Here is a 144,179-nt window from a genome sequence, read left to right on the forward strand (position 1 = left end):
AAAAGGCATATTTTCCATTCAACTTATAATTAAACTGTGGAACTCTTTACTGCAAGATATAGCGAATACTGAAATGGTGCATGAATTCATGTAGCAATTAAAAACCTATGAAGACCTGTTGAATAGTAATTTATAATATTTTGTTCAGAAACTCCCTAAGTGACAGACTGAAAGCAAAGAAGAGGACATAGAGAAAGATTTGTCTCATACTTTAAGTATGCACTCTGATTCTTTCTAGACACAGGATACAAGGTTAGATGGGCCTTTCTTCAAACCCAAGGCAGACTTCTTTCCTCCTTGTCTTGCTCTGGATGTCTGACAGCTGAGTTGACAAATGGCAATTGAGCGTGCAGGAATCACAGTCTTGGAAACCAGTCCTTAAAGCTGCCTCTTCAAGATCAGCTTGCAGAAATTTTTCTTAAGAACAGGAAATGAATTCAGATTGCTGCAAAACTGCAGAAATCATTCACTAGTCCAAAACAGCAACAAGCAGTAATGGTCATGATATCCACCATAGATGTGCCCAGCAAATTCTTCATGTGGGTGTTGTATCTGAGGAGTGAGGCAGACTTGGACAGCTTTGTGTTCCACGTGTCGGCCCCCACCCGTGGCAGCTTTCCCCATTCTGTGTATTAGGTGAGACATACATCCAATGCCCTGAATGTCTTCTGTATCAATCATTTTGATCTCATAGCAAACATTGCTGATCCAATCTGAACAACTGAGCCAAATTTTATGTGATGAGATCTCTGCAGAAGGATGTGCATTACCCTGCGATATTGACTTTCTTTGGCACCATGATAAGGAAATCTAAAGTGTCTCCTACTGCTTCCCATGGCAGATCAGGATCAGAAAGCTCCAGTGATGTCTGGATGTCATGGACAGAAGTGAATTTTTGCACAAGAACTCAGATAATTGGAGATGGGCCCAGGTTATTTGCCAAGGAAAATCGGGACTTTTCATTCAGTTCTGGGTTCTTCTGAGGAAAGAAAATCATTATTCTAGTCATGTGTGTCAGTTCTAGTATGACTGAAAAAACTCAAGTTCAAGCCTCTTTTTTCATAAGCTTTACAGTATAATCCACTGACAGATGTCTTTGAAAATAAACAGCGAAATGATGAAAGTGAAAATTCAGCATGACTAGAGCCTTCTGGTGGGTAGATGCTGTGATATGAGTGCTTATATTTACTTTTACTCCATGAGTGAAGGGGAATGGTACACTGCAGTGGTTGCAGAACAATTCTGTGCTTCATTACTTCTCAAGAGATAGAAATTATTTTGTGGGTTTTTTTGTTTTGTTAGCTGTTATTGTTTTGCTACAAGGTCCTGAGCTTTGCTTTTCACTGCATAAAGAACCTCCACCTAAAGTTTTTTCTGATGTTGTCTCTTACTAGCTTCATCTAATGACCCCTAGCTCCTGTCCTGTAGACACAGAATCAATTCTTGTCCATCTCCTCTAGGTAGCTCTGGCTTTTGAGCCATCTACTGCAGTTGACCTTTTTACAGACTGGTAAGTCCCAGGATAATCAGATGTTATGGGTATGGAAGCCTTTCTGCATCTTTCATCTTCTCTGTCGCTCTTTGAACTTCTTCCAGTTCTGCTATAATCTTTCTGACTTACAGGATTGCATGCTTTGACATAAATACAGGAGCTTTCTCCCATGCCACAATGGCCAGCTCTGAGCTCACCATTTTACATGTGAAGTCAGGATCATTTTTCCTCAAGCAGATGACTCTACAATTATTTACACAATTTCAGCAGCCCTTCCACGGACCAATTATCAAGTCCATCTGTAATTCTCCCTATTCAGCCCTTGTTCATTACCTTAAACAAACCAGTGTCCCTTAAACAACCACTATCATCAGCAAATTTCACCTCAGTATTCAACTGTTTTTCCAGGTTGTATAAAATTATGTGAAAACCGGGATGGAAGAGGGACCAAACCCAGATTTCATAAAACTTATGGGGAAATGAGGACTTGGCACCTAGAGACAGGGCTACCTGGGAAAAAGTGGAATCGTTTATCACCCATGTTGTATTGCCAGTAAAGCCCTACAAAGTCAAAAGAAGGCAGAATTCATAGCTGGTATAATAACGTGCAGATTCAGTGATGTTAAGGGCAAACATGATCCTGGGTCAGATTTAAACCTTTTGCAAGAGACAGCAGGGTCCCTCTCCCTTTTCCATTCCCCCAGCCTCTATCTGTGCTGGTCTGACAGCCTTTGTTTGGCAGTATTTGATAACTGTTATTTCACATTCAAAAACTTAATTTGATATGTTTCATGTGTGTAAAAGCGGAACATTTCATTAAAATCAATCTCTGGTACAAAGAGTTTGAAACAAACAGTCAGTGGGATGTTACAGGAATCAATTACTCTCCTTTGTCAATGAGGACAGAGCAGGGAGAGGTGGGTTTGGTCTGTGACGGTGGCAATTCACAATCAGGATTATGAAAACCCCTCTAGCTGGCTTCTGCCATGAAACAAGTTGTCAGTGGAGGTTTTAATGACATGGGAAGCTCAAAAAGCGGAGCTGATCAAAAACTGGGAGGTTTTCCCAGGGGAAATTTCTAAGTGAGACAAAATTGTCAAATGCTCTGCATTTAAGTTTCCAGGCAACAGCTGGAAACCAAACCCAGCATTTTCCTTTTGGAATAGGATGGTTTCTAGCTCTGTTTTCAAACTGAAAAGTTCAGTTTTTGTGTTGCCTCCTCCATGTTTCCCTCGGTGACAAAGCCACAGAAACAACAAACAATCAGGGAAAGCAACTTGAAGAAATAACAACTTTTTCACTCCTAAAAAGAAATGTTCCAAATAACTCCTTAGCCCTTTTGCACTTTTGAGAGCCTGTAACTTTCTCTCTGCAAGAAGTCCTTTCTTCACATTGTCATAGTCACAGTCATTTTTCATTTGAAAAAAGCAAAATTGAAGATTTGGGGGAAAAGAGAAAATCCATGAAACATTTTGCTTGGCTTCTCCCCACCAGCATTTTCAAATTAAAATACATAGAATGGAAATTTTCATTAGTCACAGTTTCTGGAGAAATTGTTTTTAACAAATCCCCAAAACCTGAACAACAGCAACAACAATAAAACCCCAGAAGTCATTTCACACAAATAAAATCTAGTCTGTACAAAGAGCTGGGTCTGTAAAACCAGAGAAAAGCCCGGCAGAGCGTGCCTTTGAAAACAAAATTGAAAAAAAAATTTTAAAAATCTGCTGATTAATTGCTGCTGTTGTCAAACCCTAGGAAGTGCTGGCACTCCACCTCGCAACCCCAGTGCCAGGGAGTGGGTCCAGGCTGGATCAGCTGTTTGTTGAGTTAATTAACCAGAGTGGTCTGGAGACATCTACTGAGCTTAGAGCCCGATGAAGGCTGTAAGGTAACATGGTTAGCCTATCAAAGCGTGGTCACCTCATTTGTCCCAGTCCCATTTTCTCTTCCTGCCACCTACAGTGTCTTGCAGACTTGTTTTGACACCTCCTCTCTCCACCCTCCAGCTCTTCACATGTCCCGCTCCATTTTGGTCTTTCCAAGGCTTCATGCATGCCTCAGTTTCCCCCACTGAGCTGGCCTGCCCCATCTGCCCCCCTCTCTCACACACAACACACCAGCTCCCCCAAGTTGTCCTCTGTCCTCTTCTCCCCTGGCACTCTCCCACTGCTAAGTCCTGCACTCTGAACGCCTGCCCTCTCTCCCACCCCTCACCTCCTCCCCATGGATTGTGCATTTATGAAACAGCAGATTTTTCTCCTCCTGATGTGTGTGTGGGCTGTCTGGCTTTACATGCTCTTTGCTGGTGATGGCACAAGGCAGGAACATGTGTGCCTGCCCTACTGTCACGCTTCCGTTGCTGGACATATGTTGACCACAGCATGATGTCTTGAGCCAACAGCAACGTTCCTGGGACATTTACTCTTTCAAGTGAAAGGTTTGATGTCTGGCTCAGAGGGGGCTCTGATGTTTTCTTTTTGGATTAAGCGTTCAGCTCTAATAGCTGCAGAAAAATTACTAACTCCAAGCTTGACAGTATCACCCTGGGACTGTCATTATGATGTTCAGAAACAAAGCAGTAGGCAGCACAAACTGCTGTGATACTGTGCTTTGCTTTTTCCTGTTCAGGGATGCTGCTGCTGCAATTCAGCTAGTGTTAACTGGGCCATACTGGGGAGAATCTACCCTGTGTCAAGGGCCCACAGGAGCCAGGGCCCTCAAGAAGCCAAGTCAGGGATATCTCTGGTAATGCAGGTGCTACGTATCCAGAGGCCACCACTGTCCTTTGCACAGTCATGGATGCAGTTGTCCGACAGCAGATCTTTGCTGTGGTTGGAGAACACTGCTGGATCTGTTTTCTTCACAGCTTCAGAGTTCACCATGGTCCTGGGACTGTCAGCTCTATTTATCCTTTAGGAAGAGTCATTCTTGCAGCAGTTATGTGGGATTTAGTGGAGTTTTTCCCGAAAAACAGAATGACTCCACAGAACGGTCATAGGTCAATCTCCCCCTAGATAAGATCAGTGGGATTTGGGATCCTAGTTGCTTCCTGTGGATGTGGACCTTCATCATCACAGAACTGGTTAGACTGCAAGGGACCTGTCAAGGTCATTAAGTCCAATCCCTCCCTGCTCAAGCAGGGTCAGCTACAGCAGGTTGTCCAGGACTGTGTCCAGTTGGATTTTGAATATCTCCACAAGTGGAGACTCCACAGCTTCACTGGGCAACCTGTGCCAATGTTCAACCACCCTCACGGTAAGAAACCTTTTTGAGTGTGTGTGTGTGTGTTCAGAGGGAATTTTATGTGTTTTAAGTTGTAGCCGTTGCCTCTTGTCCTGTCAGTGGGGGCTCCTGAGAAGAGTCTGGCTCCTGCTTTTTCATTCCCTCCCATTGAACATTTATGCACATCGAAAAGATGTCCCTGAGCCTTCTCTTCTCTAGGATGTCCAGCTCTCCAGCCTCTCCTTATGTGAAAGAAACTTTAATTCCTTTATCATCATCATAGGTCATGTTGAAAAGTAATCATTTCACCAAAGCTGCCAGGCTCCTTTCTGAATGCAAAATAAAGAGGAAAAAGAGGTGGAATAAAACCCTTTGTGCTTGGGGAATACCAGATATCAGCTCACATTTTAGTCATCTTTCCTTGGTCAATTCACTAGGTCACTGGTGCAGGACATTGTGCTATGATTTTCTCTCCAGGCTCTGACTGAGAATCTCCTTGCTTGCCTGCAGGGGAACACATAACTGGATGCTTCTCAGTCCTTTTCTTTCAACACCTTTGTCTATGAAGTGGTTGGAGATTCAAGATCTTACTGATCTGCAAATAAGAGTTCGTTATTATTCCTCAAGCTCAGAAGAAGTGAAATATAAACATTATGCTGAAGTCAGCTCATCTACCAAGTGTGAAAGAAGTCCTCCTGTTCCTCAGTTCAGTCACTGGTGACCCCATCTCTCATCTTCACATGCTCACCTGCTGGAGCTGCTTGTCTTCATGCAGGCCTGAGGTCCCCTTTCCTGTAGCAGATCATTCCCTGCCTCATTTTCCCCCACTGTTTCTTCATTCAAGTTTTATTTTATGATGATAGTTGTATGTTACTAGAGGATATGATCCTCCTCTCTATCGATTTGGAATGATTCACTCACCAAGTGAAACACAAAGAAGTCCAGGGAATAGGGTGGGAACCCACAGCTCCCTTTCCTGGGTGAAAGCTCCAAAAAGTAACCTGAAAACACCTGTCCTTCCTGCTTTCTCTCCTTCTGGACCTTGAAACCTTTCCTGCAGAGTTTCCACTGCAGCTGCTCCTATCTACAGCACTCCATAGCTCAATGCACAGCTGTGGGTCTAAGGAGGGCATCTAGCTTGGGTCTCCCACTTGCTTGGTGCTTCAGTAACCAGTGGGCAGTTGCACAGAAGGTGAGTGGCAATGGAAACCCTCCTGTCTATGCTAGGATGAGCCAAGACGACTACTACCACAAGAGGACTCCAGGAGGCTGTAGGAAGGCCTGGGGTTGGGGCCCAAATACGGTCCTCCCTGCAACATTTCTTAGTACATCGGATGGAGAATGCAGTATCCACAGCCAGTACTGGGAGGATTTGGGCCAACCTCTCCTCAGAAAGGTACCTCCACCCTGCCCACTTCGGTACACAGTGTTACATCAGAGACAAACAGCCTGGTGCTATTTCGTGCCCTTGACACAAGTCCGCACATCCTCTCTTTCATTTAAAGAAAAGAATTGCAACAGCACCTCCCTGCTGAATCCTGTTTGCACGATGGGCCATTTGCTGCGTATGAAAACAACAAGTCGGAAACCTGGAAGTCATTCATTTGACTCAGTTTTGAATGTCCCTTTGGGACTGCAATTATCTGGTTCTCTCTCCCCTGCGCTGAGACAGCACCCCATTCTGACTCCTCTTCTGCCTAATGAAGATAAGTAGTGCCCCATGGCCTCCTAGGTATTTGCTGTGCACCGTCAGAGGGGGACGACTGAGCACTAGCAGAGGTGTTTTGTAATGGTATGGGAAAACAGAATAAGCAGATAAACAAAGCAAATTATGTTTGCTCTGAGGGGAGCAGATTTCCTTCAAGCTCTTGAACAGCCTTCCAACAGGGCCCGGAGCCAGGGGCCAAAAGTTATCTGCTTTTTAAAGGCTCATTTCCGAAAAGAATTTTATGCCACAGCGGTTTCAATAGCAGGGACTGGTTGCACTGTGAGGAGTCCCCTCTGGTCCCATGTTCCTTCGTCCTCACAGTGCATGATGCTCTGTGCAGTGCTAATGAGCCTTCATTTAACTGAGTGATATTTGCTTCTTAATTTGTGAATGTTGTTACTCTTCCCTCCTCTATGGTCACTGAAAGATTGGGTTTTTTGGTAAAACTGCTTGTCCTACAGTCAATGCAAATGGCACAAGGTCTCCCAGCATTCATGTTTCCATCTCAGGTCCCTGGGTTTGCTTATGAGATGGAAACAAATGTCCTAAATGCCATATAACAGACTGTATTTCAAAAGCTTTGCTCCCTGGGCAGCTTCCCAGCTGCTCCATTTCCCCCTCCCACTTTAATCCATTCCTAGTCTTTCACTAGACAACAAGATTTTGGCCCTGATTGCATCTTTCTCAGGAACTAGCTCAGCCCTCTGGATTGTACTGCCAGACCAAATAAAGATGAACTTTGCCTTCAAACAAAAGGCAGAACCTTTCATCTTCATTTTTGTATAACTCCTTGGTTAATCGCATCACACTTCCACAGATGGAGTTGATAGCTCTCCCAAACAGTGTAAAACAAAATAAAACCAATAATAAAAATAACTGGCCTAATCTTGTTCCTGCCAGCAGTGCTGGCAAAGACATAATTTTGTTGTCGTTCTTTGTGATAGATGCTCCGATCCTGTGGTGACTGCTGACTCCAGGAACTGTGTATCGAGAAGTGTAAATCAGCTGACACGATCAGAGGCAGCTCCAGTCCTTACCTCCCTCCTCCTGCTGCGTGTGCTCCTGCTTCCAGTCACCAGGTTCCTCATTATCTTCAGGGAGATGGGATGTGACAGGAGGCAACACTCCCCTGCCTCGCCTGTGTCCAAGGGGCTTTCTTGGGGCAGGAGGGTACCTTTGCCAGGTCCTGATCCCGTGTGACAGTTCTGTGACCTCCTGACTGGTGTTTTCAAGTCTGTGCTATTTTACAACCATCCTGACTTCTCATTGAAAAAGTTGAGTTAGATGTAATGAATGAACCCTTCAAAAATAAGAAGTCATTTGAATTTCTGAATGATGGGAATGCTTGAATGTGGCTGCAAGAGCAGAGCTTCTGAGCTGAGGTGTGAGCAGCAGCCCCTGGGAGAGTCCCTTTGTCATTCCCAACCCATGTGCAGCCCAGCCCAGAGCCAGGACTGATTCCTGCTGTGGCTCATGTGCTCGGACATCAGCTGCGATCACAGTACCACCATCCTTGATGCCAACACAGCAGACATGGAAAGAATAAACATCTACACATTCACCATGGCTTATTTGTAAACTCCATGGTCTGGAAATCACGGAGGGACGATCAAAAATGTCTAGTTTTGTTGGAAATCCGTCATGTTCTGTTTCCTTGCCATCTAACACAGATCAGAGTACAGCAGAGTGTATGGCGGGACATGTCCTGGTATTACGCTCTATTTTCACTGGAAAGGTCTCCTGGCCAGTGGGTTGGCAGCTCAGCCCCCAGTCTTACCCTGAGGGCTGGCAGCTCAGCCCCTAGTCTTACCCTGAGGGCTAACACAGTAATGTGGAGGGACTCGCCACTTGAGCTGCCACGTGCTCCACGGCAGTGGAGGGAGGATAGGGTGGACTTGTAGCAGGTGAAATAGAGAAAGACAACAAAGACCAGAAGTAGGTGCCCCTGTAGACCAGGTTGGTGATCAGGAAGAGCAAGACTGGGGGTATTCCTACAGCCAGCCAGCAGGACCTGGTCAAAGACCAGGTCAAAACCTTCCAGTGGGTTTCTATTTTCTATCCCTCCTCCTGATCCCCCACAACAACCAGTGTTGGAAGGGAGGGGTGCATGCTTGAACTAATGAAGTCTGGGAAAGCAGATGCCAAATCCTGGGTAGGGGGTGTCACGTCAGGCATTGAGGCTGACCATCAAATGGACTCCAGTGATGGGCATTCACCTCCCTGCCCATTCTCCTCTGAAAGACGGGCTCTGCAGACTGTACCATGGGGACGACTCAGTGCAGAGTAGTTATTTGGTGTGCTGCCATTTCCATATTCTGTGGGGGTTTTGGAGGTGCTTCATTCCCCAGCAGCTGGATGAATCTGATGTGCTTCCAGGCAGGCATCAGATCTGTGCCTCTTCTGATGAGTAAGGTGTCGCAGGTGTTACCCAAGAATTTTTTTTCTCCAACAGGTTTATTTTATTTGTTACTGCTTTTGATCAAATGAACACATGAGGTGTTGGTGTGATGGGGGATCCTGCCACTGTCAAAACCTCAGAGGAAAAACCCTGCACTCTGCTGAGAGAATGGCTCTGGTTGGGCATTCCTGGGCTAGGAAAATGTTCCTTTGCTCCCCAAAAAAAACCCCCAAAAAAGAGGAGGGCTCTATTTGTTACACTAAAATCAGCTTCCTGAAAAAAAACTTGACATTTCCCACATGAATTAAACCTCAGTGAAAATGGCATTTATTGGTGACCACTGCAAAGAGATACAAATATTTAACGAAGAACTGGGGATCTGTGAAGCAGGGGAGTTAAAGGCCCACATTCCAGACTCATGGTGTCCCAGGAGGATCTCATCTTTCATTGATTTACAATTGTATTTTAGGGAATTGCCTGTCTTTCATAGCTTCACAGAGAAATCTGGAAATGACATAAATAAGACCTGAAAATTCACACTCAAAAAAAGACAAAGAGACCAAATACATAAAAATATATGGAGGTGTGTGTGTACTTACAAAATACTTATAAAGAAAAATATGTGTATTTATATATATATGTTTAAAATAACCTTATAACTTCACAGCAAATCTAGGTATTCAGGAAGAAATGGGCTCATGAGTTACAGGATCTGTTGGAAATAATACTGTCTTGTGTTTCAAATAATCCACAGTAGAAGAACAAAATATGTTTTTTTTTGTTTTAGTTTCCATTCTCTGTGAAAGTCTCACCAGTGGTAATTTTTTTCCCTGGGGCTTGTCTAATGGCTACACTCGTGGCCTGCCTGCCTCTGTCATCTGGCCCAGCAGTATAATCAGAGCAGGCTCCACAGATGCACCATCCAGTGGAATTAATACTCTGTCACATAAAAGGGTCACAGCGAGCATAAGGATGTTATTCTTTTCTATGACAGAGAGAACAAGGCCTTTTGTCAAATCATAACATTGCACAGTGTTCTGAAAAACAAATGCAGTTTTCTGCCAGGTTCACCTGAGGCTGCTGAATTCCATTCAAAGACAAGGGTCTTCCCCCAAATGATGAATATGCAGCAATGCTGGAGCCAAAGGTCCTTCTCATGTGTGAACAAGTACCTCATCTCTCTGAAGGCTCAAAACATTGCTCCTCTTCTACTTAAACCTCTGCCATCCTAGCAGAGAAAGCTTCCACCAAGGGAAGTGGCTGGAATAGCTGAAGGAAGAAGCTTGTGGGACCTTGCTGAGAAATAGAGCAGGACAACTCTGTTTGCTCCAGCATCCCCAGCCCTGCTCCTGGACTCCTCTGCATTCTCAACTGACTACCCTCCACCAGGGAGGGCACTTTCTCTTCCCCATCCACCAGCCTGAGGGAAATTCTGCTTACTTAAAAGTTTTTACAGCTATATTACAACACTATTATTATTGCTGTCTATTAGAGTGTGACATGTACAACCCAGTCCTGGGCTGGGAGCTCACCTGGGCTCAACACAAGAACACAGCTCACAACACAGGCTCAACCTGTTAAAGGCTGCAGCATGTGTGGGGTTGTGTCCTCCCAGCCCCACACATCTGTGTCCTGTGGTCACCACTGGTCAAAGCCACTGCTTAAGGGCACCACACTGCTTTATCTTGTGAAAAGTTAATGAAGCATGCACATTATTTTGCACAAAGGGAGCTGTTGAGGGGTGGAAAAGATTTATCTGCAGCTGGTCACTCTGGTCCCTGGACTGAGCTTGGGGAGGCGGATTTCCTCTCCTGGGGTCTCTGTGAGAGGTAAGGGAGCCAGGTCTGGTGAACCCCGGGGGGGTCTAAGTCTGAGCTTTGGGTCAGATTCACCCCTCTGAGCAAGAGTCTGAAGTTAGACACCTGAGCCTGGGCCAACCCAGTCCCCAACAGTGGAGACACACATCAGCAGTGAGCAGGTCATTTCAGAGGGCAGGAGACTCACCCCCTGGAGAACCTCACCCCTCCTTGCTGAAGGCACAGGGAGCTGAGGAAATCGAAGTCTGGTGGGAGATGTTTAATTCTTAGACAGCAAGAGTAGTGAGGTGAACTCAGGATGATTTCCAAGGCAATGAACTTGCTCAGTGGTATTTCAAAGAATCTGATCACACCATGATATCAGGCTAAAAAGCTTTAGGACTGGAACAACTGTGCCTCAAAAGCTATGCTTATTACAGTGAGTCAGAGTAATGCACTTGTGATAAAATGTGTTTACCTCACAGCAGCAGGTACTAAACTTCTGGAGAACCGAATGATTCATAGCATTGAATCCACCTGAGGATGATAACAGTCTTTAGTGTAACAGAGCCCTCCTTGGAAGTTAGTCTGTTCTTTAATTGTTGTCCTTGGCAAAAGTGTTAAAAGAAAAATACAGCCACCTTTTTAGCTGAAAATGTTGTGGGTCTTTTAATAGCAATGAAGATGAATAAGGCAAGGCTGCTGGCTTTATTGGGCTTATTCGCTGCATTTAGAAACAAAAATCCTGAGCCATGGAAAATTGGTAAATATCTCGCACTCTGCACACAATGCAGAGGAATCGGGTTGCCAGCCAGCTCGCTTTGCATCTGAAGAGCTGCAGCTGAGCTCCAGCGCTGAGCAAGGCAGATCCTCAACACCAGCAGGCTCCTCAAGGACAACCTTTGCCCTGGGGTTCTGTGTTTTAGCCATCTGGGCAAGCTGCCTTTATCAAGGAGAAGGGCAAAAGAGCAAGCAGAGGCTCGCAGCTGAGACCATCTTGGTGACACGCCAGGGAAAATGTCATAGACCAGACTCTCTCCTGGTGAACTGAACAGGGCTGGATGCATTGGCCAGGGCTTGGGACAGGGACCATGTCTGCATTGAACAGCTTGGAGAATGTACCAGTGGGCCAGGAGGACCACAGAACCCTTTTTCTCTTCCATTAAACCCATGCTTGTGATATGCCAGACTGACGCTTTGTCCCTTCCCTCATCAGCAGGGTCTGGTTCAGTGAGATGTGGCCATCAGCCTGTGCCCACAGCCTACACAAGGCTTAGGCACCACTCAGATTTGTACAATCCCTTCAGCTTTGTCCCCACATCCCTGGCCATTCACTCCCACCGGGAAGTGACTGGGCAACCCATGGATGCAAGTGGTGGAAAAAGCTCTTGTGACACAAGGTGGAGAGTTAGCCCTCAGGCCTGGGGCTAATCATGGGGCTGTGGGGAGCTGTGTCCAACAGGAAAATCCAAACTACTTCAAGCTGATGTTAGTGTGCCTAACAGAGAGTGCTCACCTGGTGACAGCAGTAACTGGGGCTCATCGGCCAGTCTCCCTGGAAAGACCAGTGGCCCTGGGTGGGTGGGAGCGAACAGGCACATACCCACACTCTGGTTTATCTGTGTGAGAGGCAGCTTCAGCCCAGAAGATGAGAAGTGGCGTGAGCCAGGGGCTGAACCCAGTTTCTTTTCTCTGTTCCTCAGCGAGGTTCATTGCCATAGGCTTGGTACTGTTCTCACATGTGTACACAGCTGCAAGGGCATGGCAAGCCCCAGATACCGACATCTCAAGTGTCTCTGAAGCTGATAGCTGCCAATCTTTGTCATCTTTGCCTCCTTTCTCTCTATTTACAATAAACCCTTTTATCGTCTCCTCTCTGTCTTTAGGCAGGCAGCAGTGTGCATTTAAGCTAGGAAGGAAAGCTGCACACTGGCTCACCATGCATGGGAACAGAGGCACAAGATGGCACACCAGGCTTGGGAGACCTGTATCTTCCCCATGTCAGCACAAGGTAGACCTTCAGGATCCCACAACCCTTCTCATGTGATTTCAGTCCTACAGCACTGAGGAGCTCAACTTCAGTCCCAGAGTGACCCACAACACTGCAGGGATAGGGGAGGGTTTAGATACAGGGAAGCTTAAGGACATGTTGGTCCAATAGATTGGGACTCAACACACTAAACAAGGGAGTATTGAGTGCTAATTAAACCAGGAACTGTGCAAATACTTATTTTGTCAGGTCTGGCTTCCTCCCATCTAATTGAGCAGCTTAGGAATTTGCTGAGAGAAAAAAATCCTATCCTCTCAAGTGTATGGTGGATATAACTTTGGACTCTCAGGGATGCTTACAGCATCTATAGCTTCAGTGCATCACTTAGGTAAAGAAAACCTGGGCCCAGAGTAAAAAATTCAGTTCTTAAGCCTATGCAATAGGGACAGTCTCTGAAACATGATGTCTTTCTCATTTCTTAGGTCTTTAGGACACTCTCTGCTCTATTACCTCTGCAGGTCTTCTCAGGACACGCAACTGTGAAGAGGGAATTTTAACTACTGAAGCATAGAAAGACAACATTACCTGGGACAAATGAACTGGCAATGGTGGGGTGGAATCAAGAAGAGAAGGCAGGCACCCACATCTGGTACTTGAACCTCAAGACCTCAAATCTCTGAAGGAGGAAGAGCAGAGCTGTAGAGCTCCAGTGGTCCAGGAAATGAAGGTCAAGTTCTGTCGTGTGGCTTGTATTCAGACATTTTTACTTGCCCCTTTTAATTTTTGACTTAATGAAAAATTCACATGGGTTGTGGCTACTGCCTACATCTTGGAGGTGAAGTGAGAATGAGAATTGCACAGGACAAGCTGGAATTTCCCTGCCACCTGCTGCTAGAGGCACGCGGCAACGGCTGCCGGGAACATCTTTGCCACAGACAGAGCCAGTGGGAGGAACCGTAATTTCCCGTAGGCTCAGCTCTGCAGAAAATCCTCCCTCTCCTTCCCCCTACCCCACCTCTCTCTGAAAGACACTGTAGGCTGTGAAAATGATGAGGACAATAAAATGTGTTGCTCAATTATCCTGTATAGGAGCTGATATAATTCCAGCCCACAAGCACAGAGCGCACAGCCTCCCGTGTCCCGTAGATTAACACAGTGTGCATTACGCTTGCTGTGGAGAAGATTAGGAAATCAAGGGAGATGGAGGGGCCAGCTTTTATTTAATCTAATAGTTGTTCTATCCGATTTCCTGCAGGCTCTTTTGATTTTCAGTACGCAAGCAATAGAGATCAGCTGGGTTTTTAAAGGCTTGTCGACACAATTCCTGATAAATAAAGATGAGCTTCTACAAGCAAGTATTCTCTGTGAAACAAAGCAGATGATACCCTGGGATCATTTGGCCAGGGGCACAGGAGTAGGGAGAGTATGACAGGGAAGAATTAACATGCAAAGCCTGGAATCTAATATTTCCAGCCATAATAAGAAACAGGAAGAATGCAAGGAGCTGTAGAAAATCAGTCTAAAATGCAAACCCAGAAAGGATGTGAGCAGTCCATTGCAGGGTAAGTAAGTGTGCTTAATGTCTCTTAGGAGCACAGTGCTCTTTGGTGGCTTCTTACTCTGCCCTGTGTCATCAGGGGAGCCCCCAGGGGAGGGTCCTGCACCAGAAGGACACAAGTTTAGCTTGTGCCAGGGTGTGCCAATGTCACACCTCATGATGATCCTAGAGATGAGCGACATAAGGAGAGGCTTCCAGGAGCTCCTAGGACAGGATTTCATTTGAGATGACTATAGCTAAATGCAGGTATCAGTGTCTTAGGCATCCCAATGGCAATACACCCTTAGGGCTGTACAACCAAACTGAGTCCTAACAGCACTATGGAGGGCTGGTTTAGATGTTTAAATGCAGATGACTATAGTCCACTGATAAGTTACACCAGAGTTAGAGCAGCTGGTGTCCCAAAGGGGCTAATACTAAATTGCAATGTGGTAAACATCTTGCTGTTTCCCACTCAAGCCAGGAGCTGGAGGGAGCAAACCAGTGGGATGACAGGACCAAATGTTGACTATAAGCATTCATCTGCTCTAGAAGGGTCCATGGCTGGGCTTTGTGCCTCGCTCTGAAGTATCTATGTCCAGCGTGCACTTCTCCCGGAACTGGCCTCTGTTGTGTCAGTCCCCCTACAAGGGTGTTAGATCCCGAAGGGTGCTGGCAGGGCCATTCTCAGGGAAAGGGGTAAGTCACTTAGAAAGCTCTCAAGCCAGGCAGGAAGGATCTGGCTGCTCCTTGTTGGGCTGATGTCCATGTGATGTCTGTCATACTAGGAGTTGTATCTGTATCTCACCAGCTGTGCCTTTCCAAGTCACACTCATGCTCTTGTAGGGCACTTCTCAGTCCCATTTTTCCTGCTGTGCCAACCCATTGCACAGCATTCACTGCTGATGTGATCATCCTCTATGTCTCCAGAAGGTATCTCTTGCTGGGCTCCCATCTGCTGTTAATGAGACTGACATTTCTCTGTCATTTTCTTTTGTCCTGTGACTCTCCCTCACCAGCTGACTAGGGCTCCCTGCCCCATGCATGCATGGGAGACTCCTCATTAAAACACAGTTGCTGAGGGGACTTGTGTCTGTTCCTGTGCTGGCAGAGCTCTGACAACAATTTCATATTGCATGACAGGTTGTAGAACAAAGAGTTGTCCCGACCATTCCTGTCTGTCCCATGGCTCTTGCTCTGCATCATTATCTCCATCAACACTGAAGACCTGTAAAACTGGGGAGGGGACAGCAGGAATATTTTCCACAAAAGGGATGAATGTTGAGTGAGGGGCAGTATCAGACACGTGACTTCCTTCTTGGAGGCTCAAGATACTTGTGCAACAGCAGGTGTTAGCCTCAGCTGGGGTCCAAAGGGAGTGCAGAATTACAGATACGTTTAAAAAATAAGCAGCTCTTTATCCAGCACCTGGAGTTAGTGCAGAGGTGGTGTAATGAATGCACATCACCCTCCCTTGCCCCTCAGGGGAAGGCGTGAAAGATCTGGTGTTCCTGCCAAACATGTCAACAGCTATACACAACTTTGAGCAGCCCCAGACTGTCTAAGCTGCTTCTGCTGTCTGCTGTACCCTCAGTCAACATCTAGCTGGTGAAACAGAGGAGAGGTTTGGAGTCACCCTCCCACCTCATTTCCCTCAGCTAGGCCCAGCGCATCCAGTTAGAGAAGTTAGCTAGATCCGCCAGAGTTAGTCAAATTGGTTTTGTGATGGTTGAAGCTTGTAGGGTCTACTTACCCCTTTCAAGAGACTCCATAATTGAGTGTCCTGATGGAGGACTCTTCTCCCTAGAGTCATCCTGACTTCCTTGTGTCCCTCCTAGCCCATTTGCTGAATGCAGTGCCTAGTCCCCATATATGTAGGGCAAATCTACTGCTAATTAAGATTTTGGGGTTTTTCATCTAGCCCAGAACTTGATGTGGACTAGAGTCAGGATATTCCCTTGTTCTAGGTAGTAACTTCCTGCCCCATCAATCATCCTGAGTGTTGGAGAAGATCTAAATATCCACCTGTTCTTCTCTGGGTATGTAGTATTACCTCCCATGAGTGAACCCTGGTCAGTGTGGCAAGGTCACTGTTCTCTTAAAGGTCATGTGCTGAAATGGAACAACCTGAGGAGTGGTTTGTAAGCAGCCTGATGCAGAGAGAGACAAAGATTCCTCATGCCCCCTCATTAAGCATTTGCTCATGCTAACATTTGTTAGCTACTTGCTGTATTAAAGTCTCATCTTTATAATAACCTCCAACTCAGAGATCTTCTTGATGACCATCTGGAAGCACCGAAGTGTCCTCTAAGAGAACAAAATTACTGAATCTCCTTCTTTTGTCACCGCATTGTGACATTCTGGATCCAGTGATCCCAACAGGCCCTGATTTATCCTCAGAGCTGCCTTTCCTCTTGAGTTAGTAGTGCCAGAGCCAGCCCCAAGTGTCCCTCCAGCTGGCCCCTCACTCATGTGGAAGAACACAGCAGCACTGCACTCAGCATCTGCTCCTGCAGCATCATTTTGTGGTGCTGTTGCACTGGCAGGCAGGCCAGGATATTACCCAGCAGAAGCTTTCTGAAATGTCAAAGAATTCTGCTTTTTTTTGTGACAAGCCATGTGACAGGACCTAGAAATGTCTGGGGACAATGACAACTTCAGGATTTTGTACCAAGAGTAAGAGTTGGGGCATGGGATGGCTGCAGGAAGCCACAGGCTCCTTCATGGTCTCTGCCAGGTCCATTCAGCGTGGCCATGTGAGGGTCACCCCAGCTGGCCAGCCATGCTGGCAGTATCATTCCCCACTGAGGTCTTTGGCAAATGAGCTCAGCAGATTTTGCTGCAGCTCTTGAAAACATTACTGCCTCAGTTGCCTACCCTGTGGCACTGGGTGGGCTGGACATCGGCTGCTGCAGACACTTCAGACTGGCAATTTGTGCAAACTTGCTTTCAGCAGCAGCTTAATCAAGGTTGAGGTGAATCAGGGTCATTGCAGTGTGCATGCACCTCTCCTTCCTTCCGTCGGCTTTGCTCCAGTGGGTGCTGACTTGTGGCAGCACAATGGGGGCAGATACCTGGACCACAACAGCTTTAACAACCAGGTCTAAATCTCAGCGAGCTGTTAGTATAATGGTGCCCTGTGCCTCACACTGTTATGTCAGCAGACTGCTCACAGAGGGAGCAACGGCTGGGGAGAAGAGCTAGCAGGCTCATTGGACCTGTTTTGCCTGCAGTCAGTGGGGTGTTACTTGCTTTCTGCGTTGACATGGGTAGGCCCCTTTCTGCTGATGGTCATCTCCCTGCTAAGGCATGATTGGGGGTGTCCTAATGCTTGAGGAGACATGTAAAGACTTGTGAGTTGATGTGTGAGTCTGGCAGGGTTGGAAACCCCCTCCTGACTTTAAAAGTGCTCAGCAGAGAAGTGAAATGGTTCACAGCCTGAAACGGGAGGTGTTCAAAATACTCCAGCTATGGAACCCATTTGCCTGGCAGAAAGGCCAAGGCAAGACTCCCTTTGCCTTGCTGTCCTTAGAGGACCTGGTTCATTTTAGGCCTCAGCCTTTGCAGTACTCAAGCACAGCTCTAGGGCTTTTAACAACAGAAATGGGAGATGTCAAGACAGGATTGAATGGCGGTCTCTGTCCCCACTTTAACGTACAACATGCTTCTACCAACAAGCAAGCAGCATTCTGGGCACACAGTGTGGTGACAGTGGCAGGGTCCCTTGGTCTATCGGTTGGCTTTGTTGTATGTTATCACATACCATCAAGTACCCTGGGTGACCAATGGATATTGCTGCATCCAGAGACTGAGGAGGGCAACTCCAGAAGGACTTCTCCTCCTCACTGGGCTTATTCTAGAGAAGAAGCCCAAAGCAACAAATGGGTGTCTGGGGTGGGTCCTGCAGCTGATGGAAAACCCAGTTGTGTCTGCCCACACACGTTTGCTGAATAGCTGAAGCTATTCTGATATCAGTGGGGAGTTCTTCCCCTCAGGGTGCACCCTATTCTTCCGTACCTGGCCCAAATGGCCAAAGGTAGGCCAGGATGTGGGTCACCTCAGCTGCAGTTAAGCCAAGCAGTCATGAAGTCTGATTTCCTGGACACAGTCAGTACTGCCTGTGCTGCTGGCAACAGCACAAGGAAGTCAGTTTTGGGGGATCCACCAGCCCGTGTGACTGTACAGCATTAATTTTGTTTCTTGTGTTTCTCCTTTGGCATGTATTTGATTAAAACTGCAAACTTCTTGACTATCTATCTCGAGTGAAAAGCTCTTGCTGAAGACGTCCAAGTCCCTGATGAAGCAGGTGACTCTAGTGGGGTGTCCTAAAGTGTAGGACTGGCAGCATGAGTTGTTTGAAATCTGGCATACAATGATAAGCTGTCTCTGAGTACTGGGGACTGAGTGAGAGCGTTTTGCATTACAACAGAAAGCCACTCACCTTTCCTTCTGCTACAGAGATATGTAGTGTCCACAAAAGAGCAACGAAGTTGGTGAAGGGTCTAGAGAACAAGTCTTATGAGGAGCAGCTGAGGGAACTGAGGTTGTTTAGCCTGGAGAAAAGGAGGCTCAGGGGGCACCTTATTGCTCTCTACAACTGCCTGAAAGGAGGTTGTAGCAAGGTGGATGTTGGTCACTTTTCCCAGGTAACAAGTAATAGATTGGATATTAGGGAAAAGTTTCTTCACCAAAAGGATTATGAAGCATTGGAACAGGCTGCCCAGGGAAGTGGTTGAGTCACCATCCCTGGAGGTATTTAAAAGATGTGTAGATGTGGCTCTTAGGGACATGGTTTAGTGGTGGACTAAGCAGTCCTAGCTTGGACTTGATGATCTTAAAGGTCTTTTCCAACCTAAATAATTCCGTGATTCTATGATTCTATATGGACTGTGGATGGGGAGTGGCAGCAGGATGGGCTGTGTGCTGATGGGAAGCATGGAGCTTGCTTGGGTCCTGGCTGCAGTTCACCCTTCCAGAAGAGACAAGAGACCTCAGCCTTAAGGTACTTGAGATAAAGGGTCACCTTCTCCTTAGCTGCCTGGGCCCTAGATGCCAGGGGCCCCTTCCAGCCTAATTTTTTTGATTTATTCTAAAACATGTTAAACTCATGAACTTCAACAATGGAAAATGCAAAATCCTGCACCTAGGAAGGAATAATCTCGTGCACCAATACTCATTGGGGGCTGAGTAGCTGGAAAACAGCTTGGTAGAAAAGGTCCTGGGGAACTGGTGAACAGCAAGTTGAACATGAGCCAGAAATGTGCCCTTTTGGCTACACAGGCCAAAGGTGTTCTCTTCTTGGATCCTTTTTACTCTCCAATGCAAGGAGCAGAAACAACAGGCAGGGCCAACCCCCGCTCTTCTAAAGAAACTTGGTGGTTGCTGATCAGACTACTATTCTTCTCTACTTAGGGGAACAGGAAGAAAAAAACGCCCTCACTAAGTCCAGATTGTGTTTGCAGGAGAGAACCTAACTGGGATCATGGATCAATTTCCAAGGTGATTCTGTCACAGGTCTGGCATGGCTTGGGATGTCCAGGTGTTGAGGAAGGTAGCATTAACTGATGGCTACACAGTTTGCCAAGGAGGTTCAGATCCCCATGTGATATCAATCAGCATCCTCCTTTGGTCAGAGTGGGACAGCAACGAATGGCTCCATCATCTCCTTGCCTTAAATCAGTCCCCATGAATATACCTCAGGGAAGGGTGCAGAGAACTCTACAGTTAAGGCACTATGACAGGGTAGGCAAACAAAGGATCATCTAGAGATAGACGAGGGGTAAATGTGCAGGGCAGGAGGAAAAAGAGGCTACGAAGTGCATACGGGAGGAGACAAAGCTAGGTAATGGCAAGAGAGATAAATAGTCTCACATTTTGAACAACCAACACACAAGAGAGACTGTTAATAACCCCAGTTCATGAAACAGCACCTCTGTGCAACCTCATTTCATTTCCCAAATGAATTTAGCCTTTCCACTGAAAACCGCTTCTCTATCTACTGCAAGACACAAGTGAATGGCAATCAGGGATTCCCATCAATGGGACTCAGTCACTTTGTCATAGGCAGAGTGCTGAAGTGGGAAACCATAAGCAATGGGTCAGCCATGGATTCAATTGGTTTGGCATTATGTGGTGTACTTTGTAATTACCAAGGCTGCTTTTAAAGTTCCTTTAAGGGCCAAGGGAACGATTTTGATTTATGAAATAATATCTTTTCCTTTTCTAAAGTAAATATTTGGTGTCTGCTAAGGTTGACTCTAATTCATATCTTGCTGCAGGGTAAGTTCTCTAATAATGTCACTGTGTTTGCGATAACAGACAATAGCTTTGTTATAAACTATGGGACTTCAAGTACCAACCAATGTTGCAGCAGAGAATCCCAAAGGAGAGGGACAAGGGAAATAGCTATTGTTTATTACTGCTGGAACATTAGCAGCAGCTAGGTTAGGTCACCTAAAGACTTCCGTGTTAGATGCTTTCTAACTGCTCGTAACTTTTCAAAGCTTTGCAATTTTCTGCTTGTCATCATTTTTTCTTTATGTGTGGTCCTAGCTGATTCAACCAATTTTTTTCTCAGAGAGAGTATCTTATGAAAAAACATAACTTTTGCAACCATTTTTATGAAAGTGGTTGACTGACCACCCCTGGTCAGCAAAGCACTGCTGTACCACATTGGTGGAAGGAGTAATTTACCTACTTTTAGGAGCCCCTTCCATTTTCAACACCTTCTCTACTGGGTCAAGACAACAGAACTGGTCATTTCTCCTCTACTGCTATGCAAGAGGTGCACTTTACAAAGCATGCACTTGCTAAAGCAGGCACACTGTTGTGGGAAGGATGAAGGAGCTGTGGGAAAACAGCATGATTATGTCTTCTGTTTGGACTAGGAGCTACACTGTGAAGGATATCATTCAGAGGAAGGCAGTTATAGGCAGGAGAACAAATGTCCAAATTTACCCCTAGATCAAAAAAATGTTCAGAATTACTTTTGTGGAGTCTATCACTGCACCCCCTTGCTGAAGGAGATGAACAAGCTTGATTGAGGCAGGCAAAGAAGCCTTATGTGAAGACTAAGAAGACAGCCCTTGAAGAGCAAGGGGGAGATAAGGATGTTGAAGCTGCAAGAACAGAGTGCACTGTCACCTGGAAGTAGGATGTCAGGATAAACTTGGTCAGTGACCTTAGTTTCAACTGTGTCATCTATTGACTCTGTTACTAGCTAAGAGCCCCTAACTTCTGCTGTTCTTGGTTTGTCTGGTAAGACTGAACAAGCCTCTGGTTTGACCAATTTGTTCATATATCCCAGTGCCTCCAGGTCCCACAGAGCAGTTCAGCTGGGCACTGAAGTCCTGGCAGGCTTGAGGAACGATAAGGGCTGATAGACAGGAATGACACCCTGGTCCCTGTGGGAATAATTGCAGACGTTTGTGAATCCCACAGTGCTTGGATTCAATTATGGAGAGCTGCAAGATGTGGCAAGCTCAGACTAGTCTCTGCTGCTGTTCAGACACACCCCCTTTTTATTTTTCTTTGAAAATTCCTACATCTTTTCCTCATTTGAAGTCTCTTCTTTTTGAGATAATCATAAGAAAAAAAGAAATAAATGGCTTAAACAGAGTTTGATCTAAGGATGCAGGAAGTTGGTGGTCTGCTTAACAATTTCCTTCTGGCTTTGCCTATATTACAATAGTGCCCAGCTCTTTAACAGTGTCTTTCATCAGGTGATCTCAAAGTACTTCACAGGCATTATGGAGCCACTGTCATGACTGTTGTCAAGGCTAGAAGAATCCACTGTAAGCTTAATTGTAAATGCACCGTTCTTCTAACTTTCTGACGACAGCTCCAACCTTCATCTTATTTTTCATGTCTAGGCTCAGCCCAGAGGAGAGTGCTTTGTCTGTATGAGTAAGTGCTGAATTGGACAGGCTACTTTTGAGTTATGGGTATCTGAGAAAGCATTCTGCTTTTCAGTTTCTTGGAAGCCTGCTATAAAGCTTTTATGTTGTTGTTGCTTATATATCAGGAAAATGCCTTGAAGCAGAGACTTCCAACTTGTAGTCACTTATCTTCAGGAAGAACTCACAGATGAGTCTATTTTGCCATGTTGAAATTGATAGACTTTTTGCTAGTTCAGAAGATCTATGTAAAAAGCTGGAAATGAAAACAGACCCATGCTACATGAACATCTGGGAAACTTTCATTGTGACTGAAATAATTAATGTATGCTGTCCCTCTCTCCTAATTAGTATCCTAGGAAAGCTCTGGACTTGCTTACATGTGCTTGGGAGTTGAAGACTGCTGTTGCCTCTTGCAAAAATTAGAAAAGTCACTCATGGCATGGTGCTGGTGAGTCCTACTCATAGGCAGTGATCTCTGCAGGAGATATCAGTATCGAACTCCTTACCAGAGGCCAGAGACCATCACTGGGGTTCACATATGTCCTGGTTTTGGCTGGGACAGAGTTAACTCTCTTCTTAGTAGCTGGTACAGTGCCGGGTTTTGGATTTAGTGTGAGAATAATGTTGATAACACTCTGATATTTTAGTTGTTGCTAAGTAGCACTTATCTTAAGCCAAGGACTTTTCAGTCTCCCATGCTCTGCCAGCAAGCAGGTGTGCAAGAAGCTGGGAGGGAGCATGGCCAGGGCAGCTGACCTGAGCTAGCCAAAGGGGTATTCCATACCATGGAACGTCATGCCCAGTATAGAAACTGGGGGCAGTTGGCCGGGTGGCGCGGATCGCGGTTCGGGTACTAACTGGGCATCGGTCAGCGGGTGGTGAGCAATTGCATTGTGCATCACTGGTTTTTTTTTCCTCCCCCCCCTCCTTTTTTTGTTATACTCCTTTTCATTACTATTATTATATTTCATTATTACTATTGTTAGTATTATATTTTACTTTAGTTATTAAACTGTTCTTATCTCAACCCACGAGTTTTACTTTTTTTTCCTTTCCTCCTCCTCACCCCACTGGGAGGGGGGAGGGGGAAGCAGCTGCGTGGTGCTGAGTTGCTGACTGGGGTTAAACCACGACGACATAGCAAGACTGCGTATGTGAAGTATCTTCAGCAAAGACAGAGCTGTGCATCCTGAGGAGCCTGGGTGCTTCCTCTGAAGCATGTTTGTTATTTGGAGAATGAACGTGCAGTGTAAAAAGATGGTATGATCAAAGGAAATCCAAAGAGAAGACGTTTTGAAAACGTCCCTCTGGCTGGAGTGGAGAGACAGGGAAGGTGAGTGTGGAAGGAGCAAACACAGGAGTTCAGGCTCCCAGCCCGCTCCTTTCAGCAGCACTTCATTGTTGGGTTCGGAGACCTCCACATACAAGCTGAAAATGACATAAAAGGACTCCACACAGCACCATGTCCTTCTCTGATGTTGAGCCTGTCCCAGCCCACAGGACTGGACCTGTTTTAGCCCCTGCTTTTGGACCAGAGATCTAGTTTGCAAATCCTCCCCTGCCAATGGCTGTGGCTGTACACTGAGAAATGCCAGCAGGAGCAGGGGTGTTTGCCAGTCCTACTGATACTTAAATTAACAGGAGTAGCAGAAGGCATTGGTTCAGGAATTGCTTATTTTGTCAAATCATTTTGCAATGGCTTTACCATGCAGGTAGTTATTAATAGTCTAATGACATCTCCACCTTCTGCTTCTCCCTCTTTGCAATCGCACAGGGTTGAATGCCAAAGGCTTAACTTTCCCAAGAGGTAATTGCTCACTTGCACATGGCTTTGATAGGATTTATGTTGCACAATCACAGTTCTCTCCCTCCTGAGTATGACAGGACACGGTTCTGTACATCAGGTTGCAGATAGGTTGCCCCCCCTCTCTCCCACAGAACACCTGCACACTGTCTGGGTAGTCTCTGTGGTGCTAAACCATCCCCCTCTGCATTTGATGGTCCCCAGGCAGCCACTCCCTTGACCCTATGCTCTTGCTACCTTGAACCAGAGGAACAATGGCAGGAAGCAAAGGGTGACAGAGGATGGGCACATAGGACGCGCTCAGCCTGTGCTGATACTGTGGGATGTTCTGCATGCGCACCTTGCAGCAGGAGCTGGATCCATGTGCAGCAGAGATTCATGTTCAGCTGTGCCCCAGTGCAAGAGAGAGGTCCTCTTCCATGCTCATGGTACTGGCAGCCTGGTACAGTGGTCTTGTGAACCTCCTTGATGGTCGTTCAACCCTGCACCGTGACATGACTCTGAAGGAGTCCATGGAGCAGTCTGTGAGAAGCTCCTCTCTCCAACTTGCTGCAGGACTAAGACCTTCCTCACAGCTCCTGGCATGGCGATGTTGTTACTCAGATCCAAGCCAGAGAAGTGCAGACATAGCCAGTGCACTGGATTATTCCATGGCATTTGGTAGACTCTTGGAAACAGCCTGTCCTTGTGTACTTCCCTCAGACTTCCCACAGCAAGTGAAAGATGGTATGGATGATGATGATCTCTCTAGATGATGGATCGTGTCTGGGGACATGAAACCACATACAAAAGTTTCACTTTGGCATCACCGCAAAATATTTCTGCATGCAAACACTTATCTGCAGAAGTATCTTCCATAGTGTTGTATGTGGGTTTGGGAGGGGGGCAGCCACAAACAGAACTCATAACTACATGGTTTTCCTCATGTTGGGAAGGCTTTTTTCCTTTCTCTGTCAGGTCTGAGTTGGGTGCTGTTTGGAGAGGTCAGCCAGGGGAATCTGAGTCTAATTGTACATCTGACATGCTTTTGTGCACCTTGGACAAGTGAGGGGATAGGGACTTCCTAATCTGTAAAAGTGGTGATAAAATATGAGTCCAATGGTATATTGCCGTGTCCTGCCTGGCACAATTTGCTAAAGGACTATCGTGCTTTGCTTGTCATTGGCAAGGAAGACCTTGTAGTGGCCTTGTACTGGCAAAGATGGGATGGCTGGACCTTGTGTCTGTGCCTGTATCTGGTCCCACATAGCCTGGTGGATGTAGCACTTCAGCCAAGCTGATGGGGTGCCCCCCAGTTCCTTCTCCCCATTGCACACATGGGAATACTCAGAGCAGGATGGGACTACATGCATCTCTCCTCTGATCTCTGCACAGTTTATTTCCACGGAAACCAGAAGAAATCCTGACTTTGAATGAAGGAGCAAAAAGGCTTACATGGAGAGAGGCCTGGCTCCCCAGGTTCCCAATTAAATGTGTTGTGGACAGGGGAAACAGGAAGACCTTTAATCCAGTGCCCACTGCTTGCAATACCATGGTGAGAAGGCTGGCAAAGCACTGTCTGGTGTTGCTGAGACAGACCCTATGGGAACCTGAACCATGACAGGGGAGCAGGAAGACGGGGCAGGAATACAGTACTGCTTCTACTGACTTTGATAAGGTCCCTCCCAGCACATAAATGTGTTTCAGCAAACAATCTGTCTTCTTTCTTTAGAGGTTAATGCAGGAGATGAGGGTCACTGCTTCTTTAGTCAACTGAAAAGAATAACTCCATTGATTTAACTGAGTGTTTAACTTGGGCTCATGTGCCCAAGTCTGCTTGGTGTTGAAGCAGTCTAAGGCTGGGACTGCATTTACTTTTTCTGCAAGCAGCTGGGTACACTGGGAAGACCTGACTAGATAATTAACAGGATGTCTCAGGAGGACTTTGGAAAGAACCAGTGGGTATCTTCTGCATAGAAAATATGTTGCATCCCGTTCCAAACAGCATGTAAAGTCTTAATTTCTTGTACCAGCACAGTGATGCTGATCTGGACCCTTATTTGCTAGGCAAAGCCTGGAGATTTTTATTTCTTGCTCACTATCATGTGCTTTCATCACACTGTATTAAACCATAGATCTCATATAGATGGGGGAGAATACTCTCTGTCCATTCAAGAGCTCTAAAAAGTGATTATCAGCTTCCAAAGAGCCAAATGTCTTGCTGAAAACACTTAAGTCCTAGTTGGGTGGTCCTCAGTGTGTCTGTCCAGCTTGGCGCACCAGCCACAGCAGACTGTCTGCCTGTTTGCCCATGACCCCACAGACTCCCCGCTCAGGTGAGGAGGCACGGTCTCTTTTGTCCTGGGTCCCCCATCCATGGAGTTTTTATCCTGCAAAATAGAGCAGCCCTGGCATTTGGATCACCTTAAGGTGATGTCATCTGAGTGAAAAAAGGAAAAGACAGATCCCCTCCACGAGGAAGATTCATGCATAATTTGGTATCTTCTGCCTGGAAAGAGAAGGACATGGAAAATGCAATATCCTTTGTCATCAAGGCAGAGAAAATTCCCCTCAGGATTTTTGATGTGCTGCATGCTGGATCTTCTTTCTGACCTTTTTTTAAAATCCATTAGCAAATCTTGGTTTGCTCTCTACCTGTTTAATACATTCCAAGGAGCTTGTGAAAAGTGATTTGTAAACAATGGATTCTCCTGCTGGAGTGGGTTGGTGGAGATGTCCTCAGCCATCACACACTCTGTCAGGTTCACCACCAGTTAACCACTGCTGTTGTTCCCCAGGTTGGAAAAGAGGGCAGTTCCTATCTTCTTTGCATTTATACCAGGCTAAAGCAGTGACTTCATGGACCTTCTTTGAGTTTACCCTGGAGGTCAAGGCCCTCCCCCATGCTGGAAAATCATCTGTGTGGCATTGACAGACTGAGGCCTGAGGCATTCACAGGAGGACAGTCTGAAGTGGGTGAGGACACTGCAATGTAAAGCCAGTTATTTCTTTGCATCACAGATCAGAGGTGAATGTACTCAATCCTGCTTCCCTTGCAGAGCTGTGGGAGAAGTCTGAACCCATCAAACCTGGCATTAATGCAAACCACATCCAAGACACGGTGACTCTAGACCCTGATGAGGATATATACCCCCATGCTGGCTTGCACGGCCAGCCCTTCCCTGCCCCCATCCCCGCTGCAGTTCATTGGATCAACTTGTACTTTACACTTGGGACCGATCCCTAGAGACTCCTTCACTCAATACATTTCAAGCCTCAGCGCTTGCAAGTGTCTCTGTGCCTCCTTTTGATGTTGTCCCTTCAAACACCAAAATGGCTGTGGCCAGAGGGCTGAGGCTGACCTGGATCCATCCAGAGGAGAAACTGCTGAGCAGGTGGAAATGGTTTGAAACCTTCTGAGTCTCCCCTTCCTCTCTGATCCCAGCCTCCTCCACACCAGAGGCACTCACAGCACGGGTCTTTTCTGCTGCTGTTCGTCTTTCCTTTCTTCTTTCTCTTTTGGAAGCATCAGCCTGTCCCACTGCCTTGCTGTGTTTGAGGGCCGTTTGGATCAGCATAAGTCAGAAATAGCTCTGCTAAGGCCCCTTGAGATACCGCCGGGCTCACAAAGTGATTGAGGAGAAGCAAAGCCCAGTTTCCTGATGGATGCAAAATACCTTTCTTCTGTTACACACCTGTTCACAGGAAGAAAAAAACCCGAAACAGACCTTTACATGTAGACGAAGAGTTTTACACAGTGTTTCCAGACATGGAAACCCAATGGATGCTCCTGTTTTGCAGAAAGCAGTTTGGGTCCATCAGACGGACTGCAGACACTTTAATTGCATGTTCAAAGAGCCACCCTGGAGCCAGCTGCCTGGCAGGGACGTTGCTGCTGTCACCTGATCTTTCAGCTACATGTCCCTGTGCTTTGCACAGCTGCAGAGGCATGGAATAGTTGAGGTTGGACATGAGGACTGGATGTGATGGCCACATCCAGTCAGGTTTTGAATATCTCCAAGGATCAGCGGAGTGCAAAGTGTAATTAGGAAGAAACAGTCCCAGGGGAAAACATGACAGAAAAAGTCAATAATAACTCCCCACTAAAATATTGTAACACTAGAAAACTGAGAGCTAATGTTACACTTAAAGGCAATTCCAATTTGTTAAAGGAAAAGAGATTCATGTCAAAGAGCCAAATGACTTCAACTCTGCATTCAATAGTCCATGATGGGGTAAAAACACACACACTATGTATGTATATATATATAAATCATTCCAATTTAATTACAAAATACAACTAAAGTGATTGACTCAAAAATGATGCTCAATGCAAGGTGCCTCTGCAGGGCAGATGGTGCCTTTCTTAATCATATTTGGCCTTCTTTTATCAGCAATGGTAAAGCTGACTGGTTTATATCAACCCATTTTGCTTAAAATGCAGCTGGGATTGTCTAGAAATTGCTAAAAAGGCAATTTTCTGGGGGCTGGGGAGACAATAATCTCCCTTTTCACAAAAAAAAACCCCAACATTTCCCAGGTTAGACATTAAATTGCCATTGAGAAAACCCTCCACTGGAAGTCCCCTCCTGCTGCTGCCTTGTGCTGGGACTTGGCCTGGCCATGGACCTGGACTGCAGAGTGGGCAGTGTCCCAGGACAGCCAGTGTCCTCCAGGAGGCCATAGGGACAGCAGACAGTGTCCTCTTTGGGCTGGGCAGGGGCAGGAAGCCTGCAGGCATGGATGAGGCTCAGCACCTCTCAGCTGCACTGGAAAGTATCTTTGTGCAGCTTTTGCTGCTGTGATCTCATGCGAAAGCTTCTCTGAGAAGCAGTTTCCATTTTTAGGACAGGTCTGGTTCCACCTCCATCGAATGCTTTTCCTCCTATACACGGTGTGTCTCTCCCAACCTCTGCTTCATTGCGGTTGTCCAGCGTGCCCGTATTTGCATCCTGAGCCCCTTGACCCTGGAGGAGGCCACACATCAGTACAGGGTGATTTATCTTCCTCTTCTATATGCAGAGTCAATGCTCCTGCTACTCCTGGAGGGTCAGGCTATTAGGCCATGGCTTCCACTCTTTTGTCTTACATTTCGGTAGAGACCTAAGCAGATGAGTTGCAGCAGTGACAGAGTAGCTGAGAGGCCAGCCAGAGGCAATATCCCCTGGGCAGCCCCCTGTGTAGGAACAGCAAAACAACTACTTACAGCACTGATTAGAGACTTTGAAAAGGGGTTGGGCATCCTGCCTGTCAGGACCATGGCGTAAGTTCAGGCCCTGAACTTCCCAGTCTCATCAACCACAGTACATAATGACTGACAGCACTTAAAGCAGCAGAGCTATAGCACAGCCAGCTTTGGCCTCAGTGCCGTTCAACAGCAGCCAGAGGGACAGCATTTCCCCAGCCATGCTGGGAACTCATTGGCCTTATTTTCCAAGGACTGGTGCAGAAGATTGCCCATACTGGGACCCCCCCAGTCAGGATCCCAGCTGGTCCCACAGGGTTCCCATGGGAGCTGGACAACAGACATCTCTCTGCTGCATGAGGGACCAACAGGACTCCAGTCCTTGCAGGTTGCATTTGAAAATCTCATTGTGCCAAGCTGGATCTTTAGGCACTGTTAATGTCCTGGCCCTGTTAATAAGAACACAGTGTTCAGTGTCCCATGGCTGTACCTAGAGTGACAGCTCTCTGCTTTGAATGCCCTAAACACCGTTAATGTTTAGTTGGGTCCTGACTTCTGTGAATCCAGGGGCTGGGAGGGGCTAACAGTGTGGCAGCAGCAATAGTTAATCTGGATAGCTCCCATTACCCAAGGGGCCATCTGCACTTTGCTTCAGCAGCACCGTTTCCACGGAGACAAAGCTGACTAAGGCCGTGTGGGACACACCACCTTGACCTGTGTTTCCTTGAGCACCTCCCTCTGGAATTATTACCATGACTAAAGAGGTTTTCCAAGCAGTCCAGCCATGACCCTGTGCCCAGAGCTGGGAGCTCGAGGAAGCCTGGTGATCCAGGCTACGGTAGCAGTCATATATCAAGTCAGGGAAGGCAGCAAACGGTACTTGTAACCAGCCAAAAGAAGTTCCCAGTGTCGCCTCGAGGAGGGGATGTGCTGGGGCTCTGGAGAGAGTGTGGAGAGGGCTGGGGCATGGAGGTGGATAGTCCTGCTGGGAAAGGAGAACACAGTAAAAAAATGTTGAACCTGCCAGAGAAGTCATAAAATAGTTTAAAAAAATGAAATTTTTGTGGAGGCTTATTTTTCTCCTCTCCTCACTGTTCTGGGTGCACATAAAGCTGAGCTTCAAACTGTCCCTGCCACTCTGAGAGCCAGAAAAGTCTGGTTTTCCCTCCAGGGACTGCTGTGATTCTCAGGCAGCTCTTCCTCCCAGCAACTGCAAGCTTTAAGAATTGTCCTAAAAACCACAGGGCTCATGATAAAAGCTTTGCTTCAGATAGTATCATGTACCAGCAAGAGCTCTGGTTCCAGGCCACTGTCACAGTGACAGTCACGAGGGGTTATCAGCAGAAAGTGCCAGCATTCACTTCCTTGGAGAGGGACATTATAGTAATGAGAAAATAAGAGATTTCAGCTGCCTTGCCCAGCTGAGCTCTCAACATGTATTACCTCGGGCACAGAGAAGAATGTCTTTAATATCATCAGCAGAATATGAGTCATCGGAGCTTTTTTTAATCCTTTTCTTTTTTTTTGGTAAGGAAAAAAAAAATCAGAAATTCTGCTTTGTGTTTTATCATGAGGAGAGAAATGGGTTGAAAGGTAATTGGATCCTGTTGCTTCCTAAACAGCTAAATATTTACATATAGGCTGGGCTATTAATCATGGCCCCATATGGCAGGAAAGCTTGCCATAGCACTCTGGGGAAAACTGCTGTGCGCAAGTGTGTTTGTCTCACAAATGTCTCCCTGACAGCTTCACTTTCATCACAATCAGCTGTGACACCATAATTACAGATTTGGGGAGGTTTTCAGCCTCCAAGTGATTGATTGTTTGATACACACAATTTAGAAGATAGATGTTCTTATTTAAATCAACTACTTAGCAAGGGAACTGACTACATGGGAAACAAAGTGGAAACAGCCTGTGACTGTGCCAATGTCCAGGACAAACACCATGCTTGCATTTCCAGCCTTCTCTCCCCCCAGGGCTTCTGGGCAGGTATGATGGCAGACACATAAAAGTGGTTGCTGCACATTCAGCCTCTCACCTCCTGTCCCCTGCTTGCTGGTGACCCAGAGGTCCACCACACTGCTTCAGCTGAGTACTTGACCTTGCTGCTTGTGGGCATTTCCAGTTTTTGGCTCGCTGGAAGTACTCTTCTTAAGTGGCCAAGGGAAAAGATCCTATCTGCTGTAATTATTACTGGCCACTGATTTATTGCCTTCAACCTATGGTGGTGTCCTGGTTTTGGCTGGGACAAAGTTAACTCTCTTCTTAGTAGCTGGTACAGTGCTGGGTTTTGGATTCAGTGTGAGAATGATGTTGATAACACTCTGATGTTTTAGTTGTTGCTAAGTAGCGCTTATCTTAAGCCAAGGACTTTTCAGTTTCCCATGCTCTGCCAGCAAGCAGGTGTGCAAGAAGCTGGGAGGGAGCATGGCTGGGGCAGCTGACCTGAACTAGCCAAAGGGGTATTCCATACCATGGAACGTCATGCCCAGTATAGAAACTGGGGGAGTTGGCCAGGAGGTGCGGATCGCGGCTCGGGAACTAACTGGGCATCGGTCAGTGGGTGGTGAGCAATTGCATTGTGCATCACTGTTTTTTTTTTCCTTCCCCCCTCCTTTTTTTGTTATATTCCTTTTCATTACTATTATTACTATTATTATATTTCATTATTACTATTGTTAGTGTTATATTTTACTTTAGTTATTAAACTGTTCTTATCTCAACCCACGAGTTTTACTTTTTTTTCCTTTCCTCCTCCTCACCCCACTGGGAGGGGGGAGGGGGAAGCGGCTGCGTGGTGCTGAGTTGCTGACTGGGGTTAAACCACGGCAGGTGGCACTGAACTCTGCTAACTCCAGCACAGGCTGCCCTTGCCCCAGCGGTAGTAAATCCCAGGGAGGGACAAGGTGGATGCAGTTTCTTTCCATTTGCTCCATGTTCACCCACTGTCAATGTTATGGAGCAATAGCACTCAGGGTCCAGTTCTCTTGTGTCAGGGCTGACAGTTTGTTATGGCCTCTTTTGTAGATCCTAGTAACTCATCTTGGCTCCTTCTGCCTGTTTCCATGCTGGCCTGTATTTACAGCATCCCTCTTTTGCTAAGGGCATGGGAATCTATGGGAAGGCAGGACAGGCCGGGAAGGTGAGGGGCATTGTCCTTTATGTGAGAGAGCAGCCAGCGTGATGGAGCTCTGCCATGGATGAATGATGTTGCAGCCGAGAGCTAATGGGTCAGGATGGGCAGGCTGACCAACACAGATGCTCGTGCACACATATAATCTATGCATGCTGATTTTGCTTACTTGACCATTCTGGCCAGCCTGCTGGTGTTTGCCTGGATAGAGATGTTAGGTTTGAAATGTTCAGTAATTACGATTTGCTAATGGCATTAAGAAGCCAGACTGACGTGGGTGCCAGAAAGAGCTGCTACTGAGATCTTCATTCTACTTTGGTCAGCTGCTTGCAAGGCCTGCAAGTTGTCACAAGCTGGCTATCACTCCTGAAAAGAGCTGCTTGAACAAAACCCAAAGATGACATATATATATATTTTCATCTGTTGTGTGCCCTTCTGGCTCTGCAGCTTCTCTCTAATGAAGCAGACAGAAATCCTTGACCTGGAATAACGTTACATTTCCTACCGAGTGCCGCATGACACTCCTCGCTCTTCTCCAGAGGGCCCTCATCACTGGGACAAACCATTAACCTCCTTCTTGTGCTCTCTGCCTCTTTTCAGGATCTTTTCTGGAGTCTCAGTCTTTCAGATCCATGAATTTTGTGCTGCTCCCTTCACAGTAGTCCACCTGAGGGAGGAAGGATGGAGAACAGCCCTTCCCAGCCCAGCCAGTAACTGAGCAAACAGGGCAACTTTGTGAGAATTAGGAGCTGTGGATGAGCCCTGACAAGGGCTAGGACCTTGTCTGCAAACACAGCACTCTGCTCAGCCCGTACGACAGCCTGATCCTTGCTCCAACTCTGAGGAGGGGCTGGGGCTCTCCTGAGGTCCTGTCTCCCAAAGTCCTTTAGCCATCTTCTGTCAACTCCTCCCAGAGATCCCAGGGTTCCCACATCTGACATGATCTCCCACACCAAGTGACTCCTCACAGCTTGTCCCCCGAGTACTAAGCAGCTGTGTTTATTCCTCCTCCAAACCATTTGTGCAGCCCTGGCAATGCCTGTATGACCATGGAAGGAGCCAAGATGACCAGTTAGCTGAGATCCCAGCTTTGCAGTGCCTGTGTGGCTCGGGGACAGGACCACCTGGGCCTGGTAAAATCTTCAGTCCTAAAAGCCACATCTATTTGGGGGATAAATTGTGATTGAATATGAGATGCCAATTGTTATATCTACAAATTCACAAAGTTTTGTTTTCTTGGACATCAAGAAAGACAACACAGCAAAGGTCATGCCCCTGTTTTCAGTCCTGGGACTTTTCCAGGCACCACTTACCCCCAGATCTATCCTTCACCTCAGGTTTGTGCTACCAATGGTCTGAGGCTGTATTTGGCTCTTGCTTTCTGCTCTCTGTCTCCTTCTGTGTGGTCTCACCTGCGTCTGCCCCCAACACACACTTGGTAATGGATTACACCATAAATCTCTCCTTCTTCACCCACTGGAACTCCTGACAGACCTTGAAGCTTCTTCTGTTTTGGGGCTGAAAGTGCTCCCATTCTTGCCTGGGGGACACCTTCTTCTACCCACGAACCCAGTGCAACCTAAATGAATGGCAGAGCTCCAACAATCTGTGTCTCACTTAATTTTAACCCAGTCCATAATGCTTGAATTAATATTGTTGTGGACAGGGAAATTCTGACATGAAGTAAAGGCTCTCTACCTCAGCATGTTCTTTTAAGGATTAATTAAAGACGGACAATTTTAGCATCTTCCCTCAGCAGATCCCTTCCTCAACTGTTTTAATTTTGTGGATGAAGTGCAAAGACTTGTGAAATTCACTTTGCAGGACATTTAATATGAAATAAAATTAGTAGCCAGTATTCATATGCTAAATGGGCCATTCAGGCAACCTTTCCCAAAATGCAAGGGGAAAGTAAAGAGGGAGGCTTTTAACTTTGCATGTAACACTTGCCTGAGAGTTAAATGGTAAATTGTAATTAAGCTAGATGGAGAGCAGAAATGATTGGCAGAAGCTGATGAAAATTTGTTTTTACAGGACTCCTTTTTTCTGCATGGGGATGGACAGGTGCAGCCAGCAGGTTTGGCTGGTGATGCAAGTCCTCCCTGAAATGGCTGATCTGCTTTAGTTGGGGTTGTATACAAGATACACTTCATCCTGCACTATGCATAAGCAATTGGTAAGCCTATCCAGTGAAATGATTCCCTCTAACTCAGGTAAGGCCTGGATCAGGCCAAGGAGGTGTTTGCTGTGCTGCTGGTCATTCAGACGCTATTAAAGAAGCTGAAATTAAAGCGTGTCAGGCATCAGAGATGGTAGGCAGGGCTTCTTTATACACCTACATTGGCTTCTTTAGACACCTACATTTGATTGCATCTCAATTCGTGTCCAGGAGAAGAGTTCAATACAGTTGTCCAATGACTCTGAGAGTACCAACCCCCAGTAACAGCATCAACCCAGAAGTTACTGCTCCAGTTTTACTGCCCTAAGTGCTCTCTCACTGCCTAAACATTGCCTCGTGGTTGGAAAAGGAGGTTGTGCAGAGCCTGAGCGATATTCTGATTGAGGCAGAATAGTCTTGATCCCTCAACCAGACCAGAATAGCTCAGACAGCAGCAGGAATGCTTTCAGGTCATTTAGACCCAGGGAGCTGAGAGTTTTCATGTGATCATGAGGGTTTCTAGAGTCTCCCTTGTGCCAGGTGTTATACACATGTGGAAGTCTGTAATTTAAACAGATGAATGATGTTAGAGGAATGAGGAGCTAACACGTCCCATCCATAACCAGACAGCACATCAGAGGAAGAACGAATGGAGGAATTTCAGCCTCATGGTCTGTCTTTCCTGCAGCGAGGAGAGCACACCTGTGAAGAGGCAGTACCACACATGCTAGGGGTTGCTAACAAGGTGGGTGAAAGCCTGTAGCACTACTCACACATGCTCTGGTTCCCCACCTTGCACTAATAGCTCTGCATCAGGGCCCAGTTTCACTCCTGTATGTGTCACACCAAGCCTCTTCTGCTTTTAGCAATGAGGTTACCTCCTTACTGAGCCTGCTCATAACAGGCAGGAGCTTTTCCATTTCCATAGCAGAACATTGCACCTTATGGCAACATTTTTGAAAAGTACAGGCACGACTTTCACATTGCTTCAGTACCATATGACTCCTCCAGTCCTTCATTTCTATATTCCTAATTCCAGCAGCCTCAGTGAAGCTACTTTGGATTTACACCATCTCAGAGGAGAGGAAATAATGAAAGTGAAGTCCAAAGTCAGTTAACAATTGCTTCATAGTTCCTTCAGAATTGCCTTTGTAATTAGATGTGGAACTAGCCCCTGGTTGTGAACAGACACGGAAACTGGGTTTTTAAAGTTATCTGGAGGTCTCAAAATGTAGTCAGGGATTAGCAGGATTTTCAAAGTGTTTCACCCTCTGTAAATGCCAGACATACTCAGAAATAGCTTCTCAGTGCTGTAAGACTGTCATTTTGCAATTGCAGGGATCAATTTGAAAACTTGAAAACGTATTATCTGTAAAAAAATTACCACATGTATGCATGTGGACGTGTGTGTTAAACAGTATTTTTACCTTTATGCATTAATCTAAGGTAAGAAGAAATACTAACCATTTCTACTAAGGGACAGAATTTGTAAGGCAAATAGACTTTCCTAGGTTGAAATTTGCAATAGGCTTTGAGCTCAATTTATCTTCTGGCTGGCAGAATTTAGCTTTTCTGAAAAAAATTCCAGGTGAGACAACAACAAAAATAAGTTGGTTTTTTTTCCTAGAAACCTCAAGGCAAACATGATTTAGTGTTGGTGATATTTGCTCTTGACAGAGCTAACGCTTTGGTAGCCTTTCCCTCGACCCCTTTAGATGGTACAGCCAAAAATACTTGAAAATGCAATTTATGATGTCTTCGGTGCTACTTTCCTAGCTGTATCTCAGAGATTAATTTGGAGAGAAAAATACCTCATCTGAAGACCCTCAGCTGCCTGTCCCCACTCCGCATCCTGAGGGACTTGCTCTTGTGCTTTGTTTGATACAGGCCGTATTGAAGGGAATTGGAGTATTTCCCAAGTGTGATGTCTTTGCAGCAAACAGTGAAACTACTTCCAGCGTCAAAGTAAAGACCAAGCTAAGTGCCGTGGTTGACTATTTGTTACCAGTGGAAAATGTCATGAACGAGAGGGCACCAGGCTGGAGCCAGAAGTTCAAGACTGTATTCAGGGTCTAACAAAGACACCTTCAGGCTGCATTTCAGTTCCTGGCTTTGCCTCCTGGCTCCTGTGTGCCCTTGGACTCTCTCTGCCTTAGGTTTCAATCTATAAAACAGAGATGGTATTAATCCCTGACCATAGCAGTGTGTTAGGAGAACAAATCTATTGATGATTACAAAGTGTTCATGTAACTATGGCAACAGTGTGCCAGAGTTACCTCAGGTAGATATTCTGCCTTTTTGCATCTTGCAAGAGAAGTCAGACAAAGAGCTTGAACGTGCCCTGAAACCTCTCCGTGCACTCTGTGCTGACTCATCAGAAGCTGCCAGCCTCTGCTTCCCCTGAATTATTTCAGGAAGGTTGCTTATGTTGGGATTGAAGCAATGGAGGAAATTTTTAAAAAGCACCTTGCTTTATTGCTTGCTGGACAGATTATACCCAGCATCACGGCTTTAACTTGGAAACAGTCCATTATGTTTTATGGCAATAAAAAAGAAAGCCAAGATATAAAATTTATTGCCATGAGATAATGAACTGCAGGGATGAATGTTCAGTGTAACGCTTCTCTCTGCAACATGCAGCAGCTCTGCTCTTGCTGGGTGATCATCCTACCCACCTCCTTGCAGTTTGTTTATATGATAAAGAAGCCCTGAGACTCCCTGGTAAGACACCAGCATTTTCATTTAATCAAAACAATTTAATCCACTATAAAAAGAAGCCAAGACACGCAGGGCAGAAATTGATCCATAGAGAAAACAGTAATGTCATGAAGAGGGAAAGCTTATCCAGACTCAGGGTAAATATGGGTGGTTGCTTTTTATTACATCGCTAGATCAAAGGCATTGCAGAGAGAGGCTGGGACAGGCTGCACCCGAGCAGCCCCGTTCTCTGTACGCACCCCTGGAAGATGCCTGCAGTGGGAGCTGTGCAGGTGATGGAGGTGCGTGGTGCAGGGCATGGGAAGGGCCTGGAGGAGCTCCTGGGAAGGCAGGGAGCTTGCCTAGGATGAGCTGGGCACTGGCAATGCTGTACCGTGGTTATGGTGATTGGCTGGCCTCCAGCCTCCCAGCCAGGCTGCGGAGACACCCTGACTGGCTGGGTGCCATCCTGGCTGGGGCTGTTGAAGGAAGTGAGTGGAGGTGTCTGTTCCTCTGTCCAGGAGCCAACCCCATCATCAGCAAGTGTGAAGGGGATGGAAATCCCAGAACCCCGGGTGGTCTTGTTCCCTCCTCTCCCTTTTCCTGGTGCAAGCAATGAGGAGGCCTCATCATGTCTCAGCTTTTGTATTTGAATTAAAGACCTGGTGAGGTCTAACTTGTCCCTGGGTAGGAGAGAGATCCCACATATTTACCACCATGCACTGCATCCCTGGGTAAGCACACAGCTACCACGTCCTTGCAAAAACCACAAGGGAACAAATGATCAACCTGTCTGCACCTCTGCTGCTGCTCCCAAGAGCAACAGGAGGTGTTTCCAACAGGCCTAACACTTACTTTGAATATGAAGCTTGATTTGCTATTTCCATTTCCCCCAGCTGTCTTTGGGCAGAGCTATACTTTATTTATACTTATATTGTATTGTATTGTGTTTTACTATGTTTTGTGCCCATCACCTTGGAGCTGCAAGCAGAGCAGTTAATAAACACTCACGTGAAGCTCGTCTTTACCTTTCCTCCACCTGATCCCAGTGCTCTCCACTAAGTCTTATTCCCAGTGCATTCCCTCTGGTATGACAAAGGCTCTGCAAGCCAAGTGTGCTTCCCCTCTTGCCAAGGACACTTGTCCAGTAGCACCATTTAGGGAAGCTCTGCTGGCACCTGGCCAGGGATGCAGTAAAGCTGATGAGTGAGTGACCTCGCCTGCTGACTTGCCTGTTTTATGGAGGGCCGGGCTTGCATCACAGTGTCTTCTTTCTCATTGTAGATGTAGGGAGCTGAGATTTTCTAAAGTGATTTAGGAGCCTCTATCCTACCTTTAAAACCCAGTGAGGTCTTAAAACTGATATGAACACCTTTCCCTCTGTAAGCACACTCTGAAAAGCCATTTTAAAAGTCCCCTAAGAGTTTTAGAAATATGGCTAACCTTAACTTTGAATGAAATGAATGTTTTCACTCACTTAACAGAGAGCCAGATACTAGGCGCTGGTTTCACTCAAACTAACGTCAAGCCATAAGCCATCATGGACACAACTCCAAATAGGTCTCGGCCCAGGGATAGCCCCAAACTGATGTGTTTGACTTGAAATGAAAAGCAGGTGAGAGTAATTGATGCAAAGCTGCTGGAAACCATGCCTCCCAGGGCCACTTCCTTTTTTTTGCAGAAAAAAAGCATTGGTAATATTTAATTGTTTTTGTCTAGCCAAGCTGTTTTGGATGAAGTGTGAAGTTCCTGTGTCACCCAGAACCACAAAGGGCTAGAGATGTTGTCAAAGAAACCCGCCGTATCATGCTGTTGACTTCTGCATTGGAGTTTCAAGCTGCCCCAAAAGGTATTGCAATAAATAGTCACTGCAGGCCAGAAGAGTTAACTGTGGGAACTTCTGGTTCCCTGATCTCAGAGCAAGTGATCCTCTAGCTTTCGCAGCCAGGGTCCCCTTTGCTCCTCAGTTGTACCAGGGGTAACTATTTTCCCACAAAACACCCCAGCTTCTGTGGCAAAGGGCTCTCTGTTCCTCTCACTAAAGACTCATCTCTTGGTAGCCTCACTTGAAACCAGACTTTTCTTCCTGTTGCACCTAAGTCACTGGAGCGGAAAAGGCAAGATCCCAAATCAACGTCTTTAGAGAGCGTATGCTGCCCAGAAGTGTACTTGGAGACAGGTGTGGATATACCTTCCCAGCACCTCTATTTGGCCCCTCTTTTTTGCCAATAATTGTTGAACATGTGGTGCAAGAACAGTCCAAGGAGCCAAGCCTCTTCTCCCAGGCAAATGATCTGATCGCTCCAATGCAGCGTCACGTACTCCTTCACTTGCTTGTCCCTGCCTACAGACTCATGTTGCGCTAGACTGCCCATGGGTATAGAAGGTGACCACAACACTTAGGACTGGTAAGAGCTTCTCCTTGGGTGAAGGAGGCAGGAGGAATCTGTTAAAATGGGACCTTTTTGAGGAGACGGTACCTTTATGACAGGGTACAGGTTGTTCATTGGCCCTAATACAGGGGGGACAGGATCAGGGTACGCCTGCCTCCTGCCAGCTGGGGGCTAGAAGCCAATGAATGAAACCATTCAGCTCACCTACTTGAGCAGGCGCTAGCTGCAAATTGGACAGTTCAGGTCTTGCTCGAGGAAGCAGGCTTGCCTGCGCCTCTGCAGTGAGAGGCAGCATTGCCCCAATTCACTGAGGTCTTCATTGCGTGCATTGCTGGGCTTCGACTGAGCAGAGGCTACCTCTCAAAGCGAGGGAGCTCCTGCAGCACCAGTTGTACCAGCCCACTCTTTATTTAATTGTTTTCAAAGTTTGGCACTAGCCCAAGAAAAGTCTGGAGAGAAGTCTGGTGACAAAACAGCCCTCCAGAAACCAACACATTTTGTCTGTTTCCAAGGGAGCAGGTTTGCTCTTTGATCTGGTGGCTCCAAGGGGAAGGGAAGGACCTCTTACATCTTGTTAAACGCTTTATTCACACACATGTAATTAAGATATCCTATATCTACAACTCGGCATGCCTTTAATTACAGACATTTCAGCACTAGAAGCGCTGGCAGAAACAGATAATGGTGCTGCCTTTGTGCACTGCCAGGAGACAAAACCGACCACAGGAAAAGACAATTTCCCTGTAAATTAACTGTGCACTCTGCCTTGCCATTTGCTGCTCTGTCCCTCACAAGGCTGATGGAAAGGAGATGAAATGCGATCCCCACCGTCCAGAAGTACTTGCCAAGTTCACAGAATGAGAGAACAGCTGTGGCCATGTGGGGAGACACAAAGAAAGAGACACGCACAGACAGGCATCCTTTCTAACACAGCTAATGATAGCAGAACAGGCAACAGACCCCAGCTGAGGACCTTCAGGGACCTACCTAGCCTCTGAGAAGACTTAGCATAGCAACAAGACAGGCTTTACCCCAAGCCACCCTACACTGCCAATCCTGTGTCCAAACCTGGTTCAGGCACTCAAGGAGGAGAGCAAATCCTTCATCCTCCCCCCTGTGCTGTTTTATCTCCTCTGGGCCTCAGGTTTAGAGCCACCTGTAAGCCTGGTTTTGAAACATGGGCATAGGTGCCCGTGGGAGGAGGATGAGACCCAGGATACTACCCCAGCTCCTACTTCTGGAGTGATCTCAGCCTGCTAATCTCTTGTGTAGTTCAGGATGATTTCCCGGTTTTGCCCCCATCACCAGCTGTTGATAGGAGCCCTGAGACTGAAGAGAGTTGTTCACGCCTAGAGCAAACCTAGGAGTTAAGATGACAATGCTCAGTGATGACTTAAGGGTGGATGACACAAGGGGAAAGTGGGACTCTCTCATGCCCTGGGGCTGTGCAATCAAAAAATTTACAGATCCATCCAATCTGAACCCTAAGGTCATGCATCTTCAAGACTTCCCAGAGGCAAACCTCACTGAAATTTTAGGATCCACATTTACTTGTAGCCAGACAGTGCTGAGTGCTGATGGGGTTCATCACACATTCTGTGTGAGCTGATCTGAATGACCTGTCAGAAAGAGCATCAAGGCAGAGAGAATAAATCTAAGATTGAGAGAAGTCCTGGAACACAGACAGGAGAAACAGTTTTAAAGCTAGCTCCCAAGGTGAGACTGAGTCTACTGGGGCCAGCATGATCCTTGCATCTAGAAATCTAAAGAGATCAAGTGATAGTAGGGCAGAGTGATACCTCTTTATTTAGCCCCAGTGACATCTCTAAAGGATCCTCTGTTCAGATACTATCCTCCACAAGGAAAACAACATCAGAAAGGAAAACCAGAAAGGTTTCAGAACAGTCACTGGAAGGACTGAGATCTGGAAAGACCTGCTCAAGGAGAGATGGGAGCACATAGTTTCTTGATTAGAGAAGTTCACTGGTCTCAGTCTAACAATGAGTACAGAAAGAGATTTCCAAGAGCTGAGGGCACAAATGTTCCTTGAGAAGCCAAAGGCCAATTTAGAAGAGTGGCAAGCTAAAGCCAAGGAAACTCAGACTAGAAACTAGGTGACCACATCTAACCTTTGCATGCCTAAGGATATGGGGCTTTCCTCAAAATCTGGTCATTTCTCAACCATTTCTCAATGTCTTTCTGATAACTCTTCCATTCCTCCAACACAAGCTGTGACTGATGAAGAAATCTCTGGATTAAGTTCCCTAGTCTGTGTTATCGAACAAAGTTAAGTCAGGATAGAAATATGCTGCAATGGTCCTTTCTTAACCACCACATCTAAGATTATTCTTGCCCCTCCATCTTATTTCAGAACTGTTGCTTTGGTGTGGCAAGACTGTGATCCCAGAGGATTACAAAGGTGATTCATGAAATAAGGACAGCGCAGTGATGTTGTCTGTGGACTACATACATTTTGATTTAAGTGCAGCTTTGTGAATTTCTCATACTCATGGGTTGATTTGAGGGAAAGATAGTAAACCAAGCAATAAAGGAAGCTGCCACTTGAGAACTCTTTTTTTTTTTCTTTATCTTACCTGTGAGTGAGAATTGTTCTCTGCCAAAACAGCCACTCTCCCCCTCAGCAGCTGGGAAAATGGTGTTTTGCTTCAGTGGTCTGAGCTATTTAGCTGTTTGTAAGAGCAATGAAGAAGATTGTTTTCTCTAGTGGACAATATCTGACTACCAGCTCATTTTTCCATTTCTGTGTGTGCACAGGAGCTGTGCAGCTTGGCTAGCTGCTGTATGCTGCGTCCGGAGGAACCCTGAGAGCACTGGTAGAGCCCCTGCCCTGGAGCTCAGGTCAGACAAGCAGGAGGAGAGGGCAAAAGGCATAGCCAGGAGGTAGTCAGCAACACCAGCAGATGCTGGGAGACTGCTGGCAGTAGCAGCAAGCAGGCACACAGAGAGTAAAAAAGGTGACCTGGGCTATGCAGATTTTGGTGCAAACCGGGAAGGCATTACAGAGTTTTAAACTGAGAGCAAGGCTGAGAAAGGGCGCCCTCTCCCCTCTTGCAAGGGCTGAAGTGACAGGGTGTCATGCTAATTGCAGGTAGCTGGTTTTTTTCCATTGAGCAGAGCTTCTCTAATTCAAGTTTTTTATTCTAATTTACGTTCAGGTAAGACATTGTTCAAAGCTGAAGGAGCATTTTGTCATTTTTGTGCTTTGTTAAGAAAAACGTGTGGGCAGATCCATCTCAAGTCTGTTGTCTAATTGAAGTGCTGCTCTACCATCTGAAGAATGGGACTCATTTCACCTGTCTTCAGATCAGCTCTGTTGGTATCTTCATCTGTTGCGGTCATCCAGACTCCCTTTTAGTCAGCAGAGAAAACAGAACTTCAGCTTTACAGCCTAATGACCTCCTTCAGAAGTTTGCCAAAGGATGAGATGAACTGCCTCCCAAGAGCACTTCTTTCTCTCAAAGGACTAATGGAGGGGCTCAAAGACACAGATTTAAATGGGAACCCATGGCTTAAATTCCATCCAGAACAAAAGGAGGTGACAGATTTACCAGGAAAAGGAATTCCTCATGGGTTACTAATAGCACAAATATATCATTGGTTCTGGTGACAAAGACACTAAACAGTTGTAGTCACTAATAGAGGAAAAAAAAAGTCAATCTATGGCTAAGTTAAAAATAAAGAAATAAATAAAGTTTAATGAGTTTTCACTCAATAGAAAGCTGGAGAATTATGGGATATTTTGATTTTGGACTCATTACAAGCAACAAAGTGGTTCGACAAAAGATGCTAAATTTCCCAAAAGACCATAATTTAATTAATTTAAAATCATAAACCAATTAACATATTTAATACTAAACACCCATACAATTAATTTTGTACTCAGAGATGATGCATGGTATTTAGGGAAAGGAAAAGAAAAGCCGAATTTCTCATAGATAAGTAGGAAGTTGATTCACTTAGGCACAAAGCTCACAATGAACATGATGAACACCCTTTCAGGTGCAAAACTCAGCTCTGTCTTAGTAGCGGAGTCAGCATGGGGGTGAAAAGCGGCCACATATTTCTGGTTTTAAGGGAGGCAAGTGGGCAAATGCTTCTCCAGACCCACCAGGCCACAGTACCTGGGTGCAGGCTGCGTCTAGACCAGACCATCATAGGACAATGTTCTTGGCAATGAGTCGGGTCATGCACATGAGAGGCAACTCTGCCTTCCTTCCCTGTTTATTTCTAAACTGTCTGGTCCTGAAGACCCCATCAGGGCTGGATGGAGAACAGGGTATCAGGCTGATGAATCCACATAAGTGGGCAAACAGCTGGGATGGAAAACATCTTTCTGTAATGAAAATATTGGTTTAACTTTGTCATTTTAATCAAAGTATCAATTTGGGGAAAATGCTTGGAGTCAATACTTCTAAATGAAACATGGTTGTTCAGACATGACATTCAGAACAACTTTCCTTTTGCTGAGGAAAAAAAATTGCATTTCTGTTTGCCTGTTTTGCCAAAATAAAGCATATTCTGATGGAGGATTTTCTTGCCTGATGTCTTGTAGTTAACCTGTGGCTATAAAACCATTCTGACAAGGAGTTTGCCAGCTGCTCCAGTATTTCTTTAATGTTATCTGACGATATGGGCCCCATTCTGCCCTCCTATAAACCTCATGTCACTTGCCTCCAGAATAAACTTCCACAGAAGGTTTGAGGGACTACAGATTTCTTGATGAACACTTTAAAAATCATCATCATCATCTGAACGCTCTCTTCCTCTATCTACTCACCTTGTGAAAGTGGGATCTGGGTACTGCTGACCCACAGATGGTACCCAAGCATGTCTCAGAGGTCTGGCTCCCCGTTACCGGCATAGATTAACAAGCCGGACAGTCTTCAGTGAACTTTCCCACAGCTTCAACATTTGGAAACCAAAACTTCCCTCTGTGAACGTGTCCCATAAGTGTCAGTGGGAACATAGCTCTGCTCTAGCTACCTGAACTTATTTTGCCCCATTGTCGTGGTTTAGGCCCTGCGGGCAACTAAGCACCATGCGGCTGCTCGCCCACTCCCCCCCGCCCCCACGGTTGGACGGGGAGGAGAAAAAGTAAGGTAAAAAAAGGTAGAACCTCACGGGTTGAGATAAGAACAGTTTAATAGAACAACACAAGGAGAGAAGGAATAATAATAACAATAATAGTAACAGAAGAGTATTTAAAGCGAGTGTGGCACAACGCAATTGCTCACCACCCAGAACACTATGCTCAGCTCCTTCCCGAGCCGATAGCCCTCCACCCGGCCAGCTCCCCCAGTTATATACTGAGCATGATGTCAGTATGGTATGCATATCCCCTGGGCTAGTTCGGGTCAGCCATTCCGGCTGTGCCCCCTCCCAGCTTCTTGTGAAAATTAACCCTATCCTAGCCAAGCCCAGGAACACCCATCCACCTCAAAATGTTTTTGATGGCTGCCTGCAGCACCTCAGCTCATGAGGAGATAACTTTGTTTTGTTGTTTTCCTCAAGACTTCAGAGCTGGCGAAGGGCATCAGACTGCTTTAAATATGCCCTAGTTTCAGGTGTAACTTCAAGTGTTCATCCTGCAGTCTAATAACACTCCAAATGGTGCGACTAAGCAAGGAAGAAAGGCTCATTTCTAACTGGAGATCAAAGTTATACCAGCTCAACAGTGCTGTGTAGCATTGCTGCAGGGGCTGGCTAGAGTGTATTTTTACTGGAAAGCTTTTTACCTAGAATTTGTGCCCAAACATCTCAGTACATAAAGTTATCTGTGAACTGATAAACTCTCTCTGGGTGTGGAGCTGAAGAAAAAGACACCCAGGTAAGAGGACTCATCTGTCTGGATCTCACCTTGTGGGAGGTTTCAGGTGACTCTCCCAGGAACCCCCATGGAAAATTTGTGTGCATCTTCCTCTTTCTTCCTTTAATGGACAAGTGTTTATTTTCCTATTTTTCAGCCTAAATGAGGAGAAATGGAAGATGCCTGAAGCAATAGCTCATGTTTGCCAGGTCATTAGGAAACCAATCAGAGAGGGGATGAAGCTTTGGGTGATGTTTTTCACTGACATCAGAGAAGGAGGGCATGGCCTGCCCTATTCAAGCAGTTCAAAGAGTTCTTCATATGGAGGAAGGACTACTAAATATAAGGATTGGGAAGAAAAAAAGAAAAAGATCAAATAAGCTTTAAAAACCTGGATGTGTGTGATCTCAGATGCCTTCTGACAATAACATGTTATTGCTCATCATTATTGCAAGACAGAATTGAAACTGCTTTAGTACTTCAACTGTGCATTTCTGGACCGTGGCATACCAGGGTTTCTTCTACATGTAGCAGGAAACTGTGAATTTCTGGGTTTATAATAATGGTTTGGAGGGCAATGAAAAGATCCCTAAGCTGCAGTTCACCCGCAGTTCCTGCTGTGAGCTATCATAAGCCTAACCCCATCTAAGCAGAGCTTTCATTTATGAGAACATCAGTTTGTGTTGGGCTTTGGACTTAGCACTGAAATTGCTATAAGCTGGTATTTTAATGGGACTTCTTGGCTGTTCTTAGAAGGCTACAGGACAGTGAGCACAAAAGAGATTGTAAGGAGAAAGGGAACTTTTTAAGCAGTCCTGATAACAGAGGCTGTGTCCTGTGTGTCCATGGGGTACAGCAGAGCTTCAGGTCACCAAGACAAAGCTCTCACTATGCAGAAGCCTTGCACAGAGCCTGGGCCAGCATGTCCTGAGGCTCTGGGTTTTGCTGCTGCATGGGGAGATGAATGTACAGCCAGAAGGAAGACAACCATCTTCAGTCCACCCTGCAATCCTTGCCCCTCATTGGGAAAGATAGGGTGTGGGGTCTGTGTCCCCATATTGCCTGGACACTAGGGACAGGTGGAGATGGTTCAGCCAGTGGTAGATGGTTTTGCACAGCCAGGACCTCTCTTTTTCTGCCCAGGCTCTTCTCCCAGAGTCCCAGACCATCAACTTGCTATAAACCAGCGTAGGAAGGGCCTTTGGACTCTTTTCTCCAGGCAAAAGGACTGGGCTGTTTGTGGGACAACACCCAGGTGTGCAGATTCATCTCGTCCAGGGATGGGTATCGAAGGCAGGCATCCTTTATAGGGACTTGTTTGACCTGTGCCTCTCCTCTGACTGCAGCGAGTGCCCAGGGCAAACAGCTCCCCATCTTGGATGCCAAGAGACAGCAGGGATGAAGCCTGACTCTGCTGCTACAGTCATTTGTTACTTGTTACTGTTACTGTTTGTTTCTTTGGGAATTGCCTCACTTATTCTAAATAATTTAAAATTTTGTACACAAAAACTAATCAAGAACCCAAATTATCTCCTTTTTAAGCATGGGAAGATATGCAGAATCAGCCTGAAATCATTTCAAAAATAATAAAGGCAGATTCAGTGATAGACCAAAAAGCATAGCGAGTACAGCTGTGAGCTAGTCTAGGTTTATCTCAGCTACTGAAAAGCAGACAAAAGGTACTGGTATATCTCGTACTTAATTTTTTAAACTAACAACTTGGTTGCATGCAGATTTGCGAAAATAATGAATATTCTGCTTCAGCTGCTGAACCAAAAAATTCAGAAGAAAAATGGCACATGTCACATTGAAATAAAATTGGTGCTGTTTCTTTTTAAGCAGGATGAACACCCCTTTAAAAATACTATTTTTAGTCAACTGAAATTTACCATCGACATGAAATGAAATGTTTGTCTCCTTTTCAGAACTTAGTCTTCCTGCTCAATCTTTTTCCTTCAGTGGGGGGCCAAATTTCAGAGCATTTCTTGTCACTTTGAAATGTATTTTGCCCCTGAGAATTTCAGGTTTCTGGTACTTTCACTACTTGTTAAAACAACAACAACAACAAAAGTCTGAACATGTTTTTAAGATGACTTGGGTCACCGTGACCCCAGTCCTCAAGTTCCATCACCTCTGTGCTCAGGCACACCAGACCAGTACAGCACAAGCCTTTCCCAGCTTGGTTTTCATTTAAAATCAAGAGCTTCAGGCTGTGAAGTGACAGCCACCCTCAGATAAAGGTCCCATCCTGACACAATGGGGAACAGCTGATGCGGGGAGCAGGGAGAGCTGGGTCAGAGTAACCTGGCAGGGCACACCACTCCATCCCGCAGGGACACGTCTCCGCTTCGGCACCGTGCCACCGCGGTGTGCAAATGAATTAAGGAGGGAGGTGGTGACAAATCGAGTTATCTCTGACATGCCAATTGTCTGAATTATGTGTCCCTTCCCCAGAATGCAGCCCATAATCACAGCAATTATACATGACAATCATTAATAATTGCATTTCACTTCAATCAATTTTTACTAAAATATAGCCTTTGTGCCAGTTTTCAGTTAATTTTTCCTATATATGTGTCTCAGCCATTTGCAATATCCTTGTGTGAAGATCAATCAGGAGAAATGGCAGGATGACATGCTACATTTCTTGGGGGAGCCAATTTTTAATTAATTGTTATTCATAAACTAATTATTGGATTTACAAATGAGTTCTTGGGAAATTCATTAGCCCTTGGAAGCTGCATGTCAGCCATTTGCAGAAAGATATGAGTCTGCTTTTCTTCATAAGACTGTAAATCCATGTCTTGAAATGTAAAATTTTTTTTTTCCTGGAGCTCTGGGGCCACAGCCAAGGTCATCTACCATCCTCCCTCTGCAACGTGCTGGCATATGTCCTGCCTCAAGCTCGGTTTAAAAGCAGTTTCGAGAGACAATTTCCTTACAGAACTGAATGAAGAGGGGAATGGATATCTACCTTAGATATGTGTATGCTCAGGAGCAAGTCCGGGAGAAACCTGCCGTGAGACACTTGCAAGGAGCCAAGAAAAATGTGCATTGGTTTTAGCTTTGACTTCTTTTCATGGTGAGTCCCACTCTTACCAACAGCCCCTGGCTGTATAGCTGGCTGGCACAGAGCAGCCAAGTGTGCGGGCTGTGTCCTTTCTATCTGAGCAGCAGCATTTCCTTACAGATATGTAAACAGCAGCCTGCAAACAGCCGCTGCCTCGCATCCCTGTGCCATCCTGTGCATGAGCACCTTGGTAGTGATGTGCAAGAGAGCCTGAGAGAGAGAAGGAAAAGGAAGACTGAGCTTCCACATCCCCCCCTGGAGCAGATATCCTGGGATTAATAGTTACTGGCTGCTATTTCTCTCCATAGCTGAAAGGATCTTATTTAAATGGTCCTGATGATGAATGCTAGTCTGCAGAGAATTGCAGGAAGGATCCTCTCTGAGAGCAGCTGCTGGTGCCTGCTGTTCTCGAGGCTGTAAGAGCATTGCCAAGCACCCCAGCTCCGCTTGCTGGAGTAGCCTATAAAGCCTGGTCCGTCTTTATCAGTTCTGCCACCACTGATCCCTGGACTGCCTCTGTTTTCTGCAGAAAAACTCTGTGGGACCTCTTCCTGTGAGCTGGCAGCAGTCACCTGGCTTTGTACACAGAGCAGTGCAGGGGCTGTCTTAATAATTCATCTGCCCTGTGAAAGTTTCTCTTCCTGTGCCCCAGTGCAAGTAAACCTGCTCCAGATGTTGCACCAGGACACGTTACCGTTTGCCGTGTCCCTCAGCCTGGCTGTGGTGGAAGGCTGCACAGAAGCTCCTGTATTCTTTCCAAGTTATTTCAAAGAGGTGATGGCTGAGGGAGGAGCAGAGCAGACATCTGTACAGCTCCTGGGACAAGGGCAGAGCAGAGGGCCCGAGGCCATGCTGAGCAGCTTGGCTTTTCCTCTTGCTCAGAGAAGTACTGCTGACCATCTGCAGCAGCTCCTATTGCCGACTTGTCCCCAGGAGGAGGCAAGGCAGTCAAGGGCAACCCATTGGATGGTGTTTTGTCCACGTTGGCCCAAAACTCTGCAAACCCCAGACTTTCCATTATCGGGTCCAGTAGGAACAAGATGGGCCACGCTGCCCTTCAAGAGAGCATGACAGCTGACAGTCTGTGATGGGGAGGGCGATACTTAAGACAGCAGGAGTGCTGGATTAACAAGAGATACGCATAGCAGGAGCACATTGAACAAAATGCTGCTCTAAATAAATAAGTCTGTCTTCTCTCATAAGGCAGTGCTGTCTCTGTGGAGAAAGTGATGCACTAAACATTGTGCCTGTAATAAGGGGATTCAGGGAGGGCTTTTTTGTGGGGGGAATTGGCCAAAATGAAGTGAAATTTGGCTCTGAGGGAAGAGGATAAAATACAGCTTCCTTGGAGAGCTAGTATTGATGTTCAGATTGCTAACAAGTATCGTTGTGCAGGAACTGTGGTCACACACTTCGATCTGATCTTGGCACATGAGCATTGCTTCATTGCAATAAAACTTGCTGCTCCCATTTTGAGTACTGTGTTACGGCAAACACAAGTGAATCTGAAGTCCAGAGCGCTGCATCTGTTGTAGCAAATTATCTGTATTGCAGGCAGTTCCCTTGGGATGTTCATAAATGAGTGCAAATGTGGGATCTCAGTTGGATCTCTCATAGAGTGCAAGAGGAAATTTGGGAATATAAAATGGGCAGGGGGAAGAAGAGCCATCCTGCTGGTCAGTGTTGCTTTCAAGGGACAGACTATGTTGTTCATTCACCAGCATATGCTCATCCAGCAGCCAGGCACTGTGTCGGGGCCAGGACTCAGCTGTGAGCGTGCTCCTCACAGTCCCAGTTCTTGCTCTGTCCCAGGTCTGCTCATCCCATCTTCTTTAACTTAAACCCTCTGTTGTTATACTGGTATCTGTATGAGTATAAGAAAAACACAGAAGGGAGCTGGGAATAGAGGTATAGAGCCCACTCTTCCCTCTAAAGACAATTCTCTGATTTTTTTTTTTTTTTTTTTTTTTTTTGGTGTGTCTTCATCATTTTACCCTTTTACCACCTCTTTCTCTCCACCTTCCAAGACTTTGCCTCACTGCTAGATACTGCCAGCTATGCAGGTCAGATAAATCTACATCATTTTCATCAAAAAAAAAAAAAGAGAAGAAATGTTGATGCCACATTGATTTGGAATCTAGGTCCTTGTGCAAATACCTCTGGTGAGTCCCCTCTGTGACATTGCCTTGCCTTAGGTGCTAAGCAGAGCCTTGTGTGGGGAGGAGGCTGCCCTAGTGCATCTTGCAGTGAAACTGGCCCATTGCAGCTCGTCTGCTGTGTGCTTTTCTGTTTAGCAGCCTGTCCTCAGTCAGGGGTATTAATTGTTTTCAAATATGTAAGAAGTTTGTGTTGTTCTTGCCGGAGGTGATAGTCAATTTTATTAAGTACTGTCAATTCCTGTCTGTGTGCTAATGCAGAGACGCCTCTGACTTGTGGTTGGTAACTGAGAGGGTTTGAAGGCGCGACTGCCTGAAACCCTGAAAAAGGGAGATTGTTTGAAACACAGTTATCTCATGATCACATCATCTTTCAACCTGGCACTACATTTGGGAATTCAAACATGTCAGAATGGATAATCTGAAGAAAGCTTTTCAAAGCCCTTCTCAGCAAAACTAGAGCTATAGATGTCAAAGGTTCTATTAGAAGGAAAATCTCAGTTCAAGCCGAAATCAAAAGTTGCTATCAGTGCTCCTAAAATGAATGAAAAATGCCCTTGTTTATCCTACTGAAGTTTGCAGAAGCAGCAAAAATTTGCGTGCACTGCAAACCTCTGTTATTTGTCAGCTATCAGAAAGCCAAGCACTTAATGGATGGGAAAGCAGAGCTAGCATTTCTAATCAAGTTCTTCAGATGCTCAGAGGAGGGAAATGTTGACTTTGGTGCATCTGTGCATGAAGTAGGGGTCCAACCACTCTGCCTGCTTCTGGTCAGGGAACTGACTGCTCTGTCTATGGGCCCATTCTGGCAGCCCATACACTTCCTTGCCAGGTGATGGAAATCCAGGAGGAAAATGGGATGCCAGCAGCAAGCAACACTGGCAGCTTCTCTGCAAGAAGCCTGCATCCCTGCCCAGAACAGGAATGTGTCCGAAACTAAACACAAGCTTAGTTCCCCACTCTCCTGACCACAGAAGCTGGAGCTGTGACCCCACCTGCAATAATTGCCACCTTCCTGGGAGGCTGTCCTGGTTTCAGCTGGAATAGAGTTCATTTTCTTTTTAGTAGCTGGTACAGTGCTGTGTTTTGGATTTAGTGTGAGAATAATGTTGATAACACACTGATGTTTTAGTTGTTGCTATGTAGCGCTTATCCTAAGTTAAGGATTACCAGTTTCCCATGCTCTGCCAGCAAGCAGGTGTGCAAGAAGCTGGGAGGGAGCATGGCCGGGGCAGCTGACCCAAACTAGCCAAAGGGGTATTCCATACCATAGAACATCATGCCCAGTATATAAACAGGGGGGAGTTGGCTGGGAGGGGCAGATCACTGCTTGGGCATCGGTCAGTGGGTGGTGAGCAATTGCATTGTGCATCACTTGTCTTTCCTTGGGTTGTTGGGGGTTTTTTTTGGTTATATTTCATTACAATTATTATAATATTAGTTAGTATTATATTTTATTTTACTTTAGTTATTAAACTGTTCTTATCTCAACCCATGAGTTTTACTTTTTTTTCCCCCCTGATCCTCCTCCCCATCCCACTGGGAGGGGGGAGAGGGGAGCAGCTGCTTGGTGCTTAGTTGCTGGCTGGGGTTAAATACAACAGAGGCCCATAGGAGCTGTATGCAGAGGGTGGTGTTGGTTTGATGCAATGACAGCACCCCAGCACACAAATCGCATCACTTTGGAAATACTCTAATGGTGCTATGTCAGGTTTCTTTTCTGTGTTCAGTTCCAGATCCCTTGTCTCAGATGTGATGCATTGGAAAGGAGCAGTCAAACATGGGTGAAGAACAGAGGCCAGGCTTGGGGCAGTGGAAGAAGACAGGACAACAGATCTCCTGATAACACTCCCTGGGGTGCCAGGAGGCAGGAGTGGGGCATGAAAAATGAAACAATGCCTAGATCACATGGGCATTGCCATCCTCCCTCCCCTAACTCAGGCTTATGGTGACAGCTGAGAAGCTGTTGGTAGGAAGTATGCCGATATCAGTGACATGTTTCTAGACAGAAGGGACTCGGGTGCATTTCAATCCCCGAGTCATTTTCCACTGCAAGGAGAACATCCCACCTCTCTCTCCAGGGTTTGGACAACCCTTTCAGCAGGGCACACCTCCCCTGTTGGTGTCTGCACGGGGACCAGTACAATCTGACCCATTGCTGTAAGAAAAACTGGGGTGAGTCTCCCCTGTGTCAGGCTTAATCAGGAAAACCACAAAACACTTGGCCCTTTAGAGGATGAAAGAAAGAATTTGCCTCCCTGGAGGTTGTGTTTCTTTTGCACACTCTAAAGCAATTTCCTTTCCAGCCCTGAGCAATCCCTGCAGTGTCACCACGTGCCTTGTTAGCAGAGGCAATGAACATGGGGAAATGCCTGTTCTGCTTTCTGAGCCTCAATCACTCACACTTGCATCCCAGCTTCACTCCCTAAGGCTGTTGCCTGTGATTTACGTCTGGCCTGCAGTCAGCCAGCCACCACCAAGGCTCCTGCCAGGTACCTACATCCGACTCCATCTCTGCACAATCACCTGCTTTAGTTGTGCTCCTGGGATGAGCTGTGTGTTTGCTCTGCTCTGCTTCCCAGCCAGTGTACCTCGACTGCAGCCAGCCTTGTTTTGCAGGATCATCTGGAAAACACAGCGGTCCCCAAGCCCTGGTCTGCACAGGTCACAGCCCGGTCTGATATTACTTGAAAGTTTGCTAGACTCCTCAGACTTTCATAAGGTCTTCATTGCAATATTTGGGATATGAGTCATTTGACTTTCCCTGTCTGAATTCCCCAACGTCTCCTTTCAGGCCAAAAGTTTGCTTTACATGTTGATCCTTGAAAAAAGCCTCATGGTGTTTGTAAAGGTGCTGGTATGAGTTCTACCCACTCTGCTTCTGGACCTCCTGCCAGTTGGATACTGCTGGAGCATCGTCTCCCAGAGAAGATGCAACACCACAGAAGTCTTTGCAGTTTGCTGTGTGTTGATTTGAGATGAGGAGCCTTCAGGTCACCCAGCCAGTCCCTGTCCCCTGCAGCCTGGCTTCTAGACAGGCAAAAGGAGGAACAGCAACTTCCTTTGACCAGGGGGACTGAGGCCTAGAGGTATCACAAGTATATATTACAAAGCCAAGAATTCATCCCAGAGATCCTGAGTCCTCAGAAACCTACTGAGAAGTCTTTTAAAAGTACCCAGCACAGCAAAAAGCGCAGACTGTGCAAGTAATTAAAGCATTTCAAAGAAATTTGGAGGCACAAAGATGAGACTAATCATCTCATCTAACTTTACCCTCTAAAAGTGAGGAGTCTAGGCCAACAGGCTTACACCAGGACACCTTTGGGCACAGGGAGATATAGGCACTGCCAGAGTAAGGTTCATCCCACCTTATGTACCTTTGTTAGGACAGGATGAGCCATCCCTGCACATGGTACATCTCTTTCCTTAGACTGTAGACAGATGCTATACAATGAATTTGGGCTACTTGTTTATTGTTGAAGTGGCAAAACCAAACCCACCAAGTACCAGAATTACAAATTTTGTCACTATAAACGTTCAGGCTAGTGAAGGGCAAGTGCCCGAAAGTGCGGCTGAGTGAATATCAGTGAAAACCAGTATCAGTGAGTATCAGGATCAGTGATTATCAGCCCCAAGCTTCCTGCTGCCCCATCTCTGCTGCTGTCTACTGGCCAGAGGGTCTGGCAGCTGCATCATCCTGGTGTGGAAAGAGCAAAGACGGCTCAAACACATCAAGGATTTAGCAGAGCCATGGACCAACATCTCTTTAACACATGCACACACAGACACACACGCATACACACAGATCGTCTACCAGTTGGAGCAGATCTCTCCCTGCCTCAGCCACAGCCAGAGTTGCCTTTCCCCTGACCCCAGGAGCTTGATGCAGGGCACGTCTCCTCAGGGTCTCCACAACACACCTGTGGAGTAGCAGGAGTTTGTGACCTCAGTTCACCAGCAATGACTGTTTTGGTTTGGCCGTATCCTGCCACATACGATGCTCCTGTTGAAACTCAGAGCCCGAAAGGCACTGTCAGCCCTAACTAGAAATGAGGGCTCCCAGCTGCGAACAACCTGCCTGCAAACTGATGTCTTTCCCAAACCAATGAGGAAGAAATGAGGAGTTTGTCACAAAACATATGTTGGGAGCTTCACTCTTAACAATGTGCTGCAAGTCTCTGCTCTAAGGGCTTTCAGGAGGGTGGGGGCATCACAACAACCCGAACCCCACAAGCAGGAAAGCACCATGTGAGGCATTGCAGTCCCAAAGCCCTGCACAGAGGAGTAACTAGCAACAAGCATAGCTTTGGAGACGGAAATTTGGAAAATACAGACACCTCTAGCAACTGCGCTGAGCACAGCTGGCAACACTGAACGGCAGCTCTGCTGTACTCTTCTTGGAGGCGGGAGAGAACGACTGAAAGCGGGAGTGAATGAGGTGAAAGGTAACTGATGCAAAGGAGAAAGGGTTATGAGGAAGAAAAAAGACAAAAGGGCAGAAAGGGAGACGCTGGCCATCATGGCCTGTTTTTGAGAGGTTTTTGGGCACCAGCAGGTGTGCACAAGGTTGCAAGCAGCAAGCTGATTTGTGAGAGCAATTCTTCCATGCCATGGCATGTTGGGATGACTCAAATACCAGGGCAGTAACCAAAGAGCTCTACAAGAGATGAGACCAAAGCCTAATTAACGGAATTAAACTAAATAGGGGCTTATCCTTTGCTAGACATCAGAGAGCGCGCTTAGTTGAAAACAGGATGATGGAGGAGTGAATCCTCTGGTGTTCAGCACTGGGCTGAGCTCACACAGCAGTGCCTTGCTGTGCTGGGACCCTCACAGGGTCTCTCTGCCCCTCTGGGATGCACGTTACCACTGAGCCTTTCAGAACCATGATATCTATGAGACTTCCACCCCACTGCCAGTTGTGCTTGAATCTGCTTGATGGATACCAAGGTGGATACCAAGGCAATTGGAAATCAAGGATTCCTGGGCAGGATGAAGACTTAAGAGTGGCAGCATCAGCCTCATTTCTTGGGGAAACCCAGCAGGAGAAGCAATCTTTTTATCTCCTTCCTCTTCATTTTAATGTGCTCCCCCCCCCCCCCCCCCCCCCCCCCGTGATGCTGCCTTGAATTCTGTCCTGCACATGAACGTGATAAAAGGAGATGACATTCATGTCCTAGTCCCCCTAGAAAGTCCCTCAAAAGGGGTTGAATTGTTGCCAGGTGGAGGTGGGGACACAGGGACCTGCAGAGCCCAGCAGTCAACATGGGTGAGCTGCAGTCTCCTTAACATGACTGGTTGGAAAATCCTTAGGTATTTCTTTTTCCTAGAATATTGCTCTATGGACAAAACTCCTTCTGACTAACAGATAAATGCTTTAATTTCAGCCTCAATGCCTTGCACTTTAAATAAAATTAAAAGTTTTTTCCACATTAACCTTTCTGGAGTTTCTGAGGTGGAAACACAAACAACTGAACAGAAGAGTGTGTGACAGCAAAAATGTACAAAACCTCTGAAGATATTCACCAGTGAGACTGTCCAACTCTACCAGCTCTATGCCTACATTAGCATACTCATTCCTTGCCTTGATGCTCTCTTAACTCTTACCCATCAGAGGTTGTTTCTCAGACAAATCTGGCCCCTGCACAGGGACAGAGACAGCATTTTTTGCGTGTGTTTTATTGTTCCTGATCTTTCTGCACAAATAGCTGACTACAATGAGAAATAACTAACTACTTCTTTGTTCTGTGTCTTTTGTTGTGTGTCTGTCTGTCCCTGGAGAAGATAATCTGTGTTTCAAAGGGGCTAGGCTGGTGATGCGTGCCTGACCCATGGAAGGTAACCAACCTAGCACTCAAATCCAGCTCCAGACAAAGCTGTTTATTTCACAAAGTTTCACGTCTCCCTGTCTCTGCAGGACATGCTCTTTTGGTCTTGGTCTCCAAGGAGATGGTCTCCAATGCCTGATCTCTCTAACAATAGGATTTAACCCTTTACTTAATTACAGGCACCAGTATCTGACTGACAACTCAACCATGGGAGATGTCTCCCCTCTTAGAGCTGATGAGCAGGGAGTTGCGGGGAGGGAGGCACCAGTTTCATTCACTGCAGCTTAGGAGGGCTCCTGCCCCCACTCAGACTAGTCCTAAGTCCCTGCTGCTACCAGGCAGTCAGTCAGAGGGAACCTCTTCTGCCTCTCTCAGCTTCCTTGGACTTGCTTTTCTTGTGACGTCTGCTGCCAGGTGCCTCCACGCTCAGCCTCACAGTGGCTTGTCTTGAAATTTTCTCACCCCAAAAATGTGTCTTTCAGTTTTTGCTCCTCCAGAGAGGAGCAAAGACAAATTCCCAACTCACCCAGTGATGTGCAACGTTAAGCCACGTTTAACCCTCTGCATCTCTGCATTTCCACGTGAGCACTCCCAGTTTGGGTGAAGCTAAGGATAGGGGCGATAGTGCCTGGTCCCCATTAACATTTGCAGTGTCCTCCAGGAACTTGCTGTGGGCAGGAGGCTGCCTGCCTGTCCTCCCCAGCACACAGAAAGCCTCCAATAGCCCAGAGGCAATGGTGGCATGTGGCAGGCACTGCCCTTGCTGCTGGCTTCCCCTCTGCTCCTCCCAGTGAAAAGGAGGAGTTGGGGTCTCCGGGGACCCTGATCCCTTTCCAGGTATCTGCAATAATCCCAGTCATTCCTGATGCCTCTGGGGTTAAACTCAAACCAAAAGATCACCCCATGCTGAAACTTGTACAGTCCTATTGGTTCTTTGGCTTTATAACTGTGATTAGATTGAGACACTGAGATCATATTGATTTTGGCTGTTAGCAGAGTTGTCACTAGGTTAAAAGAGGCTTGAGTGATGGAGGGGAGCAGAGGTGACTGCTGCCTCCCAGCACGGTTCAAGTAACTGAATTTTGCAGAAGGGCGTCAGCTCCTGCCTACAAAAGGGAGGGGTGAATTAAACCAGCATGGTTTCACAGAGATGTACCAGTGTTTAATGCACTGAACATGATTTGTCCCTCACTGGTGTGGGAAATATTTTGCTTCAAAAGTGGAGATTATTACCTGAAGCTGAGTCCTCTCCATCACATTGCTGGGGCAAGGTGGGCGTCTTTCAGCAGGCACTCAGCAGCAATGGAGGGAAGCCCTGAGGGGCAGGGAGGGTGACTGGAGCAGTCAGACCGACTGTGCTGATAAGGGTGAGGTTATAATGATGGAGGTGCAAACCTGATCTCCTTGCCTGCCCTAGTCATGCCAAGCACAGAGCCACACTACCACATTAGCATGCTGCAGCATGCAAGACACCCTAACAAGTGGGCAAGAGGCTTGACATAAGCAGGTTGGAGTCCTGCAGTGCAGTGCTAACATCTTTTACATCCCTCCAGAGGGAGAGGGCTTAGCTCAGGGCACAGGCAAAACAACCTATTCTCTTCACTCTGTCCATGAAGACCTTCTAAACAAACATTTTTGACCAGTCACCAAGACAAGAGCTACCTCTGGTAGCTGAAAAGATGTAAATGCCTTCTCATTTTCCTCACAAAAAAACCAAAGGACAAACAGCAACAGCAGGAAAACAAAGAAAGAAAGAAAGAAAAACCTTAACAAAAACCCCCACCTCCCCACCTCATTGTAATTAACCTTGGTACTTTTTATTCTTTCCTACAATGATAATTTATAGCCAGATTTCAAAACACAATGGTATGTCTGGAAAAAGTTGGAATGAAATTATTTGCCTTTAACTTGGGCTGTTTCATCTCTCTCTCTTTTCCTTTCTTTTTTTTTCCCCCCAGCTGAAACTATTTACTGATTCACAAAAAGTTCTGAAACTGCATATTTTAAGCACATCAACTATTAGTCAGGGGAAAAAAAAAACCAACACAAAACCAATGCAAAATATCACCCAGCTGTCTCACATTCTGCTGTTCACTCCCTACCTGAGCTTGTCTGATCTGTGATAGCTTTTTTCATACAAAGAAAAAAGTGGTTAATATCACACAAGGTTTCTGTGGCCAAGTCCCTAAATCATCTGAAGGCCAGATTTTACTCTATGGGCCATGCAGCTTACTTCTCAGGTCATGGGGACTGTTTTTAATCCATCTTAGACATTGACCGGTTCATTTGAAGAGCAAGGGCTCCTGGTGACCCATGCTGGGATCCCAGGCCGTTCCCATCACTCTGAGCCTGCTGCTGAACCATCGTCCTGATGCTGGATTGAAACTCGTCCTCAGAGTGAGATGCAAAGGATACTCACATGCCTGCCAGTCCTTCTAGAGACTCTACCCCTTGTGAGAGATGCTGCTGCCACATCACACCCCCACCGAGTTCATCAAGGAAAAAAGGGCGTGCAGATTAGCCACACACTACGGGGGACAACCGGCTGCAGGGAAGGGGTGGCTGGAGCAGAGAGAGGGGTGTGATTGCACTTCTGTTGGCAAAGCCTCCCCGAAGCGAGGGAGTAAAGCCCTTCTTACCTTTAGAAGGGAAAAACAGCCTTTAAAATGGGAGTGCAGGGAAGGACCATCCCACTGGGCAGTCTCCCTTTAACCTGAGTTCGTGGAGCATCATTAACTGCAGTACTGGAAGCTGAAATTGATTCTCACGCTTCCCTCATACACCTGATGCTAAACCTGCCTGCAAAAACTAATTTCTCTCTCAATGAAGGGCTTTGAGAAGCCTTGTGATGAATGTCGAAATACTCTGGCCCATCATTAGCCACTGCTGCTCTTGCAATAGAGAAATAATTGATAAGCAGAAAGCAAGCCAGGAGGGAAGCAATCTTGCACTCTCTGCTGGTGTCTTTAACTCCTTCAGAAGTGCTGTGAAACAGGATCAATTTTCCCTGCTGCATAAGCCCACATGGACAAAAGAACAGATGCTAAAATGGATAATTTTTTTACATACCTGATCTAAATATTAGCAGTACCCAGGGAACAAGCCCCCTGGTGCTGCCTTGCTTCAGTGTCCTATGAAACCAAGGAAACCCTGCTCTGGCTGAGCAGCAGGGCCTGGGAAGATGCAGATGTGGTGTGAAGATGTCTTGTTGTTTTAAGCAGCTCCACTCTGAAAGGCATAGAGGATAGATAGACCTGGGATCTCGCAATGGCATTTTTTATAAGCACCTGTCTCAGTGTTGCCACAGTGTTTAGGAAGATACATATAGAAACATAAAGAGTCAGGACACATTGCAGATGAAAGTGAGCAGAATTAGAAAAGATGGATGAAAATACTTATGTAAATGAAGCTTTCAGCCCTGTCAAGAAACTCACCACGACACTCATTTATTACTTCATTAAGACAGCAGATGGCAAACTGCTAATGAATGTGAAAGACATAAAGAATTTTTATAAACAAACAGAAGGATGCTAGAGGAAGCTAGAAGGGAAGAACAGCTGGGTTTGGCAACAAAGCTGTACAGACTCTCAGGTAAACCCGCTGTGGCAGGCAGGAATAATGGTGAGGCTGCAAAAGCTCAAACCAGGAAGACACCTGAAGATGTTTGGTGTTGGCAGTTTCCAAAAAAGGCTGCCAGGGTTATGTGATCAGTGCCCAGACTCTCTCTCCTGGGTGTGAAGGAGAGCAGGACTAGGGAAGTGGCTAAGATCATGCACAGTCCTGCTAGGGAGAGCAAGGCAAACCAGACTGCGGAGAAAAAAGGGGACTCGAACCAACTTGTTTTCCCAAATCACGCAAAGCATTTTAAAGGTCGTGAACCATAAAAAGAGTTTGATTGCAGCTGAAATCCAGGCCTTAGGCAACTCTGCTCTGTGCTTTACACACTGTAGCCTGCCTAGGCAGAGGCTGAGGAGTGAAGCAGACACAGATGGCATGAGAGGTGCCCCCAAAGCCACCTCACAGGGCAGTGCCAGAGCCAGAGCCAGAGCGGGACATGTTCTCCTGGCTCCCAGCCCCGGGGCTCCTCCAGTCAGGTCCCTCCTGCAGCACTTCCAGTCCCAGCTGACTGCAGGGCAAGGATTGCTCCTCAGGTTGGCCACTCAGTGTAGTTTTTCAGATGCAATCACCTAAAGTAATAAGCATATTAAGCACCACTTCTATATAAGGAAAATTCTAAAAACCTCTGAGGATCATCAAGTCCTAGCCTACAATGCAGATTTCCCTTGTTTGACCAGTTTGTCTGTTGGTTTAATACCAGGTTTCATGACCAGTTTATGCAGAGGGGTGTGACGGACATCATGCAGACCAAGTGGCACTGTAACTCTGCATGGAAATCTGCCATAGATCTCCTTCCTGGAGAAGATGGTCCGTAAAATCTTCAGAAAAATGAGTACACTCCTTTTCAACTGCTGCTAAAATCAGAAGTGCAGACAGGTCATTGTAGCCAAATGAAACTTCCCTATTCAGAGGATAACCCCAGGGGAGGCTGGATGGCTTTATAGCTAATGCAATTTGGGCTCCATAATAAGTATAACAGGTCTCAGAACACCGATCTGAAGGAAAGAAGCATTTCACACATTTCAAAATATGCCCTTTCCCTGTGACAGTGCATCTTTAAGCCACCTGTGACAGCTGCAATGCTCAGGAACACCAGGGGAGAGTTTATATGATTTTTCTCTGGTTCTTCTAAGAGACCATGTAGTGTCATGAGGCAAATGAAGACAGAGCACCTTTTGTTATAGTAGCAGCAACACTGTATTACATGAGATGTAAATAAGAGAAGGATCAGAATCAACATTACGAGTCAAAAGGTACAATTACAGAAGCTGCAAGACTAAATGAAGATGGAGATTATGTTGAGAATAACTGAATCCTTAGTTTAAGAGAAAAAACACTACAGAGAGTTGGTAACTATAAACCGCCCCCAAACCTCCTTAGGAGTAGTTCCAAACAGGAAAGCAGAGACCTGCAGCACATCGGCAACCTTAACCCTGTCCTGTGGGAATGCCACAAAATGCAGATTTGCTGGAGAAGTGTGACTCGTCATGGTAAGAAACTTTCAAAAGGTAACCAAGGAACTCACCACCACAAGATATTGTTGAATCTAAGCCTGTAAAGGGCATAGACCTTAGGAAATAAAAGGGATTGAAATGAATCTTCCCTTCTAAGCTGTTTGGTGTGTTGTTGTTTATCACTGCAATTTTTGCTTCTTTCTTGTAGTGCCTGATCACAGCCATGGCAGAGGAAATCTGTCAGATAGGAGAGATATCACAGTGGCTGTAACTACTCAAGTACACATGTATGTGACACATGTCAACAAAGGAGCTGATTGCCAAGTTCTTGGAGACATACAGGCACATTCAGGGCACGAAAAGAGCCTGCTCTCACAGGAGGTTGAAAAGGAGCCTGGAGCATCTCATGCAGATGTTGCTGATGCTCAGGGGGAAACCTTAGCCAGGAGGGGCCATGTATGGCAGCTCAGGAGCTGGCATAGCAAAGCCAGGAGAGAATTGCAGGGATCTGGCTCAAGAACCTGCACATGCTTTCTGGTCCCCCATGCAAATTAGAAAATAAAAAGCAATTCCATAATGTGTCATTGAGTAACTGAGGAATACAGGAAGGCAAGCAGGTTGAGAAGTAGGCCTTTCATGCACTATAATAAGCTGATCTGACGTCTCATTGCTTGAGTTGACACTTATTACTAGAAATCTCAGCTTGTTTTTTACCATCAGCAAGTCCTCTCTCATAATTTCCTCAGATTTCTTCCTGTCAGGTCACTTCAGTATTTCTTTGAAATAAAGACAGTCTTGTAAATAAACGATAGCCAAGTCGCTTCCAAGTGAGATAAGACAAGCCTCATCAGGAGAAGAAATGAGGATTTGGTGCACAGTCAACAAGAAGCACGTCTTTTGTTGCAATTGCTAACTAAGTGTAATTAACTTCCTGATGAGGTGCAGGATCTTAAGAACTGATTGGAGTTATAGACTAATAATTATTCATGAGAAATTAAAAAAGACACTACTTACAGGGAACTGAATGCATTAAAAAAAATTTAAAAGCTCACTGAAGCAAACACATCCATGATCCAAGGCTACAAATGAATTGTCAGATTGATTGCTTCTGGGCAGGGTGCTGGTGGGGAGCAGAGGGAAACCATCTCCGCTAACTTTGCATCTCTAAGTGAGGTAGCTAGCCTCAGGGAACTGCCAGGCTCTAGAGGGAGAGTGGTGCAGCCCACCCCATGTCAGAATTGTCCTACGAAACTTCTGCTCACCAAGAGGGATATTATAGAGGTTAGGAGGTAAATCCAATGGGTGTTTCAGGGAAACCACTTGTCTTCGGTGGGGTAATTCCTTCTCCTTCCTGAGATATCTCATCATGTCCCAGGATGCCACTGTGCACAGAGGCTGGGGCGAAGGGGTGGAGGTAACAGCCAGCACATCTTTATTAGGATCATTAGCCACATGCTCCACAAAATAGCTTTGGAAAAGACAATGTTTGCAAGTAGCATGCATATCAGGGCAGTCACAGCATCAGGATGGAGCAGGGTCTGGAGAGCATGGAGAACCCATAACTCACAAACCAAAAGGATCCTTATGGAAACAAGGCAGTCCTAGAAAGTCCTAAAACAATGCATCCTGGACTCAGCCTTGTCAAAACTGTGATAGTGGCTAATACCCCTTTAGTTTGACTCGGTAGAGCAGCACCAAGGACAAACTGTGCTCTTGTTTGCCAGACACAACATCTGAAAGCACTTTCCCATCCCATCAGATTGTCTAATGCAAGAGAAGTGCAGTTCACAAGATGAGCACTGATTGCTTGTGTTTGATGAGGAACCACCACTAAGTGACTGTCACTGTTTGGGCTTCACCTTCCTGTGGGGGAAGCTGTTCAGAGCTCATATCAGATCTTAGTCAAGTTACCTTCTAGTCATAGTCTGGGCCAAGTGCTCCTCTGTGTGGGCCCTGACCTGCTGCTCTAAGGGGGACAGTCTGTTCATCATGGTCTCCAAGTCACCAAAATACCTCTTCAGTCTTTCATCATTGTGTGCTGCTTTGGTGATCGGATTTGGCTCCACCAGGATAAAAGCAAGTGATCTCTGTGATCTGTTTGGACTCAGGCGTATACCAGAACACACCATGTTAGGATAACACAAAATAAAACCTTTTAAGGGAGGAACACAAATCTGGAGTTCTTACAATGAAATGGAGTTTGGGGCTTCCTAGTTTCTTCTTGACTCTTCAGCTGACGAAGAACAGTGTTGTCCTTATATCTGGATTTTCCTGGAAATGGGATTTGGTGGACTTGTGGTATCATATTCCCAGACAGTTTAACAGAAAAATGGAGCACAAACCCATGGCTTGGAGACTGGGACAGCCATGTAAATCTGATTGTGAGGTGGGAAATTCCTGCAAATCATTATTGTTTGAAACATTCTGAGTTTGCAATATCTGCCTGGTGCCATGCCAGAGCGGGTCTGGCTGCAGTGCATCCCCAGGCTGGACAGTCACTGCAACAGCTGAGATTTTCTTCCTAATTCCATTGCAGGCTCGAATTCCCTATGTCCAGAAGTTGCCTTGTCATTGTTTGACCCCAGCCAGCAACTCAGCACCACACAGCCACTCACCCCTCCCCCCTCCCAGTGGGATGGGGAGGAGGATCGGGAAAAAAAAAGTAAAATTTGTGGGTTGAGATAAGAACAGTTTAATAACTAAAATATAATAAAATATAATGCTAAGTAATAATAATAAAAATATAATAATAATAATAGTTGTAATGACAAGGAATATAACAAAAAAAGAGAAATAAAACCCAAGAAAAGACAAGTGATGCACAATGCAGTTGCTCACCACCAGCTGACTGATGTCCGAGCAGTGATCCACCCCTCCTGGCCAACTCCCCTCCTTTGTATACTGAGTATGACATTCTATGGTATGGAATATCCCTTTGGCTAGTTCGGGTCAGCTGCCCTGGCTCTGCTCCCTCCCAGCTTCTTGCACACCTGCTTGCTGGCAGAGCATGGGAAACTGAAAATCCTTAACTTAGGATAAGCGCTACTAAAACATCAATGTGTTATCGCATTGTTACCAGCTACTAAGAAGAAAATTAACTCTATCCCAGCTGAAACCAGGACATGCCTGTAACCAGCTTCTTCCACCAGCAGTCCTGGGACCCTTTGCTTCGAAGATGGGGAACCCCAGAATGTGCTGGCACAGCAGAGATGTCCACAACATGTGTATGTCATTGTCCTGGTTTCGGCTAGGATAGAGTTAATTTTCTTCTTAGTAGCTGGTACAGTGCTGTGGTTTGGATTTAGTGTGAGAATGATGTTGATAACACGCTGATGTTTTAGTTGTTGCTAAGTAGCGCTTACCCTAAGTTAAGGATTTTCAGTTTCCCATGCTCTGCCAGCAAGCAGGTGTGCAAGAAGCTGGGAGTGAGCATGGCCGGGAGACCTGACCTGAACAAGGGGGTATTCCATACCATGGAACATCATGCCCAGTATATAAACAGGGGGGAGTTGGCTGTGAGGGGTCATTTGCTGCTCGGGCATCAGTCAGCGGGTGGTGAGCAATTGCATTGTGCATCACTTGTCTTTTCTTGGCTGTTATTTCTTTTTTTTTGTCATATTTCTTTTCATTACAATTACTATTATTATATTATTATTCTTAATTAGTAGTCTATTTTATTTTACTTTAGTTATTAAACTGTTCTTATCTCAACCCACGAGTTTTACTTTTTTTTCCCCCCTGATCCTCCTCCCCATCCCACTGGGAGCAGGGAGGGGGAAGCGGCTGCGTGGCGCTTAGTTGCTGGCTGGGGTTAAACCACGATAGACATGGTGGTACAACCAGGCCACTCATCATGCTGGACTACGAACCCAGCCTGGGAGGACGGATAGGATGACTCTGCTCTTCATTCCCACAGGCAGATCGCCACATCTGGGACCAGGCACACTGCAGCAGGAAGAGAACCTGGTGCAGAAACCCCCATATATTGACTCCCACTGATGCACTCTTTCTGTTTCCCTCTCCCTGCTTGCCTAATCTTCTCCCTGTGAATCCTTATGCCTCCTTGCAGTGCCTTTCTCCAGGGAATGCAGAGGATGCTGCTTTCCACACAAGCAGCCTCAAGGGTACCCATACTTGTTGTGCTCCATCAGTGATCCCCTTTATCTGAATAACACAAATCACGTGTCATACTCAGGGAGCCTGTGATGCCCGGATGGTTTCATTCAAGAGAAGAGAGCAGTCATGCCTCAGAGCTTACAGCCACTCATGAACGTGCAAGACTCACATGAGACTGCAGTAGCTCTGCTCTGCTCAATGCAGGAAAATAACCAAAGCTTTATTTATCCTTCAGCACCAGTGGCTTCCCTTTTGATCCAGAATGAGCAAGTCTGGACTGCCACTAAACTGGGCTACTACTGCCCTGGCAGTGGGAGAAGATTTTTGGCTTTCTCACTTTCAGGATTCTCACATCTCCTGGTTGTAGAGGACTGCAGCATCATTGGGAATTCCCTACATTTGGCCTTAATTACAACATTGCAAATTAAAGGCTAATCAGCAGCAGCATGCCAAAGTCTCCAGGACTCCTGCAGCTCTGAACAGATCCAGGCACATCTGAACTGTCTGTACTTGTTCCTTGCAGAAGGGTCTGCTTGATTATTATTTAGCTATTGTCAATGAAAGGCAGGCCAAAGGCAGCCTTTTGGGCAGGAGTCTAACAGGAGCACTGGCGAGTGCAGTGGCTGAATTCCCTGGCAGCATCGTGGCACACGCTGTGTGCTGCTCCGTGCCTCTGTCAGTTTGACAAGCCCTCTGGCAGCTCCAGGTGTTCACGTAAAGTGTCAGATGTAAAAAGAAACATTAATTTGGAAGGTACTGACCTAACAATGCAGTTAGGGCATTTCTAGTACTCATGCCATTCACCCAAGGAAATGAGCCAGCAGAGGAGAAGAAATTGCTTACATGCAACAGACCAGAACTTGGTCTCTTAAAGATGAGCTGGTGGGATAGATACCCAGCTCCCCAGCTGCATCCCCTGCATCTCTCTGACACATCACATCCTTATTTTATAAATGGGCACCTGGCAGTGAGAGAGAAGGTGAGTTTGTCTGGCCCTTCCAGTCCTGGATCAGCTCACTGGGAATACTGCTGAACAGGAGGGTTTAAACAGGCTCTTAATCATGTCAAGCAGAAAGTGTGTCAGTCTAAATCAATACAATCCACTTTTGGATATATGGGCAGCCTCTGGTTTGTGCTAGATGGCTCCATTCAGACTTGAACACACTAGTATCACTGCACAAGGAAACACATAAGAGGTGTGATGTAGGAATTGTGTAAACCAGCTGTAAGGATCTTCTGCTCCATTTTTTCAGTACCAGGGTTGTCTCTTTAATGCTTCCTACTCTGCTTATCAGTCAAGAGAAAACAGCTGAGGAAGAAAGGGTAATCAAAAGCAACTGTCAACACTTTTCTTCCTGTTTGGTATTTCCTTCCGAGAACAGCAGCGCTCGGACTCAGCAGGAGCTGGGGCCTTTCATTAGGAGCCATGGGCAATCAAGGAGCCTCAGTGCTGCAAGACACACCTGGAAGGGTCAACCATATCCCCAGAGAAACTCACTCCTGTGATGTAAAAAGCTGGGAGAGCCTGAAAAACCAACTGGTTTGTACATCCTTCCTTGTCCTCTCCATGACAGCCTTTCACTTACAGGGGCTGGCAGCTGGAGCTGTTGCAAGGTGCACATCACTCTCCAGCACCAGTCCCTGTGCTTCGCATCCATCTCTTACAAGTCAGTGGTAATGGATCCTCACAGCTGCCCCCATGCAGGGAGTCATGACAGTCCTGCTTCAGTGAATGTGTGAACCAGGTGTGTGATGGCAGGGGCAACCACAAATACAGAGAGGTGAGAATAATCCTGGAGCCTGTCCTTCCTGAGATGCTTTACTCCCAGTCTCTGCTTTACTCCCAGCTGCCAGTCTGTTCTGCTTCCTGGCATCATGTAAATCTTCTTGCTCCTCCCACCACCTCCTTCTCCTGTCTGTCCTGTCATGTTTATTGTCTCTAAGGTGACCAGAGATAACTGTGCTGGTAGCAAAGCACAGTCCTTGTCCTTCCATGGCATCTCCTCTTACAGTTATCCCTAACATTGCAGATTATGTTGTTTGAAAACTGCGCTGTGCCAAGCACTGTCAGAAATCCCCTCCGGTTAGCACAGGCCAGCTCTTTGCTGTGACACCTCCTGTCCTGCCAACAATAACATTGGTGCTGGCAACACTCACACCAGCCTGCAGTGCTGCATACTGTATTCCCCCCTCCTTCCCTCTGAGTGCAGATGAAGATGTTGAATTCCTGCCCCAGAACCCATCTGCCCACCTGAAGTTCAAGCGAGCATGCCCAGAAAGGGCTGGGTCCACCTGGGAAATAACCAAATAGTATAATTGTTCTCCGTTTGGAAGGATGAGGGTAAATGGAGATACGGTGACACTGAATATATAAAGCAAATGTGGTTAGTTTTGCCAGATTGCTTGATAACAAAATGCTAATAAAAACCCAAACAAACAGGAAATTCAATTCCAGTCCCATCATATTGTGCAGAGAGGTATTGAACCGGCATTTTTATAAACTGAAAGATATCTCTGTTACCAGAAAAGTAAGTCTATATAACTAAAATGAAATCCTGGAAATGTGGAATTTATGAAAAACAGAATGAAAAAATAAGGAAACTAGTGTGCTTTTTTTTCTTTCCCGAACCATTTCAAAGAGTGTGGTGGGCAGATCCCTCAGAGCCAGACAGCAATTGCAGTGAGATCAGTTATGAGCAAGGTATATGACTGCTATCCTGGTTGACAGTGTTAAGGTAAAATTTACTTGGAACAATTTATTTATGATCCAGTCTATTTACAGGCCCAGATAGGAGTGTCAGCTAGTTCCTTGTTTGGAGGACACAGGATCAAGGGCTCTAAGGCAGAAGCATATGCATTGTTGACATTCTTCCCCATCTAGCTCAAAACAAACATTCACTATCTCCTTGCAGATCCAGGCTCAGACCCCACAGGCTGAGTGAAGGGGACTCAAACAGCAAGGGCAGGAGATGTCTTTGAGGCCAGCATCTCTCAGACATCTTTCTGGGGCAGGCAGATGTGACACTGGAGGTTAGAGGAGCCCCACATTTCTCTGGTGCAGCAGCTGGAGCCAGGCAGCCCTGGGGGCTCTTCAGAGGCACCTGAATTCCATGCTCATCCTTTCCCTGCTTCTGGGTGAGCTTGTGCTGAGCTGGCCCACTTGGCTATGCATGAAGAGACTGCAAAGTTAGTGAAAGATACCCTTTTGAGGGACATTTATCCTCTATGACCCTTGTCATCCACGGTTGCCATTTCTGTACCCAAGCAGTCTTTGTGCCAGACAGTTTCTCTGAGAACTTGGTCTCCATTGGCATCTATCTGTCTCTGGGTGTAGAAATCTCATACCTTGCTGGGAATCAGCGAGATATCAGACTTCCTGCAGCTGTCCATGTGTTTTGCAGCTAAGTGTTACAAACATCATCTATTCATCAACCAGTCCATCTATGGGCAGGGTGCTTGTCCAAGTCCTCCCCTCTCCCTTTCACTCCCCTCCCCGCACATTAGCCCTTGTCATTTCTTCAGCTTCTTTATGGATGATTTGGATTCCTTGTCAAAAATTTTTAAAAGGAAGACAGATTCTCACCTGTAATTTATTCTTTCTCTCCTTCTCATACCTTTCCCAGCATGTCTTTGTTCTTTGACAGATACTTCTAAGGGCCTCTGCGCTCCCCTTGACCCCTCCCTATGTTTCATTTTTCCATTTGCAGCTCTAACTTCTTCCTTTGCATGTCTGATTCATGGATTATGCTCTGAAAAAAGCTCAAACAAATCGAAATGAGGCAAACACCCAAGGGCATGTGACAATATGGCTTCAGGAAGGGCACATGTCCATTCTGTTCTACCTCAAAGCCAACTAAGTTGCAAGCCTGCTACAGCCTGGCAGCTGCGTAGATGAGCTGGTGTGGAGGCCAGATTAATATATCTATAGAGAACATGGACAGACTACGTGAAGGACTGTGTCCAGCAATGTAGATGCACCTTAGGTTGAAGCTTCCATCATCCTCCAGACCCCTGGGCCTTTCATTGTGAGGGTAAGCAGGTCTATGGGAGCCTATGTACCACATCTCGGTTCAGACCTGATTATTTATTAGTTTGGTGAGGAGTGGCAGTGCTGCTAGAGTCTGATAACACATCTCACTTTATCTGCCAACTGGGAGGTGGGGAGTGAAAGGTCCATGGGCTTGTGGGGTAATGCAAACACTCCGCAACACCAGCGGCTATGGGTGCTGCAGGACCACTCTGGAAAATTAAGGTTCTTGAAGTCCATCACTGAAGATCTAAACCCTTCCTGAGGGAACTGGCCACGTCCCACTAGAGAAGGCAGATAAAGAGGTGTGTTGCAGATAAAGCTTCACTTCCTCTCCCATCCATCTCCTTTTTTGGCTTGCTGGTTGGTTCTAAAAAGGCCCAGATCTGTTCCTTTTCATGCCCATTGAATTCCATTGCTCCACTGAGAATGAAAGTTACCTGGGTACCTCAGGTATAGTTGGAATTTGGACAGGCATACCCTGCATCATGATTGACACAACAGAACAGAAAACTGTAGACAACAATGTTTAGCAAAGAGACTGTCTATGCAATCCAAGCAGAGAAAGGACTTTCAGATTTCCACAGAAACTCAAGAGCTTCTCAGCACCTGGGTATATCAGAGTCTCATCCCAGAACTGCTTGTACCACACAGCTAAAAAAGATGGTGAACTAAACAATGGATTTCCTTCAGCTAGTCTGACTTGCCTCAATCTTGACCTTGAAGACCAACAGTGAATTAGTGACTGAGGTACAATGAAGTTTGAGGAGTCTTATACTCGGTTTCCTGCAGTCCTATTTGGATTCTGTTTTCATTTCCTTCTGCTTAATCTTGACATAACACCTGAAACAACTGTGCAAACTACTTGGCACTGGGGAAAGATTTCATGTCCTGCCCAGTCATTAAGGTAAGGCTGGAGATGAAACTTAACAGCTAAATTAAATCCGATCTTGATGATAGAAACAAACAACATCTAATGAGTACTTCAGCAGTCCTGTCACGCAGTCCTGTCCCTTGGATTTGCATTGACAAAGGCTGCTGATGCCAGTGGCAGAAACCTAAGAAAAATCATTCAGACATGAGTTCAGAGCATAAACAAAATTGTCTTTCTCCTTCACAAACTAATTCCTTTAGAGTTTATGCATATGGGTATAAAGTTGAATTTGAATTAACAGAGCATTACAGAAATAGTGACAAGAGATCTGGTCCTCTGCAAAGAATACATAAACCAGATCCACCAGTCATTGGATTCTGCCTTGGGGGGTCTCCACATACTCTTTTAATTTCTGTCCAGCATCCATTCTTTTGGAGAGGAGAGATGTCTTTCCAAAATGCACTATTAATTAACTGAAATATCCCAAAGCACTTTCTGTTGCCCCACAAGCTTTAAATAAATGCAGCATCAAGAACTACACTGTTCATCATGGGTCTTTTAGGCAATAGATAAAAGGAGCATAAAGGAGCATCTATTTTTCTAGCTCTTGTAAATATCTGGGTAGGTTAATGGCATGGTCTGGCAATGTTTTAACTGTTTACCATCATGATTCTTTCACTCACGTATTCCAGGAAATGTTACTGGTGCCAGTTGGCCTAATTGGTGTCGTTTGGCTGACTGATAAGAGAGATAAATGGTGCCTTGCTCAGGAAGACTTAGGTGTGTCATACTTTTTCAGCTAGCTCTCAATTTCCTATATTTGGCATATGGGTTTTGAATTCTCCTCCAGAGAGCCCTAATTCACATCCCAAGTGCTTAACCTTGAGCTCTGAATCACCCTGCTGTGCCAATGGGCTCAATTTTCAAACATGGCAAAACTTAAAAGAGGGTTGCCTAACTCAATTCCCCATATCTTGCCTGTACCTCCTGCTTTAATCTTCATTTGAACATTTGGTAGCATCCTCCCAGAGCTGACATATGCTCTCCTCTAAAAATATTCCCTTACACTGCATTCATCTGACAAATTTGGCCAAGGGTGTGGGAAAGGATGTATTTGTTCTTCCCATGCTCTTGAAGAGCAGCTCCAGGTAGTTTTGATGTGGGTTTTGGGGTTTCTTTTTTAGGGTTTTTTTTTGGAGAAACACTAGAAATGCCAAATCCAGACCTGACGGTGCCTTTAGCTGCTTCTAAAAGGCAACTTCTCCAGACCACCTCATTCCTCCTGTCCTGAATGTTTCCACTCTAGGGGCTGGAGCAACACCTTAATAAACGTCATTCAGCAGAAGCCACTCTGTATGAAAACTGGACGTAGGACAGGTCTCAGATGGTCCGTTCTTGGTCTATGCAACCACACAGCAAGGAATACCCAGTGCAGGGAATACCCAGTGCAGAATACAGCTTTTTGCGACTAAGTATATTTTCTAGATGACCCAAATCCAACACAGACATAAACACCCTCAACTTTCCTAACACCATAGCGCAGCCTTGCACATGGGATTTATTGGCAGCTGCTGCTTCCTGATCAGTGAGGATCAACCACTGGGATTTTGGGAGCCTTCCAGCCCCATCCTGTGTTTAGCTACCCCAGTGCAGCAGGCTGTGCTCCTTTGCACTGCTGCTGCCCTGGTGCAATGTACCACAGTTGAGGGGGTGCCCACACAACAGACAGCATGACAGAGCCGCTGTACTTTCAACCCTACCTTTGCTCTCCTGTGCTAACTTCCTTGCAAAGTCCCTGTGCAGATCAGTGCTGACACTGATGTCCTCAATGGTCTTATCTAGTGTGAAGGCCCCTGTAGCAGTCACTTCTCCTGATGTACCATTGGTATCTGTTTCTGCAGGGTGCTTTCAACACAGTTCCCACACTGTTCTTCTCCCAGTCTGGATGTAGCCATGCACTGTGGTGACAGAAAATGATGGGCAGCTGCGCTCTTCACTTTGTCTTCAGAGTGCTTTCAGTGACTCCAGGAGCAAAACAGGGTCTTGCGTCAGCCAGAGTGGCTCCAGGACAGCTCTGTGTTAGTCAAACAGCCTGAGTGCAGCAGAACTGGGTGAAGATATCACACCAGCTCCTGAAAGGCTGCTGGTGCTGTGCAGCAGTGAAGAGGGAGAAACAGCCATTTTCAATGTGAGTTTGTCCTTTTTTCTGGACCTTCTGCTGATGGCAGCTGAACTCCAAGTAAACGACGCCTCAGCCTGACAGCAGTTTGTCTCCACTGTGATGGGCCATCCCACAGACTGGCCACTGAAGGAGTTAAAATGCATATCTTTTCTGCAAAATACCTGGAGAAATGGACTCCATTGATCTGCCTCCCTCCCCTGTAAGCCCTGCCAGCTTCCTGCAGGGACAAGAGGAACTTTTTATCACTTTCCCTCCTGTCCTGCAAGGCTCACCCTGCTAGGAGGAAAGGCACTGCTGGCACCTCTGCTTTGTGCTCTTGAAAACTGCCTAAAACCCATGATGATGCTGGAGTTTGGGTGTTGCCAAGGGCATAACTGGAAGGCAGAAGCAGACTTTCACAGGAGTCCAAAGGTGCAGTCTGGCATTCAGGCCCCTTATAAGGATACACGAGAAGAGAAACTGTAGAGTCCAGAAGGGCTCTCAGACCCCAAAACCTGTAGGTGAGAAGAGATCTAATCTATTTGAAAACCGAGCCGCCTTTGAAGTCTGCATAGAACAACATCTTGTAGCCCATCTTGTAGACCCCACCAAGTGGTCAGACAGCTCCAAGATAGCTCTGTCACATCTCCTCAGGGAAATCCCATCTCAGAGTGAGTCCACTGCAACAGCTGAAAATCTAGGAAAGTCACCCAAAGCAGGCAAGGACAGCATGACCTCTGCAAGAAAAAGTGTGGGAGATCCCTCTTTTTCATACCCAGATGAATTCAGCGTTCACACTGGCCAGCTCTGCTTGGAGGAGAAAGAAAACAGTTGGTGGATGAAATAAATGAAAGAAACACGAACATTTTGCTACAAGCAAGATCAGCTGAAGACCTAATATTTCTGGAAAAAATGACAGACCAGATCTCAGTGAAAAGCACAAAAAATGGGTTCAGATACAGAGAAGCACATTCATTTCAGAAGAGAATGGGAACGTGAACAAAGTCTACTTTGGTTTTGTACATGCCAGAGCTGTGTTCGGATTGGTACCCAATATCTTTTTCCTGTGGACCACCAACCCTCTGCCTTCGGTTCATTGGAGTCATCCTGCATAAAGTGGGTGGTAGGACTGTTGAGGCTTATCTGGGTGAAAGACACCTCTGGAAGAGCCACCCTGTTGCAGTGATGGGTAGGAAAGAAACAATCAACTTGGACCACATTTTGTCGCCAGATTTCTTTCACAGTTTGCATTAGTCTATAGAACAACAAACATGGTGTTTTGAGTGGTACTGCTCCTTTTTCATCCAAACTGGCTACAATCCCTGAAGTTCCCCAGATAATTTAGGAAGCCAATGAAGAGCTTGACTTTGTTCAGAAATCTCATTGAGGTCTGTCTCCTGTACCTCTAATACAGATCACTCATCTTGCTCAAATAACTACTCCCACTCCCATCCAACAGGTCAAGTCTAACTCATTGAGTAATGAAGCATAGTAGTGAACAGCACTACTGACTGATGTCCCTTTGCAGCCCCGCCTAGATCTCCTGCAATTGCAGAGCAGTGCTGGGACCTTGACTGTCTGTCCTGGACCCAGTGGGACAGGAAATCTTGCTGACCAACAGGTCTGACACATGGTCCCATTGGCTATGCTGTCAGTGGAGTCTGGCTCTTGCAGAATCTCGTGCATGAAGGAGCCCTGTTGCATGGTACACTCCCTAACAGTGCTCTCCAAGATGGGATTTAAGCCCTACTCCAGCCTTTTTTTCTGTAGGATTGATGCAAACTCCCTCTTTACCCTCACAGAGATCACCTTCTTGTGTTTCAAGACACTTTTGTCTTTGATAACTTGCTACTAGCAGTGACAGCCTATTCCACTTTGGGAGACTGGATAAAACCACCCTTAAAGCAGGGTATAAATCAATAGGATGGGATAGGGCAAAGGCAGGAACAGAAGTAATTGGACAATCATAAGGCTGGAAGTGAGACAGGCAGATTTCCCAGAGGAGCTAGCCAAGAGTAATACACGTGTAGGTTTACAAAAGAGCTACTGTAAATGGAGATAACAGATGTGGTGGTGAATATAGCCTTTGTCAGCACAGCATAATTGGGATGTTCAATGGCTTCATGAAAATACGTGGACTCCTAATTGCTATAGCACCTGCATTCCTTGGCTAGCACAAAGCTCCAAACCTTCAAGGAGATCAAAAAAAGGCTGAAAGTTTCCTGGCTTGCAGGCAGCTTCTTTTTTCAGCTCCCTCGGGAAATTGTGCGGTGACAGCTTGGACCAGTCCCAGCAAGTCCGCTTGGCAACTGCTCACCATTTTGCTGTGGGAAGCAAGCAGGAGATCACACTGGGTCCTGCAAAACGAGCAGAAAGGTTGAATTTTTCTTCTAGTTCGTCAAGGCAGCAGTTCCTGAGGCAGGACTCTCCATGCTGAGAATGGAGTGAAAGATCTCACTCAGCCTGGACTGCCTGTGTCTCCATGGGCTTCTTCAGGCAGCAGGGATTGACTGCTCCCTTTCTGTATTGCCTCCTTTGCCACTGCAGTGGTTCCAAATCTCTTGCAATCACTCTGCATAGGACAGGTGTAGTTCAGAGAGCACTCCTAGCACATGAAAGTCTGTCCCATGTGCCTTGCGTTCAGTCAGGCCACAGTCCTTGTGATTCCTAGACTCAGCAGTGCTCTGAAAGTTGTGCTCCAACATATAAGGCTTCACAGTGAGTCCCACCGAGAACTCATGGTTCCAACCAAGTGTCAGTTTGGGGTTAGGAAACCCTATTAACCTCATTGTCTATCAGCTGTGCTCAGGCTGGCATGCTGCTGATACATTTAATTAAGATACTTGTGTCCCCTCACACTGTGCTGCCAACCCTGCTGGCATCACACGGCTGGGCATGTGGCACAGGTCTCCCCACTGCCCAGCCCTCGCTCCCCAGGGCTGAGGGATTTGGTGCCTTTCTCAAGAGGATGTCTTAAAACCACAGCTCCCGAAGTACCAGCTCAATTTTTCCCCTTTTCTCTCACATGACAGGTGAGACCCTTGATGTACTTTTTGGACTGTGATCCCTGGTTTTGTGTTTCTCCCTTGGCCTTCTCTTATTTCCAGCAAAGGCTTAAAGACCCTTACGGCAGAGAACTTTCCAAGGGGAGCTTTCACTTCCCAATATCTGTGGATGTCTACCTCAGCCACATCATTTTTTTTATATTCCTTTGCAGACTGTCCTCTGCTGACCTTCCCACTCGCTGTATTCTCCAGCCATCAGTGACACTCATTATTTCTGGATGGAAAAATATGAAAGAAGAAAAAGCTCTTTCAAGTTGCACTGGCTGGGCTATCTTGTCACTAATCTGAGGGGGAAAAAAAAAAAAGCAGCAACCACCAAAGCCTCCCCACACATATCTCTGAGCAGTTTGAAAGGGACAGGACTCCTGTGATGTTGGCAATACCATGCAGCTCTGCAGGGGAAACACAACTACCTGCAGCAGAGGTTTTAGAGGTGCAAGCTGCAAACAAAAATGATCCTGCTTTAATGAGTTACCTTAATTTCCTTAAACTTCACTTGCTATAATCCCCTCTAATGAGTTACTTGTCCTCAACAGAATGAGGGTTACAGATAGTGTTTCAGCTCTTGGTTCATCAAGTAAGTGAATTAAAATATATGAGCTTAAAGGTATGTACAATGTGGGTCTGCTTATGAAAAGCAGACATTCTGGCTTACTAGAGCTGCCCCCATTGAGAGTATCAATCCCACCAGCTCACTGCGGTGCCCTTTAGGAGATCCCAGTAGGAAGAAGGCCCTGGAGCTCTGCCTATCTATTCACCCTGCTACTCTGGTACCTGTTCAAGGTCGTTGATGGGGATGTGGCAGAGGACGTTGCTGAAGATGTGACTGTGAAGCACTGTAGTGGAAGCACCGACCAGCTAGTGTGTGTCACCCTGCCTTGGGGCAAGATGAAGTGCACATGCCCAGGTGACTCTACTTCTGCTGCCACAAGCCCCTGCGCTGCCGCAGCGATCACTGTATAGGAAAGGAATTGCAATAGTATTGCTCCTGCACCCTAGGCCAGCTGGGCTACCAGGCTCAAAGACTTAACCCCACAGAAGTGTGCCTCCATGTTAAAGAGGTAGCAGGGCTAAATCTTGCTTTCAGCCTTCAAAACATACAAATATATCAGATGGATCCTGAATTCAGGATCTCATGCATGTCCAGCTAGAATAGATTTACTAAGTCTTTAAGGCTCTCTATAAGCCTTTTCTCATACAACTGCTTTCAGGATCCAAAGCATCTGCCAAGCATACTGTGCACAATCCCCTCTCCACGCACACACATAGACTGGCATTTCATTTCAAGCTATGCTAATCCAAAGCTCTTCCTGCAGTCATGCAGTGTACAGTAATATTTTATTTATCATAGGATTTAACTTCAAAATTTAACCTTTTTGTAGCTTGAAAGGTGTCTTCTTGAGAAGGTGATGCTTTATTGCCACACAGACATGGTTGCCTTTAGGTTCTCCAGAAATATTCTTCCAAATCTTAAGTCTTTTCCACTTCTATCAGCTTCCATTTCTTGGTATTTTATGTATCAGGTCATTATGTTAGACCTGATGGATTCTTCTTTTTGTTTTAATTAATTGCAGTCTATTGAGGATGTTTCTTCGATTTACACACTGGCTTTGGATGGGGTTTTATGGCTTTGTTTGGATCAGGTGAAGCCAAGGAGACATAAAACTAAAACTATTCTGTGCAAGACAAACTTTTTTTTTCTCCATTAGATTAGGCTCTTTCCATAGATAGGCTCTTCTGAGAACATCTCAGCTTAGAAGACCTCCGTAGCTCCATGGATGCACTGACCAGCCCAGTGCTCAGATGGGCCTTGGGCTATCCCAAATTTGTACTACAAATGCCTGCCAGAAAAAGCACCTCTCATCAGCAGAGTGTACTGATTGCAGTAGTCAGTCACTCAGCATGGGCAGCGTGGGCCCCACAGCCTAAGGAACACATTTTTGAGATAACAGAAAATGCAGATAGAGTGGAAATAACCTGTCGGGAGTGAGTCCAGGCCCAAGGCACAGGGCACCACGTGCTCATGTGTGTTGCTCAGAAACGAACCTGCCTTTGGGGCTGACTGTTCTTGCTTTCTTGCCTGCCTATCTGTTCTGTTCAGGAACATGAGAGAAGCCAAATCTGGCTCCTGCCTGGTAAATTCAGTGGGATGGGGCAGTATCTGAGAGCAGCCTCACAGCTTCATGGCTCTCTGGAGACCTGCTTGCAAGGGAAGGGAAATGGTGACTATTTGAAACAGCCTGAAGGGGTGACAACTTTCAATGAGAAGCCAACCAGTAGCCCTCAAGCTTCTTACTTACCTTGGCATCCATGGGGAATCAGACTTACAGCTCACGTATTCATGGACACTGGGCATGGGGAGTTTCCCATCAGGCAGACATTTGTACCTACTGCTCTGCTGGTGCTGCTGCTCATAATCCTCCACACAGGACCTGGGCATCCCTGGCATTGCTACTTTGCTTGACAGAGTGGCACCATCTCCAACTCCAGAAGATCCTCTGTCTACAGTGGAAGAGATGGTTTTGCTGCAAGTCTGCCCAAGGGCTTGACCCTAATCAACTTCATGGAGCAGAGGTGAATCCCTGGAGTTACTGCAGAGAGCTGAGACTAGAGCATGGGGCGCCCCAGGAACTGCCAAGGATTCAGAGTAATGTCACGAAATACTAAACCTGCCCCCTGGGTTGAGAGCAGCAATGGACCACTTAGTCCTCTGAGACTTCATGGCAGGTTCCCAAGCTCTCTTTATAGAGGGAAAGGGGACAAGGGGCTTCTTTCAGGGGTCCTGTAGCCCCAGGGGGATAGCCAAATAAGTTGGCACCCCATTGTCTTATATTTGTGCTTCTTATTCCTGACTCAAGCCTCAGAGCAGTTAATGCCCCACTTCAGTCCAGGAAGACACTTTCAGCACGCTTTTTCAATTGGTTTCATTCCTCTGAGAGTATCAGGTGTCCATGGCACCTGCATAATTTATAAAACTCCTCCCTGCCTGCTGAGGGAGAGGGGGAAAGATATTACTAAGGGTCTGAAAGGTTATGCCACCCTCCCTCTCTCAGCTCCTGTGAAAGAAGCTGAGACACCTTGATATACAGCTTTGTGTTTTGCTCTTGAATGACACTCCAATGTCAAGGCAGAGCATATGTGCTTCCAGAAACAGCTTCTGTCTGGTCTCACTGCTCCCTTGCCCTTTGCAGAGCTTTCTGGGCTGGGATAGAGTTGTAGGAGGTACCATTTTACTTCTTAAACATTTTAAAGCAGAATGATTTTATTTTAATTTTCTTTTTCTTTCAGTTCCTTTGTAAAGGAAAATACCTTGTACAAATAGCAAAGCTGAGGGCTGCCTTGGCGTAAGGAGTCTCCCCACATCTCTCTGGCATGCATTTCTCCTCTGTCTTGGTGAGGCAGAGGGAAGGAGGGAGCCTGGAGGACCCTCTCTCCCTGTGCTGCTGGCTCTCTGGGCTGCTCTCTGGGCTTCGATGGGGTCAAACCCAGTAACAACAGCCCGTCTTGGGGAACTTGAGCCCATATCCAGACTAAGAAGCTCAGTGAAGCCAGCAAACAACTAAGCACTGTCTGGCAATTGCCTACACCACCTGATCAGTAGCATGCTTTGTGGCACGGTTTTGAGCTGTGCTAACCAAGACTCTCCCAGGCAGTGCTCAGGGATGGCTCAGGTGTTAGTGTGGACCAGGGACCATTCTCACTAAGCTTTTTGGGTTCAACTACCTCTTTCTGTGGAGTTCAGTGGTATGGCTACAAGCCATGTTATACCAAAGTCAGGGGTGGAAACAATCCTGGGTGTGTTTAATTTCCAAAACTGTCACACCATGGTTATCTATTAAGGTTGCAGTTCTGAAAAGTGCAATGGTTTGTCATTCAGCAGTTCCGCCCCACCAGAGAAGCATGTATACAGGGGTCTAAGAAATCCACCCACTGTAAATACACAGGGACAGCATATTCCAACATCAGATCTTTCTCATTCCTAACCCAATCACACTGCCAAAAAAGCAAGACATCAACAGTGCAATGCAGAACAAAGCCAAGAGAGATATTGTTTCATAGCTGCATGCAACATGCTCCATATATTTTCACTGCTGCTGGTATGGTATGTAAAGCATATAAATCAAATATTTAAAAAATATTGAACTGTAGAGTACTATTTCTCCATTTTCAGCACTCATTGTAAACAAATACTATACTAGACACACCACACCCCTCCCCCGGCACACACACATTCATCAAAATGCAAATATGTGGATATTCATGTGTCAGCCATGACTTACAGTAGTTTGGTGATATTAATTAGAGCTTTCCAGGCATGTTTCAGTACAACTAGGCAGCTCAGGGAAGTTTCCAGCAAAAGGTGGAAGGACATTAAAAAATTGGGTAATGATGGTGGTTAGTAGGAGAGGGTCCTACATGGATAATGACCTTTGAAAGGCTGTATAGGCAAGTGATGAGTAGCAGAGAGTCATTGAATACGTAAACCTGCCCCAAATCATAGAGTGAGCAGAGACCAGGGGATTCCCCTTGCATTCCTTTAGACTTGGCTGCTAGGAATGTTTTTTTTAATGTAGTTAGGCACATAAAGATGCAAATAAGCACCCAGTAGGATTTTTAAAAGCACACAATCCCTGGTAATTTTGTGGGAAGAAGGTGCCTGAATACAGATAAGAATCTGGCTTTAGGTTCCTAGGCATTTACAGAATAAATCCCAATAGGTGCCTACCTACTCTGTTAGATACCTACATATATTTTTCTTCCCTGGAACCAGTTTAAACATGAGACTCTGCTAGTCCACAGAGATGCTGTTTGGGTTTCTCAAGGACTCCTGGCAGGCAGCAGCAGCACTGGGAGGGAAACCTTGAAGTTTCTGTAAAGCAGCACTCCCTGTGATTACTGTAAGGAGTGTGTCTCTGCTGAAGGCATAATAACTGACTGGTACAGTAACAGCTGAAAGTTCTGGCATTGTAATAGTCAAATTATATGCAAAATGCATGCATAGCCATTACTCATTAATTAATCCAAATAATTGACTATTTCCAAAGTATGTCTGATCTGCCTCTTCTGCAGCTGCTTTGTTTGCTGATCTATTGTTCTGTAGACACAGAAATATTTGTGAAATGCACAAAATATTTACCATTTGAGTATTGCATGAGTAAATATGCTTTTTATCCAAATACTCCAGAAGCAATTAATTAACACCATAGCCTCAAAGAAGAGAGCTGTTCATAAATCTTTGTCACTGAACCAACCTGTTCTGGTTGCTGGAACAAAATGGTAGTCTTACTTGCACAGCCATAGATGAACCTTCTAACCCCCTATATGATCAAAGAAGGAGCTTAATAAATATCTTCCTTGAGAAAAAAAAGCTTCCAGGCAGTTTACACTGCAACAAGACTTGGAGTGCATGTTTTTCATGCTAACAGAGCAAAAATCTTCATCCTCAGTGAGATTCAGTCTACAACATACGGTTTGTGAGTATCCCACTCTCTTTAAGAGCAAAGGGCTGGCTCTATAGGCACATGTATGAGGTTTAATCCTGCCAACAGCCCCATTAAGTGCATTCTGTTGTAGCAAGTTTTGCTCTCTGATTTATAGGACATATCTTCCATTTTTATTTTGGTAATCCAAATCTCTGAGAGGACTTTAAACAACAACAAAAAATTAATAGCAGTTAGACCAATTAGACTAGCCATGCACAGCTTAGTTGGGTGAGAAGCCCCCCACGGCTAGTTTGTTTTGCACAGAGGCAGGTTGAGGGGTTGCACAGCCCAGCCAAATTCCCCTGGCTGTCCACAACAGAGCCAAGGGCAGACCTGAGCCCTCCACCACCTCCAGCCTGCCCCGGCCCCCTGGACCATGCTGCTGTGCTGTGAGAAGATGTGAATACCTGGCAGGACTCCATAGTGGGAGAGACACTCTCTGGGCTGGTGGATTAGGCAAGATTCATTAGAAGGTTTATTAGAAGGGAGCAGTGACCATGGCTTCAACAACTCCATGCTGATAATGTCATAGGGAACATGTGTCACCGTGGCATTGAGCCTTGGGACTAACATGGTGCATCTCACTTCACTCAGGGCTCCAGCATCCCTCGCATGGGGGAACAAGGGCTTTCCACCCTCTGATGTCTCCTGCAGGCAAGGAGCACCCAACGACATCTTCCCTCCCAACAGAGCTAGAGAAGAGCTTTGTTACTGAAATAACAACTGTAATCTAAAAATTTTATTTTCCTTTTCTTTTTTTTTGTCCTTTGCCTGGTGGGAGTGACAAGCAATGCCAACAGCTTTCCAGATGACCTAACATCCATCATAGGATCCCCAGGGTTGCCCACTGCCAAGCACCATCAGGAGTGCAACATCATCTCCCTTAGACACAGCATATTGAGCCAGCCCTTCTTTGTGACGTAAAAAATGCAGGTAACTTCTTGCCTTCCCAGAAATCCTCTCCCTTTCTTCCTTCATCTGTGCTTTTGCAGATGTTTTACTGTTGCCCAAGCATCGAGGGAACCTTAGCACCCTTGTTTTCCTCCTCTATTAATCAGAAAGAATTTTAGCCCAGATACTGGCAGAAGTGTCTTCTAGGTAGTAAGTTCATGGGGCAGCGAAGGTGGAAAGCTGTGCATTAAACGCCAGCACTCAGCAGACATCTGAGGAGTCACAAGCTCTTTCCAGGCTCAGTTTTATCATCTGGACCTTTCCTAAGTCCTGTAATGAAAGGGGAGGCTTGGTAGTACCTGAGCAGGGGAGATGGGGCTTTGAGCAGCATGGAGGTCTTTCCCTACCTTAAATTACATCTAAAACTGGTGTCACAGACTTCCTTCTTTTTTTTTTTTTTTTTTTTCTGGACTGGCCAAAGGACTTTAGGATGTTGGCAACTTCACTTTTAATCCTGACTCTTCTCCTGACCCACTCTGTGCTCTTAGCCAGGTCACTGTTGGCGTCTTCTCCACGGTGGGTGGCTTGTTTAGAGCAGGGTCTCAGCAAGAGTACTGCAGGGCCTGGTTCTTGGGTTCTATTTTCAGAAGAATGACACTAACTTGGAGGAAGGTTAAATGGTTGTGATTAGGGTTATCATATTATAATTTTGTTGTTCTAACTTCCTTTTTATCGTTCCAACCACTATGTGATTATGTGATTTTCATCCTTGCTTTGCAGATGCAGGTAAGTGGATAGTTTAGATATGATTTATGGGAAAATGGACCTACTACAGTTTGTTACCTGGTAATACCAGAGACTGGTAATACCAGACTGATTGCAGAAAAAAATCAGTCTATTGTAAACCCAATGATCCCTAGCACAACCCTTCCAAATATCATGGGGAGAGACATCAAGCAAGGAAATGATCACAGGTCCAGCGCAGTCTGTGGTGGGAAGAGGTTACCAATTGTGGTCATTAAAACAACAAAAAAGGAAGAATATCTTCTTCCAAGCAAATAAATCCCTGCAAGGGAGGCTACTGCAATTTCTGAAGAGCTTCAATGTGTATTTTAAAATCAGATTTGGGAATCCAGCCATCTGTCAAAATATTGAAATTCATCAGCCATTTCAAGTGGGAGTTTGTCAAGCAAAAACATCCGAGGGAGCTCCCACGCCTGCTGTGTTACTGGGCTTGGGTTACAGCCAAACACCATTGACATAGTTTTCTTGCTCTTGCGTCTTAACATTTTTTTTGGCTGCAAATCATCTCTGAGTGTGAGCAAAATATAGCTGCCAGTTTGGCACGATCACATGTCGTGTGAAACTACTACAGGTGATAACAGGATTGTCCATGTGTGGATGGAGACAGAAGAAAGAAGAAATATTCCCAGATAACACGGAGGCTCGTTGCTCCCTTACATATCCCTCAAGGAAGGGCTGAAGAACCTCAGAAGTACTGTGGGTCTTGGAAAGCACACAGAAATGGCCTGCTCTGCACCACTTTATTGTGCTTTCTTTCATACCTTCACTAGCAAAGCTTTTTTTCTTTTTTTTTTTTTTTTTTTTTTTTTGCAAGTATTGCTGTTATTTCAAGGTAAGGAAAATAATTAAACTAGGCTAGGGAGAAAAGTCAGCACAGACACCTTTGTGAGAGGGCTCAGCAGTGTAAAGAACAAAATGCTTTCAGTTGCTATGCCATACCATCAGCTTTTAGAAAACATAGTTCTGCTCTGGAAAGGTCACTTCCCTCTCAGCTGGATCCAAGTTTTCAAAGCCAGAACTACTATTGGCACTGATTACCACAGTCTTTGACCCAGAAACCGGACAATTATTTTTACAGACTGGTCCAAATATGCAGTCTTCAGGGATTGCAGGAGACAGAAGAGCCCAGGACAGAAGGAGCATGGGTGGAGATGTTCTTAACATTGCCATTGTCATAAAGGGACTGATTCAGCCCAGGGTAAGGAGTGCTGGCTGAGTAGCTAAGGTGTCAAACTGCAGCTCTAGAGGAGGGATGTGTGCTGCTGCACCCAGCAGAAGGCAAAGGATGAATAAGGTCAAGGTCTGGCTAGACACAGCTTTTGCAAGTGATGAGATTTCAACCAGGTCTGGAAGAAACTCTTTCTTTCCTGGGACTGTCAGCCCTTTAGTGCCCTTCAAATGGCTGTGTCCCAGGTCCTGGTGTAGAAAGATTTGTCAGAAGGCATGGAGACTTGCATCTGCCTCATACTCCCCAGGCATGGCTGTTGTACTCTGACACAGCCAGGAGAAGGTGGGCAGACCCATGTTGATTTCACTCAAGACTTGATCTCCAAGACTTGGGATTTCAGGAGATGTTTTTGGTCAGAGCCACAGAGGATGGTTTTGTAGGATAGAGTGGAAAACTGAGAGATGATGAAATCAAGCCTGGGACCTACAATGCTCCTGTGCTTTGTAAAAACCTGTCTCTGTGGCATACATCCCATTATCTGTTAGGTTTTTCTGATATTTCTGACCAAAAGACCTCAAAAAACACCAAAAGATTCATGGAAAGAAGCAAGGCAGCATGTGACAGGCTTGGGAAGTTTCCTTCGCAGAGAGTTCTGGTAAAGAAGCAGGCCAGGAGTTTCTGATGGCAAATTAGGCAGGGGATGAAATCCGTACATCATCCAACTAGGAAGAATGTACATTGTTGCTCTGTACAAATAGCTGCCACATTGGGAGGCCACCACCTGGGGCTTTCCAAGTGCTTGCTTCCAAGAGAGATTACTCCGTAGCTGGGTTTAATTCCAGCAGTTTGACTTGCACTGATAATCTCTCTGAGAAAACCGTGTGCTGTAACCATGAGCCAGGGGTGTTCTGCTGTGCCAACACACTGTATCCCACAACTGCCCAGTTGCATGGCTGCAACTGGTTTGGGGACAAGTGAGTCCTCTTGAGCATCTTCTCTCCATGGTGGGGGCCCCCAGGGTAAAACCACATAATAAGGTCCCCTGGCAGGTCACTGCTTGGGCGGACTGGCTCTGCTGGGCACAGGAGGTCACAGTGGTGAAGAGGGGCCATGACCCTCCACCATCCACCACAATCCGCAAAACAGAGGCGGTAGCCAGCAGTGGGTGAAGCTGGCTCCACTGATAAACAGAGCTGCCAGCTGTACTGTGCCACACATAGAAACCCAAATGGCATTTCTGTATGTCCAGGACCTCTTTGAACAGTCAGAACCGGTTTATGGGGAGCTATGAGCTCCCTACAGGTTTTCCCCATACTGCAGATGGGTAAGGCTTACTGAAATACACTCCCAAATTGCAGCTAAGATTGACTTTTTTGCTTTTCCACTTTTCTCTGCCCAGCAGGACTCACTCTTCTTGCCTGCATCCTCTAGATTTGGCTTTGTTTGTTTTGTTCATAAACTCAAAGTAAAAGCTTTTCTTTTTTTTTCTTTTTTTTTTTACTCTGAGGATTTGGGAAGTTTATAACATTTTAAATCTCTCTATAATCTCATAAATATAAATGACAGTATTGTGAAGAGTCAAAAAGGCGCAGACAAAGCAGGATCATTAAATCTGGGACTTTTAATGTATAGTGCGTTCCTTCATCTGAGACTCTGATGAGGAAGCCATCACTTTCTGCATTTTCTCTCTGATGGAGAACTGGGTATAAGAAAAATGATATGCCCTCAATGCTAGTTTTGTGCAGGACAAAACACCCAGATGAATTGCATATTCTTAAGGTTTGGACAAGGTCTAACTAGGGCATGCTGGAAGATTAGCAGATGAGCTTTTAGTTTCATGGTTATGGGGAACAGCTGGCAACAGATAAGCAACAGCAGGATCTAGCAATTGATTTCATCCACTGATTTAACCAGTGTTTGGAAAGCCTCTTCACACCAATATTTCTTCTCTATGTCTTCTCTCTTTTCAATACGGAAAATCTTCACTGTAGCACAGTCCTGAAGCAAGTCATCCAGGGAGGGCATGGTGTCAGTCCTTGGAAGTGCTTAGGATCCACTAGACAAAGCCACAGCTGACCTGAGCTGCTGTTGGAGATTGTCCTGCTCTGAGAGGAAGAATGGACTAGAGACCTCCAGAGGGTCCTTTTCACCAGCACTTCTATGGTTCTCTCAGAACAAGCCAGGAAACTCTACAAATACCATATTTTCTTAGCCCTATGAACTTTTCTAGAGCAGGAGCTAAAATAGATTGAGGTATCAGCCAACAATTTATTGCCTGTAGCATCTCACCTCTCCAGTGAACTTGATCTGTAAGGTGCTGTGTGCTTCCTCTGCTCTGAATCAGGCTTCTGTGGCATGCAAGAGGCAACCATAGCCGGACCTTTCCCTCTTTGACCACCTCCATTTTGTTTGTTCTTATGCAGAGCAGTTATCAGATTCTTTTCTGGGGGTTTATCCTTCCTGCTCTGGAAACTTGCACAGGAACGGAGCAAAAAGCCAAGCATGCCTCTGGCTCTCAGCACAAGACAAGAGCAGAGCTTTCCATGGCAGCCTGGAGAAACACATCTGAAGCAGAAAACAGAAATTATATTTCCTCTCTTCACTGTACTCTTGGCATATCTCAGTCTTCTGAGGAAGACAGAGGAACAAGGCTCCAGGGCGCAACTGCTAGCCAATTGAGGTGGAGTTAGGATCCCAGCCTGGCTTGAGCTGGAAATCTCAAAGGACCTTGTTTTTGGAAATTAACCTGGCATGAGGACCAAACTGAAGATGGAGTCACCTACTACATACAGTCTACCCAGTGAGAATCCTTGCCCACGTAGTAATCAACCTGTCCTCAGCAGCCTGAGCATGCACTTCTCATATTCCCCAAAAGCAGGCCAGCTTCTGAGCCCTGTGGACTTCCAGGGGGACAACATGGGATGATATACCACCAGGTGTGAAAGATGCTTGGCCAAGGACTCACCCTTCTCAGAATGTCCTCAGGCAGGTTCACCTCAATAGCAAACTACAATGCATGAGGAGGTTCTTCACGGGCCCCAGGCAGGCAATGTTCCCTGAATTTCAGCAAGAGGGCTTGTTCTCCTATTTCCCATGTCCAGCCTGTCTCAGTGTTCCTAGCTGTGAAGGTGATGGCTTGGAGAGCTGGGGCTTTAGTTTTACTTCTGACAAAGGGTGGAAGAACTTCAGCACATTTGGGTGGAGTGACCAGAGCCAAGACCTGGGTGCAGGTTGTTCTTTTGGGATGGGCTTTCAGCAGTAGGATCCCAATGACGTAACTTTATGTAGGTCAAGCTTAGATGCTGAGGTCTGAGCTGTTCTTTCTCAGGTTCCTTTACAGAAGGAGAAGGAGAAGGAGAAGGAGAAGGAGAAGGAGAAGGAGAAGGAGAAGGAGAAGGAGGAGGAGAAGGAGGAGGAGAAGAAGAAGAACAATCTAAATGAGAGGCTTTTACCTCTATCTTAGGCATGTAGGCAGTGCAATGAACACTCATCACTGGTTCTGTACAAGTGGAACTTAGATGAACTGGATGTCTCGTTGCATGTTGCCAGAGAAACTGGCCTTCCTCTGCCGATTTTGTGTACTTCTGGAGCTCAAATCGACCCACACTTGGCAGGCAGGGGCAGATGAAGCAGACACAGGGTTAGGCATTCAAGGTAGAAGACCTAGATTCCACCAGATGAAACACAAATACTTGTGAAATGAAATCTTGACGATGAGCTGTAATTTCATACACTGAAGTACTTACTTCATGGGACAATTGCTATTTAGAATAAATTGCTAGGATACTTTCCCATTTAATTATACCCCAAAACACCGTGGAATGCTTAGAGTAATAATGATCAAATACTGCCAAGCTGTCTTATAGCATTAAAGAAAATATTTGATTGCCAGAAATCCATTACTGAGTAGACATCTGTGCACTGAACTCAGGCCATGAGAGCAATATTTGTTTTTCGCAAAGTGGTGCTCTGTAATATGTCTAATCATACTACTGTACAAATACAGGATTTGCATTGACTTATGAAGTCCTGCAGCCTTTGATACTGTACATTAATTAAAAATGTTCCATTTACAAGAGAGGACGGAGGAAGTTTTTGCAGGAATTTCCATAGATCTTTCTGCAATTTTAGCAACAGATGCAGGGTGCTCTGGCACAGGGCAGGCTGGGGCCCTGCGAGCCCTCTGCAGCGCTGCCTGGGAAAGGCAGGTGAATGCCGACACAACGGCTCGTATGGGGGTCATTCAAAACTGCCTCTGTGCCAAGCGGTGCTGCCTTTAGTAGACTGATACTGTGCTCAAATACTATGTAAAGCTACTTAAACAGTATCATTTTGACCACAAAAAATTGCGCATATTGCTTACTGACATCCCAGATATGTGATGCTCCCGTGCTTCTGGGAGAGGTCCCAATTCGTCACTTCTTCCCAGGGAGTGACAGGTCTCCCTACAATTTCTTAAAGGATTATGCTAAAAATAAGCTGCAATTGTGATGGTGATGGATAGTTAAATATCAGGGACCTAGGACCAGCATTGCTAATCTAACACCATCCCTAACTGAAAGTAAGGAGAGGCTCGGATGAGTTTCTGGAGAAACAATTAATCAGTCTCTCCTTTTAAATATTCTGCTTGGAAACGCAAGGTCTCCATTTGTACTAGCCTCATGGGAACTTGTTGCTGATAGTACAAGCTCTTTGAACCTGTATGTGGTGCAGCAGGGAGCTAAGGAAAGAAAGGGATAAACTAGAAAATGAAGATACTGATGAGTCCAAGGGGATGGCTCTCAAGCAGAAGACAGCTCCAGAAATACCTGACTAAATGAACATGCATCCATCAGGGCCAAGAAAAGTGATGTTCAGACAGAAGTCAACTCCCTGGCTCTCTGTCATGTCTGATTAACTCCTTCATTCCAAACAGTCTTTCTTTTTGTATGAATTAAACCTGTAATCAGCAGGACACGCGAGGGTGCTACCAAAAGGACAATTCATCTGCTCCAAAACATACAAAGGTTGAATGTTCCTGGGGGAACATCCACAGTTCCTGCGGTTGTATATATAAATAAGAAAAGCCTCTGAAACTCAGTTTTACACCTAAAAGAAGAAAGAAAAGAAAGAAAAGAAAGAAAAGGAAAAAAAGAAAGAAAAGAAAGAAAAAAATGGGGAAAAAAGAGAAAAAAGGAAACAGGGAAAAAAGGAAAAAAGGGAAAAAAGGGAAAAAGGAAAAAAGGAAAAAAGGAAAAGAAAGGTTTATTTAGAAATGCCATTACTAGCATGTTAAAACATAAGACTACAACACAGTCAGGAGTAAACATGGAGTTGCTGGCCCAAGTTAGACACCAAGTGTCTTTCTCTCTCTAGATTTGCTAAAGCAAGACATCAGGCTTGATCTTTCCTTCTGCCCTGTGGGGAGAGACAGATGAGGCCTTCAAGTCACAAGCTGAACCACATGAGCAGAGAAAAAAGGAAGACGCTGCTGTTAATATAGCTGTCCCACAGGTTTGAATCACAGATACTTGGGAGGCCACAAAATGAGTTATAAATACTCATTTCAGGACAGGTACTTGTGCAAATAACGCTGACTCCATGGAGTTTCATTAATCCTTGGAAATAGAGTTCTTGTTACTCATTCTTCATTATTTTCCCATTAAAAGAGATTCCCTCATCTGATGCATCACATCTAGTCTCTTCCCAGGAACCACCAGCAGAGGAGGAAAGCCCATCACACCCACCTGCACTGTGACAGACAATTACTTCCTCCCTGATCCCACCCCTATTTTTTCATTCATTTACCTTGGTCTGTGAATAAACACAGAGAGTATCCGCAGTTTAGAAAACTAAATGAGCCTGGTGGTAACTTTGGTTATCCTGGTGCTACTCATTTCCCAGAACAATCACTTCCCTGCACACAAATCTGCCCTCCACCCTAATCTGCTCTCCCTTTTAATGCAGCAAACGTGCACTCCGAGTTGGGAGCCATAGGGGCATTTCCAGATTGTCTCTGTCCTGTGTCACAGCACCTAATGCAGAGGGGCAGAGGCACATTGAAGGTGGGTAGTAGATGGGAGGCAGGGTGGGAAGGAGCTTTGCTGCCGAACCTTCTCTTTGCAACCTCTTGGGGCCTAGGACAGGCAGCTTCTCTGATTCCTGCTCTGGCAATGTCTCATGAAGAGAGCCGGGTCAGGAGGAAGCACATCTCAGGCTTTTGAGGGCTTTGATTGTCAAGTAGCAAAGACTCTAAACTCACCCCAGAAAGCCAGAGGCAGAGAACGCAGCTCCAAGAGCAGCACTGCCACTCGCTCCTGCAGAAACGCACTGCTCCTGTGCTGGAGCCTCCCATTGCCTCCTCCTGAAGTTTCATGGGGAGGTGACCATTACTAACCCCTACAGGGTCAGGGAAGGTGACCTGTGAAGGTCAGGCTGGCGTCCAAAATGCCCACACAGATGTTCTGGATAAAGAAGGACTTCACACAAGGCAGAGAAAACTCTGCAAACCCTCCTGAGCTTTGCATTTGCTGTGTGCTTTTAGATAACCCCAAACACTTAGTTGCCTGCTCCTGGCTGTAGCTAGCAGGCTGTCAATTGTGCTTGGCAGCACAAATATTAAACAGGATGGGGGTAGGGGTTAGGTGCTTACCAGCCCTGAACAGATCCAGTGAGCAAATATGTTAATTTAAAAAATAATGCAAGCAGTGTGCAGCAAAGATTTGTGGAGCTCATTAATGTTTGAAAACAGCTTTGACATCTGTGCTTTGTTCAGATGAGACTTTCCCGTTCAGTGCCTGGGAAAGAAAAAGCAGTAAGTAAAAGGCTTTTAAATGTTCCCAGAGAGCCCATCCTTGGGAGCAGGATCTTTCCTGCATTATTTTAAAGACCCTGGAACTTTCTTCTGTAACTTTTACAAATACCTCTCGACACGGTAGTTAATAACATGTCCTTGCAGAGTAGTGTGAAATTGTATTTTATATTACTGAGTCTCTCTTAGAGTAATTACCTTCCACACAATGTGTCTGATTCAGATTTTATGATAAAAATACAGTTTTTGTAACAGAAATATTCATTTAATTACTCCATACTCACATAGGTGTTGCTATTCATGTTTGTACAAGCCTGCACTACTTGCAATTAGCATCCACTGCTGAAGTCACCAACAATAGCTATTTTATGATCAAACCAGAGGGACAGATTTCCTCCGTCTTCCCATACAACCGTGGCACATACAGCATGTTTCGTTTCTCACAAGGAGACTGAATTCTTATATGTGAGCAGGTTATGTCAAGAGTGTGAACTGTTGTCTGTGTGGAGGAGACCTTATTACATGTTCATATTTACCCAAATAAAAGCAGGTCCTCATTAGGCTACAGACAACACAACATCCTGCCATCAGCTGTTTGGTGCAGTCTGTGCAGTTTAATTAGACAAGTCCTGAAGAGGAAATCAAAATGCCAAGGGAAAGTGCCCGAGTCGCTAGATTTCAGCTTGAGGCCCAGACGGAAATCCTGCTGTAAAACAGGTCTGTAGAAATTTGACAGAAATGAACTATTTCGAGAAGAAGATGACATTTGCCACAGTAGGAGCTCCCAGCAGGTTTGACGTGCAGCCCTGCAGACATTTTTGGCAGTGCTCTCCTGCCAGGTCACCAGCCCAGCCCTGTGGAGCCTGTCCTAGCCCAGAGAGGAGTCCAGATGTCCCAACAGACCTGGAGCTTTCAACCACCACACAACACATCTCAGAGGCTAGACTCTATTTTGCTATCGCCACAGCTTAGAGATGTGAAATAGTCATACTGATGAGAGTGAGACTAAATTATGACATCCCTTGTGAAACAATATTGAATGACTTTTCCCACACACCCTGGTTTCTGAGTCACTGCTGTTCTCGTGCACCAGCCTCTGGCTTCGCAAAGACAACAGTGCAGTCCACGTACTGTGCTTGTCCACGTGGGGATGCCAAAGCTGACAGAAGACAAACACAGATTTTATTTTTTGCCTGTGCCTGATTTGGAGATGCTTTATTTTTAGAAGAGAAAAGGCCACATTATCTTTTCATAGAGTAAACCTTTTCAAAATATTTCGGTTGGACAATCACAAGTCATTGCACTTCACTTTTTTCAATAAGAAACATTCACACTCCCAAGGCAAAATACACTATTTTGCCTTGTCACCATGACCAAACCTCTCATTTCAAATCCGAGCTGGAATTATTTTACTGTTTTGGATAAAGATCTCCTGGGATCTGTAGTGCGAGTGTATGAGGCACCAACATTCCTATATGGTCAGATGCATTGCTGGGTGAGTTTCCACAATGTCCCAACACCCTTGTGATTCCCATGATGTGCAGAGTCTTTGCTTTGGTGCAGACTGCGTTAGACCATAGGAAATGCAGTGTGATAAAACTACCAACCCCAAAAGAGAGAAGGGGAGCCACCAATGACGGCATCCTTTTAGCAATGCAGAAAGCACAGTTTCGCTACAGACCAAAGATTGCCAAAGCTTCCAAAAATCAAAATATTTTTATTTGAGTTGAACCTACAGACAACAAGGCTCACTATTGGCTTTTAACAAGAAAAAAAAAACACACTTCAGCCCACTGAAAATTTTCTTCCATCAGCAGTGGGAAATGGATGCCAATCTCCCCAAAGTTACTGCTGGGGACAACACTAGAGCAGTTTCGTTTGTGATGGATGTTAATGACAGGACTTCATGTGTTAGTGGATGGCACAGAAATGCTGTAGGGATGAGAAAATGCCAAGCATCAGAATAGAAGACAGGGAAAACCTGTTACTGTGGGTGGAAGTGAGCATGGGGTGCAGCTGAGTGATACCCCTAATTTGTCAAAGCTTTATTTTCAGGGTTTCATCAGCGGGAGCTGTCACACTTCCTCACACTATTTCAAGTGAAGTTCATGTTTATGGAATATTTCTGCGGAGGAGAGGGGGGCTCTCCCATGTACCTTTGTTCCTGTCACTGCATGAAGGAAATTCTCACAGTGTAAGAGGAAAGCAGAGCAAATGATGTGTGAGAAAATGTATTTCCACACAAGAGAGATTTCCCTGTAAATAGGATCTTGCTAAGCAGCCTAGGCCCTGCAGAACATGTCAGCTTGTGCATTGGGACGTGCTAATAGCTTCTTGTGTAGCAGGGAGAGTTTTTGGCTTCTGCTGATGAAGGACTGAGTAAATTTGGCAAAGGCTGGTTTTCCTTGGCTGTGGGGCCCCTACGGAGTGGGAATTGACAGACTTAAAGTCACAACACTGTAGAGAGCAGAGAGACTATATGTAGCCTACACAGCAGAGTTGTGCTATGGGACTCCCTCATCCCGCATCCATCCATCCATCCATCCATCCATCCAAAATGAATAAACCAAAACCTAAGCCCAGGGTAAATTCCACTGTCCAGGGGCCTGGCTTTGGCCCGAGGGTCTTGAGGCAACTTCTGTTATGTTTCAGGTGTATTTTATTTCCCACAGAGGATGGTCATTGTCTTTGGGCTCTGGGGTTACAGTTCTGGTGTCCCTAGCACTCACCTCTGCTCTTCTGACAACCACAACTCTCACCATACTCTTGTTGCCTTGCTCTTTTTTGCCCAAGCCTGCAAACAGGCAGTGGAGGAGACCTCCGTCTCCACAGAGCATCATCCCATACTCCCACATCAGATCAGGTTTTGCCAAGGAGCACCTCAGCTGGGCTGTCTCCTGCTGTCCTCTTAGTTACCATCCCCTAATCCAACAAGGGAACCAGAAGAAATTATCTTTCCCTGATAATGGCTCATTTAGTCTGTGGCTTTAGCTTGGCTTTTCAGGCCAAACCTGTGCACAAGTGTGAGCTGAAGCATTAGTAGCGTTGGGAGAGCTGGATTTGCTCTTTCTGCTTCCCTCTGCTGCTGAATTCTTTAGAGATATACTCTTTCTGGTTCAGTGATCACTTCTAGAAATTATTCATCTCAAACTAAGGTGCCTAAGGCAGGATGAAGGGTTCTTTCTGACTAGAGAAGAACTAAATTACTTTAGAACAAGTCACCTCCTTTTTAGGCATCTACCTTTAGGAATAAATGCTTGAAAACAATGCTTGTCTGTCCTTCAGCCCAGAGAAGCACTTCAGTGTGCCTGCATCAGCAAGGAAGTCTTGCTCATTTTGTAAGATGAAGACAAAGGTATCACTGTCACCTGCCCAAAGAGCTCTGGAGGCAGCAACAGCTGAGTGTGCTGTCGGTGGGAGGTGGTTAGAGCTGGTCCGTGCAACTGCTGCGTACAGCATGCATGATGGGGCAGACCCATGGCTGCTGCACATGGTGCTGGGGTGAGACCCTGCCTTGCCCCCTCGGCTGTTTGACCGACTCTTTGAACGGTCCCACTGCCAGCTTCAGCCAGTCTTTGCTGAAATAATTGTTTCAATACTGCCTCCTGCCAGCACGTTGGTTTCGGCTTGTCTTGGGCTGTTTGCTGTCATTCATGGCAACCAAAATTGCACTGTCAGAGAGCTACTCTGGGTAGCGCTCGGTACTCAGAGCACTACCTGAGTAGGGGAGAGCCAAGAAGGGAGTCGTATCACCTAGCATCAGACTGTACAGAGGAGAAGTCTTCAGTTGAGCAGCTGTCCTGGAGGCCCTTTGCAGGCAACAGAGAGACACAGCCTCCCTGAGGAGCAATTCATCTGCCTCAAAGGAATCGCACACCCAGGGGTGTGTCTCTGCTGACTTCAAGGCCACTTAAGTAATTTTAATACTGAATTTTACTTCTGCTTGCAAACAATATTAATTCTTGGACTGACGTGCTTCCTGCTGCCAGGTTTTGTGGTGCAGGTTCTATGTCATTGTTCAAAAAGAGGGAGAATTTGCAGCCTGTGTTGCTCTCTGGTCAGCACTGAGGATGAAGACGACTATGTCTGTGCAAGGTGCAGACGCTGAGGTCTCTGTGAACAGACTTGCCCGCAGGCTGTGTGACCTTTACCGCAGTCTCAAGAACATGTGTAAAGAAAACAAGCTTTGCTTGAACCAGAACATCGTGAAAAAAGACTGTGACAGAGGGGACTTAACAAAACACTCCTTTCAGATGCGATTTATCAACCAAACATGTCCATGCTAACATTCCCAGTGCTACTTGTATTCCTGGATATCATCCAACTGCTCAAACATTTGTAAAAACAGTTCTCTGCTTCACAGTGAATCAAGCTCCAAACTTTCATTTGCAAAACTGATGGAACATCAGGTTTGTGTTTTAACAATCACATACCTCTCCCAGCACGTAAAAGGTGCTCCGAGCTCAGCTCTTCCATCCACTTCCAAGCAGGTGCGACAATGACCCATGGTTCATGCTCAGGCTTGGGTCATGAGAAAGGAGACAGGACTGTGCAAGTCAGGTGCACTGATACGTGCAAGCTGTTTGCCAAAGCAAAAGAAGTTTTGGAGGCAGGAACTGAAGGCGCATTGCTCTTAGGCAGGCCAGGAGCTGTTCTGTGTATGTTAGTCTCTGGTCTGAGTAACAGTAATAATAATAATTAATAATTAAATACTTGAATTATTGATAGCAATAATTAATAATTGAATAATTGAATTCTATGCACTACTATAGAGGCTCTTGTCAGAGAAACTCAAAGTATTTTGCAAATGTTAATGAATTAATGTCAGGATGTTTGCCAAAGGCAAAAACGAAATAAAACAGAATTTCCTCAGGCCACTCCACCCTCATACAAACACTGTGCACATTTCCCTGAGATGGATCTAGGCAGGAAAACCTCCAGGCTATGGTGGTGGTGCCAACCTCTCCGGAACACCTTGCTCCTCAGGAGTCTTCTACCAGCATGGGGCCTCTGTGCACACACGTATGGGCTGCCAGCTGGTGCATGGACAAAAGCAGGCTGACTAGAGGCAGTGAGGTAGAACCTGTGAAGCAGAGCCAGAGCTGGGCTGGGGCCATCTCATCCTGCTTCCCCTCTCCTCAGAGGAGGAGGTAGCATAGATGGCAGGACCCAGGTCGGATTACCTTTGCAGCAGTGGTGGCATCAGAGGTGGGCCCTGCTGAGGAAGTTACCCCCATGTTGTCCCACTTTGGGACAAGTTGGAGGCCACAAGCCAAGTAGATGCAGAATACCAGACTTAAAAACAATTTTCTAGTCTCTTTCCCTTTCTCATGGACCAGAAAACACCATCCTTAATTTCACTTACCTCTAATTTCTTTTTTGGTCAAATAATTTCTTTCCAAGACACCTGATCCTCACTTTAGGTTGGGAAGAGAAGAATTTGCCACATCAGGATGCTTCTGGCCACCTGTTTCTTTGCCTGTACATGGGGCAACACAGCTGGAGAACCAGTCCAGTGGGAAGATGCGAACTTTCTCAGACCTGTTCTTCAGAGTGTAAGACCATCAGGTTCCTGCTCCAGTTTTAGGTGCCTCTTACATATTAAGCGCGACTTTGAACAAGGTCCAGGCCCACCCTCTTCATCTAAGGCTTTAATGCTGATACTTTCCCTTTAAAACAATAGATCCAAATATTATCTTTCAGACCTCTGCCCTTCCTCCATTCCTGTCCTTTGCATCAAGTCAGAAGAGAATCTCCTAGGTAGTGCCCTTCTTGTGCTGTTCCAGTTATGAACGTTTCCACTTTCTCAGTAGAAACTGCCGCAGCTCCAAAGCATGTCAAAGAGTCTCTCTACCATCTGTAATTGCTTGCTGTTCCTCTCATTCCTGCAACGGTTGTATCTCTCTTTCCAAGCAAGGCTTTGACTGCTTCTTTTGTGATTTCCAAGGATTATAAATGAGGACATTTATTTTACACCACAGACAAGCTTCTGTTTTGAGTAGTAACAATCATAAGGATAGGCAGCGGCTGTTAAAGCCATTTTATTTTCTTTCTGAATAGCAAAAGGTTCTCATTCACCTCCAGTTTTAACACTCTGGAAATATGCTGCTCTTCAGAATTAAACTTGTGTTACCAGCAAAGAATTAGAGGGCTAAAGGAGGGATTTCTAGCTACTGGTGAAAATATATTTCACTGCTTCACACCAAAATAAAGGACTGTCCTGGTTTCGGCTGGGACAGAGTTAACTCTCTTCTTAGTAGCTGGTACAGTGCTGTGTTTTGGATTTAGTGTGAGAATAATGTTGATAACACTCTGATGTTTTAGTTGTTGCTAAGTAGCGCTTATCTTAAGCCAAGGACTTTTCAGTTTCCCATGCTCTGCCAGCAAGCAGGTGTGCAAGAAGCTGGGAGGGAGCATGGCCGGGGCAGCTGACCTGAACTAGCCCAAGGGATATTCCATACCATGGAACGTCATGCCCAGTATATAAACAGGGGGAGTTGGCCAGGGGGTGCGGATCACGGCTCTGGCATCGGTCAGCAGGTGGTGAGCAATTGCATTGTGCATCACTGGGTCTCCCCCCCCCCCCTTTTTTTTGTTATATTCCTTTTCATTACTATATTATTATATTTCATTATTACTATTGTTAGTATTATATTTTACTTTAGTTATTAAACTGTTCTTATCTCAACCCATGAGTTCTGCCTTCTTTCCTGATTCTTCTCCCCATCCCACCGGGAACAGGGGGGTGGGGGGGACGGGGAGTGAGGAAGCGGCTGTGTGGTGCTTGGCTGCTGACTGGGGTTAAACCATGACAAGGACTTACTTACTGACTTAGAAAATATTGCAGACAACTCTTTCTGTAGTACACAGACTGATATTGCCCTTGGTCAGTCACCACTGGCTCTCCCCAAACACTCAGGAAAGATTTGCTCCATTACCTTCCCAAAGACTGACGTGAGGCTGAATGACCTGTAGTTCCCTAGATCCTCCTTTTGGCCATTCCTGAAGATAGGTATGATGTTTACCTTTTCCCAGTTATAAGGAATGTCTCCCGATTGCAATTACCTTTCCAAGATGTTAGAGAAGAGCTTCACAATGACAACAGCGTGACCCATCAATACCTTTGGAAGCATCCTATGTGACTCAAAGGACTTATGTCTGTCTTAAGTGCTCTCTAACTCTATATTCTTTAACAGTGGGTAATGCTTCACTCCCACAGACTATGCTAGCAGGCTGGGGAACTGAGTGGGGTTATGCTGAGCAAGGGGGCAGTCAGGGAAGGTGGCACATGCCTAACAGCTTGACTAGGATATGACTATGCTGCCTGATGTTCTCTCAAATGCCACACACTATTTCTAACCATAAGAAAACCCTGTTTGCACCCCACCTTTGTGAGCCAACTCAAACATGACCCAATTTTTCTGGAAGCCACCAAATATAGCCAGACTTCCAGAAGCTGAGTCCCTCCTGCTGTGTCCAAATGGGAGATGTGGCAGTTCAGCAAAGCAAAGGGAAGGCTTTGGGAGTGACCAGGTCAAGCCAACCATTGCCGTCTGGATGAATAACACAGCTCCTGTCATTCCTAACCTCTGGCACACAACTGTGCATATGCTGACGCCAGCTTGAACCAGAGCAAAGATACAGGATGTTTTAAAATCAGTCTGCATCTAGGTCAAAGGCATGAAATGAGCTTGGGTAAGTCTGCTTGATTAATAAGAAAAATTACTTTAGAAATATGTTTCCCACTATCTGCATCTCTCTTTTTCCTTCTCTATTTTGGCTCATTACAAAACCTGGAAATAATTTGTTGCCAGAACAGATATTTTGCCAGCTGCTGACTAGTACTGCTGTGTCTTTTGGACAGCTTACAGGGGTACTGGTGGACCTGAAATTCTGTTTGGGCTGAAGGCTGCCTCTATTTTAAATCAGAGTTGTAACTCAGACTGTTTCTCCTTAGGCTGGAGTCTGGTGTCACTCTGAAACATGCTGTCCTTAACGTACTGTACAACTTGGCATCTGTATCCATCAGTCTAGAGCCTCCAGGAATTCTCCAGAACCGTCTGGGAAGAGAAAACAGAGAAGGGTCGGTAGGAAGGGACTCTCACCTGGAATAAGGCTATTGCTGGATCAGCTAGATCTTGCTGGATCTTGCTAACTCCGGATCAGGTCACCCTGGCTATATCTAACTGAGTCTTGAAAACCTCCAGAGACAAATCCCACAGCCTCTTTGGGTGACCTCTTGCAGTTCTGCTCGACACTCCTGAGCAAATGATTTTCCTAATGTCCATTCTGAATCTCCCCAGCCATAATTTGTGCATACTGCACCTTTTCACACTGTCCACCACTATCAAGAAGTTTGAATTCACTGCCTTTATCACAACCCTTCAAGCAGTTGCAGGCTGCTGTTAGATCACCCCTCCCAATCACAGAGACTGAAGACCCCATTTTCAAAAGCAATTCACCTCACAGCCTTTGATGACTACCCAAGTCATGGGCTCCAACCTCAAAGTAAAGACAGTTCCCCCTGAGGTGCCTCAGAGAGAACGGTTCTGTGCATGCAAGCTCTGCGTGCATGGGGTGCTAGAGTGGAAAGCACACTCACTGCCTACCTGTCGCCTGGCCAAGCCTCCAGTGCAGTGGAGAAGAGGATTTTTATCTAACTTCTGCTCAGACTGTTTTTTTCTGGTGCTATATTGACTTGAAGCAAGGGGTGTCTTTCATCATATCAATATGTAAACCTGCAAACTCCCCTCCACACACATGCATACGTACACACATCCCATTTTTCTGGTCTTGACACCCCCTGCATTTCCAGCCCTTTGGTAGTATAGATCGACCTGCCCAGCTCCACCAGGACAGAAAAATGTTCATTTTAGTCATTACACAAAAAAGAAGCATAGATAGATGCACAGAGTCATCCAGGGGATCCACAGCAAAGCAAATACTTGAACCCCAGTCACGTTGCTCATGACTGACACCTTAAGGGCCTGATAAAACCAAGGTGAGCTGGCCGTCCAGCAGATCTGATCCTTCAGACTCCCATTACAGCTGCCTGCCCTGTGCTCACATTGGAAACACTTAATACTCTGGCCTTAACTAGCTCCTGTCATTGGAAACTGCCATTCACTCTCTGCCTTTCATCTTTAGCCTCATTGACCTTGTTAACATCTTGTCCACTTCTCCTAGCAAGCAGCAAACTGGGGAGTATTCCCAGTGCAAAACCTACCTGCTCAGCAGATTTATTCTGAAATGTATCTGACTTCAAAGAGCCTCCTGGTAGGATTCCTTCACCATCTGCAGGAAGGATATTAAATCACACTGTTACAGTCTAAATGTTACTGTGAGCAAAAGGAAACACAACTTATATATGGAGAAAAGAATTTATTGTTAATTTAAGTAATGTTTTAGTAGCCTAAGAGTCCAAATTATCTAATACAGAAAAACCTCCTAAATAAAATGGTTAAATTTGTTATACAAAAACTCCCTAGTACCAAGACCTGTTTTCTGGGGCTACGTTCACACTTTCTGTGACCTTCAGGCTCCTCAGAGGAGCCCTGGAGGAGGTTATGACAATTTGCTGCCATCCAGAATCCTCCACCAAGAGGAATACAATGCTTATGGCGAGGATTTCTTCCTCCTTGGTCTTAGGTCTACTTGAGTCTATTTTTACACATTTTTGTATCATAGTCTGCTTTCTTTTCATTGACTCCCAGCTACAGCCGCAGTAGCTTCCCCAAGTCCCACAAACAAAAAGGGCTGTTGTTTGTTGTGCAAACAAATAAGGGTTTGTTAGGGCTTACCACAAAGTGGAGCTAACCCAGGGTAGATGATAATCACAGCGCTGTTATCACAGATAAAATAACCTAAGACCAGCTCAGAACAGCACAAGTCTGAACAAGTTCTCGTAGCCTATACTGCCAAGTCAATACTTCAGTAAGTACTGCAACAGCTGTGAGAAAATCTCTGCACTAAAGTGACGGCTTTTTGAGTGAAGCATGCCAGGAGGATTTCAAGATTGTCTCAGGACTGCTGTGCATTTCCAAGGTCCCTCTGCTATTAGCAAGGAGAACTACCAGGGAGTGTCAGTGAAGGAGTGACAGCTCTGGTGTCACAGAAAGCTGATGTCACATAAACATATCCAGTGAAATTCATCTTTAGAAGCTTCAGTAGGCTAAAATTCAGGTTTTCCTAGGACCAAAGAGTGATTCAAGTTTGCTCCATAGGCTTTGGAGAGCACTACATTCAGACAGTGCTCAGCTTTTAGACATTTCCCTAAGGACTGTCACAACTCTGGAAGCAGCTCAGAGCAAAATCTGCTTCCTCAAGGGCAAAAGGAGATGGAGCTGAAAGCAGTCGGGGAGACCTCAAAGGACCTCTGATGGTGTTCAGTAATGTCCATACCCATTCAACTAAAGCCCCTGAGACAGTGGGTCCATGTTGAGTACACTTCAGAGTGCAGTGACCGGCAGTTCTTCATGCCTGAGGTGGACTTACTCTGCAAACACTCCCCAGTCCATGCCTTTTCTGCCATACTGTCTTCTGTCAGTGCAGGGGATTAGTCACATCAGCAAGCATTACCCAGGTCAACTCTGGAGGGGCAATTCTGGGCCTCTCTGGTCTCCGCAAAATATCATCTCCCAGTTTTCTTTTGCTCTTGGCAAATCAGGTTTTGCATGCACAGAGCAGGCCAAACAGCCCTTCTTTGCTGGTGCTTCTCAGTGTCAGAGAAACATGGGTAATAACAGATCAGACCAAATGCACAGTCCCCCTAATTCTAGCTCCTGAATCCAGTAAGGACTGGCAGCAGGTGTTTTCTGCTCCTTCCAAAACAGGTGTTTCTTCCACATTTTCTGTCTTGGTTCTGGATGCAGCCTGACCTGCTAACATCTGAGGAGTTGAAATAAAAGCTCTGAAAGGCGCAGGGAGAAGGAGGATTTGCACGAAGCTTTTTCGCGGTGTGTAAATCCTGTTCTGCTCACACATTGCTCGTGGGCAGATTGTTATTTTCTCACATTTATGAAATCACTCAGTGTAGAGTTTCTGTGAATAATTTCCCAGCTGCAGTTGCTAAGCAGTCTGTTAGAGGAGAGGATGGGCTAAAAGCACATAGACTGTTTCCTTGCTGCACATGCAGTAGTGAATGATGATCATCCCTGACAGACATCCTTTAAAAATGTTTTGCGGAATGTTCCTATCAGGAATCCCTTCCTCCAGTCTGTTCCTGGAAAGCAGGAGGGATCACGCTTGAAGGTGTCTTTGCGTATGACCCAGCTTCTACCACAGAAGGGTTGTGCCCATGACTTGCCCAAAATTAAGTAAGTGCAACAGGCACAGTAATGAATTCTAATTAGAGGCAGCAAACACATTACTGACAATGTGTTGGACTGAGCCTCTTCCTCACAGCAGGTAAACAGGGGCTTAAGAGGCCCAGATCCTGCACCCTGGTGTGGATGCAGCTGTGCAGCTCCCATGTGAACTGAACAGGAGCTTCTGCTGTTTTTCACATGAAGACCATGGTGTCAGGGAGATAATGGGGCATGCAACAGGGGCCTGTGTTCACAAGTAAGCTGAGCCTCTACTTACAATTTATAAATGGGAATTACAGGCTGTTGTATCTGTGGGACTTGAGAACACTGTTAGCTTGCTTTAGTGCCATGTCAAGTGCAGAAAAAGACTGAAAAAAGAAGGGAATAATCCCTTTGAAAAGAGTTATAAAGCTATTAAACACTTTTAAGCTCTTATTCTTGAATGACTAGGTCTCTCATAATCTTCACACCCATAAGATATGTTTTGCCACAACTGAACAAGAGTGCAGGAGTTAATATCATAAACACACAGAGGGCACAGCAGTGAGTGCTGCTCTGTGGGTGGTAATGAGACAAGTTTTACCTTGAGTCACCAGAGAGCTTTCCCTAAAGAAACTCAAAACCAATCAGAGGAAGGAGGGCCACAGTCATTTATCTGAAATTAATCCTGGTGAAAAACCACGTCCCAGCCTCAGCAGTGAAGCAGTGACAACTGCAGCACCAAAACCTGCTTGGCTCTAGCAACACTCAGTCAAGGGCAGAAGCTGGCTTTGTAATTTCTTTAAATTACTTTTTTACCTGGGGCCTCATTCTAGCTGTTTCCACTTTGAAGAGGATGCTCCAGGTAACATAAATGCATGCTGTTCCTTGGAGCATCTCATCCTGTGGCCCATCTTGGTGAGCACAGTGAAGGAGACATGGGTGAATGCTGGGGCTGCATCGGCTGCAAATCCCGGTGACTCTCCAGAGAAATAAGAAGACTTGGATCCATGGTGCAGACTCTGTGTTTTGAGAGTGTCCTCAGGTACCTAAACCTCAATGACTGAGGAAATGTTGGTCTTTTCCCAGCCCTGTTTGTCACCTGGTGTGACAGTAAGCAATGGGTGGGGTCTAACTGGACATGACCTTAAATCTCAGTTCCGTTTCTTGGGCTTCTGGAGGCTGTAAAGTCTGCTATTACCTGAGCCACATGCTGCAGGCCACATGGGCTGTAGTTTGGCGACAAAGGGCTTTGAGGAAGGCCCGAGCTATTAGATTTCCCTAATGTCTCCGTCCACTGTTTATTCTCACCTTGTGCTGCGGCACTGCTGTTCCCATCAGGTCTACAAAGGTGTTGCTGGGCCTGTCCTTGGCCTCTGGTTGGAGACATGATCCATATTAATAAATCCTGCAAAGCCATGCTGGTCACTAAAAATTAGATCAATCCCTGCTTCATTTCAGCACAACCCCCCAAGCAGTTATACTGGCCCTGACAAGGGGCAGTGATGGCAGGGACGGAGATGTCACTGCTGCCAATGTCCCAGATGTCACACCATGGCCACAGTAAGTAAGGAGTAAGAATAAAATCCACATGTGTCTGTTTGCTATCTGGGTCCGCCATATGCATTCAATTCCTGTTGGCATGACAGCCCAGGAAAAATGGACATTTGCACATGAGGGACACAGGCAGACAGGATCAGCAGCTGGAGCCTGCCCTTCTAGACAGGATGATGACTTAGGGTGCTCTGCTGGTGTTGGTGCGTACCGGACTCCTCTGCCATCCTGCAAACCTTCATCTGGAGCTATACTGCAGTTTGTAGCCTGGCTTCAAAGGATATGAACAGCCCTGTGTATAAGGACTTGGGGATTCTGGTGGATGAAAAAATGGATATGAGCTGGTAATGTGCACTTGCAGCCCAGAAAGTCAATCATATCTTGGGCTGCATCAAAAGAAGTGTGGCCAGCAGGTCAAGGGAGGTGATTCTCCTCCTCTACTCTGCTCTGGTGAGATCCCACCTGCAGTACTGCGTTCAACTCTGGAGTCCCCAGCACAAGAAAGACATGGACTTGTTAGAGCAGGTCCAGAGGAGGGCCATGAAAATGATCAGAGCGCTGGAACCTCTCCTATGAAGAAAGGCTTAGAGAGTTGGGGTTGTTCAGCCTAGAAAAGAGCAGGCTTTGAGGAGACCTTATTGTGGCCTTTCAATATGTAAAGGGATTTATAAGAAAGACTTTTTACCAGAGCGTATAGTGACAGGACAATGTTCAATGGTTTTAAACTGAAAGAGGGTAGATTTAGATTGGACATAAGGAAGAAATCTTTTAAGATGAGGGTGGTGAGACACTGCAACAGGTTGTCCAGAGAAGTTGTGGATGTGCCGTCACTGGAAGTGTTCAAAGTCAAGTTGGATGGGGCTTTGAACAACCTGATCTAGTGAAAGATGCCCCTGCCCACAGCAGGGGGGGTGGACTGGATGTTCTTCAAAGGCCCCTTCCAACCCAAACCATTCTATGATTCTATGATGTGACAGTTCTCCAACGTGCAGGGCAAGAAGCCAATACCTTCAAAGAAGGAGGGCCATGAACACAAAAGGCCGGGGCTCTGGGAGCAGGGCCTGGCCAGTTCCATGAGGTGGGCACTCCGAGACATGTGGCAGGGAGGAGTCCCCTTGTGTGACAGCGCTATTGTCTGCAGCAATTATACTGTCAGCCCTGGTGCTCCAGCCCTCATCAATTTCAAGCCTTTCACTATGCTAGAAAGGTGACTCCAGGCAGACTGTTTGCTATCAGCAGGAATCCATCCATACATGTGTACAGAAGCAGCACCAAGCTGCACTCCCACATCCTCTGGCTAATAAGGGCAGAACAAAACACAAGCCTTTGCCCAGAGGTAACAGCAGGAAAGACATTCAGACTGGGACTTTGAGCATCTCTGTCCTGTAGGACAAAGCCATTGAAGTCTGGGTGGATAGTAGGCTGTAGGTCATTGTCCAGAACTCTGACCACTGATGTTTGAAGGTGTTTTGCATCCAACAAACTTTCAGTGACCCTCAGGAAGTGATTTGGTTTCTCTCTGCTCAGGGGTCTCCATGTGCGCAGGGAACTTCAGTTGCCATCAGGTACATTTCTGCTTGCAGCTCGCAGGGTCTTCCCTCTGTCTCATCTTGCTGGACCTCTGTTCCTGCTCCAGAATTCCCTCCCATGCAGTGTGCTTGGCTTCTACCATTGGAGAATGGATGAAATCCCCTTTGGAAGCTTCTCGCCTTCTGGCATTTGACTTTTGCAGAATTAGTCCCTGAATAATGATGGTATTTTTGCAATCTATCTGTAGACAATTAGTAAACAGGAAAGAAAGGTGAAATTAATCAAATAAATTAGTCATTATTAAAAAAAAAGGCAAACAAAAAATAAATTAAAAAAACAACAGTTGGTGCAAGTAATTACTGTGAAAAGTCAGGATTGCTTCAGCTGGGTGTATTTTTGGAGATGTGCTGGCCTGTCTTGACACAGCCATCCGTAGGGTCTGCCTCTGTGTGTCTTGGGGGACTCTGCACAGGCTCCAAAGAAGAGGAATAAGATGCCCTGAATTCTTCCAGAGCTACCAACTGCTACAGAGCTTCATCCATTATCTGGGAGAGCAGAAGTGGAAGCCCTGAATGACATCCTTAATGAGTCCTGTTGTTAGTGTCTCATTTCTGGCTTCAAGAAAGGCAATTGGATTCTGGAGTCTTTCGGAGTGATGGATAAATGACAAGCAATTTCATGAGCTAGAACTGAATTGATGTGAAAGTGAGAAGCTAATTGGATTATATGCTTGTCAGGAGTCTTTTTTCCTGCACTGTCAGGATTGTTCAGAGATATGGGCTGCTTTGCACAGAGGCAAGTCAGAGCTGCAGAGAAACCAGCTTTTCTCTTCCTTTCCCAGTGATGAGAGGATCAGCAGTGACAGTATCTCATACTTCCCCAGGTCTCTTCCCCTCAACTTCAGTAAGGCACCTCCAGACCACCATCAGGCCAAGGAAAGGCATTGAGTTCCCAGGTCTTCAGAGCAATGTTTATTGAAATCTGCCCTCATCTCCATTAAACACCTTGACTCCCTCCCAAATCTGAGGGATACTCTTTGGAACAGTGGATCAAGAAGACAGAGGAAGGCTTTTCACAGCAGTACATGGTGGGAGAAGGAGAAACTGCAGATATAAATTGAGATGAGATATTCAGACAGGATATAACAGAAACTTTAGGGGAAAAAAATCCATGAAAATGCTGCAATTGAGTCTGCCCTGCTCCTACACTTAGAGAATGGTGACTCTTAGCACTGTCACACCGGATTTACCCCAGTGTGACTAGATGAATTAAGCACCAGCCTGGTTATCATTGATTAACCCCATGATGTGGAAATGGAATATGCCTGGCATGAGAATAACTGCTTTGTCTGCAACTGATGTCATCCCATTTTGTCAGGCACTGGGAATTCAGTCCTTGCTGTTTACTTAAAAATGCAAGATAAAACCTCCACTACTTCAAACGGAGCCTTGGCACTTTGTCCCAGGTAGATCTGGGCAGGGGGTCTCTTGTCTGCATTTCTGCAGTCACTCCCTCTGCACTTTTAAAGGACTCTCTGTTGGAACCGCATCTGAATGGCAGTGTCAGAGGAGTCTGTCCGTCTATCAGACACTGTCCCCCACCCAAGATGGTCAGTGACAGGTCCCCTCCCTGACGAGACCAAGAGCAGAGACCTGGTGGGAATTATGTTCCAGATCTCCTTTCAGCCTGGCCTGCCAGAGACAAGTTGTTCAGCTCTGAGGCTCTGCTACGAAAGGAAGATAGGAAAAATTAAACTGGTGTGTTGGAGAGAGAATAATGCCCTCCTTGTTCGTCTGAAGCTTGGCTCAGTGTGTCCAAAGGAAGAGTGTATCATGTAAAAGCAACTGCCAGAGGATGGCAGTAGAACCAGCACAGTGAGGGAGAAGCTCTGGGTCCACTGAAGTCCACAAAGCTGCTCTGTGTGCTGATATTCACTGAGAGAGGCCGAATGGCTCTCCAAACCTTCCTGAAACCAGAACCCTGCAGGACTCAAGTTCAGGGTGTGCTGTTTTGGCCTGGAGAACACACGGTCCCCCTGTGCAGCCCAGTGCCCAGGAAGCAGGACAACACTGCCTGGAGAGTCACACTGACAGCAGCCTGGCAGAGCTGTTTCACCCAGAAGCAGCCTCACAGCTGCTTTGTGACACAGGTGACATGCTGGGACACAGCAGGACTTGGGTCCCTCTTGAGGACACTATTGTCAATAGGATGTTGCTGCCCAGCAGTAACTTGGGGCCACTTCATGTCTTCTGTTGTGTGACCGATATGCAGAACATTTAGACTCAAGGTATAGAAAATCCAGTTACCCACAGTGCAAGGCAGCAATGGAGGGTGCATTCAGCAAGGGGAAGGCCAAATGAAGCCCTCAGTGAAGGTATCAAAACACTTTGGATGTAGATGGAGCAAATAATTTCTGTGCTCTGAAGCCTGGCAAGGTGGCAAATAAACATCAGAAGAAAGGCATCCAGGACACTGATGTTTTGTGAACTGATACAAACTGAAAATGCTTTGCTGCCATGGAGCTGAGATGTCATAAACACGAGGAGGTATTGGTGGAGTGAGGGCATTTGGTTACATCTGGCTGTGAAATCTGCTGCATCAGCTCTTTTTTTCTTTGCCTGTATGTTTTGAGGGGCCTTCAGAGAAGCGATTGGGCCAATGTCAGAAAGGAGGAAGAATGCTCTATCAGTGTGAAGTTCTGTATTGATTGAAGGATTTAATCCTGACTTTTTAGATGTTTATTTTTGCCTGTTGTAATCAATTTTAATTAAAATCTCTTTGTGGATTTTTCATCAGGTGGCTCTGTCATTTGGGTTTCAGGATGCTTTCTATTTTCTGATATTTAATCAGTTCTGTTCACAGGCATTTTTCCCCTTTAAGATTACCTTCACAATGGGCTGTGCTGTTCAGAAAAATACAAGTTTATTAAACAAACAAGGCTCTCAGGGGACCAAAGAAACACTGCAGCTGCTGGCTATCATTTTCAAAATGTACATTACCTAGAGCAGTTCATTGAAAATGCAGTGCAGGGTGAAACTCATCACTATCTTTTAAGGAGCACAATGTGCAGCAGAGATATTGAAGCCATTGATGCAGACAGGCTCAGCAGAAATGGGGACACTAAAGTCCACTCGTATCTGGAACTGTCCTCTGACTCACAGGTTTGATTTCCAGCTCTGCTTCTATTGTGGGATCTGATAGAGCACTGGCTGAAGACCTCAGCTCTTGCACAGCGTTTGTGCTGGAGACACATCCAGAAAGGAAGATCAAGAATGGAAACTAACTTTGCAGAAGGTATTGGGCCTCAGCTGATGGAGAAGCTGGGGAGAGTTGACTGTGCTGTGGTGCTGTGATCTCACCTCATGTCTTCAGACATCAGCCCACAGGCTATGAGCCTGGACTGAGCAGCAGGCTCTGTGCTGGGCACACCAGCAAGCGTTTTCTCAATTCTCCAGACTCTGTTAGAGAAAAGACAGACTTTTGTTGTGATTCTGGCCTGGAAACCAGTTTGACCCACCCCCAAACATGGTGCCACCTGAACAGCACATCACCATGGTGTAGATTCCTGCTTTCCAGCAAAGATCCTGCTTCTTTTCTTTAAGTCACAAGCAACTGAAATAAAAGTTTGCTCACCCTGGCTTGGCACAGTCAAGGTAGCTGTACAACGGCAGCTTTGAGGAATCTATGGGAAAGGGTTAAACACCAAGCAGAGTGATACAATGTGACACAGCATCTGCCGAAAACCAGAAGGGAGCAGGAAGATGGGGGAGGCTCAAGCAATAAGGGCAATGCCAGAGGAGGAGCCCCTGCACTTCAGCCTTTTCTTTTTTTTCTGTTCAGCTCCATCCAGAGTATGAAGCAGATCGGCAGCGAGAGGGGGAGACGGCTTCAACTTGTCTGTGTGCGCAATGATCTGCCAGCTCAGAAGCAGGCTCGGGTGGAGGAGAGCAGAGCAGGCTCCTCTGGACAGCAGGGACTGATTCAGCCTGCAGCGCAGATATGCTCAGTAAATCCCGTAGGGTCCATTCCCCAGCCATATTAAAGACTGTGCATTTCACACAGGAATTAGGTTCCCCATGTCTGTGGGCTCTCACTGTAACACTTCCAGTTTGCTTTCAGACTGCTCTGTGTTCTGGGGCAGTTTGGGAGCGCGTTTGAGGAATGCTCAGACCTCCTTCCATGGAGAGTGTGTAGGGTGGAGCTCTGTGGACTATGCCTTTCCCCATGCCTTTCCATGGCCCCTGGGCCATGCTCAAACAGCACAGAAATGCTCTGGGGACTTCCATCGCTGGTCCCCTATTTTTGGAGGTGAAAGGAGGCTCCGAGCTCTACTAAGGTGACTGATGTTCTGCACCTTCTGCTGTATTAAAGTGCAGGTCCTGACCTTGTTTGTTTGCATTTTTCCTTTTAGTCCCATTACAGAGTGAAAGCAGATTGTTCGGTTTCATTTTAACTCACTTTCTCACCCAGCAGCTCAACATAACCATTGATTACGCACTTGCATTTTTTTAACAGGATGAAAACCTTTTCTATTCATAAACCATATGGGTTTTGTTTGGCTTTGTTTAACAAAGCTTAAATTTGAAGCTGCAGAATACCCAGTGCCTTCCCACAGCATACGCAGGCAGCACATGTCCCTTGCTGACAGCTCAAGCAGATCAGATATTATTTGTCAAGAGATTATTCATCCAATATGCCCATTATTCACGGAGTAATTTTCCTATTATTCATCAGATTCTACTAGCCTACCAGCTGAATCCCAATCCTAGCAACTCTTGCTGCTTTCCACTGTCAAAACAAACTAGCCCATCTCCATATATCACCCATGGCCCCGGAAAGGAGGTGTCTGAACCACTGACAACTTCACTAGCATCTCTGGAGACCTACATGGCAGGTCCCAGAGGATCAAGTCTATTGAAACAGCCCTGCCCCAAGCCATGTCCACAGCTCTTTGCTCACACCCCTCACCCCAGTGATGAAGAAGACAGTGCTGTTGATGGACACAAGCTCAAAAGTACTGATGCTTTAAGTGCCGTAAGATGCCCCGCGTTGTGGGCCATCACCCCTGCTGTTCCCTCACAGGGCCCAGATTCAGCTCATGGTCCAACTGCTACAGAAGAAATCCTTAGTGTTGGGACCCTGGGGGGCACGGGGGGAGAAGCTCTCCACAGCTTATCTTAGAAACAAGCAATCACATTCCAGATGCCTCGTGTCATTTCTTTCACAAAATATTACTGGATATTAAATCTAATCTGATTTCCTGGGTTAAAGCACTTTTCTGGCAGTGGTTATTTTATTAACATTTTATTTTTTACATCTTAATTCTTAGATTTATTTCTTGATTCATTTAGGAGTACAATTGTCATGCAGTTAATGAAATAAGTAATATTTTCTCATTCCAAGAAATCTCATTAAGCTAATTAGCATGCTCCACTGGCAGATGAGTTTGATTATACTCTATTAAATGTGTATGTTATTTATTTCTTTGCTTGCTAGACCCTGTCTCCTCCCTCCCCATGGAGGTTGAGGCAAGAATAAAGCAAGGATCTTTGTCCTCCTTGGAGAAGAGTCACTACTACCTAGTGTAAAGGGCAAGGTGGCCAATGTCCACCCAGGTCAAAGGGAAACCTTCCTCTGCATCAGTGAGTGAGCAGCTTTACTCTTGTGAGAGGCCACTGTTGCAGGCCATTACAAAAGCTCTCCCTATTTAATGTGAGAGGCTGAAGAGACACGGTTCAGTGTCACCTGTCCAGCTCCTTGCTGTCTCTCCAGTTACCTTCTCTGGTGCCAGAGGTCCAAAGCAGGTTCTGCTTTTGGTGAGGTGCTTGCTTTCTAGGATTTTTGCAATGTGAGGACATTTGGTCCAATGTCACTTCTGATGGAAAGAACTGTTTGTGCCTGTCCTACCTTGTGGGTCCATGCATAAACCAGCACCAATTTAAGTGGAAGTATGTTGTTAAACTATGCAAAACCCTGTCTAGACACACTCATTTCTGTTTGATTATAATTTATAATTTAGCTGAGATCAGTTACTGACAGAGTGACATTAAATCAAACAGAAAAAAGTACCTGGGTGCTGCTTCCTCCATCTGTAAATCGAAGCCAGTAAATCAATTCTGACAACCACTTGTGGAGGGCTCAGACATCCTGAAATTTCATTTTGAGCTTCAGGTTCCCCCAAGAACCAGTTTGCAAAGGGGGGTGCAGGACCCAGGCACCTGGGTCATTTATTCCAATAAGTTGCAACTGTGTCAGATGCATGAGGCAAACTTACAGGTGACCGCAGCACTACATCTAACCCACGCTCATATTTAACAGACCAAGTTCAAGGATTAAACCTACCTCTAACACAAAATCAAAACACTTGACAAACTGCTGGGTACACTGGGATCCTGCCCAGTGTTTCAAACCTCTCTGTGGTATGTGGAACTGCAGAAATGACTCTGTGCTTGGGAGGAGAGCTGGGTCCCATCTTTAGTATCTCAGGAGGTACTAAAGGAAGAAAGATCTTTAGGTCCCAGTAGGCACATGCAGGAGGTTCAGCTTTGTACTCTGATGGCTCTGTGTCCCTTGTTGTATCCTGTATCATACACAGGGAAGGATCATAGCTAATAATATAAGCAAAGACTCTGAAGAAAGCCCAGAGGCTGGGGGTGCTTGGTGGAAGACCACACAACCTCCCTTCCAGAGCAGTCCAAGTTTTGGTCTTCTGTGAACCAGCTGCTTTTTAGACTCACAAACGCAAGGAAATAAGGCAGGACAGAAAACTGCATTTCCACTGCATTACTGGGAGATGTGACCAAAGACCTCTGCATATCTACCGTGAGAATAGCTTTAAGCTCTCTTAGACTCCACACTGAGAAAGATTACTGCTCAAACCTCTTTCCTAAGGCAGTCTGAAATTTCCTGTGTTGGTTTTCAGCAAAATCCACGCAGTACCTCCTGAACAGCAGCAGCCCAGGACAACCACCTACTTTATCTCTGCATCTGCTTAATTATCACCATCCCAGAGCCCCATCGATTCCAGAGCATCCTTTGCCAATGCTTTAAGTCATGGGAGCTGACAGTTTTGCTGCTCCTGAAGTTGGAAAATGTCACTCTTGCCGATGGAAATGATCAGCCCATTGGCTTCAAGTAAACTCATACAACATTGTTTCATGGAGGCTGATAACCTGTTTCCCCTTTCCCTGCCCACCAGCCTGACTGTGGCTCCTGGTCGTCAGTCATATGGCTCCTCTGGTCCCTGTACAGCACAGACCATGGCACGTTCAAGGTGAGGGGGTCTTTCTGAAAACCCAGTCCACAGGAGGAGATGGGGATTTGGTGCAGAGCAGCTGCTGTCAGACAGCAAGCAGCAGAGAAATGCTGTTTGACAGGATTCTGAACTAATTTGATACAAAGCATTTCAGTTGGAATAAAGAAATGAAATAATCTGATATAGGTCAAATATTCTACCCCCAACCCAAGGGAAAACCAAATGTCTTTTCAGAGAAATGAAAACAGGTATTGGAATCACATCTCCCAGTGGAAAAGAATTTGACAGAAAATTCTTAAGCGGATCTTGCAAGAGACTTCGTGGACTCCAGCCAAGGAAATGCCACAGAGAGAGCAAGCTTGTTTATGCACACACTTGTTGACAGCACTGTCCTGCCGCACTCTGACTAGCATTTTACTGCTGGCCATTGCCGTTGGAAGTGTTGCCAACATCTGCTACTGGATTTCAGTCTTGGATAAAGGAGTATAGCAGGCTTCACGCTTTCTTACCAGGAAAAAATGGATGACATATAGAGCATTTAATCACGTGCTAAAGAGGAGTGTGGTTTGGGTGCCCCATCAAGCCCTCTGATGGGTACCTTGAATGGAGTGGGAGGGTGACGGAGCCTTTGTTCCACACTAGGAAAAATCGATGCTTACCAAGGGGCTTCATAATTAATTTGTTTCTCAGTGCAGCCAGTGAACGCACCGTGAAGCTCACTTGTGAGGCCAGATGGAAACCACATGTGATTTGCTCCCAAGCAGAACACGTTCATCGCTTTGGGTTTCATTAAGAGGTGAGCAATGTTCCTGCAGGCAATCAGCGTGGAGAGTAATGAGGACCCAAGGAAGACATTTCCTTCAGGGCATTTTTAAATTCTTTTTTTTTAAGCTGAAGCTCAAGGTTTTCCATTTGTCATGAAACTAAAAAGAGCTCTGGATTCCTGGTGACATGCTCTAACAGAGTTGCTGGTACTGAAGTACAGAGACCTGGGCAAGATGTCTCAAAGGGAAAGGATTGCTCAGGCAGGTACAGCCAGGAAAGGGCATTGGAGGGTTCTTCCAGGGGACATATTAATCTTTGCACCTTATTTCTGGTCCAGTTTTGCTTGTGTCTGACATTCAGCTCCTGGTTCTTGTCATACTTGCGCATGCTGGAGAGAAAGGTTTGTCATGACCTTTCATAGAAAAGGGGAGTTTTACTCACTGGAGTAGTGTCTTGGTTAGCCCTTGCAGGACTGGGGTCTGAGACTTCTGGTCAGGAGCTGAATGATAATGTGCATTGGGACTACATGAAAGCTAGAGCCTTGATTAAAAAAAGGAAACAAAACTGGACACTGTTACAAAAGGTAGCAGTGGAACCCTGTCCTTCTAAGAAAAGTGCATCTCTTCCTTATTGGTCAGTGAGAGGGGGTGCTACGCAAACACATCCTATCCACCTAGGGAGACAGGCTCTCCTCCAGATTCCTTCAAAGGCATCTATTCCTGTCATGATGATAGAAGAAACATAAGCACCTAGTTAAGGAGGGATGAGTCATTGGGCGCTCAAGGAAAGGACACAGCAGTTAGGTTAAAACACACACAGGAAGGTCAAGGATAGACTTACCACTCCATGCTAAGACATATATATGGCACTTTGCCTCTTGAACATGCAAACACAAATAGTCCTTGCAGAGCTGTTACACCATCGATGATTGCATTGCAAGTGCTTTGGAAAGACCTGCTGCCAGAATGAATAGTCTCAGCCCCAGTTGCTCACACTTTGGGAACTGGCCACTGGTTTCCATGTGGAGATTCCTGAAAATGGATTTAAACCTTTGCTCTTACTCCAGGACCATGACTCAAGGAGTGGTGCCACCATGGAATAAATGATAGTACCTTTTGGAGTCACCACACTTGATCTCATTGATTTGTTCACCAGCAGTAATTTGATCTGCAAGGCCCACGTTTCTGATTGCCAAGTTCACAACTTGGACTGAGGTCTGGGATCAGTTTTTCTTGGAGAGTTCATAGAAATGTTGCCCTTCAAATGCAAGGCTAAGCCATGAATCCTGTTATGGAGAGGTCCAGAATTAGTATTAGACCAGCAAGTAAAAGTTTTAGCCAAAATTCACATGTAAGAGTCTAGGAAAGGATGAGGCAGGTGTGAGTGAAGGTGGATAAGACAGTATGACCATATGGTTTAGATGGAGCACATGTGATCTTCAGTCAATCACGGCATTTGATACAACCCCTCCAGAGAGACAAGGGAGACCAAGGAGATAGCCCTGTAACTCTGAAGAAGATCACACCACAGTGTGTGGCATATGACACTCACAAGAGCACGGGCTGCTTGTCACCCATTGAGCCACTACCATTCGTATTTCTTGGGCAGGACAGATGAAGCAGAACAGTGATGGGCATAAGTCATGCACCAGGGTGGATGCCTTGCAAGCACTGCTCAGGGGAATATATGTATTCCTCAGAGAAACGTATTATTTTCTATCAAAAGTCTCTTCTGACCCAACGATTTTTTGGCAACAGAGCTTCTTCTCTGTCCTTTATAAATGTTTTATTATATTGGAGCTACGCAGAGGGTAACATTAAGGAGGGAGTGTGCCTGTCTTATGATGTAAGGCATTGAGTGCTTCTTGTTACAATGCTGACCATGATGAGTCCTTGCAGTGCTGAGGTAGAAGCTGTGTTTACTCTGATACACACTCCATCATCATCTGTCACTAATTAATCTACCGTTACTGTAAAGTGTTAGTGATCCTTGCCCTGCCAAAATGCATTTCTCCCTCAGCTACTCTTTAGCCAGCGTAAGCAGAATCATATTGGCATGGTGATTAAGGATTATGAAGAGGAGACATTATCATCTCTGAATAATTTAATGAATGCACACTTAACATGAATTGTAGCTGTAAAATCGGGCTGGCTGCAGGTCGGGAAAGAATTCTTTGTTATCACATTTATGGCTTCTTTACTGCTTTATGATAGCTCCAGGTAGGGCTATAATAAAGGCTTAAAAATATTATCATAATTCACCACCAAAAAGTGTCGTTAATGCAGATTTAGTGACACTTTTCCTGTGATGCTTTCCACCTGTTCAGATACAGACTTCTGAAAAAAGAATTAATGCACCCAAGACCCCTACCTCACAGACCTCCCTGCTCCTGGGACAGGGATGCAGCTGGAAATGTGGACTGGCCGTGATACAAAAAATGGCAAACTAGAGCCCTGCAAGGCATTCATTTTACAGTTCATTGATCAAACCAAAACCAATTGCACTAATAAATAATTATTCCCAGCCCAGTCAAAGCAAGACAAATCCAAACAAATTTTTCTTTGCTAAGAGATGAAGAAAAGAAAAGAAGAAAAGAAAAGAAAAGAAAAGAAAAGAAAAGAAAGAAAAGAAAAGAAAAGAAAAGAAAAGAAAGAAAAGAAAAGAAAAGAAAAGAAAAGAAAAGAAAAGAAAAGAAAAGAAAAGAAAAGAAAAAGAAAAGAAAAGAAAAGAAAAGAAAAGAAAAGAAAAGAAAAGAAAAGAAAAGAAAAGAAAAGAAAAGAAAAGAAAAATCTCCATGTCTTAGCCTATATTTTTGTCTCTTCTGGAATGAAACTGTGCATTTAGGTTTTCCTTTTAAAATCTTGAACCTAAGTCTATTTTGCAGACTGGATTAGCTCAAGATCCCAGTGGCCTCTTGTTGCCAGGGGCATCTGTAGGCAGCAAGGTAAAACATGATCTGGAGAGAGGCGTTGGGATGTATGCCAATGGCATGGAGCATCCTGTTGTGCTCTGGTGTCTTGTGTAGACTAGTGATACTGGGCTAGCTTCTGCTACCAGTAACCAGCCTCAAAGACTACTCTTGCCACAGGGAGGACATATTCTGAGACTGTCACCTCCTGCCTTAGTGCCATGTCCCAGCAGGACCACTCTCATGCACAGAGTGAGCTGTGATGCCTGTCAGTCAACACTAGACAACCTCTCTAAGCTTTTCATTAAGGACACATCTCCTTTGAACATCAGAATCTGCTATGGGCGATGAGTTCTTGAAATCCAACTCTGGTTACATCCATGCATACCTCAAACTGCTCTCAAATGATATGGCACGCTGTGTGTCCTGGAATATCAATCATCTCACCTAACATCGGAGCTCCAACACTCCACAGTACACAAGACCAGCCTCCTGACATGCCACATGGTGTCACACAGCAGAAAATGAAACCAGGGCTCAGATTCCAAGCAGAGGTGTATTGTAATTTAGCCATGTTCGTAACGGTTAGTTCCCAAAGCTAAATTCATACAGCTAATTCCACTCATCCCTCTTATCTGTCCTGCCCCACTTTACAGACAGGTCATACAGCTGACTTTCTTTCCTGAGAGTTTTCCCAAACTGCTGATGTTTTAGATCTGCCTATTTCTAGCTTTATATACACTAACAACTGTTTTCTTCTTGTCCACCTCATCAAAGCAAAACCCCAAATGCAAGGCTCATCTCCTTCCAAACCTTCTCCCCATGGATGGCCCCAGATGGTGTCTGACAATGAGCAGCAACTTTCCTCCATCCTTATTACACATGTGAATCCCTGAAGGTGACTGGGAAAATCAGGAGCTGCTGCCTGCACGTACTTCCCATGCATAATAAAGCACAGGAGGGTAGGAGGCTTTTTCTGTAACCATTGTCATAGAACCCTCAGCACTACTTGTGTGCAGAAGGCAGGAAAGCTGACAGCTCAGTGGCTCTGGAAACATTTTTCTTGATTAGCAATACAGGCAGTATTTATTGCTGGGCCGTGTCTAGCACGGTATGTCAGTGAGAACACACAGGGCTCTTGTTAACACTAAAAGTCACCTGCCACATGGATTGGCTTTGTAAGCTGTTTAGAGGGAATGCACAGTCAGCTTTCTTGCCACTAAAAAGGGGTTGAGACCTGGGCGGTCCATCCCACAGGCACAGCTGCAGCTGTCCGGCCTCTGTACTCAGTCCTGAGGTAACACCAGGGCTCTCATCAAGCAGAATCCAACCAGCTACTGTGTGTCTAGTCCTGGAGAAAAACCATCTCTCTCGTATCCTTCTCTGACCACCCTGGTGGAGCCCAGTCACTGCCCAGGGTTAATTTCCCCAACTGATCCAACACTGAAATAAAGCTCCAGCACTGCCTTTCTTTCTGTCTCAGCAAACATCCCATCGAGGAAGGAGCATGCTGGAAGGGTATGGGAAAAGCTGCTTCCTTTGCTCTACAGCTTTGGAAATTTCCTGCTGGATCTAGAGAGAAAGTAAAAAGCCTCTCCAAAATGCTTGGGGATTCCTCAGCACAGACAGTAGTGACCTTTTGAGTGGTGGGGCCAAAGATAGCAACTGGATCCTGTGTAAAGCTTCCTGCAGGTCAAGAACAGTAGCTGGGGGCTCTGCTTTGGCCCTTCTGTTGTCTCTAGGTAGGATATTTAGCAAATATCTTTACTTGCCTTACAAGACTTAAAACAAATAAATACTTAAGAAGGAAAGATTTAAAAGCCCTTGCCTTCTCATGTGCATTTCCTCGGCATGACTGACTGCTCATACTGTAGTCAGAGACCATCACCAGTTGGCTTTGGATTGCAATTTCTCCACCTAGATTGTCAGTTGGCTGCATGACTGTCAGCATCCTGATTATACACTGTTATTCATGTTCACTGTGGTGTCACTCCATGGAAGCTGACAGAGTGTTACCTTGTCCAGTTGGCCTGCATGGCTGGGGAACGTAGCGACTGCCAGCTTACCTGGATGTGCCACTGCTCACACAGGAAAATGAATGAACTCAAGAGGAAAATTAGCAATTACCCCATGATGTCTTCCTTATGTCTCTGCTTCAGAGCCCTCTCCATATGACACACTGCTTGCTAGCTTTATTGGGAATAAGTGGCTTGTCTTAGTGCTCCAGCCAACTGTTGCAGCAATGCAAACACATGCATAGACACCAGCGCTCTGAAAAATCCCACCAGGCCCCCATACGAAGTGGCAGTGGACACAATAACGCCAGATTTGTACAACTCCCCAAGAGCTGGATTTGCTTCTTCCCTGATATCTCAGTTTATTAAAGTCTTTATTCAGTAAAGGCTGCAGCAGGTTGCTCTGTATTAAGTATGAACAAAGGGACAGGTCTACAGTGATTACAGTAAATGCAGGAGTTTTGTCATGATGTGAAACCCTGTGGCTTTCAAACTGTGTTGCTGCAGCCTCCAAGGCCACCCCCCCACCCCCCCAAACTCCCGCAAATATACAAGCTGGAGGAAAGTCTCATGGGAGAGAACACCCAGGCAACATGATGAACAGGATTTAATAGCCCAGGTAAAGAGCTGGATGAACTCATTTAGATAACAATGTCACTGAGGTTACCTGTATGAGGAGTCCTTTCTTGAAAATCTTGACAAAAGGTCTGATAACATTCACAGGCTTGTTTCTTCTAATTCTTCCTTTTACCTGGGCAATCAATCAGGACTGCCCAAATCTGTTAGAAAGCCAACTTAGCCAGATCCACCTGTGTCAGGGGCAGTTCAAGGCTTGGGAACCTTCTGCTCCTTATTTCAAGCCATAGGATGATAAAGATGCTTCATGAAGTTCCTCCTCCATGACCAAAGTAGAAATACTCAAAAGCCTATGAGATAGCCGTAGTCCTGGCCATTAAACTGACTCTTCTGGGAAATTTGGGAGGACTGAGTTTGGGGTCAGCAGATGATCAAGAGCCAAGGTCAGATGGAAACCTGCTTTTGCATTTTGCCCACATTTAAGGAACTTGAGACTACAATTTTTATTTGGATTTCTTCCAAGTATTTACTGGAATGAGAAAACCTTTAGAGATTCTTCCATCACTAATAGGTTTTCAAGTGAATTAACATGAACTCAAGGAGCAAAGATAGTATATTCATAAAATTTAATAGCCCTTGTAATTAAAAATACAAAAAATACTAAAAAAAAAGAAAAGAAAAAAGAGAATAAGAGCACCCATATAAGTGAAAATGTTGCTTTAAATTGTTAGTCTGAATCAAACACTGATGACCAGCAGTTCAGCTCCACTGACTTCAGCACACTTACTTAATGTGCACTACCTGAGAGTTTGCTCTTCTTAACCCTAAGGTGGTCCACAAAGCAGCAGTAGGATCTCAATAATGGCCAAATAGATGCAGACGAAACCCAGCTACATCCTCTGCAGCCTGCAGTCCTCTGGGCCACGCTGTCCGCCTGCGCTTTTGAAACATGCCCTGATAAATACAAGCATTAAGAGAGTGCAGCCACTTAACAACGGAGACTTTCATATCCTTCAGCTAACATGGCAGGAGCTCAGGACAGCTGTGCAATGACTGCACCTTCCCCTGCTCCCCCCACCTTAATTTAGTGAGCAGGGATTTTTTATCTAATATACATTGTAATTACAGTTTATTATTACCATTTATCAATAAATTTCCTCCATAAATCATCTTTGCAAAATCATCTTTACATCCTCCGAAGCCTGAGAAGTTATGCAACTTCTGTGAGCCTCTGACAGGTAATTATACAGTGCTTTCAGATTTATTGCAATAGTAAAGAAACAATCAGATATGCCTTCCTTGAGCATTTTGTAAAGAAAGACATAGCTCAGGATAGAGCTAGTTCTCACACAGGCCCTGGTTGCTTAGAAATCACTGTAGCATAGAGCAGTTATGCCATTTCCTGCAGTACTGAGCTTCTGATCAGACACAAACTTCTCGTGAGGTTTCCATTTCTCTTTGCAGAAGGGAGGTGCTTTGGCAGACAGCGGTACAACCTCAATACCAATCAGTATTCACCCAAATGTCTCAGCTCAAGACAGATTCATTCACCTCTCCATGCCTCCATATCCATGGCGGATAGAAAGTCTTTGTATGAGGCAAAGGGGTGGAATGTCTCATTTTGAAAAGCTGTCTGGACCACTGGGCTCAAAGACTGAGGTGTGTACTCTAACTGGAGGCCAGTTATACATGGAGTTCCCTAGGGGGTCTTTCTTTTCTCGTTTAATATCATTATTAATGATTCAGAGGAAGAGCCTCTCATCAGGTTTGCAAATGACACCAACCATGAAGGAGCAGCTGATATGCTCAGCAGCAGGGCCACTGCTTAGAGGGACCTGGACAGATCAGAGGAATGGGCCAACAGGAACCTCATGAAACAAAGACAAAGGCAAAGTCCTGCGCTTGGAATACCGTGACCCCCTGCACTGGTACGGGCTGGGGGCTGACTGGATGGATAGAGGTTCTGCTGACTAGGAACTGGGAGTTTGGTGCACAGTAGGATAAAAATGAGTCAGCAGTGTGACCTGGCAGCGTTGAAAGCTAACAGCATCCTGGGATCTGTTATCAGGAGTATAGCCAGTAGAGCCAGAGGTATTATTACCCCCTTTTATTCAGTATTCATTAGATCATATTTAAAATATTGTGCCCAGTTTTGGGCCCTCCAGACATTGATCAACCAGCGCAAATGCAGTGGAGGCCTCAAGATGGTCAAGGGGCTTGATCCCGTATGATATGAAAAGAGGTGGAGTAACTGGCCCTGTTCAGCAGGGAGGACAGGACCTTCAGGGACCTGCCCAGCACCTGTGAGGATGTTACCAAGAAGATGGGATCCAGGCTCCTTATGGAGACGCATGTCAGGAGAACAAAATACAATGGTCATAAATTTTAGAAGGGGTGTTTCTGACCAGAGAAAGAAAAAATGCTTCCCCATGAGGACTGCAAAACATTGGAACAGGGGACAGGCTGTGCAATTTCTGTCTCTGGAGGTTTTCAAGACCTGCCTGGAGCAAGCCCACACAACCTGGTCTGAATTCAGTGTCGATCCTTCTTGGAGCAGAAGATGGACTAGACACCTCCTGAGGTCCCTTCCCACCTGAGTGATTTTATCTTTTTATGATGATTATGATTTTCAAAAGGCCCCATGTCCAGAAAGAGAGACCCTTCTCCTCTCTTTGGAAAGAACAGACTGTGTCAGGGAGTTTTTTTCCCCATCTTTTCAGGGATTAGTTAGTGAGTATCAACTGATGGTTTGGAATAGATATTGGAGATCAGACCCTGGCCTCATACTGTCACTCAGGACTAAAGCAGTGTCACTCTCTGGAAAGACACAGGCCAGGTGATGTTACCTCTCTGAGCTGCATGCAGACTCTTTGCAGGGCAAGGTATTTATTATGGTCCCCTCACCGTGACAGATGATGACTCTCACAAATACTTTGTCATGTCCCATTTCCATCCACCTGTTAATGGAGTAGAGCGAAGCCACGTGTGGTGTGTGACACCCTGTGACTGTCCCCACTCCGCGCTGTCACCTCCACTCCCAGGTGCTGTTGACTTACTTGTCACACCCTCCCGCCTGCCCTCCTTGCCCCCCTAACCCCTCATCCACCAATGCACTTGAAAGGCAGTAAATCTTCCCTGCCACAGCTGTGGGAAGAGCTGAAACCCAAGGCTGGTCTAGAGGAAGGCTGGCAGCAGTGTGATAAAGACACCAGCTCTGAAACATCAATATGTGGCTGTCACTAGCTACACCCACACAGGTCTACCCTTGACAGCCCGGATACACTTATGGCTCCCTGCAGTCCGCTGCAACTTCGAAGCATTTGCAAACTGGTGTATAATCACCACCGATCTGCACTGTCTTTACTTCTGGGCAACTCCACATGTGCCTTTGAAGCTGTGATTTGGATGTCAGGCTCCACGGCTGCTGTCATTTGACGAAAGCCCAATATCAGCGATGGCTGATGGCAGGGAGGGCGTGTACACAGGGACCTCCAGGGTTTGTACAGATTTTTCTATGGTCCTGCTCTGCTGCCATTAGTAGAGCCAGTCACAACAATTTTGGTAGCATGAGTTTCCGTCACAGACTCACCATTTTGTCGAAGTGGAAATATTTGTGGTAACATCTCCATTCCCATGGCATTTGACAGGAAAAGGGAGAAACGACTTTCTGATTTCATTTTAATACTGATTTCATTTCAAAACATTCTTTTTTTTTTTTTGAGGCATTCTGCTTAAATATGGGTTTGTATCACCACACCCTATATCTCAATGCTGTCAAAAGAAAATGTTTGCATCTTGATGAAGGAACAAGTTTCAATTAGAACTGGTGGGAACATTTGACAAAACACATTTCCATGAAAACATACTGCTTAGTTGAAAGCCTGAATATTCTGTGGATACATATCGGCTTTAGCATAGTTTTGGCAGAGGATTTCTGAGTTTCAAGGTTCCCTTAGTGAAGAAACTCATATTAAAACCCCCTTTTTTCACTTTGCAAATGAATATTCAAGCAATTGGGATCAGCAAGAAAATGTCCAAAGGTTTGGAGATTTTTTTTTCCTTTCATTATGATGTAAACGAAAATTTTGAAATACAGAACATTATCACAGAGCATTGTTCCCCTTTGGTTATTTTTAATTTCTCTGCTATTGAAACAAAGCCATTTGGCTGGTTTTCTCAGTGCAATCTATGCTCTTAAAGGCCAACAGACAGAAGCAGCAATGCCACCACACTGTTCAGCTGTTCCTGATGTGCTGCTATCCTAAGAGAGTGAGGAGTACGGCTGCAGGGCCAACACACTGGACTGGGAGTCCCAGTCATTCCTGGTTTTGCATTGGTGTGTTACTGGTCAGTGGGAACCTGCTTTCGTTTTCTGTACTGTGGGTCCCTGCCTGTAAAACAGCACAGTGTGGAAAGGAGGAGTAATGTGACTACTGAATGCAACACAGGCACTTAGAAGGAGCAGACTGACTCAGCTCATCTTCAGGGAAGCAGCTTAATGGGAACAACCGCAGCACAAAGACCCACTGGGATGCATCCCGCAAAATCTGCAATACAGACCAGACTTTGCAGCACTTTCAGGAGGCTGGGAAGCATGAGTCACATTCCCCAAACCGTGTGATCAGAAAATCACTCTTTCATGCTTCCAAAAATATTAACACTGCCCTGACTCTACCAGGCAAACTCCGCTTGCCCTGCTCCTTATCAGTGCCAGGGAACTGCCGACTTTCCCAGGATTGCCATAACCACCTCCTCCCCCTCTTCTCCACCACATCTCTGAGACTAAAAGGAGGATGAAATGACACGGATGGGGAAAACCAAGAATTCCATTGACGTATGGAAGGTTTCTGTGAGATCTTTGCATGCCAGGATGGCATCACCAAACCCTGGACAGAGCTGGAGAAATGGGGCCCTTATCCAAGCTCCTGCAACTCTAAGGTATTTGTAGCCTTTAATAAAGAAGAATAAATCAAATCCCACTTTCACAAATAGTCTCCCGTCACTAATTGCTCTGCATAATTTTGATTAACTTCATCAGCATAGAAGTTATCCATAAATTACAAAACATGCATCACCGTCCCTAATAGTCTTCTTATAATTGACAAGAGGAGGCTGAATCACACCTTAAGACACCTACATTTATATGTCTACATGTAGATATCTATATGTTAGCAGGGTGCCAAGCTCCCAGTAGAGTTAAATTCAGGTTAGGTACCAAATTATAGGTATCCAGTGCCTTTTGGGAGGTGTCGTGGTTTAACCCCAGCCGACAGCTAAGCACCACGCAGCCGCTTGCTCACTGCCCCCCCACCCCTGGGATGGGGGAGAGAATCAGGAAAAAAAACTCGTGAGTTGAGATAAAGACAGTTTAATAGGACAGAAAGGAATGAAAAACAATGATAATGATAATAATAATAATATGACAATAGCAATACTAAAAGAATTAAACTATACAAAGTAAGTGGTGCACAATGCAATTGCTCACCACTTGTTGACCGATGCCCAGTTAGTTCCCGAGCCGCGATCCCCCCTCCCAGTTAACTCCCCCCAGTTTATATACTGGGCATGATGTCATATGGTATGGAATAGCTCTTTGGCCAGTTTGGGTCAGCTGTCCTGATGGTGTCCCCTCCCAGCTTCTTGTGCCCCTCCAGCCTTCTTGCTGGCTGGGCACGAGAAGCTGAAAAATCCTTGACTTAGTATAAACACTACTTAGCAACAACTAAAAACATCGGTGTGTTATCAACATTCTTTTCCTACTAAATCCAAAACACAGCACTATACCAGCTACTAGGAAGAAAATTAACTCTGTCCTAGCCGAAACCAGGACAGGAGGGTATGCGAGATACCCGGACAGGGCTAAGAGATAGGGGACCTATGAGAGATCTGTACCCATCTGGAGCCGGGTTGGAGGCAGGTGGGGGATATCTGAGAGCATTGCAATGGCACTGCTTACATCCACATATGAGACCCAAGATATTTGTTGATCACAGCAAGAGCTCAACACCCAGTTCACAAGTAGATTCAGGACTTTAATCTCCAATTGAATCCACTCAGAGTGCTTTGAAAAGATGATCTTGTCAGACCAAACAGTTCCTTCAGTCTCTGGAGGGAATAGCATATTCTGGGTCAACTAAAGGACACACACCCCAAAACAGTGATAACCAAGACCACAAGGGCTCTCTACACATGGCCCTATGCGCTGGGGCAGCCCCCAGAGGCATCAGAGCAAACATTTGAGAACCAGAGGCTGCCAGACACCTACCCTGAAGAGAACTAGCCCAGGAAAGCCCAGGGAACAGCGGACCAGACGGATCAAGTAGGGAAGATGGATAGATTTGTTAAGTAGGGGAGATAGATAAGCTCTGACTTTGTGGTCATATCATAGACTGCAAGGAGGGCCCCAAGAGAAGGACCTTGCTCTGCTTTTCCCAGCACAGCATATGCCCTGTGGACTTCAGTACTGAGACAGCTTCTCACCTGCAAAACCCGCTCTTCGGAGTTGATTTCAAGAGCAAAGCATGAATAAATCCAAGGTGGGCTTACAGCATTTTAAGGCAGCTTCCCTTAGGGAGAGCAACACAGGCATGGCTATCAAGAACAGGGAATGATGTTTTCTTTTAGCATGACAGTCCTTAAACACAAAGGTCAGCCATCACTTTGGTTTCAACATAATTTTCCTGCCCACTCAACCACACTCCATAGCCAAGCCACTCCTTCACGATATGGAAGCAGAGACAATTGCACCCCGCTGAGTCTGCACCTCCCTGACCCCTCTCCTGTTGCCTTGGCAACCTCTGGGAGAGTCACCTGTATGTGGCACCCGCACAGTGTAGGAGTGCTGCATCTCCTGGGCTGACGCAGGTCCTCAGATGCACCTGCTGGCACCCACACCAGCTCTATTACAGGTAGATCCTCTGGGTCAAAAATGTGGTTTTAGTAGATGATGACCTCTGTTCCCTCCCCTTCGATGTCCACGTGGTGGCATGTCATCCTCAGCCTGAGGGAGGCCAAGCCTGCTCCATCCTCAGGGACACGTTTCCTAAGCAGCCACTCACTGATCTGTGTGACTCTCCAGTCTGATATGCAGGACCTGGAATGATCAAGGCGGGTGGGAAGTTTTCAGCATCTCTTTTGAAGTTATACTGCAGTGCACAGAAGAAATAAAGTTGTAAAGGATGTTAGGGGAGCGTAAATACTTGGTAATTCATTGTGGTGCCCAAATACTGCTGGAACTGTTGACACCCTTCCTTCCTGCATGTGACTGGCTTGTCATACATCTGCTTCTGTCACAGCCAAGGTCCAGTTCTTCTAATGTCTGTCACCTTAACCTCTGGACCACCCTAGCTCTCAGTTACAGCTCCCCATGCACGCAGTCAGACCCTGTAAATACTCTCTAGCACACCTTCTCCTTGCTGCTGAAGTGAGCCTGGCTAGGCAGGTTGAGATCAGTGAAACGCCCCTCCAGTATCACCGTTCTCCACAAGGTTTTAGGTTAGCTTCCTGCAGACTTGTGATTTGGGTTTTTCAGACTCAACATGCAGATTTGTGGATTTCATCTAGAAAATGAAATTAAGGAGGATGCCATTAGAACCAGAGCTTCCCACAGAGATTTGTTTTCTGGTAAGAAAGTTATTCTCTTCACATGAAAGAAAAAAAAAAAAAGATAATGTGTTGTGTGAAGCATTTCCCTGAGCTAATGGCATACTCTATAGACGGCACTCCCTACAGCCAGCACTTCATGCATATCACTTCACACTGGTCGTGGTCTGGCACTGTGCGCACCCAAAATATCAGCTGCAGTTTGCTTCTCTATTGGTCTCTAGCTTGCTTTAGCAATGAGGAGATGATAGGTGATCAGTACAAGCACAGACGAGCCCTCCTGCAATGCCAATGAACTCTATATTATAAACCTAAGCAAACAAGCTGTAAGCAATATATCCACATAATCCCAGGCAGAGAGGACTGTTCATATACAAACACCTGATATGGGAAAAACTGTGCACCATTTTTTTGGTTCAAGCTCAGACACCACTATTTAGGGAGACATTTCCTAATTGAAAGTGGTATTAGTGTAGAGCTGAGCACTTATGACTAGGATTCCTCACCAAATGTTCATGTTTCTCTACCATGTATCTCGCTTGCTGTTTCTAACCTGTTCAAATGCAGTTGGCTTATGTCTGTGGAAAATCTGTGAAGCAGATTTCCATGGAGTCCTGACAATTTAGGCTCCTTGCACATGTAGGGAATAGCTGTGCCAAGGAAGTCTAGTACACAGAAACCTCATGGGTATGTTGGGTTTGCTGTGTGTGGGTCCCCAATATGTGATCTTAGCAGTGCTAAGCATGACATATACAGAGCATATTGGATATGGTGCGCATGCCAAGGCCCCTGCCACAGTAAATCTGGCAGGTTTGATGCTATTTCACAGCTGCAGGCCAAGCTTACCTGAGGACCTCCAAGCCTCTCCTTCATACATGCTGCTTATATCCCAGGGTAAGAGAGAAGGTAATGGCACTACTCAGAGCCTGTGGAGAGGCATGGGGGTCTTCTCCTCCTCCAGCCCCAGGATGAAGTGATAAAATAGCTGTGTGACTCTATCTCCAAGGCAGGGTGCCCTGCTCCCCAGCTCCTGCAAGAGCCCTGCCTGTATCAACATCGGGACATTTTGGACTTTTGCTCCAGGGGCTGTCAGTGATGGCTTATTCCAGACTCCTCTCAGGATAACCCCATGGAAAGTAAGTTTCTTAATTCAAAGAGGAAGATAGGTAAGACTAGACTGAAATGACAAGCCCCAGGAGGAGAAAAAGAGTGATGGGATTTACCACCCCCACCTGAGCAGGAGCATGAACGTGTCTGCAACATGCCAGGCCAGACAGGCAGAGAGAGCAGAAGAGTTGAGTTACTCCATGTAGCCTGGGCTTACAAGCTGGCATGGTATGAAAGTAAGCCAGGGTATGGACACTGTAAGGGACTGCAGGAAACTAGGAAGAGAAGAAACAGCTCTTGTCTTCAAGTTCTAATTAAATTTCTGATTCAAAATGCTCCTCTTAAAAGGTGTTCTGTAGTAGTGACTGTAGTATACTCAAATTCAGTGTCTTTGTAGGAGGAAAGAAGACAGCAAAGTCTATTGCAAGGTAAACACTATATTTCAAGAGGGGAGCTACATAAAAATAATGAAATTTGTTTAGAAGAAACTAAAAGGAGCAGTTCAAGGGTAAGAAACATCTATTGGTAGTATGAAAATTGTTTAAAGACAGTGTGCGGAAGGCTCAGAGGAAACATATATCACTTAACAGGTAGACCAAAACCAGCAAAATAGCCAGAGTGTTGAGATTTTCAAAGACCAGGAAGTAGTAGAGCTCTGGCAAGAGCCAAAAAGAGACTTTGAGGAACAACTTACTAAAAGCATAATAAACTACTAATAAAACCCTTTTAAATTCATGAAGAACAGAACACCAGCCAGAAAATGTAGCATCAATAGCTGACCAAGGTATAAAAGCAGCTAGGAAGAGAAGGGCACAGCATTAAACCTAAATGAAGGTGCTTAGGGATGTGCTCACCCATCTTGATGGCAGATGAAAAAGAGGAACTCTCTCAGACTTAGGAGTCAGTAGAAGAGGCTTTTGAACAACTCAGTAAGATGAATAGTAACAGATCAGCAGAGACAGGAGGAATTTACCTAAGAAATCGCTGAATTACTAACCATGGAGTGGAGCATCTTGCAAAAAAATTTCCTTGGTACAAGTAAAAAAGTCAGTAATAAACACTACGTAATTTCTTTTAAAATTGTATGGCCCAGATGTGAGAAACTGCAGATCAGTACACTTGATCTCCACTGCAGGCAATCAGTAGGGATGATAATGAAGAACAGAATTAGCAGACAAGCAATAAACATGATACAATGGTGAAGAGCTTCAATGCAGAGAAATCCACTGGAGGATTCTGGAGGAACCAATGAATAATCGAATAAGGACTGGGATTTTCAAGAAACTTTTAACAAGCTGCTTCAATGAAGCAATGGGATAAGAGGGAAATCCCTTGCATGGACTAAAAACTCATTAGAAGAGGAAGCAATGGGCTGGAATAAATGAAAGGAGGTCCCAGGGCTCTGTGCAGTTACTTGGACTCTTCAGCATATTCACAATGGATCTGGAGAAAGGACTGTATAATAAAGGGTCGTAGTCTGCAGATACTTTATTACTCATGGGAGTAGAAAAGAAAATTTACTGAAGGCAATTGTAGAAGGACCTAATTGTACTGAATGACTGTGCAATAAAGTAGCACGTGTAGTTCAAACAGCTACATAGAAAGTCATGCACTGGGGGGAAAAGCAGGCTTAACTTTGCATGTGCAGTGAAGGCCTTTGAACTACCTCCCAGCACTAAGGAAAGACAGCTGGGAGTCAGAGTTGAACAGCTCAGGGCTCTACAGTTGGCCAAAAAAGCCCACTGAATGGGAGGACTTATCCATAAATGAAGAGAGAAAGAAATAGAAAACACTATTTTGCCACTACATAAATCGAGAGTACTCCCACATTTCAGTGCACACTTCTGATTGCCTGGTCATGAAAAGGCATGGTAGAACTAGAAATGGTTCAGAAAAGAATGAGCAGAAGGGGTCCATAATAGTAGTTTAGGTCAAACAGACCAAGATTAACATCTTAAAAAGAAAACAGACTAAGACTAAAATCCTAAAAAGAGATGATTGAGAGGGAATGTGACAGAGGTTAATAAAATGAGGAGGCATATATAGAAGTTCAATAGGAAAGAATCATTGCGTGTTTCTCAGCCTACAACAGTGTGTTGTCTTCAAATTAATAGTTGGGTAGCAGGTTCAAAGCAATTAAGAAACTGTGATTCTTCATATAATGTGCAATTAACTGTGGAACTCCATGCTGCATGATGTCATTGATGCTAACATATCATCACATAAATATTTAACCCATATGAACATTTTACCCATGTTCAGAGCACAAGATCATCACCCCAGAGTGGGCATGCCAGCCAACCCAGCCACTCACACCTTGTTCTGAGCTGCCTGAGGAGCCACAGTGACCTCTGGAAACCAGAAACGTGTGGTGAGAAGGCTCCAGAATCCAAAATATTTGTGGAGCACATGATCCAGTGTGGATGCCCAAGAGATGCCCATATGCAACACCTGGCAGAAGCTGCCTGGCCTCAGCGCCTCTTTCTTCAGCTGGTGAACATCTGCTGAAGGGCTCAGTGTTGTTTTTTGGTTAAGTGTAGGTCTAATACAAAGCTCCTAGCATGGAACATGGCTTCTTTCTGGGCTGTCCGTGCTTGTGTGTGTTTGGCAAAACAGGTGATCTGTTAGAAACAGACCACAGCATCTCTGACTGAGTGCAGGGAAGATCTGATTCAGCAGGGATACTCTTAAATTAGCAGGCATCGGAACCAGTTCAATACTCCATCTATCTCATTTATCTGGGAAGCCTCTCTTCTTAATAGGGCATTTGCCCATTTTAGCAAGAAAAGTATCAAATTTATGCTGTGATGTGTTGGTTCTTCTGGATGACCGCCCCACTTTAGCGAGAATGTCAGTAAATCACATTTCCATTTCGTTGGGCAAGGCAACTTTTTGGATATGATAATCACCTCGTTCCTCCCACACAGCATATTCAGAGGGATGCAAAGCGCTCTGGGGGAGACACAGCAATGTAACCTGGAGGCATACTGTGCAGTCAATGCACAGCAGTCTGCTTGCTGAATGCACTGGTATCTACATCATACTGTTTCATCTGTCTAATAGGAGGCAAAGATCCCATGCAGGGGTTGTATGGAGTGGCATCTTGTCATGTGACAGCATCAAAAAGCAGGATAAAATCTGGAAACTGGAAGCTATGTCCTGACAGAGTCAGTCTAGAAACAAGGTCTAATGAGGCTACTCAAACAGCCAAGGTCTTGGCTTCGGCAGGCAATAAATCACCTATCACTTGAAACCCTTTAAAAACAAGATGGTAAATGCCCTAAGATGGTTTCCTAGCCTGGCTTCAAACATAGGGGCCATAAGGCCAGGATAATGAAATGAGGTCTGGAGTGCAATCACCTCAGTATTTCCAAGTTTGTTTTCTCAATTGACACTGCACTACCAGGAGAAAACAGTTCCCTCCTCGGTGCCTCAATTTTCAAAAAAATAACTGAGGACCCAGAAACCCAAGGAGCGCTGCATAACAGACAAGTAGCAAAGCAATGAGAAAGTGAATCTCGCCTACTGGCTGGCAAAGACACAGCCTGGAAACGCGGGGATGGACCCCTGTCCTTTGTCCGCAAAGTAACAAGGGACCACTGCTGTGGATCTGAACAACTTCAATAACTACATTTTTTGCAGCATTTTATTTCAGAAATACCGCATTAGCTGCCAGGGCAGCACTCTGGCATGGAGCAATGAGATGTTTGCATATGGAAAGGGGGCAAAGGAGCAGAGAGGGCATTTCCCCTCTCTTTAGAGCAGCAGTGGTGCTGACTGTACTGCTCTCAACCATATCTGGCACTTGCATTTCAGGAGGGAAGCTGAAAACACAGAAAGGGTGGATAAAGAGCCTTAAAAGGATGTGACTACTGGAGAAAAAGTGCTAGGGTGATGTAAAGTGCTCAATCTGTCTTCCTTTTAGAAAACAGATTGAAAGCTGTCTTGAGGAAGGATAAAGTTAACTTATGGAGAGAAAACACTGAGTGCTAATGGGCTTTTTTGTCTTGAAATGAAAGACAAAACCTGAACCCATTCCTGTAAGCTAAAGCCAAGCATATTCAGACTGGAAGCCAGGCACAGAGCCTCAGCAGCAAGAAAGACTTGGCATGGAACAAACTACAGAGAGAGTGGGATATTGTCTTTGCTGATATCTTCAAATCACAGTGCCTTCTGGAAGATTATGCCTCTGTGGGTAACTGGTGGCCACGGACCTGGGGTTAAGGTTGGCTCTAACTATCAGTGTTGGGTACAGGACAGGAAGGGCAGCAGCAGACTCCCCAGTCCTCCAGGGTAAGAGCTGAGTGCCTGAGGGCCTTCTCCTTCCTCAGGATGGGTTTCAGCAGCAGCAGGTGAACCTCCATCAGGTTAGAGGTTCCCTGAGCTGCAGAGCCCCTTCAGTCCAATCTCTGAGAACTACCCAGCAGGATTTCCCATGCAGGGTGCTGTCCTGTGACTGAGATTTTTGACACTAGTCTGATGGGAAGACACAGGTTGTCCCACATGATGAGATAAGGCCCATGGATAAGAGCACTGTGCTGTGAGCCAGGTATCCTGGGTGTGTTTTTGGCTGCTAGGGCATTTGTTACCTGCTAGCTAAATCAGGACTCTACAATTCTGACACCAGCTCTGTCCTGAATCCACCAATGCCCGTAGGAGACAGGGGTAGGTGTATGCCCTGCTCTGATCCTCAGGCTCCTTGTTTGGGCAATGGGACAGACCCATCCCTTACCTTTGGTCACTAAGTGCTCATTCATTCAGCAAGCATTTGCTCTTTTAAGACAAGAAAACCTACAGCCTTGCAGGCTGCCAGTTGCTTAATAATGCTTCTCTGTTTGGGCAGAAATTTGCAGCAACCCCCATCCCCAGCTGTCTCCACTGTCCTTCTGTGTGCTGACTCTGTGAGAGCCCTGCTCAGAGGATGCTCACTGCTTGCTTTACAAATGCACCATCCGCTCTTCCCACTGCCATCACTTCAGCTGCTCCTGCCTTCTGCATTCCCTGTGTACCAGGAGCAGAGCTCCTTTCCCTGGGGAAATCTCCCTGCCCAGAGCGTTACCCAGGCCAGGGAGTGCTGGAGACCAGGATCACTGCTAGCAGCCCCAGAGGAGCTATTGACCCCCCTCAAGGCAAAAGAGGTAGATAGAGGTCCATAAGCATGATCTTCCGAGGGAATTTTGAACAAGCCAGAACCTAAGGCAATTGTGGATTCAACTGCACTAACTGCCTCGAAGGGGATAAAAGGCTCCTGCACAGGGAGCTGAACGGTCTCTTTGGCATGTCTGGGAAGAGGATAAGCAGAAACGGAGTTTCAGGCCAAAGGTGAAGACACTATCTTGGAAAGGCCAGGCTGTGTCAGAAAAGTGTGGTAGCTAGGTGCCTGTCACCAGAGACCTCCAGGCCAAGCTAGACAAGCATCTGACATGGGTGGCCCTGGGAGAACTGGTCTCATCCTACCCTTATGACCTGCAGTACTTTCAAACTGGCAATTAATGATCTCCATCAGCCAGCCCCTGTGCAGAGCACCACAGATGATGACAGCTGTCACCAGGCACAATATTGAAGAAAATACTACAAAACCTCAAAACAAGGCAAAGCCTTCAGCTGAAGCTCCTGGTCCCCAGTAAACAGCAGCAGCAGCAGGGGTGGAGGGAGGTCTGTCCTTTGGCACCAGAGCCTGGCCCCTGAGCAACAGAAAATAGAAACCTCCTGAAATGGCTTTCATTGCCTGAACATTTTGCTCACTCAATCAGCCAAACCCATGGGCAGTCTCTGCCAGGGACTCTCGGGTCCATTTGGATGGCTGAATCAGCAGAGGTGAACTAGGTCATAACATTACGACCCAGCACTAGCAAAGTGCATCATAAAAACTTCATTAACGGACATTCGGTGCCAATGCTGAGACCTCTTCTACAACCTGTTGCAGCACAGCAGGCTCTTTGCCAAGCCAAGGGGGCAGGCAGAGTCCAGCCTGCAGCTCCCAGCTCTGGCAGGTAGCTTGCTTGGGTGAGGTCAGGGCAGGACTCCCGCGTTCCCACTTCTGCTCTGCCAGGAGCCCTTCATGCAACCCTGGGCAGGCTTCCCCCTGCTCTGGGCAGCTTGTCCCCATGGCTTCAGGGCTGAAGTCCCTACAGCCCAGGGCTGGGGTTCATGCCCCGTGCAAAGCCCTGGGGCGATGGTGAGATGATGCCATCACACCGGATCTTTACGCAGCCCTGGGCAGTAACTCTGCTTTTGCTCCCACTGCCCTGACAGTGGCCCAGTACCTGCTCCCTGTTACTGGCTGGGCTGAGTAAGGTCTCAAGTGCAGCTCTTGCTCCACCCAGCCCATGCACTTCCTAGCAAGGGACAAACTCTGTATCTGCTCTTATGTCGGCAAGCACCACATACCACATTGTACTTGGTTCTCCTTTCTGCTTGGAAAGGGCAGGATTGGGAGGAAGGTGTCTCCTGGGGGACACTCAATTCTACCCCATCCTGGAGACCCCATGCAGGGTGAGGATCTGCTAGGTGTTCTTTGGCCCTCTGCACTGAATTTGAAAGCAACCTGTGAAAGGGATTCTCAGTCATTCCCATGTAGGAGGTAGTTTCAGACCGTGTATCCCAAGAGAACCAGACTTCAGAAGAAGCAAAGAAAAGCTGGGAACCAAACATGCTTCATCAGGTCCTCTTTTCTGCAGGGCCGCAGTGTACACGTCTATCACCAGCCCCAGCCAGCTCTCTGCCTGCCTTAAGCAGCCAGAGAAGCGCTCAGTTCCTGGGTTCCAGGAGGTTAAGAGAAAATTATGGCTCTAACACTCTACAGAACAGTTCAGTGTCCTTTACCCTCTGCTCTTTCTGCCTTGAACTTGCTCATTTTTCCAAGACAAGACTCTTCTGGCATAGCTGAGTCTCTACACTGTTGACCAGTGGGTATCAACTGCCACCCTATGGAAGGGTTTGAACTTCTGCAGCTCTGGGAGGGGAAGAGCACAAGCCCCACTGACCAGCCCCTCTACACGCCGGGGTCAGTGTAAGCACCCTGCACAGCTGTGGTTGGGCTCAGCCCAGGTCTGTAGGCTCTGTCCCTTTCCCACCAGCAGCTGTGCCCTCTCTTCCCAGCTCACTGCCAAGGCAGGGTAAGGCTGCTCTGACAGGGAAATGTGGGGCCTTGGAGCTGGTGAAAAGGAGGGGAGCTTCGTATGGCAGAGAGGGCTTCCTCCACCATGGGGCCAGCCCCCAAGGAGAGGGTCAACCTGGGGAATAATTGCACTTATCCAGGCAGCCTGGGGGACAGCCCATGCTGACCAAACTGCTGTGTGCTCTGAGAGTGATAGTTTTGCTGGTGGAATTTTGATGTTGATGTCTCCAGGGAAGGCTGTACCTAAGCCCGGTTGAGTCCCTGGCTCCAGTCTTTACTATAGCATACATTTCTGTCTCCTAAAGCACTCTCCCATGGGGCTTCTCCCGCTCTTCAGCTCAGGATAGAGTTGGAAAGACTAGGAGGAAGGGCATGCATAACACAGTCCCACAAAAGTGACAGAGCCAGAGCGGGATGAGGTCTCCTACAGTCTCAGTGGTGCTCAGTGCTGGGAGGAGAGAGGATTTTCAGCTCTGGCCAAGGCAGGAATGTGGTTTGGCACATCCATAAAAACACAAGGCCCATTGCATGGGACAGATTTGTGTGTATTTGGTACTGATGTCCCACACCCCTCTGTCTGCTGTCTGCCAGTGTCATGAGCAATGCCTTCTGGCCATTCACAGAGACACTGGACTAGACATTGCTAGTCTTAAGGAGATGTTTGCAGCTGATTTTTCTTCCCCTCTAGGAACTGGCCACTCGTGTCCCTGCATTAGCACCTCCATACCAGTCTGTAGGAACAGCTACATGAGGGCTTGCGCTAGCCCACCTATTCTAGCACAACATTTTGATATTCACTCTTCAATGCAAAGATGGCACTAAGCGCTCATCTTCTTGCTGTCCTTTCCCAGCTCAACAGAGACTGTGTTTTATTTTTTTCCCCTTGCTTAACCAAGTAAGAGAGTCAGGAGCAGTTGTCACTTGTGCTTGTTAGGGATGGGAAGCCATCCTTCCATCCTGCAGCAAGACCATGTGCATTAATGGTTCCCTAGCTGGTTCAGGGCACGTTTTGCATAATGAAATCAAGTTACTGGGATGCTCGGCATACACATGTACGCACAATTTCATTAGCTGTCGGGCATAAAATGGCAACATACCCTCAAAAATACTAAACTTAGAACCTTAAAAACATGAGACAATCTTTCAGTTCCACATTAAGAAATCCCCAGATGTTTGGATTGTGCTTTCTTGCTGTTCGTGGCCAAAGGAATGCATTGCATCCCACTTTCAACAGCTTCTGGCCCTTGGGATCTCTCTGGGACCCTAGAGAAATCCTCTTAATTCTTTCTGGAACCAGCAGTACCCGTAGGTCTGGGCTGAGCACAGTTGTTGGCCTGGGGTTTCAGGTGTCTTTTGAAAGCCTGCTGTGGGAGAAGAGGGAGAGAGGGGTGGGCTGAGATGCTCCAGCATGTTGGTATGAGACCTCCACAAAGACAGACCATCCCCAGACACCACACGTGTTGTCTCCTGCATGTATTCCTATCACGAGAGTTAAATGCCAGAGGTTTGTCCAAACTCTGGGGATCCAGATGGCTGGTACTGCAATAGGTGTGCTGGTCAGAGCCCTGAATGTACCCTCGTCTCCCCACCCAGTCTGCTTGCTGTCCTCAAGGTCAACTCTGACTTATGGTGCAGCCGTGAACTTGAACCAGGGCTGCTGGGAAAAGAGCTGTGTGAAAAATCTCCGAGAGCAGCCTCATAGGCTGCTCCCCACTTTGGGAGCTGCATTTAAGCTCAGTCCGTTTGCCCGTGGCCCTCACCTGGGCTATGTTTCTGGGTACTCCACTAATGCCCAACCCGCTCACCTGGCTTCCAGGCTTTACCCCAGACTTGCTTTACCACTATGGACTTGTCTGGCAATCACTGGGCTCTTGGCTGACCCCAGTTCCTGTCATCAGGTCTGCTCTCTTGCCTGGTTTGGGCACTGTGGGACTGCATCCTCCCTGGTGAGGACACGGTCCTGCCTGCCCAGCTGTCACCCTCAGCATCCCTTCCCCTGAGGAGCAGCCGGCTCTGCTGTCCCTGACAGTGCCCACTCTGCTCACAGATGGCAGAAGGGAGGAAGAGGAGGTTGCGTGCTTGCTCCCAGCTGGCAGGATGGGAGGAGGGGAGGATGCAGCTTTTCCACAGCTTTGCCCCAGATTGTAGGTTACCCCAGTTCAGGCAGCTGCAAGGGAGACTGGGAAGAAATGTACCTCCTCCCATCTGCCTGGAGGAAACCTCGCAGCCATCACAGTGGGCTTTTTTTGCGGATGGACTGTTTACTGTGCCAGCCTTGCCAGTGCCAGTTTAGAAGCTGTCCTCTGCACAGATTTCACATGCGAAAGCCTCCCTCATGCCGAATGAGGCAGGGTCCTGGGGAAAAATGGGTATGGCAGTGACTTGAAATACCATGGAGACCCTTGGCAGGCTGCACACCCACAGCAGCGCACAGCCTGACATCATAGCTCTGTGTTTTGCTTGTTTGTGAGAGGTGACTTTGCAGACATCTTTGACTGTTTTAATACAACTTTCTTTGTGCATAATAACAAATAGCATGAGAGTGAGGTAAACATTAACTTGGTTACAGTATTTATGACCATTATTTACGGCAGCTCTGCACAACCACAAGGAGACAGCATGTGTGACAGATGCATAGTGCTTTCCACTGTGCTTTGTCAACAATAAACTTACTTTTGAATTATGTGTTTTTCCTGCAAGAGAGCAAGCAATTCGTATTCATTTCAGTCCACGTTAACCTTCGGTGGCCTCTGCCCAGAATGCACGCGGGAGGCTGCAGCTGGCAATCGTGTCCTTTTCCTGCAGCAAAGCTGTGGTTAATTAGTCCAAAGTTACCTCCCTGCCCTACTTTGGAAGTGACATTTACTCCTCGAGTCTCTTTGGCTGCTGATCTTTAGCACTAATTAATTTCCTTGCTGCTCACAATGGCCTGAGCTCCATGCAGCGGCTGCCAGCTTCCATTGTTGGGGGAGCCTTCGCCACCCACTGAGTCCTTCCTGCACAGTGAAGATGCAGTGATCCTCTCTCTCTCCAATAACAGATGCGCTATTAATTGGCCTGACTCCCTCTGCCCCTTCCAGAAGATGCTTCTTTGCCGTCTGCAAAGCTTGAAGCAATGGCAAATGTTAACATACAATTGATGAAGCAATGGGAGTTTCCTCCAGGGTGCTGCTTAGACATGAACAGCTACTGCTGGCTAACAGAGTCAGGCAGCGGCCATCAAGCCCAGGACACTTGCTTACACTTCCTGATCTGCCAGAGAAATGCCTAAAAATTGTCAATCATGAATACTTTTAATTGCTGAACGTATCAGAGAAAAGCAGTCGTGACCACTTTGCTGCTACACATCTCAGGAGGTAGGAGAACTAAGGGCCTGACAAGAAAAACCCCTTGTAGTACAGGGCAGACCCTAGAGAGGATCCCAGACCTTCAGAAGTTGAATCGAGGGATCCATCCAGTAGCATGTGCTGCCTGCCTTTAAAGCTCTCTACAGAGTTTGGTGTTATCACGTCCTGAAGATATAAAGCAGGGAAATCAAATTTCCAATGAAGGGAAATGAATGTTCCTCCTCTAAAAGAGCCTAAGTTCCCTGCATCAAAGCCATCAGTACTTATTTTACTGTCTGTGGATGTGCTCTCTGCCATGCACACTTGGCCCTCTATTCGGCTGTCTCGCAGGTGTGTTGGTTTACATTTTATAGATGGTTGGAGGTATTTTATGGGGAGGGAGAGGGAATCTCCCACAAATTCTGAGCAGCAGATGAACGAAAGCATCCACTAAATCATGTGTAAAGCAGGAGGGAAGTGTGCAGCGAACACTCTCACAAATCTACGAGGTTGTCACGCTCCACTACGGTGAAGACGTCATGTGTTTACTTAAGTAACTGTTATGCCTTTGTTTCTGTGGTCTGCATCTTTAAATCTCGACTGTCTCTTTTAGACCCTCCTGGATTTCCAGCTGCCTTGTGCCTGCAGAGCATGTAAAGCCAGAGGAGCGAGCGAGCCCCACGTAAGGAGGAAGCCTCTGGCTGGAGGATCCCTGGTTGCTTCTCTCCTGCTGACTATGGCTGATGGCTCTGTCCATTCCTGAGCCTTAATTACCTCCCAGACACCAGAGCCCTACTTAGTGGGGTGTTGTGCAACCAGCTTAGATACCTCCGAGGGAAGAGAGCATGCATGGGTAACAGGAGCAGGGAGTCATCTCCTCCAGCACAGCCTCCCTGGGCAGGAGGAGCCCCAGTGGGGTCAAGCCAGGCACTTGCCCACGGACACCCACCAGTGTGTGGAGACCATCCCCTTCTGCAGGATTTGAGGGCAAATCCATGAAAAAACTGAGTACTTAGAACAGGGTATAGGAAGGATTTAGTCATCCAGATCTGAATATCACAAGTCTAAACAGACAAATGCCCAAATGCTCCACTTGACACTTGGTGTTCCCTGTGAATTAGGTGTAGATAGGTGAATGACTTGATGAGCTTGATAATTTGGTTAATCAATAGACTGATGCAGACCCGTACAAAGTATGAAAACGCTGTGCCTGTCACAGATTTTCCGCTTTGGGAAGCTGGACCTCTGGCTGGGTTGTCTAGCTGACTGTCAAGACTGCTTGTGAGTGCGCTCATCTCCATGTCACTCGGGACGGGCTCAGGGAAGGGGATCTGCAGGGAGGAGACCCCCCATCTCATGCAGGTTTCATCCTGTCACAGGAATGCCCAGTGGTGACCCTGTCTGCCCCGAGAGTCAGCTCTGCCTGTGTCTCCTCAGATAAAAGGAAGCTCTCAGGTAAAAATGGACAATTATTCAGGGAAGTTTTTGTTCTCTAAAAACTACACTTTCAGGTCACTTGAAATCAGTCATAAATACAGGTCAGGCTTTTCAAACAACTGTGTCAACAAAAAAACCCCTGAAATACCCCAACAACAACAACAACAAAAACGACAAAAGAGGAAAACTTAAAAGCTTAAGATATGGTAATATTTTGCTTAAGACCAAATGCTTTTCCTCTTGAAATTTTCCTAAATTAGTTCTTTAAAGATGTTTTAAAAGCCCAAGCTAAAAATTAAAAAAAAAAAAATTCTGGAGATTTCAGGTTCAAATGGCCTGAAATTTGGGCATAGGGATAGAAGGATCTTTTTCAACAGTCAGCAGACCAAAATCAGTCCACTTACAGCTGTACTGCCAACTAAAACTCATATTACCCTGTGCATTCCCCTCTGGAGCTGCATTCTGCAGCCCAGGCCTGGCTCCCTCTGCAGAGCCACTGTGGTGGCTGGGGCTCCAAGTCCCATGTTTCCCCTTATGTAGCTGTGGCTTCCAGGAGGTACCATGACACATCAGACACACATTGACATCAGCCTGGTTTGGTAACATTTAATTTGAATTTCTCCCACTGGAAAATTCTGCAAAGCGAACTTTTCTCCCAGCAGAGTTCCCTTGAGACAGGACCCTGCTATCCTGCTGGAGGTGCTCTGTCACAGCATCGCAGCCAGATGCCCCTGGGGGACACAAGGTTTGCCCCTCTCCTGTGCCCTCATCCTCCCTCACTCCACTGAAAACCCCTGGGAACTTCTGGGAGGGAGCAGCTGAAGTGGAGAAAGGCAGATCACTTTTGAGAAGGGACTCTGCAGTCTTTGTGCCACATCTAGAGAAAACCTGTCCTGTGGTGCTGCTTACCTCTTTCCAAGGACAAAACCTTCCACCTTTTGCTGTCGTGTGCACTGGAGGAGTTGTGGCTCCCCCACTTCCTTCCACCACCTGCTGCCTCCCCATGTTTCGGGAGGTGTCAGGAGCAGCGTCATATCCAGAGCTACCATCTGGATATCAGTGATGGACAGCAGGACCTCCCCTATGACAAACCCCTTCAAGCAAAGGGATGAAATGAAAGGTGGGAGTTCCTTGCAGCCACTCCTGTCCCCACTTTTCATTCACCATCTCCAGCTGTACTGCAAACCAGCTCATTCCAGTGGTGCGAGACGTGTCCACCACAGGTAGTTACATCGCCATACTGTGATGCAGGGCTGGAGCAGGGGGCCAAGCAACCCGGCAGTGTGAAGCTGAAGCTCCCTAAGCTGTGGCAGGCGTGTGGGTTTCTCCCTCCGCACGCTCCTGCAGAGAGAAGACGGGCAGGCTCCTTTGTGCTGACTCCCACACCGCTGAGCCAGCCTGCAGCCATTCTTTTTATTGCTGATGCTGCTTCCTATGGAAACAATTTAGTGCTAATAAGCTCCATTTATAATAGTAAGAAATGGTTCGGTGGAATAATTGTCACTAAATACCATTCATGGCTTTGTTGCTTTTCCTGCATGTTGCTAATTATTCTGCATCTGAAATAGCACCCAGAGAAACCACTGAATGCCAGTGAATAGGGTTCTCAGCACTCAAAGAGGCTGAGGCAGGGTATGATTAGAAATATCAAGGCCCTAACCCACTAGACAATGCCTTCCTTACTGTATATGTTTCTACAAAATCATAACCTTTGCAAACACTGGGGGAATGCAGCGTCCTCCGCTGAACCTCAGGGTCCCAGCAACAGTTTATGAGCAAGCTCCTGTCAAAGGGGCAGTGTTGCATGATGGAAGATGATTATGTGGACAAACTGCCCCTCCAACAAATGCTAGAGCAGGGGGAGTAGGAATGAAAAGGGAGGGGTTTTCTGTGTTGAGGGTCTCACAGGAAGGGACAGCATGGCTCAGATCCCTTAATCCTGCAGAGGTTCATGGTGAAGAGTCCCAGGCAGGAACAGATCCACAGTCCTTGGTGCCGCGTGGTTGCTCTGAACTGATGTCCTTTTCCAAAACCCACTTGGCAGCGCAACAGCGTGCTCTGTAAGATATGCAGACAGCTGCTGACTGTCCGAGTCAGAGACAGCAGGATAACGTCAGCTCCTTGTTGCTTAGAAAGCGTGGGGTGAGGATCCAGGCATGCTCTCCTAACCCTCCCTCCTGGAGAAAGGCAGCCTTAGCTGCTGGGAAATCAGATCCATTACTGCTCCATTAGCAGTAACTCGACCTCAGAGACTTTACTCACAGCATCGGGTCTGCAGCTGGACTCTTGATCACATTCTAGCTCAGAAGCTGAAATTTCCATGCAGTGGGCGAGGTTGCCATCAAATAGAAAGCAGCACACTTTGCCCTACTTAACTTTATAATGCAATGCCATTCTGTAGCACAAAATGCTGATTTGGTTTGACTGACCTACCAATGAGCCGATCAAAGCAAAGACGGGTAGTTACAGTGCAAGTTAAGGCTACTAGCTTGAATCTGTGCCAGTGAGAAATACACCAACCGGTTGTGTTGTTCTTGAAGTTCCTGCCAGTGGTGGGAGGAGCTAGCCATGCAAAAAAGCCAAAAAACCCCCCAAAAAGGGGGGGGGGGGAACACTGGTGTGTCATATCCAGACTCTAGCTCTGTTGGTCTTAAAATCCCATGGTAAAGATGCGATTGCCTTATGATTGATACAGCATCATGCCCTGTATCTCAAGCTGAATGCCACTGTTACAAGCATACCACTCATTTTTTGGCTTTTAATTTCCTTTCCATGTAGCAGACTGAAATGTCTTTTCATTGTTCCACCCCAGAACTAAGGGCAAAGGGTCAATGCCTCTTCCCATGTGTAACAACTTCGCTACTAATGAGAAGTTTGCACTGAAGGAGACCAAACTGTTGTAACACACCTTTTTATGCACCAGCCACACCAAGTTCCAGCTAAATATTGTCAATCCACTCTGCTGAACTGTTTTCCTCAATTACTCTAGCTGCTTTGGAAAGCTCTAACAAGCCTGCGTGAAGACTTTGCCTAGATGAAGCATCATGAGCTAAGGAGTGCCTGACCATTGGCAACCACTGGTAAAGACCTCCAGAAAGCCCCAGAACCATCACCCAAAATTAAAAACAGCCCAGAGCACCTTGCATGACCCAGGCACCTCTGTTTCAGCAGCATCACTCTGATAGCAGAGCAATTCTGGAAAGCCTCCTGGGGGGTGATGCTGCTATGTCCAGCAGTGATAGTCCTGAAGTTCCTGGTCCAGCTACTGCTCTGTGTGTGGCAGACTCTATCGGCAAGGCTGAGCCTGAGCTGTGTCCAGGTGGGAAGAGGTCCGGATAAGCACTGGGTAGCAAAGTCTGCTCACTCCCAATAAGGGCAATGCAAGGTCCCTACTGTCACTGCCCAGCACTGTCCGTGAGCAGGTACAGTTCCTCCCACTGTCTGCAAATCAAGGAAAACAGGAAACCCAAGATCTGAACTGTGAGCATGTCCTTGAACTCCAACCCCTTAGTGCTCATGTACATTCAATATTATTTTTTTTTTTTTTTAGTTTAGCTGCTGGACAAAAGCAGAGGTGTCATGGTCTCTGAAAGTGCTTTGGCTTTTCACTGAGGACTTGCTTCAAAATAAAATTAGGCAAAAGAGATTTATCTAATTACCACAAAGCAGATGTGTACCTTATTAGGGGCTATGAGAAGAAAAAAAGATGATCACTGTGAATTTCCCTATGTTGGCAATTTTAACAGAAATGTTTGTTCAGAGGCAATTATAAATTGCAAGTAAGCTGTGTGAAGTTGCTGTAAACTTTTAAATTACAACCTTTAAAAAGATGATAAAATGACTTCCTTTTGAATTAAGACTGGTGTTCCGCTTTGCTTAATGCATTTATCAATATGCCACAATCACTAGCTGTGTCATGTGTTTTACATAAAGGTATCACTTCATTTTATCCCCCAGTGAGTTTTTTTGCAAACATATCACTTCTTAATCTTCTGTTTGCTGCATAGGGATACTGGGCACCGAGTAACGGCATGAATGCAGGACAGCAAGGGACAAAGGGCAGGCACCACAGCACACTTGATTTGTCTGACAGCCTGCAGAAAATAAGAGATTTTTAAAGTGATCTTTAGCAGCTGGGTTTCACTTCAGAGTGACTGCAGTAGCTAAAGTCTTCTCATTGCATCTGTGGCCACCTAATTGTGGAACTTTCCCCAGGAAAACAGAAGCTGCTGCTTTAAAAAAAAGGGACTTCATGGGGACCTGTCTTCTCTCTGAAGTCAACCAAGAGCAGCATGAGCTTGGCAGTAATGTTTTGCAAGAGTTTGAAGGAACATCATCTTTACAGAGTACTCACATGGATGTTTTCCCATTCTCCCTGGTTGTGGTCTGCACTCCAGGCTTAAACAAATCCCAGATCTCTAAATGACTGACAAAACTGGCAGCACTGTGATCATGGGACTCTGAATCCTAAGTGGTTTCAAGAGCTGGTTACTGTTTATCCTTTCAATAGTGCCCAGTTGAAAAAGCAGCCAAGTAAGCAGTAGAAAATACTGTGCTGTAAGAACAGGGCATGTCCAGCTCCCGTGGGCACTTGGACACTTGCATAAGCCTTGATTTGGGTGTAGAGTGTCTAAGACACTGGAAGGTGGAGGAGGGGGGGAAGCCCAGATGGTGTCAGGGCCCTGAACGCACACCCAGCATTTAGGAGTTCAGCTGGCTGTGCCCAGGGGCAGCTCGCTGGTAGCTGTCTGAGAAGCTTGGAACCCTTCGAGAAAAAGCTAGACCAGATTGGCTCCAAAATCTCAGCAGGGTCTTTCTCTCTCCTGCTTGCAGGAACTGCTCTTAAGCTGAGGCTCTCATGATCCCAACTTGGCTAGTCCCAGTTTGATGTCGGACTTCCCTTGTCACTATGGAATTGCCTGGTGAGCACTGGAATGTGACTGATCCTGGATAGTCTTTCCAAACCTGATC

This window comes from Gymnogyps californianus, chromosome 19, assembly GCF_018139145.2.
Source record: "Gymnogyps californianus isolate 813 chromosome 19, ASM1813914v2, whole genome shotgun sequence".
Lineage (NCBI taxonomy): Eukaryota > Metazoa > Chordata > Aves > Accipitriformes > Cathartidae > Gymnogyps > Gymnogyps californianus.